Here is a 144,179-nt window from a genome sequence, read left to right on the forward strand (position 1 = left end):
TCCTTTTAAACCACTTCTCGCTGTCTGAAACTATCTTATGACTTTACTAGTTGACTTCCTGTCTCCTTCCATCAGAATAAACTCCGTGGGGGTAGGAATCGCATCTGCCTGTTCAACTCTGTTACATGCAGCACCTAAACCAGAAACCAATGCGTTGTAGGTGTTGTCTATTTGTTGAATGGCTTAATAATGATTTCATGATTCTGTCTCCTTACTTATTGCTAATCTTGCTCTTTTTACTGTTTGCCTTAATCAATCAGATTTGTCAGGATTTATCTGTCTTCAGGTGCTTTCTTTTTAAAGAACACCTTTTTCACTTTATTTTTCACTTCTATTTTGTTTTTTCTATTTCATTAATTGCATAGTTTATCTTTAATTTCTTATTCCTATCCTTTTGGCTTCTTATATTTTCTATTTTCTTAAGTTAAATACTTAATCCACTTTGTTTTCAATTTTTAAAAATAATAGACGTCCTTAAGGCTATACATTTTCCTCTGTGGGCAGCATTAGCTATGTCTCACACACTTTGGTATGAACAGTGTCTGCTTTTTAAGACTCTAGATAAGTTTCCATGTTGGTTCTGATTTTCCTCTGATTCAGGGGCCATTTAGAAATAATAGCTATTTTTCAAGAAGTTAAAATTTTGAGGTTGCTTTTGATAATTTATTCTGAATTTTATTGGATTATGAAATGAGAATGTGGCTTGGAAACATCTCTACCTTGCAACTTCACTTTGCCATTTACAAACTCCCACTAGACCAGAGTTTCCTTACTGAGCATGTTTCCTCATCTGTAAAGCGAGCACAATAAATAGTGGCTAAAGATTTATGCCAGGTGTGGTGGCTCATGCCTGTAATCCCAGCACTTTCGGAGGCCAAGGCAGGTGGATCACTTGAGATCAGGATTTCGAGACCAGCTTGGCCAACGTGGTGAAACCTCATCTCTACTAAAAATGCAAAAATTAGCCAGGCATGGTGGTGCACACCTGTAATCCCAGCTACTCAGGGGGCTGAAGCAGGAGACTCACTTGAACCTGGGAGGCAGAGGTTGCAGTGAGGCGAGATAGCACCATTGTACTCCAGCCTGGGCAACAGAGCGAGACTCCATCTCAAAAAGGAAAAAAAAAAAAAGAGTTTCTATGGCCACCTGGGATAGGAGGCTTTTCTTGAAGCCACCTTACCCTAATAAACCCATTGTCTTTACTTATGTTGTATTTATATCTGCAGTGGCCTTGATGCTGTCACTGACCACTGGGACACCCCAGGCCTGACAGGCAGCTCCTGACACCAACTCAAATGCTAGTTCCGCTGGGTGCAGTGGCTCACGCCTGTAATCCCAGCACTTTGGGAGGCCAAGGCAGGCAGATCACCTGCGGTCAGGATTTCAAAACCCCATCTCTACTAAAAGTACAAAAATCAGCCAGGTGTGGTGGTATGCACCTTTAATCCCAGCTATTCGGAAGGCTGAGGCAGGAGAATCACTTGAATCTGGGAGGCAGAGGTTGCAGTGAGCCAAGATTGCACCACTGCACTCCAGCCTGGATGACAGAGCAAGACTTCATCTCAAAAAAAAAAAAAATTATTTTGCTGAGAGAAATCTGGACTATACATTCCAGCTGTGACCAACTTATGACACTGCAGCTATATTTTTATTAGTCAGTGGATCTAACACCAAAAAGTGTGAAAAAAGAAAAATTTCTTAATGATAGGCAAACAAATCTTAATATGTGGTGGTATTACTTTGTATTTGGTTCCACTGATTATTCTGTCAACAGGAATGTTAGTGGCCTTGCCACCAGCAAGGTTGGCAATCTTGGCTCCCAGTTACTTCTCTTGTAGGTCGGTCTTAAGAACAAGGCTTTGGCTGGGCGCAGTGGCTCACGCCTGTAATCCCAGCACTTCGAGAGGTCAAGGTGGGTGAATCATGCAGTCAGAAGTTCGAGACCAGCCTAGCTAACATGGTGAAACCCTGTCTCTACTAAAAAAAAAATACAAAAATTAGCCAGGCATGGTGGTGCGCGCTTGTAATCCCAGCTACTCAGGAGGCTGAGGCAGGAGAATCGCTTGAACCTGGAAGGTGGAGGTTGCAGTGAGCCGAGATCGCACCATTGCACTCCAGTCCGGGTGACAGAGCGAGACTCTGTCTCAAAAAAAAAAAAAAAAAAAAGAAAAGAAAAAGAAAAGAAAGAAAGAAAAAGGCATTAAGGCTTTAGGATTGGATGTGGTGGCTCATGCCTGTAATCTCAGCACTTTGGGAGACTGAGGCAAGGGGCTCGCTTGAGGCCAGGAGTTCAAGACCAGCCTGGGCAACATAGGGAGACCTCGTCTCTACAAATAACTTAAAAATTAGCCAGGTGTGATGGCGCATGGCTGTAGTCCCAGCTACTCGGGAGGCTGAAGTAGGAGGATCACTTGAGACCAGGAAGTTGAGCCTGCAGTGAGCCGAGATCGCGACACTGTACTCCAGCCTGGGCAACAGAGCAAGACTTTGTCTCATTAAAAACAAAACAAAACAAACAAACAAAAAAACAGACAACAAGGCTTTAATAGCAAGAGTACTTTAGATTTATAGACGGTGCTTTGCAGTGAAGCTGCCATGATGAAAGCTTCCATTGACCGACCACCTGTCGTGTGTGAAGCATTGTTCTTGGTAACTCACATATGTTGCTGCATTTCCTCTTCACAATAACTTCATGTGGAAAGTTTTACCACCTCCCTTCTCCAAATGAGAAAACAGTATAAGAGAAATGTGACTTTACCAAGAGCACCCAGCTTCTGAGTGGGTTCAGCCTGGGGGTGTCTGGCTCTTCCTACATCTGGAATCTTCAGACTGAGAAGGTTCTTTGTCATTTACTCAGCAAATATTTGAGCACCTGCCCCTTGCCTTCTGTCCTACAGTACGCCGAATTCTGGACTAGGTGCTGGAGATGGAACAGGGAGCAAAACAGCGTCCTTTGTCCCCTGTCCCAGTTGGGAAGAAAGACAAAGAAAAGACAAACAAAACAAGACGAAAACAGCACTTCACAGTATATATGATGTTAGAGAGGGACGGGGCAGCTAAGATTCTCAACAGTTCATTTCAGTACTAAACTGTTTTACTTCTATTCTGTTTCTTTTCTTTTTTCTTTTTTTCTTTTTTTGAAATGGAGTCTCACTCTGTTGCTCAGGATGGAGTGCAGTGTCGCAATCTCAGCTCACTGCAACCTCCACCTCTCGGGTTCAAGCGATTCTCCTGCCTCAGCCTCCTGAGTAGCTGGGGTTAGAGGTGCCCGCCACCATACCTGGCTAATTTTTGTGTTTTTAGTAAAGACGGGATTTCACCATGTTGGCCAGGCTGGTCTCGACCTCCCAACCTCAGGTGATCCTCTGTCTCAGTCTCCCAAAGTGCTGGGATTACGTGCATGACCCTCTGCACCCAGACTCTATTCTATTTCTGTCATCAGGTGGATTGACAGACACAAAAATGTAGTGTCTCTGTTGCCCTAGATCTCTTTAGCCATGTCCGAGGACCAAGGAATGTAAAATTTATTTGTTTTTGAGACGGTGTCACTCTGTTGCCTAGGCTAGAGTGCAGTGGTGGATCCTCCCACCTCAGCCTCCCGAATAGTTGAAAGTACAAACGTAACACCATCATGCCCAGCTAATTTTATATATATATTTTTTGTAGAGACAGGGCCTTGCCATGTTGCCCAGGTTGGTCTTGAACTCCTGGCTTCCAGCGATCCTCCCACCTCGGAATCTCAAAGTGCTGGGATTACAGGCGTGAGCCACCGCGCCGCCCAGCCCAGGGTTCTGTTGTAATGAGCGCGTCCTTCTTGTGGTGTGTCCTTTCTTCACTTGCAGTCTTCACCCACAGCCCTGCCATTTCTTGTTCCTGTGTAATCTGTCACTTTGTGGCACTTCCTTTTCCTCTGTGTTGACAGAGCCTGGCTTGTTTAGCCACTCTTGTGTCCTCAGGGGGTTTGATTTCCTTCCATGTTATTGCTATTATGTGTTACATAGCGATGAACTAGCCAGGACACATTGTTATTTTTCCCCTGGTTTGCCCCCGGTTCGTAATCCTCCGTCACCGTTCACATTTCTATTGATTTTCAGCCAAACTCGGGGGTTGGCAAATTACGGCCACCCACCTGTTTTTGTAAATAAAGTTTTATTGGAATGCAGCCAAGCCTGTTTGTTTATATATTGTCTGGGGCTGCTTGAGCTATGAGGGCAGAATTGAGAAGTTGAATAGCTGAGTGACAGAGACTGCATACGGCCCCTGTGAGGGTGGAAAGAACAACTGTTTTTCCTCTGCTCTCACACTACAGCAATCAACACTAAAGACTTTTTTTTTTGAGACATAGTCTCACTCTATCACCCAGGCTGGAGTGCAGTGGCACAATCTCAGCTCACTGCAACCTCCGCCTCCGGGTTCAAGTGATTCTCCCACCTCAGCCGCCAGAGTAGCTGGGATTACAGGCACCCACCACCACGCCCGGCTAATTTTTGTATTTTCAGTCAATATGGGTTTTCACCATGTTGGCCAGGCTGGTCTCGAACTCCTGATCTCAAGTGATCTGCCCACCTCAGCCTCCCAAAGTGCTGGGATTATAGGTGTGAGCCAGTGCACCTGGCCACAGAACATCTCCATGACCAAATGTGTGTCTGTTTTTCCCCAAGCACCAAGCAGTGCACACCAGCGGGGCATCCCCCAATTCCACTCCGATGCTGTCTACCTGAAGATAGCCTCGGGTCACACAGTTTGAGGGCTCAGTCCCCAAGACTGTCCCCTCCTTCCCACCAGTCACAAGTCCAGGCTTCCAGAACTTCTGACCGATCAGCTCCAAACCCGCTCTTTGGGTTTAATTTATTTGCTAAAGCAGCTCACAGAACTCAGGCAAACTTACTTTTACGTCTACTGGTTTATGACAAAGGTTCTTTTAAAGGACGCAGTTAAACAGCCAGATGAGACACACACAGTGAGGTCTGGAAGGGTCCTGAGCCTGTCCCCATGCCACCCTCCCAGCATGTGGATGAGTTCTTGTTCACCTTCTTACAAACCTCCGTGTGTTCAGCTATCTGGAAGCTCTCTGAGCCCTGTCCTCTTGGCCTTTTTTTTTTTTTTTTTGAGACAGGTTCTTGCTCTGTCACCCAGGCTGGAGTGCAGTGGTGCTATCTCGGCTCACTGCAACCTCTGCCTCAAGGGTTCAAGCGATTCTCCTGCCTCAGCCTCCTGAGTGAGCTGAGATTACAGGCATGTGCCACCACGTACAGCTAATGTTTGTATTTTTAGTAGAGAAGGGGTTTCCCCATGTTGGTCAGGCTGGTCTCGAACTCCTGACCTCAAATGATCCACCTGCTTCAGTCTCCCAAAGTGCTGTCTCTCCATCTGACTGCAAGGAAATGAAATTGCAGGGAAGTGAAGTGACTTCCCCAAGCCATGGAGTTGTTGGCTGTAGAAGTGCAACCAGCAGATCATCTCTCCTGGGCTCTGCTCTTCCTAGAATTCACAGTGGAAGATGTATACCCTACTCCCACCTATTCCTTACCTCCGAGCCTCCCTACACAGCAGAGACCTCTCTCCTACATGACTGCCACCCACCATTGTCCTAGAAATAAGTCAAACAGTGGCATTTGTCAGTCCCACATCTAGTCGTAGCAGGGTGCTGAGTGGGGCAGGCGTGGTGGCAGAGAAAATGTGTGTCTTGGAGCAGTGAGAAAAGGACTCAGGGCTGTGCTTCCTCAAGGAGTCTCATGGCATGTAGCCTGCCTGGAAAGTTTTCTGCCAGCATCTAGCAGGTTGCATTTCACAAGCGGCATAAATCCTCCTTAACCATTTGCCCTTACAGCTAGTTTGCATGTGATGGTAAATCTGAATTGTTACTCAGTGACTGTGTTTATTAAGAACAGCCCACCTGCAAGGTACTGTGGCATCGAGGGTACCAGGTTAGGAGGAAACTAGCATTTTTTTTTTTTTTTTTTTAGACAGAGTCTCGCTCTCGTTGCCCAGGCTGGAGTGCAATGGTGCTATCTCAGCTCACTGCAACCTCCACCTCCCGGGTTCAAGTGATTCTCCTGCCTCAGCCTCCCAAGTAGCTGGGATTACAGGCGCCTGCCACCATGCCTGGCTATTTTTTTGTGTATTTTTAGTAGAGACGGGGTTTCTCCATGTTGGCCAGGCTGGTCTCGAACTCCTGACCTCAGGTGATCCGCCCAAAGTGCTGGGATTACAGGCGTGAGCCACAGCGCCTGACCTCAGCAAAAGAATTTGGTAAGTCTAGAGGTAAAGCTTAATACTGTAAAGATGCTAAAGATGCTGTCTTCCCAGATCATTAATTTAGTGCAATGTCAGTCATGATCCTAGATTTTAAAAAGCAATTTTTTAAAATATAGAGACAGGGTCTCTTTGTTGCCCAGGCTGGTCTCAAACTCCTGGCTTCAAGTGATCCTCCTGCCTTGGCCTCCAAAGTACTGGGATTACAGGCATGAGCCACCATGCCTGGCCCTTAAATAGATTTTTAAATATAACTTGACAAAATAAATCTCACTGGATTGAGAAAATACATAAACATAGCCAAGAAAAACAATTTTTTTGAGTCAGAGTCTCATTCTGTGTCACCCAGGCTGGAGTGCAATGGTGCGATCATGGCTCACTGTAGCCTCACTCTCCAGGGCTCAAGTGATCCTCCAGCCTCAGCCTCGCTGGTAGCTGGGACTACAGGCACACACCACTGCACCTGGCTAATTTTTTCTTAAATTTTTGTAGAGACAGGGTTTCACTATGTTGCCCAGGCTGGTCTTGAACTCCTGGCCTCAAGTGACCCTCCTGCCTATGCCTGGCTGAAAATTTTCATGAGAATGGGGTTGTGTAAGTATGTTCACCCTGACAAAAGAGCTGTTTGCTTTGGATTTATGGACTTTTCTGTATGTATATTACACTTCTATAAATGTTTACAAAATTTGGGGTAGGATATAGAAAGTAGAGATAAACTTGTCTTATAAAAACATACTACAGGGCTATCATAATTAAAACTGTAAGGCATAATAAGACAAATAGCTCAATGAAATGGAAGAATCTTGCTACAGAATTTAATGGGTAAGACATGGGGAAATTATTGATTGTTCAATAAATACTGTTGAGACAATTAGCAATCCATTTGGGAAAAATATAGACCGCCCCTCCTGACCATATCATACACAAAATCCCCTTTAATTCCAGGGGTTAAAGATATAAATAGCATGATCATTCCCTGATGGTAGAAGGATTAATTCATACTGCCTTTTTGTAGGACAATTTGGTAGGCTCCTTCAACATTTAAAATGTGCAGGTGGGGCGTGATGGCTGACGCCTGTAATCCCAACACTTTGGGAGGACAAGGCGGGTGGATGGATCACTTGATCCCAGGAATTTGAGACCAGTGTGGGTAACATAGTAAGACCCTGTCTCTACAAAAAATACACTAATTAGCCAGGTGTGGTGTGTGTGCCTGTGGTCTCAGCTACTCAGGAAGCTGAGTTGGGAAGATAGCTTGAGCCCGGGAGGTTGAGGCTGCAGTGACCCATGATCGCACCACTGCACTCCAGCCTGGGGTGACGGAGTGAGACCTTATATCATAAACAAATAAATATATGTATGTATTTGTGTGTGCATGTGTGCATATATATATGTGTGTGTGGGGCTGGGGGTGTGGGTGTGTATCCCTTGCTCCAACAATTTCATTTCTTGGACTCTCTCAAGTTGGCCTACACATATATGTGCACATGGATTGATGTGCATCTGTGTTCACTGTGGTGCATATAATGTGATAGTGGAAAACTGGAAACTACCTCCATGTCCATTAGGAGGGGAATGGCTAAATTACATACATCCACACAAGAGATTACCATGTGCCACAATTCAAATAAGATAGGTTCAGTCATTCATGCAACAAATATTTATTGAGCAACTACTATGTGCTAAGACCAGTTCTTAGCACTGGGGATAGAGCAGAAAACAAAACAGTCTCTGCCTTCATGGGGATTATATTTTAGTGGGGTTGACAGCCAATGAACAAAGAACAATAAAAATACAGTACGATTCAGAGTGAGAATATTGTGAATCAATAAAACAGGGTAAGGGGGGACAGGGACAGGGAGGTGGCATTTCAGACTGGGTGCTCATCAAATCTTCTCCAAGGAGGTAACATCTGGGCTTTATTTGAGGGAGCTCTTCATTCACGGAAAAGAGGTCTCCAGAAACATTAAGAAAAACAAAACAAAAGTAATTATAGGACAACTTATGGTTTTTAAACTATGCCTTTGTTTTCCTAAGCATGCATATAGGTATACAGGTATAGATCTGGACATCAGCCAATGGCTGGACATGGTGGCTCACACCTGGAATCCCAGCACTTTGGGAGGCCAAGGCAAAAGGACAGCTGGAGCCCAGGAGTTCGAGACCAATCTGGGCAACATGGTGAAACCCCATCTCTACAAGAATTACAAAAATTATAAAAATTAGCTGAGCGTGGTGGTGTGGGCTTGTAGTCCCAGCTACTTAGGAGGCTGAGGCGGGAGGATCACTTGAGCCCAGGAGGTTGAGGCTGTGGTGAGCTACAATCGTGCCACTGTACTGCAGCCTGGGTGACAGAGACTCCGTCTCAAAAAAACTAAAAAATGTAGACATCAGTCAAACTGCTAATATTAAAGGAGTGGTTTAACACTTAAATTTCCAGCAAGCACATATTCACATGTTACTTTTAGAATAGACTTTTCAACTCTGTGAACAAAAGCTATTTAGAGCACATATGCAAAAGAGTTGGGTCAGCAGAAGCAGCTTAGGGGTTAAGAGCATCTTCCCTGGGGCAAAAATGTCCCCAGCCGGCTCAGCTGCTAGCTTTGTGACCTCAGGCAAGCTGTGGCTTCAGTTTGTCTAGAGTAGCTGTTCCATTTGGGTTTGTACCTAGAGGGAGGAGGCCAGGGGTGCTGCTGAACACCCGACAATGAGCAGGACAGCTCCCCCATTTGTCAAGAGCAATGTGGAGAAGCCGTGCTCTAGAACAAGGGGCAGTGTCCGCCTCTCAAGAGTTGAGGACTCACGGTGTGCAATGCACTTAGCATAGGCCCTGGCACATAGCAAGTACTTAATAAATAGGAACTATTTTTATTACTGGACTTCCCCGAAAACTAAAAAAAAAAAAGTTGAGAGTGTGGAGGACGTGGTAGTGCCAGGAATCAGTTCTGCTGAATCCCAATTCCAGCAGCTGGCTGGAAGGGATCTCTGACCTCCACAGCAACAACGGTCTTCACGGGGTGTGTGTCTGCCAATGGGATGGCCTATACAGAGCTCCTCGTTCCTTCTGTTTGGTTTTTCTGGTTTGAATCTCATCTCCTGCCAGTAGTTCAGGGACATTCCCACCAGATCACCTGGTCTCTTGTACGTATTCAGCTGTCCTCTCTCAGACATTCCCTGTGGTTCAGAAGAAACACCCTCAAGCTTCTCTTGTGGGAAAACCAAAACCCAACCCCACCTCACCTCCCACCCCCAGCTTCCCACGCTTCCTGTGGCCCTGACCTCCTCTTTCCACCCCTTCCCAGGAAATCCAAGAGACACCCACTCTGCTGCTATCTCCTCCTTCCACCCCATCAGGTCAGCAGAACGGCTCCTGCCACATTTCCAACACCTGGCCACTGCCAACTCACTGCTTCTCCCTCTTCCTCTTGTATCGCTTCTCTGCTGCCTTCAGCACTGCTGGCCACTCTCCTTCTTGGCCTGCTTGTCCTCCCACCCCTCCTCCTGCTCGCTCATCCTCCTTTTCTCAACCAGGTTCTCAGAGGCTGGGCCAAGGCTGCTGCCTTCTCTTACTCTATGCTTCCTGTTCTCAATCCCCCAGCAATCTCACCCGCTGCTGGGTCCTTACTAACCTCCTCCACCCAAAGACTCCCCAGTCTGCCTGTAGCCCCCACCCTGCTGTCTCTGCCAGGTTGTCTCAAAACTCCCTGAACTCAGCAGTCACAACTGATCTCGTATCTATCCCGCCAATCTGGTCTGACTCTAGTGCCCCCATCTCAGGGAATGGCCCTGTTACCTGTGCAAGTGGGAAGCCAGCAGCTTAGGTGGAGTCCTCCATCCCCATCACCCCTGGCAGGTCCTGGGAGCACGACCTCAGTATCTCCCAGTCTCCCCTCCTCCATCGTCCCTGCACCCATCTCACTCGCCCCTGCTTCTCTTCTGCTTCTGTACCATCGCCCGTTCTCCCTGCAACCAGAGCCGTCTCTCAAAGTTGCTATGGAATCCGAATCGCATCACACAGCCCTGCCTGCTGAAAACTCTTGAATCCACTGCTCTAAGGATGAAATGCAAACTCCTCCCCCTGTGCGCCCCCCTGCCCCCTCTACTCCAGCCACGCTGGCTTCCTCCCTGCCCTGCAGCTGTGTGCCACACGCTCCTTGTCTCCCCCTAGCTCACTTGCTTCCACCTTCCCTACATTCCCAACTGGAATGCCCACCCTACCATGCACTCATCACCTGCAGCTTCCCCTTTTGGACCAGGTATTGAGGATACAATTTTAATCATACCCCCCAGTGGACCGTAAGTTTAATGAGGCCACTGATCCTGTCTTATTTTCTCTATTACTATGTCCCCGGCATCTGACACTATTAATACTGTGAGTGGCAAACATTCAACACATAGAAGCCATGATGACAATCTCTGAGCAGAATCTGGCATATAAACCCTACACTGATCCCAGAGAACCTCTGGAATCAAACTCCATCAACCCTCACCACCCCCTTCACCCCCAAGTCCCCTCACCCAAGTGTCTTATGCAACTTTCTTGGTACCACCTGGGTGATTCTTGAAAGAAAACCCAAGCGTGGGCGTGCCTGGGCAGCACAGTGGAGGACTGCTTCTGTTACACTGCGTAGCTTTTTACTCAGCCCGTTCACCCGCAGCACGGGTCAGGCAGTATTTACCCCAGCAAGACCCAGAGCTCAGCTGAGCTGCCTTAAGTTGAACTCCTGTAGGAAAGGAAAGGAAAAAGGAAAGACCCCCCAAGGACCCAAACTGTCCTAGACAAAGAGAAATGACCACCAAGGTTTGGTTCTTGAGTATGTATTTTTTACTGAAAAAATCATTCATAAATTAACATACAAAAATGTACAAACACATGAGTAAATAATGTAATGACAAAGGACTATTTTTGTGAAAAGTGTTTTTTAAAACATCTTTAGATTTCAGTGCAAAAATGTACCCCTGGCACCTCTTAAAACGTAAGAGCAAGCTCAAAAACACGTAGTGATGGAAATAAGCTAGCTACGCTCAATGCCATCGTCAATGGTGAGTGGATACAATCAATCCATGTGGCTCCTGCTCAGCTATTAATGTCTGTGGTAGAGCATCTCTGACAAGAGGACCTATTATGTCAAAATGAGTATTCTTGCAAATACCCCCCCACCCCCCAAAACAGCATGAACAAACGGGGACACCTTTCCCTGCACACAGCAATCAAAGACAAGATTAAGGGGCCACCCATCAGTAGCCTTGAAGATTTTCAGCTACCAATATATGCACAAGGTCACATTTGGTTCCTGTTTTTTTTTTTTTAACATGACAATTTCACACTATTAACAGCACACGGGCCTGGCTGTACGTTTTTAACTATGACATTTCCCATATGATATTCGAGGCCTGGTGGACACATGACTGACAGTGCACATCCAGAGATTCCACACTCATCAGACACAGACATGACTGCAAAGGTATCAAAGTGACCCCACTTTAAGCAGTGAAAAAAGACCTTTCCTTTTGTTCTCAAATCAGCATTTTCTAAAGTCAGGTGTTAGCCTTTTGCCAACAGTGTGTACTTGATGGTAATTATGGTAACGTAGAGCTTCAAACAAGATCGCCTGACAACACTGCCGCATACACACACGGCACCCAGGACTCAGAATCAGTCTGTCCTGGCAAATCCTTCCAAATGACATCATAGTGTTGTCACATTGAAAGCAACTCACAGCCTTCAGTGAGGAAAGGGGAGAGGAGAATGAGAAGGGGAGAAAAGCCAAGGCAGGGACAAAGGCCCGGTGGGGGATGGGGGTTGCAGGGTGGAGGGGGGTCTTTATTGCTATATGCACCATAAAACAAAGGAAAACCAAATGAACTTCTGTGTGTAATGTTCACTTGTGAAGGTATTTTAAAGCATGAAATGCTTAAGTCTTAAAAAACATATGCTATAGCTTACCGGCATTTTCAAGGGCAGGAACCTGCTCTCTCATATGAGCCGATAAGAGCTTTGCAATGCAATTTATTTTCTAAATACCACTCTATTCTTCAAAAGAACAACAACACAAACAAACAAACACAAAAAAAACAAGGCCTGGCCAATCACTCCCACAGTTTGTGGGGATCATATGTCCACAGAACCATCACATGCAACGAAAAAAGCCCTAACCCACACACATACACACACACACACACACCCCTACACACACCCATGTAAACTATGAAAATCAAGGAAGTTGAAGGCAAACAAGGCAATTAAAAAAAAATACGAAGTACTCTTCAGAAAGTACTCCTCATCACAATATATAAATATGTTTTATGGAAAACAAGGGCGGGGGAGGAAAACTGGCATTTTCCAGAATTCTGCAGAAGCCGACAGAGACTACAATTTGAGGGCTTTGGTTTGGGGAAAAACAAAGAGGCACAAATTCAAATACAATTTAGAATATGACTTCAAGGCTGGGCGCAATGGCTCACACCCGCCCATAATCCCAGCACTTTGGGAAGTCAAGGTGGGCGGATTGCTTGAGTCTAGGAGTTCGAGACCAGCCTGGGCAACATGGAAGAAACCCCCGTCTCTACTAAAAATACAAAAAATTAGCCAGGTGTGGTGGTGTGCACCTGTAGTCCCAGCTACTCGGGAGGCTGAGGTGGGAAAATGGCTTGAGCCTAGGAGATGGAGGCTGCAGTGAGCTGTGATCGTGCCACCACACTCCAGCTTAGGCGACAGAGCCAGACCGTCTTAAAAAACAAAAAATAATATGACTTCAAAATGCAGGTGGGGGTGTGAGCAGTGCACCTGGGCTCTTGCTGTCTGGAGCTTTATTAGTCTAATTTCAAAGCTTCAATCCGGTCTTACCTGGATCCCAGCTGCCCCACAGCACACAAGTGTCACCAGCTCCCTGGCTCCTGGCTCCCTATTTGAGTGCTCCTTGGTTCTATGTTTCAGTTACTAATGTTGACAAAGAATCTTTCCAGAAACCAAAAAGGGACACAGAGGAATCACTGAAGCCAGCTGGTAATGTAGGCACATTGTTCAGAAACTGTGGCCAAGTTCCACAAGAGAAAAAGAAAGAGGGGGAGGGATTCCCATACACACCCCCGCCCCCCGCCCCCCGCCCCGCCATACTGATGAAAAGACAGAACACGAAGCCTGGAGAGCCAGAGATGTGTATGCAGCGAGCCCCGAAGGGCCTGCTTTAGGCAGGAAGCAGCCTGCTCTAACAGCAGCCTCCCGCTTAGCGGAGAGTGGGATGAGCACGTGCGCGGCCGACAGGGAAGAGTGAATCCAGAGCAGAAGTCAAGGGCAAGACTCGTGGGGGAGGAAGAAAGGGACAGAAGCCAGCTCCCAGCAATAAAGGTCGGGTTATTTTGTTCTTTTGTGACATGCCCTATATCCACTCCCTCCCCAAAGTGACAGCAATTCGGGAGATGACATTCTTCAACTGCATTTTAACTGAGTTCCTGCACTTGCCAACCAAGTAAGTGGCCTAATATATAAATCCTCAATTTGAATTGGAGCCAGCTAGAAAATTAAATTTTAAAAAGGCATTTTACATGGCTTATTTACAATTATACTTCTTCAAGAAGTGATTGTTATATATTTATGTCTATTTATCTTTCCCAAACACCCTCCCCTCCACCCTCAATCCCCACCCAAAGAAGGTAATTTTTTAAAAAAATGAAACCAAAGCGAACACCAGAGATCTAGAAGAATGGTGTGGAGTTTCATTTGCTCTTCCTAAAACGCAGCTGCCCTGTGGTGGGTTTGCCTCTGCTCTGAAGGCCAAGAGGCTCCAAGGTCATGTGTAGGGACAGGCTCCACGGCAGGACCACGGCAGATCACAGTTCATCATGGGTTCTGAAGACTGCGGCTAAGACAGGATGTGGGGTAGGAGATGGGGAGAGAGCAGCGGGACAGACGTCTGTCTTGTGAAAACAGAAAGCCAGTGCTGACGAAGGAAGTCCCCAAGCTCACTCCCTCAGTTCCAGCGGCTGATCCAGTGAAGGCGTTTGTGCGTGTGCTGTCACATTTTCCCCCTGAACTCTGTGATCCTTCATGAGACACGGTATTTCTGTTCTCTTGCTGTATAGACCCTCCCCCCTCCAAAAAAAAATCTCATCGGACTGCTTTCTTGGTGGCGGTGGGTAAAGCAAACGTACATTCTCTCCTCTCAGTACTCGTTCACCTGAGCCAGCTCGGGTGTCAGGTTGACAGTTATGTTTTTATACAAGGCGTCGTATGTGATGTTTGCAAAGTAGTTCAGGTTGTTGAGGCCATCCAGCCCTTGCCGTTCTTTTGACTTCCTCAGCAGAGCATACCTGTTTAGGGAGGGAACAGAGAAGAGGTGGCTCTGAGTGAGGATCCACGCCTCTGCAGCCAGAGGATGGAGCAGGGCGTCCCACAGCAGAGGACGCAACCCATGGCAGCACTTTTGCAGCACAAGGCGGGCGCACGGCCAATTCTGCTATGCCAGGCTGAGTGCTGTGGTCAGAAACACCTCCTGTGTTTCATGCCAGGTGCTTCACTTAATTATTTCATTTAATGCTCACGCCAGCCCCTGCTAGCAAATGAGGAAACCAAGGCTTAGTAATGTGAGGTAACTTGCCCAAGGTCAGAGAGTGGGGAAGTGGGAGGTAAAGCATTAAAAACACAACAGATGAGAAAGTTCATACTCTGTATTCAGTGCCATTTTACTCCCATGAAAACAGAATTTCAGCAATTAGAATTGGTTGTCTAGAGCACAGTCTTCCCCACAATTTAGAAAAGACACACACACACACACACACACACACACACACACACAAAGAAAGAAAAGGTAACACAGCAACTGCAGCCACCCAGACAGAAGCTCAGGACACCATTCGGAACGGGAGCCCACGGAAAGGGCGCCACTGCTCTGTCACCTCAGGGACCTTCATCCAAGCTGTTTCTTCCCAAATTCCCCTAAGGCTACTGGGGAGACCACAAGGCTGAAGACATAGGACAAGTGATTTCCTTCGAAGAATCTTACTATTGAAAATGTTCACCAACGGTCTGATCCCTACACTGGTCTGCCTCAGAGTTAGAATACATGCAACAGCTGTCAAACAGCTGTCAGAACAGGGCCTCGGGGTGGGGAGTAGGAGAAGGGGCTGTAATATGCTCTAAGACATCCGGACATGAAAGTATAGGGGATACTTCTAAGAGACAGAGATAAATTCCACCAACCTTCCAAGAAACTGGACTTCTCCTCGATGGTGATGAGGAATGGACTTGTACTTTCCTGTGTCACCCTCTGGCCGGCTCACAGAATAGCCTGCATTCTGTACTCTGTCCAAGACCAAGAGAACAGGCTTTTAGATACAACGGTAATAGCCCAGGAGTGACCAAAGCCTACAAGACATGTTACAAGCTTACCCTGGAAATCACACACAGCAAAAGCTCTCACCTGCTCAACTGACTCACTGTGTCATTTCTTAAAAACTGAGTTAAAACTCAATTTTAACTGAATTAAAGTTTTTATGTGAACGGAAAAAACAGGCTGGGCTAGGTGGCTCGCGCCTGTAATCCCAGCACTTTGGGAGGCCGAGGTGGGCAGATCATTTGAGGTCAGGAGTTCGAGACCAGCCTGGCCAACATGGTGAAACCCCATCTCTACTTAAAAAAAAAAAAAAAATTAGCCAGGCGTGGTGGTGCAGGTCTGTAATCCCAGCTACTCAGGAGGCTGAGACAGGAGAATCACTTGAACCCGGGAGGCAAAGGTTGCAGTGAGCCAAAATTGCACCAGCTTGGGTAACAGAAAGAAAATCTGTCTCAAAAAAGAAAAGAAAAGTATGGAAAGAAATGGTTACTTCCAGGGAATAAAATAGAATCAAAAAGGGGATTAATACTTAGACACTTGTATCATCTAATTTTTTTTTTTTTAAGAGACAGGGTCCACTGTGTTGCCCAGGCTGGAGTACAGTGAGGTGATCATGGTTCAGTGCAGCCTCAATCTCCCAGGCTCAATTAGTCCTCCCATCTCAGCCTCCTGAGTAGCTGGGACTACAGGCGTGTGCCACCACAACAGGCTAAATTTTAAAATTTTTTGTAGAGACAAAGTCTCACTGTTGCCCAGGCTGGTCTTGAACTCCTGGGCTCAAGTGATCCTCAAGCCTAGGCCTTGTGAAGAGGTGGGATTACAGGTGTGAGCCACAGTGCTCAGCCTATCATTTGAATTTTTATTAGCAAAATAGTCCTTGTAATTAACAACAAACACATACTTTTCAAAAGCCAAGCTACAAAGGAAACAGATACCAGGTAGTATTTTGCATTTGTTCCTTATGAGGTTACTGTTTACTTACTCCATAAAAATATTACTTTATTCCACTCACACACAGGATTGTTCACCCAAGTTTGTACAGTACAAGCCTTATGTGACGGCGCAGCTAAATCTATGTAGACATATCACTAATATTCCACCCTTCAGTTTGGAGTGGTTCCAATGAAATGGGCATTTAGTACAGAGAACGCTGGTGAAGTGAAAAGTTTTGTTAGAACCTTTAGCAGGAGGGGCACTTAGTTATAATATGCCTTAAAAACTCTATTTGCATCCATTAAAGGACAGAGCTTAAAAAAAAAAGAGCCTTAAAATGACTACATTCGCTTATAGGAATTTTTCCTAAATAGGAATAACAGGCAAAAGAATTATCTACTATATCACACTCTAAATAGTGGAAAATGGAAAAGATTCTAAATATACACCAGGAAATAGTTACATAAATTACAGCACATCTATATAACCGAATTAAATGGAGCCACTTAAGATCCTGTTTACAGAGTATTTAATGTTGATATAATAAAAACAGTAACACCTATTGAGAGCTTATCACATATCAGATATGCCAGAGCTCTATACACATTACATCATTTAATCCTCACAATCCTGAGATTTGTGATTTTAAAAACTGATACACAGAGATTTTAAATTACTGTTCACTTGCCACTTTTTAAACACAAAATAAACTCAATGAAATGGTAACATGTTACTTATTGTTGTGGGTAATTTATTTTTATACTCATTTGTATTTTATAATGAACGTATTATTTATTAGAAGAAAAAATTGCTAAATTATAATGTTGATTTTTGCATGTCAAAGGAGAAAAATGAAAATAGCTGCATTGTTGGGATATACAGTTTGTTTTTTAAGATATTAAGATATTTTTAAATTAAGATTAAAGATATTTTCTAAAAACTTGGATGTGTGTGGTGTGGTGTGTGTGTGTGTGTGTGTGTGTGTGTGTATTTTTTAAGACAGGTCTCACTCTGACACCCAAGCTAGAGTGCAGTGGCACAGCTCTCTGTGGCCTCGAACTCCTGGGCTCAAGTGATCCTCCCACCTCGGCCTTCCAAAGTGCTGGGATTACAGGTGTGAGCCATCACAGCTGGTCAATTTCATTTTTTTCCTTAACCTTTTAAACTGTAGCTACTAGAACGTGTTAAATTACACACATGGCTCGCAATATATTCCTATCGGATAGTATTGGTCTGCAGTCTAAGGTAGCATTTCTAGAAGACACCGAAAGAACGGCAGAGGTACCTGTTCCAGAGGTCGTCATCTTCTCCACCCCAACCCCAGAAAGCATTAGGAAAGCCATTGATTTTCCGAAATTGTTCCACTGTTAAGCCACTCACTCCGCCAAAGAACTCGGTATAAGGAAGCCTAGGAGGAGATGTGGGACATCAATCATCTGTGTGTTACAGGGTAACTGTTTTCCCTAGAAGGTTCTCATTTGAGGACTAAAAACAGTGCTCTCTGTGCTCCTGACCTGAACCATATGAACTTGCTTCCTCATGCTGACATGTATCAAATTAGCAAAATTAATTTTTGCAAACTGATTTTTAATAGCTTTAGTGAGATATAATTGACATACCCATACACAATTCACCCATTTAGAGTATATCATTCAATGGTTTTAGTTTATTCACTGAATTGTGCAACCATGACCACAATCTATATTAACATGTTTCATCACTGTCCCCTGCAAAGCTTTGCACCCATTAGCAATCACCCCCTACTCCTCCTATCCTCCTTAGCCCCTTATAACCATTTATCTACTTTCTGTCACTATAGATTTGCTTATTCTGGACATTTCAGACACCTGGAATCATATGATACACAACCTTTGTGTCCGGCTTCTTTAACGTAATGTTTTCGAAGTTCATCCGTGTTTTGGCACGTATCAGTATTTCATTGCTTTCTCCTGCCAAACAGTGCTCCAATTGTATGGATACACACATTTTGTTTATCCATCCATCAGTTGATGGGCATCTAGGTTGCAGCTAATTAGATTTCCTTTTCACATCACTCACCATCCTTTCAGATTTAACCTCTTTAATTAAGAGGAAATGATACTCACAGATACATATACTTATCCAATTTGGTTGCAAAATGCCTCGGCATCTGTCCACATCCATAATAGTTGCGATCACTTTCCGGTATGTGATCTACATCATGAAAAATCAAACAGTCCCACTCCAAGTCCTTCATTGCTTCTTGAAAGCCAACGTTGAAAAGCATGGCTCGATTAAAGGGTTGGGTACCAACCTAAAAGAAACAGAACTTTATTTTTAAAAGAATCTTGAAGGAAAATCTTTGCTGTCTTTCCTGTGCCTAAAGAAGAGTTTATTAGAACCAACTGGAAAAGATCACTGGGCTAGTGTAACCAGGTCCAACACCACAAATCAACTCACAGTGTGGCTCAGAAGTCACTGGACCTCTGGCATGGGCACAGTGGCTCACGCCTGTAATCCCAGCACTTTGGAAAACCAAGGTGGGCGGATCAGGAGTTCGAGACCAGCCTGGCCAACATGGTGAAACCCCATCTCTACTGAAAATACAAAAACATTGGCTAGGCGTAGTGGCGCATGCCTGTAATCCCAGCTACTTGGGAGGCTGAGGTAGGAGAATAGCTTGAACCTGGGAGGCGGAGGCTGCAGTGAGCCAAGATCGCACCATTGTACTCCAGTTTGGGCGACAGAGCAAGACTCCATCTCCAAAAAAAAGAAAAAGAAAAAAAGAAAAAGAGAAAGTCACTGGACCTCTGGCCCCAATTTCTTTAAAAATGTAAGTGGTAGCAAACCCAAGCTTCTCTCTCCCAAGGCTACTGAAGGCAGAAATGCAACCATGTAACAGCATTTAGAAGAGTGCCCCGCTCCACAAAGGGAAGAGACAACACTACCATTTCTACTCTTTACCACTTGCTCTTCAGCACATCAACCAATCTCTAACTGTTCATAAACCAAATCTAGTACAAAGAGTGGTTTTTAGTTTTGTCTTGTTTTATTTTTAAGATCTAACTAAGACAACAGTCACTGAGCATGCCAGGGACTCAAGCCTATGGACAAAGAATTCAGTGGCTCATGAAGAAACCAGTTCAAATCAGTTAACAGCCTAATTAGTGTTACAGCTACATTGACTCCCCCTTGCCACTATCAAAATACCCAACTTAGGACCGGCAGATAGACCGTTAGCATTTCCCAGATGCCCGGCCTTGCTGAACAGTGGCACTCAGCTTTTTTCTCACTCCAGTATAAGGCAAGCTCCAGGGTGACCACTTAACGGCAACTCAGACTGTGAGACTCAAAAGTGTGCCCATAGGGAGAGGTGAGCATGCAACAGACCCTCAGGCTGACGATCAGTGTATTCAGGGAAATCTGTCAACCTTTTGTTTATCTATGGATATAGCAACTCTAGTTCAAGGATCACATACTTCAAAATGCCTACAGAAGCCAAGTCAGTAATGTAAACATATAAAGTAGGCCCGGCAAGAGAAAACCACAGTAGGACAGTCATGTTCCATCTAAAGGCAAATAAAATATATGCAGGACCAAAAAAAAAAAAAAGATTTACAGACTGAATTTGCCATGCGGTCTTCTTCAGTTTGTGACCTCTATATCTGGTTCCCTACCAATATTTTTAAGATTAAAACAAAACCAAACCCTCAGGCTTAGAGAAGTTTGCAAATGTCCCAGGCCACTTGGCTGATTAACAGCAGACATGACAAGCACTGAGGTCTATTGACTCCAAGGCCACATCCTCTGTGCTGTACCTTGCTGCAGCTCTTTATCTTAAGGGGAACTTCCTGGGTCTGGAGCCTGCAGGCACCAACAAAACCATAATACAAGAGGCCTTTGTTCATGAGCCAACAAAGCTCTCTCCTGGATTCAAGTGTGCCCAGTACTGGGCAACAGACATCTCAAACCAGGAGCACAGAATTGCTCTCTGCTCCCCCTTCAAACCTCAGGCAACTCGATCCTAAGATTTCAGTTTTACTGGCTCTTCACACCAACAGTGGATTAGCTTGCAGCAACCTAAACTGCTGTCTCAGAAGAGAAAGAAGAAAGGAAAAGAAAGGACTACTCACTTGTTCAACCACATAAAATGCAAACTGCAGGCGCTGGCGCTGGAGCATGGGAAGCAGGTGTCTGAACAGGACTGGGAGGTGCTCGTGGCGGTTCCGGAAGGGGATAAGGATCGCCACCTGGAGTGGATTACAGCAAAAGAAGCACAGTTAGGACTCTCAGCTTTCACTCCTTAGCAGGACACCCCTGCTGAATTGCTGACCAACCCATGGGAGTTCTGGGAGGCTGGCTATCTTGTCCTCAGCTTTCTCTAAACAAAGATCTATGTTGGCAAGTTGGCCCTTGGACCTAGATGAATGTGATTCTTACATATACCATATCTTATAGTACATAGTAGGCCTACAATTTATGCTAGGCCATAACTCATAGGAAAACACACATTCTACACTGTGACAAAAATACATCTATAAACTTACAATTAAAACAAGCTTCACAAAACAGTATTTCCCCTTACAATGTGCAATGTACAAATGCTGGTTATTCAACTGTTTTTATTTCCCAGCGATGGGCTGGATACTGATGTGTTCCAGATCTGCTGCATCAGCAGCACTTAACGAGGCTGGCACAGAATACGCATTTTAATAGATACTTGCTGAAAGAATGGACTTCAGCTGGGGTCACAGCTTAACGAAAACTACTGATGTCTTCTGACTATGGTCAGGCAGAAAAAAACTAAATCTCAATGTCAAGCCAGGTAACTTTGCTTTTTAATCCACTAATCTTGTAGTAACCAATGGAGAACAGGAATGAAGCACTGACTCTGTAGATGACTTCTGCAAATGGGTCATTAGAGACCACCAACGCCCTCATCCCCTTGCTTTGTTAATATTCCTGGTGGGAAGACCAAAGGGTCTTGCTCGGTCATCAGAATAATGCAAATTTCTTTATCTACAAAAAGAGTCCTTGTGGAAACCCATTCCTCTAAAATGTTTCTACATTTGCATGGGGTGGTAGGATGAAAATGACAAAATGTCATGGTTAGCTAATCCCATGGTGATTCGGACCAAAGGCAAACCCCAGGTGGGCTTCTCAGCATTTTGGCTGTGACTTCACACCCTACCTTCCACCGAGGCATGCAATCAGAAGGCTTCCAGTGACCTCCGAGCTTGATGGTTGGGTCTTTGGAGAAGAGTTCATGAATGTAATCCATTCCAATTTCACTCATGTTTATGTCTATTGGGCCCTCTGAACAGAGACGGGGAAAAGGGATTAAGAGGTCAGAAAATGACAGGTTTCCCTATGCCTGGGGTTTTAGTCTCTGGAGAGCGCAATGCTTTTTCAGCTGAATTTGTTTTTAGCAAGGATGGAAGTCCCTTCCTCTGCTTTCCATCTCACCGTATTTCAGTTCCTCACTATTTTCAAGGTGAAGAGGCAAATCAAGGAATTAAGACTTTAGAGTTCTGCTTCTGTCAGGGGCCAGGAAGAAATGAAAACTTTAAGTAAAACAGTAGCTGAGCTTTTCTTTTTTTTTTTTTTTGAGACAGTCTCGCTCTGTCGCCCAGGCTGGAGTGCAGTGGTGTGATCTCAGCTCACTGCAACCTCTGCCTCTGGGTTCAAGCAATTCTCCTGCCTCAGCCTCCTGAGTAGCTGCGGTTACAGGCATATGCCACCACACCCAGCTAATTTTGTATTTTTAGTAGAGACGAGGTTTCACCTTGTTGGCCAGGCTGGTCTCGAACTCCTGACCTCAAGGGATCCACCCACCTGGGCCACCCAAAATGTTAGGATTACAGTCGTGGGCCACTGTGCCCAGCCTTCTTTTTTTTTTGTTTTGTTTATTAATATGTTTTAATAAATAGAGACAGGGTCTCACTATGTTGCCCAGGTTGGTCTTGAACTCCTGAGCTCCAGTGATTCTCCCACCTTGGCCTCCCAAAGTGCTGGGATTATAGCTATGAGCCCCTGCACCTGGCTGCAGCTGAGCTTTTCTGAGAAGAAGGAGAAAAGCAGCTGAGCTTAGAGTCATGTCAGGTTTGTTCCTGATGCAAGTGCAGCCACACTACCTCTCTCAATCCATTCACCAGTGGGTCAGGACCCTGAGTGATTATGTCCTAACTCAGAATGCTGGTCATCTCTGACTTAAGTCAGGAAGTGGTACAGTAACAATCAATAAATGCTACTGAAAAAATGAACTGATAACATTAGTTTTAGGCCTGTCAACGCCTATTTCTGATACACAAATCTCAGCCTTCCCAAACTAAGCTTACATCTAGATGCAAACAAATGCAGGTTTTAAAGGGAAAACCTATATATGTGTGGTGAGACATGCAAATGAAACAGTAAGGCTTCCAACACAACTTACATACTTATAATTAATTATTCATATATGGATGAGAATATGTTCAAATACCATGCACAACTATTTCTAACATTTTCCCTATTTTCACTATGTTTGTGCATAAAAGTCAACTTTGCAAATGTAAGATTTTCCTTTTCTTGATCTCACTTCTTAAAAAAAAACAATTTTAAAAAAAGAAGTGGGGAACCATGTAAGAAGCCTAAAAGTATAGGAAAGGTATAAGAGTTTACTGTCCTTGTTTTAGCTTACACGAGATTCAAAAAAAAGAACAAAAAGATCTAAGAATTGTTTTAACTAGCACTTTGTTAAGAAAATAACTTCCAGGCAAGGCATGGTGGCTCATGCCTGTAGTCCCAGCTTCCCAGGAGGCTGAGGCAGGAGGATTGCGTGAGCCCTGAAGTTGGAGACCAGCCTGGGCAACATAGTGAGACCCCCACCTCTAAGATCAAGCACTACCATCAGTGGGAGATTTATACTAAAAAGACAAAGCTGACTGCCTATACAGTGATGTGCTTTGACATTTTCACCAGTGACGGATGGCATATACGGTGGTTGCATAAGATCACAATGGAGTTGAAAAATTCCTACTGCCTAGTGATGACATAGCTGCCATAGCATTGTTGTGTTACTCAAGTGTTTCTGGTGATGCTGGTATAAACAAATCTACTGCATTGCCAGTCATATAAAAGTGTATCACAAGGCTGGGAGCAGTGGCTCACACCTGTAATCCTAGCACTTTGAGAGGCTGAGGTGGGTGGATCACCTGAGGTCAGGAGTTCAAGACCAGCCTGGCCAACATGGTGAATTCCCATCTCTACTAAAAATACAAAAATTAGCCAGGCGTGGTGGCAGGTGCCTATAATCCCAGCTACTCGGGAGGCTGAGGCAGGAGAATCACTTGAACCTGGGAGGCAGAGGTTGCAGTGAGCGGAGACAGCACCACTGCACTCCAGCCTGGGCAACAAGAGCAAAACTCCCTCTCAAAAATAAAAAAGTATAGCACATACAATTATGTAGAGTACATTATACTAGATAATGATAATAAACTATGTTACTGGTTTATATATTTATTATACTATATTTTTAAATCATTATTTTACCCTTTTGAAACAGGGTCTTGCTTTGTTGCCCAGGCTGGAGTGTAGTGGCACGATCATGGCACACTGCAGCCTGTTGCCCAGGCCTAGGTGGGAGGGTTGTTTGAGGCCAGGAGTTCAAGACCAGCCTGGGCAACATAGTAACACCCCATTTCTTAAAAAAGTAATAATAATAATTTTAAAATTAGCCAGGCATTGACAACAGGCACTTGTAGTCCTAGCTCCTCAGGAGGCTGAGGCAAGAGGGTTGCTTGAGCCCAGGAGTTCAAGGCTGCAGTTTTTTTAAAAACTTTTTACAAGTTCACAAGTTTAGAAAGTAAAAAGGTATAATAGTAAGGTTCATCTACCATTAAAGACAGACAAATATTTTCTGAATAAATTTGGTGCAGCCAAAGTGTTCAGTGTTCATAAAGTCTACAGTAGTGCAGAGTCATGTCTCAGGCCTTCACGTTCACATTCACTCCACGTTCACTCACTCACTGACTCACCAGAGCAACTTCCATTCCTGCAGGCTCCATTCATGGTAAGTGCCCTACACAGCTGTACCATTTTTTATCTTTTATATCTCATTTTTTACTGTACCTTTTCTATGTTTAGATACACAAATACTTACCATTGAGCTACAATTACTGTATAGTACCATGCTGCACAGGTTTGCAGCCCAGAAGCAATAGGCCATACCATACAGCCTAGGGGTGTAGCAGGCTACACCATCTAGATTTGTGGAATTTTACTCTAGGAGGTTCTCCCAACAATAAAATCACCTAATGATGTACTTCTCAGAAAGTACCCTCGTTGTTAAGCTATGAATGACTGTATTCATACTTTCTCTAGGAAGTTCAAACAGAACCCAAGTTACAAAGGACAGGCAAGGGCAAAGGGAAGAGTGAAAAAGTAGGAAAGGTAGAAAATGGCACCCAAGAACACAGGCAACCTTGCAGCAGGCTTTGAAGAGGAGCCAGGAGCACAACTTTCACAAACCCTGTTTCCAATGGCAGGGAGGTATTTATATTCTCTCTGCAGGCAGACAAAGAGATCAAGAGTGCCCTCCCCTTTATCCATTTTAAAAGCAGAGGAAGACAGGCCGGAGCTGTACTCACTCATGGAAGGGAGTCTTTCAGGGCAGGTATGGTTTGCAAAGTAGGTGAAGTCTTCAGGAAGAAATGTTGTAGTTTGCAGGAAGGTTTCACTGTGGTTCAAGTCAAGAGGATAATCTAGGGAGGTAAAGGAAAAAAGTCGATCAGACTGGTATGTGTGATCAACCGTGCAATTATCAGATGCCTACCAAGTAAGTCTTTCTCTTAGCTATCATCTTGGTAGAAGGAGACAGGACTCTGGACTACCGCTTTGATGCAGCTAAAAATGTGAACCCATCAATAAAAATGTCAGCCAAATGGCAGATTTTAACCAGTGTTCCTATTCCTATTGATTTTATAGGTTTATATGCAGCACTCAGTTTACAGTCAACTGTAATTAAATGTAATTTTAAAAACAGCAGTTGCCCTCCTCTCATTTCTGTTTTCTAAAGGAACCACTTGCCCTTCTTTTGGCCAAGTATTTCAGCATTTATATGCAGTATTCACCTCTGTCAGCCTCTACGGCTGGTCGTGATGTTTCTGTTTTCAGTCTTACCTACTGACCTCCCACTTATCCCCTTCCTTCTGCCACCCCTGCCACATGATCCCCTTCCATTCCCCAGTCTCCCATCGGTCACATATCATAGCTGTGGTTAGGACAATCTTCAGTCTTTGTATTACGATGCTGCTGTTAAGTACTAGTCATCGCTGAGAAATGTGGAAAGTTATGCATCTTGTTTTTCTGTTTGCTCAGTTTTATATGCAATGATTCTAATTCAACACCACACCTTTCACCAAGACATTTCCTCCTAAGACATACATTAGGTATTCTCTCAACTTCATCCTCCCAGAGGAGGTGTGGCAGCTTCTGGCCTTCTTCCATGCCAAATGTGCTTGGGGGGAGGTATTCTCTCGGTGATGATTCCTCCCTTCTGTACTCTGTGCTGCCTTTCTGGAGAATACAGAACAGGAGTTGGATGTGGGACCTCCTGGTCCTCTGTCTCATCTTTTCTATCCAGTTTTCCGTCTTGCCATTTATCTGCCCTACTTTCCGAGAGATTTCCTCAACTTTACTCAACCTTCCTTTAATCATCATCTCTGCTATCATATTTTTTAACTTTGAAGAGCTCTTGTTTCCTGAATGTTCATTTCTTACTATATTCTTGTTTCATGTTTGCAGTCATTTTTCTCTTATTGGTATCTCCAGTGTCAATATCTTTGGGTCTTTTCTCCTGGTCTGACCAGATTCTCCAGAGAAATCCACTCGAATCTCCTGCCAGAATGGTAGAGTCCTGACTATAAACATCCTGAAACTAAGAAAGAAGAGAAAGAGGCTGGGGCATATGTAATCCCCATCTTTTCAAATACTGTGGTCATGCCAGGTATCCCCAGGTTGAGGAGCCTCTGTTTTGCCATCTCTGGGGTTATTAAGTCTCTAGCTCTTGCCAGGATGGGGAAATGGGTCTGGGTATCTGACTGCTTTTTAACAGCTTTCAATCTCCCTTTATTTTAGTTGCCACCTTTGCTCCTACTTCCCATATTGCTAGTTCCTGAGCTTCTGGGGGATCCTGGGGTGGTTGCTGGTTCTCCTGTTGCTGCTTTGAGCAGTCAGTTTTCTTGGGTTTGTTAAGTCTTTTATCAGTGGTTCTTCTGCTTTCTACCTACCAAGGTTTTTTGCTGTGGTCTCCTTTTGTGTTCTCATTCTCAAGGGTTTATAATTTAAAAACCCTCACATATGTATGCCCCTTTAGAGTCACGTTAGTGGATATGAAGAGTGTGATGGCAGATGTCTTTTTCCTAGGGGACTGTACTTGTAGAGTAGGAGGAGGGTCTTCCAACCTCATTTTCTACAGATGAATAACTGTAACAACATACACAGAACTCCGACCAGGAGCCCTGGCTAATGCATGACAGAGCTCCAACTAAACTCTGAATGAGAGATCCTTCCAGTATACTGTATTGTTTTTATTTTTTCCACAGAATATTAAATCCTTTTGGATCCACGCTGATTCTATGAAAATTAAAACATCCTGTTCAAATTCACTTTGTACCCTAGAATTCTAGAATCTTCAACTAAGATATTTTTGAAAAAGCACTATAAGCAGGTTTCCAAGAATCAAATGGCTAACACATTGAATCCTTTTATATATGCACACGGCTGCCTACTCTGCGCTGCCTACTCTGCAAGTACTCTGGGGCAAAATTCAACGAGAGGCAACTTGAAAATTTTAACAGTGTCTTAACAAGGGAAGGAACAGAATGCTTTCTGTCCTTTTCAGTAGTAGCTTTCCTGAAAAACAATAAGCCTGCATTTATAGAGAATAGTAGAGACTAATTTATATAAAGACATAAACCAGGCTGGGTGTGGTGGCTCATGCCTATAATCCCAGCACTTTGGGAGACTGAGGCAAGAGGATTGCCTGAGCCCAGGAGGCCAAGACCAGCCCAGGAAACATGCTGAGAACCTGTCTCTACAAATAATTTTAAAAATTAGCCAGGCCTGGTGGTGCGCGCCTGTGGTCCCAGCTACTCGGGAGGCTGAGGCAGGAGGATCACCTGAGCCTGGGAGGTCGAGGTTCCGGTGGGCAATGATCACACCACTGTACTCCAGCCTGGGTGACAGAGTGAGATCCTATCTTAAAAAAAAAAAAAAAGAAAACATGAACCAAGACAGAACCTTAAAGATAATATTTACACAGAAATTCTCTGAGCTCAGTTCATACATGCAAACCTGGCCTGGGTTGAATCTTCTTCTGAAGGTAGTAACTGCTTCAAAAATCTATGTGAAGAACCCCTCATCCTAATTATTACTCTGGATGAATCTAATAGATGAAATTATTCTCCTTTAGAAAAAAATTAAAAGACCTCACAAGTACTAGAAAATGTGCCTGTGTTTGTGATACGCCCATGTGTGGCAAGAGACGCTGGCTGGAAACATGTATTGGCACAGTCAATACATTCACTAGAAGGCAATGAAATTCCCAAAAGTATTACACTAAGTATATTTTCGTAAACAAATCAACAAAAACAAAGACAATAATCATTCTGGTCAATGACTGACCCAAGCCCTAGAGCTAGAACCTAATCAGGAAACTAGAATTTAAAAAACATGAGGCAAGAGACAAGATATCACTAACTCTAATGATTCTACTATTTGGAGTTTCTTTGAAGACAGATAAATTCCTTTCTACTTCCTTCAAACAATGATACAGTAAGCCTGGTAGCAACTAGCATGAAACAAAAAAAAAAGCATTTATTTTTCTTCTGATTACTAAATTAATAATATGTCACTGTTTTAAGAATCCTCAAATACACAACAACTCTATTGCAAAAATCTTCCAGAAACTTACTCTACATCTTGGGAGGGGTGGCTTAATTTCCTGATTTCTTGTTTAAAAATTTTTAAATAAAACTTTAATTAAAATAAAGTCTACTTGGAAGGCCAAGGTGGGGTGATCACTTCAGGTCAGGAGTTCGAGATCAGCCTGGCCAATATGGTGAAACCCCAACTCTGCTAAAAAAAAAAAACACACACACACAAAAATTAGCCGGGCATGGTGGCAGGTGCTTGTAATCCCAGCTACTCAGGAGGCTGAGGAAGGAGAATCGCTTGAACCCAGGAGGCAGAGGTTACAGTGAGCTGAGATCACACGGTTGCACTCCAGCCTGGGCAACAACAGCAAAACTCCATCATAAACAAACAAACAAACAAAGTCTGCTTTTCAGTAGCAATAGAGGCCTTTTAAAATGAAAGAGACAGAGGAAATTAATTGCTCACGACCTGGTAAAACTACGTGCAGTTATCGTGAGGAGCCCTTGTTTTTCTCCCCTGCTAGCTGTCCAGCAACGGGTGGGGTTATACCTTATCCCCTTGGAGTTCCAAATATAACTTCTTACTCTTCTAAAGCATGTACCTACTGAATGAGGAAAATGCTGAGAGAAAAACAAGCCTGTTGAATTTCTACAGCCACGGTTTTACTTTTTAATTTAAATCTAATCTATTTCAAAGCTGGACATGTTCTTGAAGGGCAAAGAAGGCAGCCGCTTTTACATTTAGAAAATGGGAAAACAAGCCGGGCGCGGTGATCTCTGCATTTTGGGAGGCCAAGGCGGATGGATCACCCAAGGTCAGGAGTTCGAGACCAGCCTGACCAACATGGTGAAACTGTGTCTCTTACTAAAAATACAAAAAATTAGCCAGGCACGGTGGCATGCGCCTGTAGTTCTGGCTACTCAGGAGGCTGAGGCAGGAGAATTGCTTGAACTCAAAAGGTGGAGGTTGCAGTGAGCCGAGATCCCGCCACTGCACGCCAGCCCGGGCAACAGAGCGAGACTTTGTCTCGAAAAAGAAAATGGGAAAACAGGCCAGGCACAGTGGCTCACACCTGTAATCCCAGCACTTTGAGAGGCCAAGGCAGGTGGATCACCTGAGTTCAGGAGTTTGAGACCAGCCTGGCCAACATAGTGAAACCCTATCTCTACTAAAAATACAAAAATTAGCCAGGCATGGTGGTGGGTGCCTGTAATCCCAGCTACTCAGGAGGCTGAGGTAGGAGAATCGCTTGAACCTGGGAGGCAGAGGTTGCAGCAAGCCAAGATCGTGCCACTGCACTCCGGCCTGGGCAACAGAGCGAGACTCCGTCTCAAAAAAAAAAAGAATATAGATAGATAGAAAATGGGAAAACAACAGACTCCTACCTACAGGTTCAAATGGCTACTGATATCATGGGCTTGCAGACCAACATTTCTGTCCAACAGCAACTGCTTATTCAGCATTGCTTCACACCAGTGGTTCAGCAGCCTTGGCTGCATATTAGAATCATCTAAGAAGCTTTCAAAAATCCTAACACCAGGCCGGGTGTGGTGGCTCATGCCTGTAATCCCAGCACTTTGGGAGGCCGAGGTGAGCAGATCACTTGAAGCCAGGAGTTTGAGACCAGCCTGGGCAACATGATGAAACCTCATCTCTACTAAAAATACAAAAATTAGCCGGGGGTGGTGGCACTCGCCTGGTGTCCCAGCTACTCAGGAGGTTGAGGCAGGAGAATCACTTGAATCTAGGAGGCGGAGGTTGCAGTGAGCTGAGATGGTGCCACTGCACTCCAGCCTGGGTGACAGAGCAAGACTGTCTCAAAACAAAAACAAACAAACAAAATTCTAACATTCAGGCTATACCTCAGGCCAATTAAATAAGAATCTCTAGCAGTCAGGCACAAACATCAGTACTTTGGAAAGCTCCTTGGGAATTCCAATGTATAGCTAAGCTTGGTATTGCTACCCTAATACCTGGAGGAGGTAAAAACCTGCCTTCTCCCTTGTGTTACCAAATCCAGTTGAGAAGGAATCGAAAGTGCTGACCAATGGACCCCAGCAAGAATCACCACTTTCCCCTCCCATTTGAGAAAAGACCAAACACTTGCCTCTCTGCTTGAAAAAAATATGGAAATTTATATATACTAGAAAGATGCCACTGGGACAAATATCTGTGAAATATAAAGAATGAGCATTCTTCAAGAGTTAGTCCACTAAAGGATGACTACCTACTGGGAGGGTAGCCACATCGAAGACTACAGACTGGACATCTAAAACCACCGAGAAAGAGGTGAAGATGACCCACTCCATTAATAGATTACAAAGCACACCAGCATGACTTTACTCACTCTGCAGATTCACAATCTCACAAACCAATGGCTTTCAGTGACAACAGGAAGCTTCTCCTGGTCACTACTTCAGGTTTATTTCCAGGTTCACAGACCCCATCCCCAAAAGTCTGTTTTCATTCACTGATCACCATGTTGCTTTTAAACTTAAAGAAAACCAGCATTACTTAAATGTCACCCTGGGCTTTTGAGCTATGCTTGGCCTAATGCAGATGCCTGAATGTGGGTATGTGCCTCAGCATTATTTCAGCAGAGGATGGTGCATAATCCAGGTTACCACCATTAAGCCAACAGTGCTCCAGGCAGAAGTGGTCGGGCCAGAGGTGTCAGTCATTTGGCTGTCTCAGCAGTGCTGGGCCCAGAATACCCTCTCTGACTGTGCTAGGTAGACAACTGCTTTGAAATGAAGAAGAATGATGGGTTTTCATTAAATACACTTTCAGTGAAATGCTATTTTCTTTTCAGTACAGGTTGAGTATCCCCTTATCTGAAATGCTTAGGACCAGAAGTGTTTCAGATTTCTGATTTTTTAGGATTTTGGAATATTTGCATTATACTTACCAGTTGATCAACCCCAATCTAAAAATCCGAAATCTGCAATGCTCCATTGAGTATTTTCTTCAAGTGTCGTGTTGGCACTCAAAGTTTCATCATGTGTGGATTCTGGAGCAGTCTGGAGTTGGTATTTTCTGATTGGGGATGCTCAACCTGTACTTACTCGCCAAAGATGTGCCAGTGACACAGCAGCTCCACAAGATGGTGACCTCCTTAGAAACATGCTACAACACTTAAGACGTGCTTTCTTGTTAAATTCATTCCTTCATGCATACAAAAATAACTTACCAAGTGCTTCCTATGTGCGAGGCAGTGTATAAGGTACTAAGGATACAAAGATGACAAAAGGAATGAAGCCATCACTGCCATTCAGGGCACAGGCCCTGGAGTCAAGAGAATCAGCAAACCCTAACCCTGCTGCTGCATCAAGTTCCATGACTTCCATGTGCCTTGTTCCTTTTATCCCTACAATGGGGACACAGTAGCTACCTTCTGGGTTCTTGTGAGGGACTACATGAAATCATGTGAGTCAAGTATCTAATAAACAGTAAGAGAGTCCCTGATGGCACAGACTTCCAATCTATTAGATAAATAAACACGTTTAACAAAAAATAGATTGTTCTAACCAGAGAGATGTAAGGAAAAGGTATTTGGGTGTATGATAATTTGAGAATAAAAGTACACCAAGTTCAATAATAACGGGTCACTGGATACACCCTCCAAGGGTGAAACTCACCTCTGTACTCAGTTTTCAAAGACAGCAACTCAGGAAGTAGCGCAATCCTGTGTTGCCAGACCGGCAGTGGTGTGGAAATGGGGTCCTGCTGCATGCCCCTCTAACTTCTGAGAGAACTGCCAGTACTGCCAAATGCCCAGAGAGACAGATATTCCAGCCTCATCTAACACTGCAGAAGTATGACATCTGGACTGGATAAATGTCATGAGGACACAAATGTTCCCTTACTCAGTGCTATACAGGGGAGAGCGCTCTGGAAGGGCAGTCAGTACTGCCTCGTTTCTTCACCTAACTAGAAGCAGGATTTTGGCAGGGTTTAGGGAAAGAGTCACATGATCAAGCTGCACCATCTTCCCCAAGATTATATGTACTATGTGTGAAAAATGCAAACAGCATAAAATTCTGCCTTAAATGACAGAGCCACATGAGTCGAGTGAGAATGTGTGTGCGGATTGTGTGCAAAACCTACCACCACATGCAAGACGGAAACTGCAGGGTTTCCTCTCCCAGGTATGGTTCAGGGCTCAGGTAACTTGACCCAGTGCGACCACAATTTGTCTAAAAAGCTCTGAAATGTCATTCACTTGTTCTTTGCCAACAAGAAAGTATCAAAAGTTTATCAGTTTGCTAACTACAGTCCTCTGTTGCTAAAGTGGATGGCAGAGGAAACTGATAAATTAGGATGTGGTCAATTCTTTTAAGGAGAGGCAATTCTTTTAAGAGAGGCAATGCTTTCTCTTGATTTCCTAAGCGCCGCAGAATAATTCGCATTTGCAACATTTGCAAAGCAATTTCACATTCGACAGTGAACCTCCAAAAATCTTGTAACTTATTAGAGAAGAAGAGAGGACTGATTTAGAGGGAGAATTTTTTTTTAAATGTAAATATTTTAAAATATTGGGCTTAGACGAAATCATTAAGAAGCCATAGGAGGCTGGGTATGGTGGCTCATGCCTATAATCTTAGCACTTTGGGAGGCCAAGGCAGGTGGATCGCTTAAGCTCAGGAATACAAGACCAGACTGGGCAACATGGTGAAACCCGTGTCTACAAAAAATACAAAAATTAGCCATGTCTACAAACAATACAAAAAATGAGCCACGGTGGCTCACACCTTTAATCTTAGCACTTTGGGAGGACGAGGCAGGAGAATCACTTGAGCCTGGGAGGTCAAGGCTGCAGTGAGCCAAGATCATGCCATTGCACTCCAGCCTGGGAGACAAAGTGAGATGCCATCTCAAGAGAATAAAAAAAAAAGCTCGGGCACAGTGGTTCATGTCTGTAATCCCAACACTTTGGGAGGCCGAGGCAGGCGGATCACCTGAGGTCAGGAGTTTGAGACCAGCCCGGCCAACATGGCGAAACCCCGTCTCTACTAAAAATACAAAAGTTAGCCAGGTATGGTGGCGCACACCTGTAACCCCAGCTACTCAGGAGGCTGAGGCAGGAGAATCAGTTGAACCCGGGAGGTGGAGGTTACAGTGAGCCGAGATAACACCACTGTACTCCAGCCTGGGTGACAAGAGCAAAACTCCATCTCAAAAAAACCCAAAGAAACCCAGAAAGCACGTTAGTCCTCAGTTACAGAAATGAGGCGAATCATGAATCCTTAGTAAAATGAAATCTCAGAATCTATTTTTTAAATAAAAACCATCCCTGGCTGGACTAGAGAGGCCTCAAGAGAGTCCCACTTAATCATGTGGAAGTATCACTTCCTTCCTGTATTCAGTTTTTGAAAGAGTTAAAAAGAAAGAGCCCTGGCACAGTGGCTTATGCCTGTAGTCCCAGCACTTTGGGAGGCCGAGGCAGGCAGATCACTTGAGGTCAGGAGTTCAAGACCAACCTGGCCAACATGGTGAAACCCCATCTCTACTAAAAATACAAAAATTAGCCAGGCATGGTGGCATGCTCCTGTAATCCCAGCTACTCAGGAGGCTGAGGCACGAGTATCACTTGAACTGGGGAAGTGGAGGTTGCAGTGAGCCGAAATCACCCGTTGCATGCCAGCCCAGATGACAGGAGCAAAACTCCGTCTCAAAAAAAAAAAAAAAAAAAAAGTAGTAGTCATCCAGTCATTCTTAATGTATTATGCTATAGTTTAAATGTCTGTCCCCTGCACACCTCATGCTGAAATGTAATCCCCAATGGTGGAGGTGGGGCCTACAGGAGGTGTTTGGTTCACAGGGGCAGATCCCTCATAAATGGCTTGCTGCTGTTGCGGTAGGTTCTCCTCTATTAGCTCCCACAAGAGCTGGTTGTTAAGAAGAGCCTGGCCCTGCCCTCCTCTCACCTGCCACATTGCTTCCTCTCACCATACACACAGGCTTCCCCTTCCCCTTCCACCAAGAGTGGAAGCAGCCTGAGGCCCTCACCAGAAGCAGATGCTGGCATCACACTTCTTGAATAGTCTGCAGAACCATGAGCCAAATAAATCCTTTTTCTTTGTAAATTATCCAACCTCAAGTACTCTTTTATAGCAACACAAACAGACTGAGTCATATTGTTAACAAAAATGAACGAGGATTCATTTGGCAAGAGCTTTTTTAGCAGTAAAGTAAAACTCAGCCAAATCCCTCTTTTACAATGCGCTTTTCCCATTGAAAATAATTATTGCAACCGAATTTACCTCTCTTGGGAGGAGACATTCTAATCAGACCACCTCTTTACTAAAAATATACCTGAGTCATTTACACTGCTGTTCCTCTTGGCATAAGCACTCCGAAGCACCTGCTCATAAACCTGAGCACCGATTGTTCTCACGTTGTCCCGGATCAGAATGCCTTGAGCTTGCATCATGAAGAGGTAGGTGTTCACTGCAGAAAGCAAAAAGGGGAAAAAGAGGTGGATTCAGAAGCAATCATTTAAAAAAACATACCACATAGCTATGGATTTTTTTTTCTTTTTGGACTTTTAAAGCCTCTTTTAGTTCTTTTAAAACCCTACACGACCATAACTCTATTTTCCATACCTTTCAGGACACCAACATCCTTTGGGTAGCTAGTAGAGCTTAGAGGAATTTCTGTCAATATCCAGCAGTTCTAGAAAAAGCATCAACTTAAAAAAATATATATTCCATCTCTTCTCCAAATACCCAATCTGTATTCTAGCACTCTGATCATCAGAAGAAAGACCTTTATGAATTAGTTAAAACTTTTTTTTTTTTTAAAGGTTTCTGCTCTCTTTAAGTTCACCTTCTCAGAATTAGTTCATGGTTCTTCATAGAGAAAAGAAACCACTGACTCTCTGACTGCTAGAAGCACTGAAGCCATGGTCTGAAGCCACGGTCTGGTCTTGGCAACCTTTTCAAAGGGGTAGACTGAGGCTCCAATCACTTACCCTTGGGGGATTTGCAAAGAAAAAGGAGTAACGGAAGACTATTTGCAGTCCTCACTATCCACCCATCCCAGCCCAAAAGTCCAAAGCAATAGGGAAAGAGCACAGTCCAAGGTCAATTAAAACATGCTCTTAACAAATGAGTGTTCAGATTAACCTGCCAATCTTGTCTTCTTTGGAAAGTGATCTCCACTTGCATTTTCCTGAAGTCTCTCTATGATACAAAACTAGAAGTTCACAAACACATCAAAATGTAATCCCTATATTCTACTTGCAAACTCCACTGCTCTGCCATCTATTTTCAAGAAACAGTGAGATTGTAAAACATAGTTTCTTAACCAGTCACTCTAATTCCCTCAAATTGCCTTTGTCATTGTGAAAGGGGGATGTGTTACAGGGGTGGAACATTTACAAATCTAAACTTTGTGGGTGTCTGGGGGTGGATTCATCTAACCGCTTGGCTAACCTCGGGACCAGGCCCCAGTGCCTCCTCCACACTCAATACATCTGGCCTTGGGATGTGGATTCTGGCTCTTTGACAAAACACTTGGCTGACGTTATGTTTCATCACTATTAAAGCAGTATCCTGTACATAATGCGCAGCAAACAATGACTGAATGGAATAATGGACGAAGCTTAGAAGTCACTGTATTTCAAGCTAGTGCTTTTGGTGCTTTATACTGGGAATGACAGAGGTGGGGTGGGTTAGCATAATGTCAAAAACCCCACGTGGCCAACATTAAACAGGGACATTGAAATCTTTCGAAGATTTCAAATCATCTCTTAAGGTATATCCCAAGCCATAAAATAATAAGCAAAAAGGACCAGTGTTCAGAATGCTTTCCGAAATGAGGTAGCAGTTTCAAATGCGGCCTTGCATTGATTGGGAGACAGCCCTATGCTTAACTTCTGGCACCGTCGGAGAATAGATCAGATATTGTGTTTATTCTCTAGTAGCTAGGAAAGATTTTAAGGAAAAAAGACAGCTTCCAATTATTAAAAAAAAGTATAACTGTGTGAAGTCTCTGAAAGCAGGAGTAACACCTCATTCTCTATTTCCAGCAGATAGTACACTGCCAGTCACAGTAGGGGGGCAGTCCACAAATACTTGTTAAACCTAAGACTTAAACTTCATCTAATATCACATTTCTAATTCAGTCCTGTGTTGTTGTTGTTGTTTTTAATCATTTGGGCTGTACAGTATGTTCCCACTGCCCTGAAATCTTCCTTTCATCCCAACATATTACTAAACCAGTTGTCTTACTGAAAATTTTGTGTAAAGCTTTTATTGTATTTATGGAAAATCTTGTGTAAAGCTTATAGTAAGGTGCCGCCAAGAATCCACTACCTCCTTTCCTCTGCACTGCAAAGGACACAGTTGCTTAGCCCCTCCTTTAAACACTCTCCCTTTCTTAGCTTTGCATCCCAACTGGAGGATTCCTCTAGGGCAGTCATTCTCTAATGTTTCCCACCCATCCCCCAGAGTGCTTTTAAGAAGCCTGTTTCCTAGGTCCCACTACCCAGACTGATGCAGCTGGTCTGAGTGGGGCCCATGAATGTGCACTTGTAACAAGCTCGCAGGTGATAAATGGTGCTGGACTAAGGACCACACTTCTATAACCACTGCTCTAGGGAACTCTGGCCACATAATAAATGTAAGCAACATTTATTGAGTACTTAATTACATAATTCCTTACTGCATTTAATCCTCATAATTATCCTAAGAGGCACGTAATACTATCCAATTTACAAACAACTTCTAGGCTTCAGTTTCTCCAAGTATCTTCACAAAGGTCAACTGAGAGCACTAGGATTTGAACCAGGTGTGTCTGTGCTCTTAACTACTAAGCTTTTATACCTTGCTCATCCATGTTCTAGCCACAACCTCTCTCTGAAAGATTTCAAGCACCCACATGGCTTAAATGCTTACTCTTAAGGAGATAGCTCTCACATCTTCATCTCCTGCACAAAGCTGCCAGATGGATCTTTCTTGACCTTTCTTAATTACAGATTTATCCACACTGTTCCTGCTCAAAAGTCTTTTATGTCTCTTGCCTTTATCCCTGAGCTGCTGCTACAGCAAGGGGTCTATTCTTTCTGCCGTGCAAATCCCATTAATCCTTCAAACCCCAGTTCACAGACCTCTTGAGGAAGCTTTCAGTACCGTGTCAGTCTCCCCCCTTCTCCAGTTTCTGTGATGGTCTATTACAGACTATCAAAACTTGGATTTGTTTCCATGTTGACTTAATTCGCTAACAACTGTCTCGTGTTAGTCTCGTCATTCAACTAATAAATTAACGTAAACCACATAGTATTTTTTTTTCTAATTATCGAAAGGAACTAGCACAATGCTAAAAAAATAAAAACTGAGGGAGTAAAGACTGCCAAACAAAAGGAAATAATCACAAATCCACAACTTGGGATTGGATGGCATTTTAAGGAACACTCACCAATATCATCGAATGCTTCCCACTACTGGGGAACTATGACCTCCAAGAACACAGAGTCAACAGGGAAAATATGGCCATCAGCAAAGAAAACCTACTTTGGTTGGGTACAAAATGTTTCCCAGTCACTTGTTTTTTCTTTTTTTCTTTTTTTTTTTTGAGACAGAGTCTCACTCTGTTGTCCAGGCTGGAGTGCAGCAGTGCAGTCTTGGCTCACTGCACCTCCACCTCCCAGGTTCAAGTGATTCTCATACCTCAGCCTCCCAAGTAGCTGGGACTACTACAGGTGCATGCCACCATGCCTGGCTAATTTTTGTATTTTTCATAGAGACGGGGTTTCAGCATGTTGGCCAGGCTGGCCCAGTCACTTTTGCCCACTGGTTCTCTCTCAACCTTCCCCAGACACCCTCTCCCACTCAGGCCCCTTCTATGTGTGCCCCTCCCATATCACAACTTCACACAACTTCACATCTTCATCATCACAACTTCATCATCACAACCACTGCCCATCCAGGCTGTGCTCTCTGCATACTGGCCCAGTTGTCTACACTTGACAAAGAGTTGTGACCACACTAACGGAGTTGTCCAGATGCAATAGGATGAGCCTAGAAACACACAAACCACCAGCAGCCCTGTTCCACCTGTTACCAAAGATCTGTAAAAGCAAGCCCCTTTTTGGAGATTCACAATGCACAATAACTCAAGGCCCAGAAATTCCCAGAAGAGAGATGTTTAGTTATTTAGCCTGCCATTTCCCAAACCAGAACATCAAGTGAGTCTCTGCAGAACTTACTTTGGGAAATTCAGTTTTGGATATTTCTATGAATAGACTTTTTAAACGTCCATTACATGGTTAGGTAATCAATCAATCAATCTTTGCTGAATGTTGTTGGTAAACAGCAGTCACATCCTATTACTAATTCATATCAAGCTTGCTAGAAGCAAAATCCCCTTAATCTTTTTAGAGATGCTAAATTGCCCTTCTCCTGTGCAATGCTCATGCAGTTGGTTATACAAATCAAACTGTAGGACCTTTCAGGTGTCTCTATTAAAAGTCTTGTTACCGGTTGGGCGCAGTGGCTCACATCTGTAATCCCAGCACTTTGGGAGGCGGAGGCAAGAGGATCACTTGAGGCCAGGAGTTCAAGACCAGCTGGGCAATACAGCAAAATCCCGTCTCTACAAAAATAGATTTTAAAAATACTAGCCGAGTGTGGTAGTGTGCGCCTGTAGTCCCAGCTACTCACTCAGATCAAGGCTGCAGTGAACCATGATTGTGCCACTGCACTCCAGCCTGGGCAACAGTGAGATGCTGTCTGGTTAACAACAACAAAAAAAGCAGTCTTGTTAATAAACTTAGGCCATGGCTCTGGCCTAAAGTAGGAAGTACATATGCATACACATGTTGCTTTCAATCTAAATTATCTCATTCAAAATTCACACCTCTGTGAAGTAGATATCATCTTGAGTGTTTATTTTAGATTAGGAAGTCAAGTCCTCCAGGGGGTAATTTGCCCAAGGTCATATGGTTAGAGAAATCAAAACCAGAGAGGTGAACTGAGTTGCTGCATATATTTTGATGAGCTTTACTTTGTTTTTTTCTTTTTGTTTTTTGGAGATGGAGTCTCCCTCTGTCGCCCAAGCTGGAGTGCAGTGGCACGTCTCGGCTCACTGCAACCTCCATTTCCCAGGTTCAAGCGATTCTTCTGCCTCAGCCTCCTGAGTAGCCGGGATTACAGGCACCTGCCATCATGCCCAGCTAATTTTTTGTATTTTGGTAGAGATGGGGTTTCACCATGTTGGCCAGACTGGTCTTGAACTCCTGACCTCAGGTGATCTGCCTGCCTTGGCCTCCCAAAGTGTTGGGATTACAGACGTGAGCCACCGCACCCAGCTAACTTTGAAAATTCTGAAAGCAGTACTTTCTAATAATATGGTCCTGAGCAACAGTGGCTGAATCACAGTTTAAAAAAACAATTTTAAGTTGGTGTGCAGTGGTTAAATCCTCCAGTTTCAACGAGTCTCTACTGAGCACCTCCTTTACTGTGTGCTTTTTAGGCACCGTACGAGGGCACTGGAGGCCAAGTATGCATAAGGCAACGCTGAATAGATGAGTAATGTATAGACAAAATTCAACAAATTACAATGCAGTGTGGTAAATGCGACAACATTTAACACAAATTCACACTTACTAATAATTTGTTTTACACTTTGATGAGACAATGTAATTATTATCCAGCCTCATATCTAGGAGGAGGGATCTCTTATATATAACCATAATTCAGTTGAGAAAAATAAGCCCCATTCAGGTCTACACAGTTAGAAATTTCCATCCAGATGCCAGTGTTAGCAGCCTTGGGCCATGGCTTAACTGGACAGTTTCCGGGGGCGAAGGACTGGGTTTCCTGCCCTTCAGCCACCTCTTGGCCACACAACGGTGCCTTTCTTCCTCTCTGCTTCTGATTCTAACAGGAAAACCTCCTCCTTTCTCACTGAACCTTAATGTGTATCCTTAATGTTTGCTGCGGTTGGCTTGGTAAGCTAAAAGAGGGTTCAGAACCAGAAAAGAAACCATTCCCTTCCTGACCACTTTTTACAATCTGTATCTCACCCCCAACATATGCAAACATACAACACACACACACTCACACCCAAACACCAATCACCCTCCTCTGCTTTGGTTTTCTACTTAACATACAACATATTTTAAAATCTATCTTGTCCCCCATAAGAATGTGAGCTCCATTAGGGCAAGGCTGTTGCCTACTTCCTTTAATGCTGTACCCCCAGTGGCTAGAACGGTGTGTCGGGAACACAGAGGATGCATAATAAATATCTGAATTTAAAAAATAATAATAATAAGTTGAGACAATATAGAGTTTTCTGAACTTGGCTGTGCTCCAGGAGGCATGGAGATGGATTTCAAGCCCTTCTCTTTATTTTGCATTAGCCCCCTCCTCCTTTCTGAGAGGAACCCAAAATACTGTAAGTTAACCAGTTTCACTGCACTAACCTGTTCCTAAGAAAAGCTCAGTCATTCCTTTCCACCAATTGAGCAGCACTGCCAAAAAGATTAGCTTTCCCCCCCAAAATGTTATCTGTTACTCTCATTCCTCATAAAGTTTTAAAAACATGTTCCATACTATAATGCACAAGTTTATTCAAAATCTTGTGCAATATTTGTAGTAGAAAAACACTAGGGAAAAAAGCCTAAATGACCATCCAAAGGAGACTGGTTGAATACATTTTTATACTCACTCCCATGGATGAGTACCATGAGACCATAAAAAAGAATGAGAAAACATTTGTTATAGTCCAAAACTAGAAAGAACTCAGAAGAGATTAAATATTTGTAGCCTATTCCGATTTTGGAATACTATACAGCAACAGGAATAAATAAACTAGAACTGCATGCACCCACGTGAATGAATCTCTCACACTTTATGTGACACAAAGAAGCCAGACACAAAAGAACACATGTGGTATGATTCCATGTAGATAAAATACAAAAACAGGCACAGCTAATCTACAACATAAAAGTCAGGAGAATGGCTACCCTGGAGTGCAGGAGAGTTGAAGGTGGCTTCTGGTCATCTTATTTCTTAACCTGGATGCTGGTTATTCAGATATATTCATTTTCTAAACATTCACCAAGCTTTTTGCTTACATGTACACATTTTAATGTTATATGTCAACAAAATTTACCTTCCCCAAAAATAAGGTGAGCAAAACCCATGAATTGACTTCCAAGACATATTATGCTACTTAATAAAGGGAAATTGATATGCACTCACATATTTTTACAAAAAAAAAAAACATAGGAAGAGTAAACCAGAAACTAATAAAAATGTAGGGGTAGGACTGAGGCCTGAGTACACCTTTTATATTTTGGACATTTACGTATTAAAAAAATTATCTAGCTGGGCATGGTGGCACACACCTATGGTCCCAGCTACTTGGGAGGCTGAAGTAGGAGGCTGGCTTGAGCCCAGGAGTTTAAGTCCAGCCAGAGCAACATAGTGAGAATTCATCTCAAGAAAGAAAAAAAAAAAAAATATATATATATATATATATGAAAAATGGGCAAACCCTAAAACTAAATACAAACACAAACAAATAATTCTAATAATACATCGTACTGAAAACACAACCAACGGAAAAGTACTCCGATACATTCTTTGAGAGATATGCTGTAAGGACAAAAAGAACTGTAAAGAATCTGGAACTCTGTTTAGCAGGTCTGTTGATTACAGTCATATTTGGGTCATAATCATGACATGGAAATCAACGGATGCTAAAACCCTCAGGTGAAAGGGTTGTTGAAGAGGATAGTCAAAACACATATTCAATGCACCACCCCACAAATTACATGTTGATCACAACTGACATTTGTAATTTTGCTGCATAAGAGGAAGATCTAGCAGGTCATCCCTTTACCAAATGTCTCAACTCAGCAACCCCAATATTAGAACAACCTACAGTTCCAGGCTCCTAATGCAATGTAAGATATTTACTTCCTATATAATATTCTTGCTAATCTACTGAAGAGAAAACAAGAAGATAAATCTAGAATATCCCTTAAGAGTTGGGATCTCACTCTGTCACCCAGGTTGGAGTGCAGTGGCATGAACATGGCTCACTGAAGCCTCCAACTCCTGGGCTCAAGTGATCCTCCCAACTCAGCCTCAGGAGGAGCTGGGACCACAGCGGAATGCCCCCACACACACAGCTAACATTTATATTTTTTTAGAGATGAGGTCTCCAAATACACACACACACACACACACACACACACTTTAGATTCTTCAGGCTGAAAGAACATAGGATATTCTACAAAATAACTGATCTGGACCAAAAAAAAGCAGGGGCTATTCTAGATTAGAGACATAACTAAACGCAATACATGAACTTTGACTAAATTCTGAATAGAAAAATCAGAGTGCTAAAATAGATATTTTTGAGACAAGTGAGAAAAATTAAACATGGAATGTATATCAGATATTACTAAATGTTAAGCTTAAGTGTAATCATAGTGCTGTGATTATGCAGAATGCGCTTATTCTCAGGAGATGTATATTGAAGTATTTAGAGGTTTCGCATCATGATGTCTACAACTTTACTTTCAAATGCTTCTGAAAAAAATGTGTGCATATGCACATATGCATGTATGAGCTTATGTATGCATATAAAAAGTTAAAGCAAATGTGACAAAATGCTACCAACTGGTGAACTCAGGTGTAGAGCATATATTTATTGTACTATTTTCTCAATGTCTCTACAGATTTGCAATTTTTTTCCAAAAGAAAAATAAAAGGTTGTTAATTAATGTGTTGCAACTGCCAGGTTAAGTGGGTTACTGTTCTGCTGGACTTCAAGCTTTCTCCAAAAGGGGAAAAGTAAAGTGGCCACTTACTCTCCAGGAGTGGCCAAGTTCCCAACTTTATTTAATGAAGAAACAGAGCTGGGCACAGTGGCTCATGCCTGTAATCCCAGCAGTTTGGGAGGCCTAAGCAGGAGGATCACTTGAGGCTAGGAGTTTGAGAACAGCCTGGGCTGTTCCTAGTGAGGCTCCGTCTCTACAAAAAAATTTAAAAATCAGCTGGGCATGATGGCGTACTCCCAAACTACTTGGGAGGCCAAGGTAGAAGAATCCTTGGAGCTCAGGAGTTTGAGTTGCAGTGAGTTATGATCATGTCACTGCACTCCAGCCTGGGTAACACAGCAAGACCCTGTCTCTCAAAAAGGGGGGGTGGGGGGGTAGTAGTAATAATAATAATAATAATAATAATGATGATGATGAAGAAACATCAAGTCCTAAGGACTTTTTATACTTCTATAAAACACCAGCTACAAAGAGATGATGAATTCTTTTATAAATGTTACAAACTGTAATTCAGACATACATTCATTCAACACTCATTATATACATATGATGTTCCAGGACTGCCCTATACTCTAAAGATAAAGAGATACAAATAAGACACAGTCCCTGCCATCACCTTGCAATGGAAGAATAGTCACGTTTGTTCAGGGGTACAGGAGAGTGGCTACTAGATCATATTGGGAGCAGGGGCCAGGAAAATACTCTCAGGAGAGGTAATTCTAGAGTATGGTCCTGAAAGAAGAGCACTGAAGCAGGAGAGGGAGCAGCATAAATGAAAACAAAGAGCCATCCAGGGGGAAATACATCTGAGGAATCAAAGAAGTTTCATATGGCTGGAGCGAAGGTTGCATATGGCAAGAACATGAGACGGGAGGCTAGAAAAATGGGGGGAGCAAGAGCGAAAGGGCTTCACGCACTATACTTGGGGTCTGAACTTGATTCTGAAAGCCACAACATTGCAGAAACGGTCCAGGATTGGATTTCCAGTGGGCCAATGAGTAGGTATCAATCGGAACAAGTAAATTTACCCTACTCAAAATTCCTGGCTCCAGATTAAGGACTGAACTTTTTAGTATCCACATCTAAATTCTTAGATGAACTAAATAAGATTCTGTGTGTAGAATCCCCCAGGTGATTAATAAAAGTTGGGAGCCTGAATCTTAGCAAAGACTGTACTTTCTACATGGAGCAATGCAGAGGAACACCACATCTCCATGGCATGTAGAGTGGAGGGAAAATGTCAAGATATAAAGCTAGACACAACTGACCAGAGCCAGAAAGAATGACACTCAGCAAAGGTGCTGCTTGGTGCTCAGGGGGGTCTGTTAGACTGGGTTTTCTTTCTCTGAATTTACTCACATCATCATCCCACTATAAAATGTGGGATTTATAACAGAGTCAAATAAATTCCAGAAAAACACTGGAGCCAATCTATGGATCAGAGGTTCTACCTCTTTAGCATGTCCATGCTTTTGGCATAAAGAACAGGGAAAAGGGAAGAGAATCTAAAGAGAAGAGAAGCAGAAAATGAATAAATAGAACAGGAGGCTCCCTCTCACGCTCATGCTTGCTAGTGCTCTCTCCTTCCCCCATATACAAAATACACAGATAAGACACAATAAAAATTAAGGAAAAACAAAATGTGCCAAAGGAATGCTGAAGTTTGATTTCTGCCATGCTAGAGTATCTGCAAAACCTGCATTATCTTTTTAGACCAATATTTTGTGGAAAAAGCACAACCTGAAAAATAATTGAACCTTACCCCCAAACAAGCAGATGATCAGTGTTCACTGCTCTGCACAACAGGTAAATAAAGAATCTGCTTATTCTGCTTATAAAGAGATGGATTCCTATACAACTAATAATGCATTTATTGAGTCCTTATGTGCCAGCACCTTTCCAAATGCCTGTGTTTTATCTCATTTCATCCTCACAATAACTGAGAGGCAGGTTGTTACCATCAATTTAGAGATGAAAAAAACTCAGGTCTGAATACGCAATCTGACCATGTGGAGCCAAGATTTCACAGCAGGCTTTGTCTCCAGAGTCCAGATTTTTAACAAACATGCTCTACTGCCTCTCAGATGCTCAATCCCCTGAATCCACAGCTGCTATGCTGCCCACACTTTGTTTGATTCCTTTTACTTGGATCTTTTTGAAGTGTTTTTTTTTTGGCTTGTGTTGTTGTTGTTTTTTTTGAGACGGACTCTCACTGTCACCCAGGCTGGAGTGCAGTGGCGCGATCTCAGCTCACTGCAGGCTGCGCCCCCCAGGGGTTCACGCCATTCTCCTGCCTCAGCCTCCCGAGTAGCTGGGACTACAGGCACCTGCCACCTCGCCCGGCTAATTTTTTTTGTATTTTTAGTAGAGACGGGGTTTCACCGTGTCAGCCAGGATGGTCTCGATCTCCTGACCTTGTGATCCACCCGCCTTGGCCTCCCAAAGTGCTGGGATTACAGGTATGAGCCACCGCGCCCGGCCTGTTGTTGTTTTTGACAGGATCTTGCTCTGTCACTCAGGCTGGAGTGCAGTGGCACGATCATGGCTCACTGCAGTCTTAACCTCCCTGGCTCAAGCAATCCTCACACTTTGGCCTCCCAAAGTGCTGGGATTATAGGTGTGAGCCACCCCGCATGGCCAATATTACCTGGATCTTTACTGTCAACATGTCATATATTTCAGGCTTCCAATATTCCACTTCAGGAGTGGGTGCCAATACTCACGCTATAATGCGTCCCCCAAATTTTATAAGTTTGAAGCTCTAATGTGAATCATGAATTTTTCCACTTTAAATCTGCTTAAAATGCTGGATACTCATACTATGCATTACATACATTAACATACATTTAAGAGAGAAAATACAGCTTTTTTAAGATACAAGGAATTTTTGGCAGCAAAATTTACTCCCATTGTCTTATCGATTTAAATATTTTGGAGCAACCGTGTGACAATTTTCATACAAAAAGTGTTTAAAGAGAACTGGGAGGAGGGGGGACACATACACACATTAACAAAGTAAATAATCCAAAAAAATATTTTGGGGGAAAAAATTGATTTGAGGAAACTTTTGCTTTCCTAATCCTTCTCATTTGAGGCGGAAAAATCACAAAGTCATTCGTAGGTTTCATTTTTCACCCTAATTACTATTCCTAGCTATTAAAAAAATCCAAGTGGTAAAAATTAACAGCTATGAAGTACCCTATAAACATTTCTACTGACCTATTAGTCTACCATCTGTTAAATTATTAAACTGTACATAAGATTAGACATGAAAATGCTGTCTAAACAGATATTAGATGGCTGGGTAGCCTATGGTAAGTACTTTACTGATCTAAGCTTCAGCTTTGCTTCCCCCAAAATTCTTAATAGCATGACCAGTTATCAACCCTCAGAAGTACCAATATCCACATGCACAGCCACATAACCTCAGTATAAGCTTGGGTGGGAGAAAACTGTAAATTACCTTGCTGGTTCCATTGAAACTGAACACGTACACTTATCAAAACAACCCTGCGGAGAATGGGTGGGGGTGGGGGGGGGCGTCAGGGTATGACGGATGTTGCTGATGGGAATGCGCTAGAGGCACAAGACCAGCACTGCCACACTCCTCTCTGGAACTGAAACCAGAACAAAGGCTCTGCTCCCCTCACCTCCGCACCCCCTCGTTCTAATCTCTGTCCGTCACCGCCCCCACTCCACCGACCAATCCCTGTCCCTGAATTGCCTTGTGGTTCCAGCCTCCCACCCCCACTGACACCTCCTCTGTATGAACGTGCTTTTGTGACACCTGCTCATACTAAGCATTTTTTTTTTTTTTTTAGACAGTGTCTCGTCCTGTCACCCAGGCTGGATTGCAGTGGCACAAACACAGCTCACTGCAACCTCAACTTCCTTGGCTCAAGCAATCCTCCTGTCTCAGCCTCCTGTGTAGCTGGGACCACAGGCGTACACCACCACATCTGGTGAATTTTTTTATTTTTGTAGAGGTAGAATCTCACTTTGTTGCCCAGGCTGGTCTCAAACTCCTGGGCTCAAGCAATCCTCCTGCCTCAGCCTCCCAAACTGCTGGGATTACATGTGAGAGCCATCATGCCCAGCCAATACTAAGCTTTAATGTCCCTTTCCTAGCTTTTCCTGGTATCATCCCACCCCCAAGATTAGAACTGCCTACACCTATCTTTGGGCTCTTTCTCAACTGATACACCAACTTCTATCCATGACCTCTACAAATTTGAGCATGTCTCTCTCTTCCAATAGACTGTAAGCTCCTTAAGAGTACAGACAGTCTTATTCTTTTCTTCATCAACTTCTGATAAATAGTAGGCATTCAGCTATTTATTAAAGAATTACATAGGCTGGGCGTGGTTGCTCACACCTGTAATCCCAGCACTTTGGGAGGCTGAGGCAGGTGGATCACCTGAGGTCAGGAGTTCGCAACCAACCTGACCAACATGGAGAAACACCGTCTCTACTAAAAATACAAAATCAGCCGAGCATGGTGGTGCATGCCTGTAATCCCAGTTACTCGGGAGGCTGAGAAAGGAGAATCACTTGAACCTGGGAGGCGGATGTTGCGGTGAGCTAAGATCGCGTCATTGCACTCCAGCCTGGGCAACAAGAGCGAAACTCCACCTCAAAAAAAAAAAAAAAAAAAAAAGAATTATAGCTTGGCACACAGATGCTGTGATAGCCGGAGGAGTTGCCTTGCTTTTTTAAGGTAGAAGTATACTGGTTTTTCTGCAACCACAAAAAAAAAGGCTATAAGCCAGAAAAGGTCACAGTGAAACTGATACTTCACCAACTGTGCTGGTGTTCGTGCAGACTGGTATAACCCTTTGGGAAAACTATTTGCAAATTCAACAACAGCCATAAAAATGCTCATACCTTCTGAGCTAGCAAAGTATCCTAAATATGAGGCTATTCTATGCACAAAGTTTTTAATTACATTATTTCTAAAAGCAAAATCTTGGGAAACAACTCAAAATCAACAACCAGCAGCTCTCAGTGCTGCTCTGCCTGTAGAGTAGCCAGTTTCTTTTCTTCTCTAATAAACTTGCTTTCACTTACTAAAACAACAGCACATAAACTGTGACACAAAACTTGACGGAATCTTACACATCTTTAAAAGTGAAAACTATGCAACCTTATCACCATACACCTTATGTATAATATTTAGCATAGACTATCACATTTTTAACAACATGAAAAAAGTTCTGCTATATCATGACAACTATTGCTAAGGAATAAGAACATGTATCAGGCTAAAACAGACTTGAGGCAAATTTACCAACCTGCTTTGCTGTTAGGGAGTAACAGTGATGTGAGATGACCTTTTTTCCTTCTGTTTTACCAATGTTCTTTACAACAGTAATGATTTATTTTTTTGAGACAGGGTCTTACTATGTTGCCCAGGCTGGTCTTGAATTCCTGAGCTCAAGAGATCTTCATGCCTTAGCTCCCAAGCAGCTGGGACTACAGGCATGCATCATGGTGTCTGATTGAGTGAGGGTTTAAAAGAATGCAATTCTATAGCAAAAAGTTGAATTTCTTCAACACTGAACTGCTATCTGCCTACAACTAAGTTTCTTCTAACCCTTTGCAAACATGTAACGTAAAATTTTAAGTTGACACTACAAACTGCTTGTCTAAATGAGTCAAAAGACTGATACCTGTTCTACCAAAGCCTCACCAACATTCAGAGGCTTTGGTGGAACAGGTATCCTGTTGATGGAAACAAATTGATATAACCTCTAGAGAGGTTGGCAATACAGATCAAAGTGAAATGTTCATACTCTAACCCAGTAGTTCCTACTTTCAGGTATTCATCCTAAAGAAATAATTGGATAAATAACAAATGTGTTCAATACTGTTTATCTCGGTGCTACTTATAAAAGCAAAACTCCAACCTACCTATGCACCAAAAGGGTCTGGAAAAAAAATTATGGCAAAATCAGACCATGACTAACTCAGCTATCACTGAAATAATGATTATTGTTTTAGAAGTACTCACTATTTAAAAATCATACCGTGCAGGCCAGGCACGGTGGCTCATGCCTATAATCCCAGCACTTTGGGAGGCCAAGGTGGGCGGATCACCTGAGGTCAGGAGTTCAAGATCAGCCTGGTCAACATGGCGAAACCCCATCTCTACAAAAAATACAAAAATTAACCGGGTGTGGTGGTGCATGCCTGTAACCCCAGCTACTCAGGAGGCTGAGGTGGATCACTTGAACTTGGGAAGCAGAGGTTGTGGTGAGTTGAAATCATGCCACTACACTCCAGCCTGAGTGACAAGAGTGAGACTCTGTCTCAAAAAATAATAATTTTCTGAGATTATGTCTGCATTTGTGCTAAATAATTTACACTAGGAGCAGTAATAAAAGCAGAGATGAAGCTATTGATTCAAGACTGTATATACATTGTATATATACTACATACAGTATATCACATTTGTGTTAAAGACACAAAGGAAAATATAAGCCTAGAACAGTTTTAGAAATTACTTATCAAGATGTTCAGTGTTTTTTATCTCTGTGTGGCAGAATTACAGGTCATCTGGGTTGTCTTTTCTTTGTTACAATGCAACATTTCCATGAACATCAGAACCCTGTAAGATAAGGAGGTTCTCTGTTCCACTAGTGAAAAACTGCAGTAACCAAATCTGTTTAAATCAACTGACCCAAAATTTCAAACTTTCCAAAGTTACTGAGAACCCCTTTTCACACAGCATCTACTTTATGAGCACCCTTTAGGAATGCTGCCTTTGGGCAGGGTCTTTTTCTTTTCATTTTTTAAAACAATAATCAATACATTTTTGTATGGGGTCGGGGGAAGCACAAAAACACAACCTTCTGCCTTACTAAGAGTTTCCTCCCCTCTTCATTGCTCCAGACTCTAATAATTCCCCTAATCTCAAACTGTTATTCTACCCCCAAATTATCCTACCCCAAATGATTCATAATGATCCTAAAGCTCTTGGTGCTTCTAGCTTTAACTTCATCAAGCAAGTTTCCTCTATCTAGCCTACCATCCAAACATATTCTTCCACATACTGTCCTTTGGTCTCCCTCCTGATTCTCTTTTGGAAAGATTATTCTTCATGTCCTATGGGGATAATATATTTTAATCACATTATTGTTAGCCTGGAAGCTTGTAACAGACTAATGGGTTATCTACTCATTGGGAATTTAAGTGCTTCCAAGAAGGCAGCATTCCAACTGGTATTAACACCCAAACTGTCAAACATAGGAAATCAGAACCATGCTTTCCATAAAAAGGCAAAAGATGCCAGAGAAAGCACTTGAAAATTTCTAGCTTCTAAGGCACATACACTTAGCAAAACAAAGTCTTTCCTTAACACCTTGTGGGTAATGAAACCCTTCCTCTCCTCCAGATGGCTTGTCTTTTGCATATATCAACTTGTAGTCCTAGAAACGGGTTCTCTGGGCCATGCAGAATGCTGGATTATTTTTCTGTCATCTATTATGACAGACAGACTCTGTCACTTGATCAGACATAAACTTTTCTTTCTTTAGCTAAGTAATGTTCACATTTTAAAGCAATTCAAGACCCAAGTCCACAGAAACAGAAGGGCCAACCTACTCTACAAAGGCACGTTGGAAGAGCATGATTGATGGAAACTTGTAAGGAGTCAGGCAAGGTGGCTCACACCTATAATCCAAGCCCTTTGAGAAGCCAAGGTGGGTGGCTTGGCCTCGACCTCCCCAAAGGCTTGGATTTAAAAAAGAAAACAAACCAGAAAAAAAAAAACGAACAAAAAACAAATCTTGTAAGGCTACACTTTGGAAAGAAAATTAAAAACAAATTCTTCCCACAGATCACATAACTGCAAAGGGGGAAACGTGCATTTACAATGGAGAGATCAGATAGGTATCACTTAACCAAGTGCCCAAACTGGGTATCACCAACTAGAACAAACTAAGATTACCTTCTGAGTATTCTTGCCAAAAACTTTTAATTTAAATCGAATCAAGCTCTTAGACTTATCTTCTGGTTTACAAAAATACAGTGGATTGGCCAGGCGCAGTGGCTCACACCTGTAATCCCAGCACTTTGGGAAGCCGAGGCAGGCGGATCACGAGGTCAGGAGTTCGAGACCAGCCTGGCCAACATGGTGAAACCCCATCTCTACTAAAAATACAAAAATTAGCTGGGCGTGGTGGTGGATGCCTGTAATCCCAGCTACTCAGGAGGCTGAGACAGGAGAATTGCTTGAACCCAGGAGGCAGAGATTACAGCAAGCCGAGATCGTGCCACTGCACCCCAGCCTGGGCGACAAAGAGAGACTCCAACTCAAAAAAAAAAAAAACCAGAAAACTAGGGAACACATCAAAGTGACACTAGGCAATTCCAGAATGTAGGACATGCAATAATACTGGCCTGAACTCTTTCTCAAAGAGTTACTACAACGAGCAGTGGATGGGGTGAGAAAGCTACTAAAGACTAACAGACATAACCAAATGTAATATGTTATTTTGGGGATGGGGGCAGCTACAAATAACATTCTGAGCACCACTGGATGAGGACTGAATATTGGAAAGTATTATGATCACTTCTCGGCCTTCTGGCTAAGATCAAGTATTGAAAAGATTATGAAAGTACTGTTAATTTTCTTAGATGCAATAATAGTACTTTGATTAAACAGGAGAATGTCATTTTTTAAAGAGATGTGTGCTGAAGTATTTAAAGGTTAACTGCCTGGATAATTATCAACAATTTAACATGGCTCAGTGGAGAAAGCAGAGCCACAGTTCAAACAAAAAAAGCAAAATAGTGGTAACTGTTGACTCCAGATGGAAGATAATGCTTTTATTGTGTTATTCTTGCAACTTTTCTGTAAGTTTGAATTTTTTCATAATAAAAAGTTGTGGGGGCCAGGCACGGTGGTTCACGCCTGTAATCCTACCACTTTGGGAGGCCGAGGTGGGCGGATCACGAGGTCAGGAGATTTAGACCATCCTGGCTAACACAGTGAAATCCCATCTCTACTAAAAATACAAAAAAAAAAAAAAAAAAATATTAGCCAGGTGTGGTGGCAGGTGCCTGTAGTCCCAGCTACTCGGGAGGCTGAGGCAGAGCTTGCAGTGAGCCGAGATTGTGTCACTGCACTCCAGCCTGGGCGACAGAGCAAGACTCCATCTCAAAAAAAAAAAAAAAGATGTGGGAAAAGTTTGGTTTGGGATGTATCTAGATTGCCAACTAAACCTAAATCAAAGTATACTAATATTAAAAATCCTGTAAATGGGCCAGGAATTGTTACAGAGGGAATAAAGACCCTAGCAATGTTCACATAAGAAGTTAAAGCACTGCAGGGTTTTTCTATGCCCGCAAAGTATTCTTTAGTCTTTGGAATCAAGAACTGCATTTAGGGTCGGGTGTGGTGGCTCATGCCTGTAATCCCAACACTTTGGAATTACAAAATCCCAGGAATTAGTAACTTTTTTTAGTGAGTCTGCAAATGTTACTGAATAAGCCAGCCGCAGGACTGCTCATGGAAGGGGAAGGGAGGCACAGGAGACCGAGGTGGGAGGATCACTTGAGCCCAGTAGTTACAGAGACCAGACCAGCCTGGGAAACATAGCGAGACCCCATCCCAATTAAAAAAAAAAAAAAAAAGAAGAAGAAGAAGAAGAATTGCATTTAGTCTTTACCTATAACGTCCTATAATGTCATAGGTGAACTAAAAGAAATGATAAATATATCCTCCTGTTGTCTCTCAATGGCTTTCCACCACTTTCAAGGTCCAAATTCCTCATGCTTAGTATGACTCAGAAAAGTCCATAAAACCTGGCTCCTGCCTCTGGAATTTCAGTTCTTGCCACTCCCAACTCTACCCACAACGGACAGTTCTCTGGAACCTGCTAAGATCTCAGACAATGCTGCTCCTACTGGCTAGGTGCAAAGACACAAAAACTAAGATTTCAAAAGCAAAAAATCCCAGGAAAAATAATCTATCACAACAAAAGCATGAGCTCAGGAAGAAAAGGGAGTGGAGGGGATAAGAGCAGGGGATGGGGACCAAACCCAACTTTGCCTCCCTTCCCCTTCCACGAGCAGCCTGGTGGCTGGCTTGTTCCGTGTGTTCAGTAACATTTGCAAGGACCAAAAAAATCACTAATTCCTAAGATTGCTGTTACTCTCAAACAAAAGTCAATTCCCAAGCCCGCACACCCCACAGTCAAGCTGAGAGTTAAAACTCAGAAAACTCAAAGGCCTTAGGATACTGACCCTATGCTGGCAACCACATAGCTCAGAAATGCAACAAATATTAAATTATGGTGTCCTGTAATAGATTTACACTTTACTTTTAAATATTAACAAGACTGCCACAGGGAGTAAGTTTATCAAGGGATAAGAATCCTAACAGTACCTCCTAGTTCACTCAGAGGCCAATTAACATTTCCCACCACGCCCAACAACAAGGCTCCTGGGGGTGTTCAAAGTTGCTTATGACCCTGTGGAGCTATGAGCAGGTACCTCTGCCCCAGAACCTATTATGAGCAATGCACTAGGGGCTCGGTGCACAAGGAAACACCTGAACTACAACTACCCAAGCAAATATCATATCTTTGTAGGTTGTCGGGTTTCTTCAGCTGTCTGAAGATACAAAACCTCATGTGACTGTTTGATTTTTAGTCTCTTCTCACCTTGGTCTTCCTTTCTCACAGTTATTTTTAAAATCAGCAACTGGCTAATATTTGAAAACTGTCAGTAGCCAACTGTCTGTTTCACAATTAGATCACTGTTCAAAAGGAGCAGAATTTTCAACTCTAGACTTTAGTTCAACAAGCTAGCAAATCATTACAGGAATGAGTGACTTCATCTTTACAGCTGGGTCGCTGCACTATGAGGCTACACTAAAATATACCTAATTGTTGAATTCCAACATGTCTGTAGGCCCTCCCCGCATCTTCAAGGTTAGAGTTTTTATTACTGCATCCTCCCCCAATGCAACCCCCCCAGACAAAGCTTGGCATTTTCAGAATCCCTACTCATAAAGTGACTCAGTCCACTGATGGGCCAACTGACAAATCCTTAAGGGATTAAGATATTACCAGGTAAAAAGTGACTTTTAAAAATGTACATAATACATATATATGTAGAGAGAGAGAGAGTGTGTGTGTTACAGGAAAGCTATTAACTATACTATGAATAAAACAAAATTTCACTGAAAATAAAAGTGATCAGGTAGCACTGACTACAACCTTCTAAATTCCCCCTAAATGAATCCACAGAAAGACTTTCTTGAAGGGTCTTTTGCTAATTTGCGGTTAGAACACAACACACTCAAGAAAATGATGCTCACAGCAGGACACTAATACTAAGTAATTTCTGAGATTATGTCTGCATTTGTGCTAAATAATTTATGCTAGGAGCAGAAATAAAAGCAGAGATGAAGTTAAGCTATTGATTGAAGACTGTGCTAACCCCATTAAAAATAAAGAGAGGTATGAATGTGTGCCTTCACAACTCAGCTCAGGATATACTTGCCAACTGAGCTCTTCCTTCCGTAAGAAGGCCCATTGCTCTTGGCTACTGCGCAGGGGCTATGAAGGCCCCATGGTTCTAGGACTAGAGCAGATGCGTACAAACTCCCTAAAGTCACAGGAAGGAAGGGGAGGCACAACTGGAGAGAAGTTGGTGAACTGCCTCTCTGGCCCATGGGGGCATGAGGGCGGGGGGCACAGAATAAAACCATAAAGCAATAATTTTCACTATTTAAAAGAACAAGTCTAAATGGCACACATCCTCTGTGTCTAAGATGACTAGCACTGCTGTTTTTTGGTGAGTCATCAAGGGCAGTCATGCTGAAAAGCAGGGATACTTCTGTATTCCACCTATGTAATCATTCCAAAATTATGGGATTGGAACATTACAATACCTATGATGTATGTGCTTGTATTTGTATGTGTTTGTGTGCTTACCCTTAAGTGGTGTTTTTTGTTTTGTTTTGTTTTTGCTGACTTCTTTGTTCTCTGGGGTATTTCTGCAGCCTTCTCAGAAAAACCTCAGGGTATTAGAGAAGGTACAACTTGCTAATGGCATCTGGTGAGCATGGGCTGGAAGGGGAACCACAGGGAAACACAGTTGTCAATAACCACACCCCCTATGGTGCAAACATGACCCACATACAAACTGAAGTACAAGTACAACCCCTCCCAAAAGTCTAGCCCTAAGATAATAGCACAGAAACTAAGCCTAACAAGGTGCTTGGAACCTCTTCCTACCTGCACCAACCACCCTCTGCACACCACCCCCAGCAAGACCCCCTGCCTCCAACTCCCCTAAAGCAGCATTTCCAGGATAGCACTATTCTTTAATCCACTGACAACTTTGGCACTGGCTAAGGCTTACTATTTTTATCCCCTTTCACACCATTCTCTGAGCAGAAATGCTAGGTGCAAACATTTGTTGGTAATTATGTTAAAGTAAGTCTTCTTAAGAACAAATGGTAAAATGAATACATGAAAACTTTGCCATCTATTTTTGAAGAATTGTCTGCAAAAAGAGTGGAAATTGAGTTTTTCTTACGCAGCTGAAAGGATAAAACAAAAATTACATATAATCAGAACACAATATAAAATAAGGATCGTACTCCCCCAAAATTACATCTGTATTTGGCTGTGAGAGGTGAAATATCTTCGATTGATTGATTGATTGATTGATTTTTGGGATGGAGTCTCACTCTAACGCCCTGGCTGGAGTGCAATGGTGCAATCTCGGCTCACTGCCATCTCCGCCTCCCAAGTTCAAGCAATTCTCCTGCCTCAGCCTCCTGAGTAGCTGGGATTACAGGCGTGTGCCACCATGTCCGGCTAATTTTTGTATTTTTTAGTAGAGACAGGGGTTTCACCATGTTGGTCAGGCTGGTCTCGAACCCCTGACCTCAGGTGATCTGCCCGCCTCAGCCTCCCAAAGTGCTGGAATTATAGGAGTGAGTCATCACGCCCAGCCTGAAATATCTTTTAAATCTTGTTAGCATGTGCTCTGAAAGATATGTTCCACCTTAGGACAAACAGCAAACAAACTTTATTTCTTCAGAACACAGCAAATGGCAGGGTAGAGAATCAAATGACACTGGAAGTGGGGCCTTGATCTCACCCCTCCTGATATGGTGAGCACACAGGGCCTAGAGTCCTGGGCTAAACTAAAAGATGAAGGTCAACTTGGTTACTAATTTTGCAGAGCAAGTCCAAGGCAATCAAAATAGAAAAGCAAAACCAACCCTGGAACTCACAAAGGACTGGACACATGTCATGGAATTATTTATAGTCTAGGACAGGTGAACAATAATTTGGCTGGACAAGAATGCAGGCCCTTTTCTGAGTTCACTCTCACTGTTCCAAGAATGAAGATGTCTTGCTATTCTAGCTGCAAGACAGGCACCAGCCATGAGTCCCTATGTGGTGGTGTGCATGCTGCCTCTGAAGGACAAGCCTCATAATTATCTGGCCAAGATATCTTGAAAGAAGCCTACTAATGCATAAAATACATAATCACTGAGCCCTGGAAGCCATCCAGGTACCCTCGGGCCTTTGGGAGTTGGACAGACATGTAGCAAGGACACATTCTCTCAAACTTCCTCCTAACACAAGCCTTAATCAATATCAAGGGTTAAAAGGTTTCATTTAACTTCGATAAAGTAGGTATTAGTACTCTCATTTTATAGAAAAACAAGCTGAGACTCAATCACTGCTTTCATTTGGCTTAACAGCTCACTACTAGGTTTGCTACTAAGACCTTGAAGATCCTTGGCTTCCATATCCACTTCAATATAAACATTGTTAGTGCTGTTACTGGTAATGGGGGCTGGGGGGAATCCCCAGGGTTCCTGGAGCACAAAGCAAAGTTCCCTCCATTCTCCTAATTACATTAATTTAATCCCTTGCCCACTACATGATTACATTAAAAGGGGCTGGGGGTGGGGAGGGTAACATAAAGCCAAGACCCAAAGTTAACCACAATACAAAAGGAGAGAAGAATGGATACTATGATCTTCCTTTTAAACTTTCATTATAGCTGACTGCAGAACTGCTGGGATGACTCAATAGATTATGGGAAATGGCCTAAAAGGTCTACTGGAAACCAGACTGAACTGTGGCCACATCTTAAAAATAACCTCTTGCCTCTAATTTTCTTCTCCCCCAATTTTTTTGACTAAAAAGGGTTTTTTGCTGTTTCGTTGTTGTTGTTTCACAATCACCAGGCCTAAAATGAAGCTAAAAATTTATTTTCATTTTATCCTTGGTCATTCTCTAGCACCACAATCAAGAACATTAATGAGTCTTTCCTACAATACCGAAAGTTAGTTAAACAAATACCTTGTTTCCCAGCACTTTGGGAGGCCGAGACAGGCGGATCATGAGGTCAGAAGTTCGAGACCAGCCTGGCTAACAGGGTGAAACCCCATCTCTACTAAAAAAAAAAAAAAATACAAAAAATTAGCCAGGCGTGGTGGCATGCACCTGTAGTCCCAGCTACTCAGGAGGCTGAGGCAGGAGAATCACTTGAACCCAGGAGGCGGAGGTTGCAGTGAGCCGAGATCCCACCACTGCACTCCAGCCTGGGCAACAAAGTGAGACTACATCTTCAAAAACAAAAAACAAAAAACAAAAACCTTGTTTCACGCATCAGCTGAACTTTCAGTGGACCTGACTACTGAACCCCAAAGGACAGCCAGGTTTTCCTTTAACACATATTGCTGCCATAAAAACTGCTGTTATCAGGCAAAGAATGAATAGGTTATTTAGGAAATATGGCAAATATTTAATAACTGATTTTTTTCAGTATACCTGCCTTGAAGCAACAGGGAAATATTACAGGACTTGGCCCCTAAGCTCAGCAATTTGTCAAATGAGTAAGCGGTAAAATCACGCTCTCCAAGATACCTCTCACTAAATACATTTATCACATTCCAGAAGAAGAAAACTATTTTGACTTGATTGCTACCTTTAAACTGTCCCTTTTTCAGGTTTTCTATCTATTTCAAATGAGACAAGCTTATCCTTTGATTAAAATGCCATATAATAAAATCCATCAAATCATATTAGCCAGAAGGTCAACAATCCAGCTATTCAATAGCATTATCATTATTTTACTAGTAGCACAAATAAGAGGGCTGCATGGGCTGAAGAGCCACTTCAACAAGCTCTTGGAGTGTTCTGGACACAGAGACCATGAGTGTTTTGGAACATAAGGCTGAGCTATGGAGACCCTTCTGCAGCAAAGAATTCCTGTCAGAAATAAGACTTGATATTAGAGGTTGTTTTAAAAAATAATAAAAGCACGGATGTGCATCCTAGGATGTTTAGCAAAATTAAAACTTAAAAAATTTAAACTTAAAAAGCAGTGAAACATGCTGTAACATAGATGAACCTTGAAAACATGCTAAGTGAACTATGCCAGAACACAAAAGTACAAATATTATATGATTCCATTTATCTGAGGTACCCAGAATAGGTAAATTCACAGACACGGAAAGTAGAATGGTGATTATTAGAAGTTGGGGAGAAGGGGACTAATAATAGGTGGACTAATAATAGAGGTTGAGAAGGGGACTAATTTTTTAATAGGTGCAGAGTTTCTGTTTGGAATGAAGAAATCAAGTTCTGGAAACGAATAGTGGTAATGGTTGCGTAATATTGAGAATGTACTTAACGCCACTAAATTGTATACTTCAAATGATTTAAATGGTACTTTTTTTTTCCGTAAAGTGAAAGCAAGTTTATTAAGAAAGTAAAGAAATAAAAGAATGGCTACTCCATAGGCAGGACAACCTAAAATGGCCTATTTTATGTTATGTATATTTTACCACAATTTAAAAAAACTGTACATAAAAACTAGAATTATAATTTAATAAGTTCCAGCACTTTGGGAGGCTGACGTGGGAGAATTGCCTGAGGCCAGGAGTTTGAGACCAGCCTGGGCAACAGAGTTAAACCTTATTTCTACCAAAAACAATTAGCCAGGCGTAGTGGCATGCATCTGTTGTCGCAGCTACTCAGGAGGCTGAGGCTGGAGGTTTGTTTGAGCCCATGTGTTTTAGGTTATAGTTAGCTATGATCACACCACTGGACTCCAGCCTGTGCAACAGAGCAAGACCCCATCTCTAAAAAAAAAAAAAAAAAAAAAAAATAGTAAGAAGAACATAGGTGGTAAATAATAAACCTAGCCGGAAGGACACTGAGGTTCTGTATTTAAAATTCATGTTAAGAGTCAGAGCGCTACATGCATCCGTAATCAGAATCAAAGAATCCACACTCCCAAAGTGACAAAACAGCCCCAAACTAATTTCTCTCATTTTAATGCTGCAGATCCCCAAGGCCCAGACCCTGGACTTCTCGATCTACACTCACTCCCTTGGTGATCTCATCCAGTCTCATGATTTCAAATACCACCTGTTTGCTGGACACTCCCAAATCCTTATATTGAGCCCTGACTTCTGCACTGAGCACCAGGATTGTAGACCAACAGCCCCCCTGCCATCTCCACTCAGAAGCCTAACAGTTACCTCAAATTTGTCCAAAACCAGATCACTGTCCTTCCCGTCCACAAACCTGTTCTACTGCAGTCTTCCCATCCTGGTTAATGGTAACTCTACCCTTTTACCCTCATTCCTTGTCAGTTCATTCTCAATTAGGCAACCAGTGGCATTCCTTACAACAGCAGTCAAATTTTCTAATTCCTCTATTTGAAAACCTCCAAGAAAGGCTGCGCGTGGTGGCTCACGCCTGTAATCCCAGCACTTTGGAAGGCTGAGGTGGGCGAAGGGCTTGAGCTCAAGAGTTTAAGACCAGTTTGGGCAACCTGGCAAGACCCCGTCTCTACAAAAAATACAAAAATTAGTCCGGCATGGTGGCTTGCGCCTGTAGTTCCAGGTCCTTGGGAGGCTAAAGTGGGAGGAGCATTTGAGCCTTTGAGGTTGAGGTTGTAGTGAGCTTCCATTGCATCACTGCACTCCAGCCTGGACAAAGGAGCCAGACCCTGTCTCAAAAATAAATAAATAAATAAAAACCCTCCAATGAATTCTCATCTCATTCAGAGTACACATCAAACTCTGGACAATGGCTTACAAGGCTCTAAACCAGGAGTCAGAAGCTGTGGTGGGTGAATCCTGCCCAGTGCCTGCCAGTGTGAATAAAGCACTGCTGGACACCCCGTGCCCCTCTGTGCACTGCCTACTACTGCTTCGGCATTGCAGGCAGAGTTGAGTTGTTGCTATGGACTGCAGAGTTGAAAACGTTTACATCTGGCCCTTCGCAGAGCAAGTCTGTCTACATCAGCTCTTAAATGATTTCCCTTATCCCTCTGACCTCATCTCTCTAGTTCTGCACCTCACTCACTCTGTTCCAGCCACACGGGCCTTCTCGCTGTCCTGTCCTGAAGATACCCATGCAAGCTCTCACCACGGGCCACTGACCCAACCACTGTCTTGGCAGCGCTGCCCAGACAACCACATGGCTTGCTAGCACACCTCCTGAATACCTCACTTCAGTGAGACCTTCCCTCATCACGATATATTTAAAATTGCAAAATTTCCTCTCTCTACTCCCTGCAAAGCATCCACTTTCCTCTGCTTCTCCAAAGCACTAATTACCTAAAAGGACACACAAGTTTGCCTACCATATAGCAGCAGCCCAATAAATATTTGTTAAATGTAGTTAAAAGAGTATTATTAGTGAGCCTAAGGCAAAAATTCAAGATTCCAATTCTAGGCCGGCGCAGTGGCTCACATCTGCAATCCTAACACTTCAGGAGGTTAAGGCAGGAGGATCACTTGAGCCCAGGAGTTTAAGATCAGCCTGGGCAACATAGGAAGGCCCCTTCTCTACTGACATAAAAAAATATTAGCCCGGCATGGTGGTGTGCACCTGTAGTCCCAGCCAGTTGGGAGGCTGAGGTGGGAAGTCTGCTTGAGCCCAGGAGTTCAAGGCTGCAGTGAACTGTGATTGCACCACTGCACTCCAGCCTGGTTAACAGAGTGGGAGACCCTGTTTCTGGGGAGGAAAAAAAAAAGTGACATAGAAGGACGACATATGCTTATATACAACAAATACAAATTCTCAACTAAAAGTTAAATCATAAAAGTTATCCTAGAAATAAATTGTTTTGATTTCACAAATAATGTTCTCCTTAGAAGTTGCAAACTATCTGCACATAAATGTGTTCTGTTTAGTCTAACAGGTATTTTCTGGTTTTCCTTTTATCTTTAAGCTGAATAAATTGTCAGGTAAATGGTTTAATGGTTGAAAGTATTAACTCTGGAGGAGGGCTAGAGAGGTTTAAATTCTTTTTTTTTTTTTTTGGAGATGGAGTCTCACTCTGTTGCCCAGGCTGGAGTGCAATGGTGCAATCTCGGCTCACTGCAACCTCCGCCTCCTGGGTTCAAGCGATTCTCATGTCTCAGCCTCCTGAGTAGCTGAGATTACAGGCACCCACCATCATGCCCGGCTAATTTTTGTATTTTTGTAGAGATGTGGTTTCACCATGTTGGCCAGCGTGGTCTTGAACTCCTGACCTCAGATGATCTGCCAACCTCAGATGATTTGCCCACCTCGGCCTCCCGAATGCTGGGATTACAGGCATGAGCCACTGTGCCCGGCCTAGACAGGTTTAAATTCTAGTCAGCTGAATGACCTTTGGCAAATTATTCATTCTGTGTTTCCTCATCCATAAAACGGGGATAATAATATCCCTATCTCATTTGTATTGAATGAGTTAATATTGGTAAAACATTTAAGAATAAAGACTGCAGCCAGGCACGGTGGTTCACGCCTGTAATCCCAGCACTTTGGGAGGCCGAGGTGGGTGGATCACTTGAGGTCAGAAGTTTGAGACCAGCCTGGCCAACATAGTAAAACCCTGTCTCTACTAAAAATACAAAAATTAGCCAGGTGTGGTGGCACATGCTTGTAATCTCAGCTACTTGGAAGGCTGAGGAGGGAGGATCGCTTGAACCCAGGAGGTGGAGGCTGCAGTGAGCTGAGATCACACTGCTGCTTTCCAGCCTGGGCAACAGAGCAAGATTCCATCTCAAAAAAAAAAAAGAGCAAAGTAATAGTACCTACCTCACTGGGTCAGGAAGAGAAGCAACACATGCAGAGCTCTAAGGGAGTCTTGTATATGGTGAGCACTAATGTGTTCACTCAGAATTTACTTTAATTAAAAAAAAAAAAGTTGGCTGGGCGCGGTGGCTCATGCCTGTAATCCCAGCACTTTGGGAGGCTGAGGCGGGCGGATCACAAGGTCAGGAGATCGAGACCATCCTGGCTAACACAGTGAAACCCGGTCTCTACTAAAGACACAAAAAAATTAGCTGAGCGTGGCAGTGTGCGCCTGTAGTCCCAGCTGTTGGGGAGGCTGAGACAGCAGAATGGTGTGAACCTGGGAGGCAGAGCTTGCAGTGAGCCAAGGTTGCGCCACTGCACTCCAGCCTGGGCGATAGAGCAAGACTCCTCAAGAAGAAAAAAAAGTTGGTCCCTGAACTGAAAGAGGCCACATATCAAGGACATAAGCACGCAAAATCAGCAAGTGCCATACAGTAAGTACTGATCTACAACAGAAAGAAATCAAGGCATACCTGCAGACTTAAACGACATACTGAAGAGCCACGTCCTTGTTCAAATAATTCCATTCCAATTCCCCAGAGAACAGAGGTGGCATGGGGTAGGATTAGAGTTTCACTCAGCTAAGACAGAGGTTTGAGTCCCTGCTCGGCTTAGCTGTGTGATCTTGAGCTCGTGACCAAATTTCTTACAGTCTTAGGAGAGTTAGAAATAACAAATGTAGATTCCAGAGTGACTGAAACAGAGTAGGCCTTCAGGAAGTCATAGTTATTATTTGTATAAGCCTTTCAGTTTAGAGTAATTTTAGAATTATAGAAAAGTTGTGAATATAGTACACAGAGTTTCCATGCTGTTATTTTATTTTCACCAATATTGTTATTCTGATTGTGAAGAGAGGTAAACAATTTCTAAATTACACCTTAAAAATCCATGACAACAAAGAATACTGTCACTCTAGGAAACTTCTGATTTATGCACTTAAACACACCACTCGGCATCAGGTGAACTGATTTCCCAAGTTTGTTAAGATGTGTTACACAGTTTAAAGGCAGACATGACTAAGAGGCTAACATGTGTATCACAGACCTAGGAACACTTTCTCCATGTTACCGTCTCTAAAAGGAACTTCAGCAGGTGCAGTGGGTGCCTCCTCTCAACTCATACCACAAACCCAGGGGCTTCAAAACTTACTTTCCCTCTACCAGGGCCCTTCAAAACACAGTATTTCCTAATCAACAGAAAACGAAAAACTCTGTGACCCAGACAGCCCGGCCTTTGAAAGCAGCAGGGGTAGCAACTGCTGAGCCTCAAAAGTCAGCCTCTGAGTAGCCACCCAGAATGCAATGGGCTGGCAAACAGTAGGGGAGAAAAACGCTGGATCCAAGCCTGGATCCCAGTGCTCACCGGACAATCATTTGTCCCATTTCCTCAATTATCTGTTTGTCTCCTACAGCTGTCTATCATAAAGGCAATGTGAAAATATTATTTTAAATTTTACAGAATAGAAATTACGGACTCAGAAGAGGCATATCCAGACAATAGGTAGAAAAGTAGAAAAATAACAGCTATTGTCCTAGAAATCAAATACAATACACACTAACATTTAGATCTGCTTTTAAGAGCTTTCAAAAACCTCACGTTATTAGACATTTTTGGATAGTTTTAAAAGTCTTGTTCTTTAACAGTAAGAAAAATGCATCCCCTGAATTGAAGCTTTAGAGTATTTAAAGTGAAAAGCTTGCTAAGAGATAAATGTGCAAAAAAAAAAAAAAAAAAAAAAAGTAGTATTTGAGCATTGCAGAGGGATTTCTCCTTTCTCCTGAGCTGCTGCTGTAACATCTCCTCTGACTCAGCACCTAAGAGGCATGATGGGAAGGGAGTACTATAAAAAAGCCATGCATTATTAACAAGACATTTGGCATCAAAGCAGAATGATTTGGAAAACCGGAAAATGTCTGCAGAATAAGAGAAAGGGGAGCTAACAGCTTAAATTATTTTTGGTAGTGTCATGCCATTCAAAATTGTCCATTCTAATCTTCTAAGCTGTCTTTTTCTCCCTTAGTTTTAGCTCTAATTCTGATCTCTTTATGTCTTTCCTACCTTACATTCCAAATGGTTACTACTTACATTCTGAGTGGATTTCTCTATGTTGGTTTGCTCCTGTCAGTTTTAAAGAACTGCTGTACACGCATTAGATCCAATGAAGACAGACTGCAACAGAACTGCTCTGCAGAAGCCCAAGAGATACCACACATAGGATGTTAACACTTACTACTGCCTAGAAATCAAGAGTCTGTCTTCTTAACCCTAGAATAAGCAACCAAGTGACCTAAGTTCCCAATTCACAGATGGCAAGCCAATGGTTAAAAAAAAATACATTTACTCTTACAACCATTTTTAGGACCCTAGAATTTACCATCAAATTGTCAGTAAAAAATGAAGCTGGGCCAGGTGGAGTGGCTCATGCCTGTAACCCCAGCACTTTGGGAGACCGAGGCAAGGGGACCTCTTGAGGCCAAGGGTTCTTGCTATGTTGCATAGGCAACATAGCAAGACCTTGTCTCTGCCCAAAAAAAAAAAAAAAAAAAAAAAAGCCAAGTGCGGTGGTGCACGCCTGTAGCCCCAGAGACCCACAAGGCTGAGGTGGAAGGATCCCTTCAGCCCAGAAGTTCCAGGCTGCAATGAGCTATAATTATGCCTCTATACTCCAGCCTGGGTGACACAGCGAGACCCCATCTTTACCAAAGAAAAAAAAAAGAATGAAGCTGGCATATAGTCCAATGGTCAGAGACAATGACTTGAGTAACTCAAAATCCAATTCTGCTTTTCTGGCATTATATCAAATTAGGAAAACTAATCCCTTCCTTTAGGCCAGTAGTTCTCAATTAGGGGTGCTTTTGCTTCCCAGGGGACATTTGGCAGTATCTGGGGGCATTTTTCGTTGTCACCACTGCGGGAGAAAGGTGCTACTGGCATCTCTTGGGTAAAGGCCAGAGAGGCTGCAAAACATCCTACAAGGCACAGGACAGCCTCAACAACAAAGCAGCATGTCAACAGCGCCAAGGTTGAGAAACTCTGCCTTAGACAAATCACTTAACTTCTACTGACTTTTAAATTAACCACTGACATTGTTAGAAAGTACAGCAGTAATGCATAAACGTTAAGTTTATATTTGCTGGTTCACATTTATTGGATTAATAAACATGCTGGGCGCAGTGGCTCATGCCTGTAATCCCAGCACTTTGAGAGGCTGAGGCGGGCGGATCATAAGGTCAGTAGTTCGAGACCAGCCTGGCCAACATGGTGAAACCCTGTCTCTACTAAAAATACAAAAATTAGCCGGGTGTGGTGGCAGGCGCCTGTAATCCCAGCTACTCGGGAGGCTGAGGCAGGAGAATTGCTTGAACTCGGGAGGCGGAGGTTGCAGTGAGCCAAGACTGCACCACTGCACTCCAGCCTGGGTAACAGAGCAAGACTCTGTCCTGGGAAAAAATAAAAAATAAAATAAAATAAACAGATAATTTATTTTCGATTCCCTATAAACTGAATATTTCTTCCTTAGTAAATGGAGCACAGACTAGCATCACCTTTTCTGCAACATAAGTAACATGCACATGTGCAAGATTTGCATAAAGTAGCTTCTGCTTCTGGCTGTGACTGAGAGCCTGTGGCAGACCAGAGATCCCTCAGAGAAACAACTCCAACAGCCAGAGAAAATTTTAAAAAAAAAAAAAATTTTTTTTTCAAAGTCTGAAGACTTTGGAGAACTGTGGAAACTACTATGACTTGAAGAGACACAATCCGGAAGGGCAAACCCTAAAGAGCAAGCCAATATGCCACAACTGCTTTGCCCCTCAGGGAATTTGCCAATGCTAGGTGCCAGGAACGAGGCTGAGGAAACAGAAAAGCAGCCTGGGAACATGACCAGAGCCACTATTCACAGGCAGAGAAACCAGCAGAGCTCATGGTAATGTCTCAGGTCTGAAGAAAGAAAAATAGAGACAAAGGCCTAGGATTCCTGTGAAAAGAACTGAGTGTTTTACCCTGAAGACATTTTACAAAATCCCAAAGATGCACAGGTCAGAAGGCTGAAACCAAGCAGAAAGCCTCTGACTAGCACAGCAGGTTTCTTCACCAATCCCATGTACTAAGAAGACAAAGATTAAAGTTCAGGACACACCGTGGGGGACAAAGATTAAAGTTCAGGACACACCATGGGGGAAGGGCCCCAGTTCTTAGCCAGAACTCCTGCAGGGTACTTCCAAAGAGTAGAGGCAAACCAAAAAGAGATGGAGCCTGACCAAAACCACGCCCTTGCTGTGGTCAGCTCAGACAAGATAAATGGAATCAGCCCCCATTCTATTTGCCTAGCAAATGGTGTGAGCCATCTAGATATTAGAAAATCATCTAGGGTTGCTACAATTTTTTTATATACAATGCCCACTTTTCAATAAAAATTAACAGGCATGCCAAAAGATAGGACAAAATGAGTGTCAAGGCCGGGTGCAGTGGCTCACGCCTGTAATCCCAACACTTTGGGAGGCCAAGCCAGGCAGATCACCTAAGGTCAGGAGTTCGAGACCAGCCTGACCAACGTGGAGAAACCCCATCTCTACTAAAATTACAAAATTGCCAGGCTTGGTGGCACGTGCCTGTAATCCCAGCTACTCAGGAGGCTGAGGCAGGAGAATTGCTTAAGTCCGGGAGGCGGAGGTGGCAGTGAGCCGAGATCGTGCCATTCCACTTCAGCCTGGGTAACAAGAGTGAAACTCCATCTCAAAAAAAAAAAAAAAAAAAACAGGGTGTAATATTTTAATATTGGGTAAGACAGAGCAAAAAAAGAGAATGATTGATCCAAAAGCTATGCCATCAGAAAACATCTAGACTGAAAGCTGGAAGAGAAGGAAGGCGAATAGAAAAATACAGATTTGTATTGAGTGCTAGCCTGAGAAAATGTCTCAGCAAAACAGTGTTTAGGTATCCATTGGATGATACATGCAGAAATAAACACAGATGTCACCTCTTTGACAATTATACAGGATTTATGTTACTTGATTTCCAAGTAACAAAGACAGCAAAATAATCAGAAAAAAAATATTTAGACTCAATGAGAAAGGTAAGAGAGATCCTTAACATACTGAGGATGAAGAACCTGATAATTCTTAGCTCACTCTCTTATCAATCTCAAAGTTAAAATGATCACGGGAGTGGTGTGATTCAATGGATCCGTTTCTGCCCCGTGGGAACTACAATTTCACAGATACAAATTTGTAACATCTTTTTTGATATCTAATCACCGATGTGAAAATTTTTAACATTTTTAAACCGTTTTATTATGAAAAATTTCAAATATACAGCAAAGTTGAAAGGATTTTACGGTGAACTCCCATATACTCACCATCTTGATTCCACTATTAACTTGCTTATCACAAATATATCCATTAATCCATCTTACTTTGTGACCTATTTCCAAGTAAACTGCGGAGATCAGTATACTTCCTGCTAAACACTTCAATATGCATGTTAATTAATTAGATTTTTTTTCCCTTCTTGGTGTAAAAGTTCATGCAATGAATAGGTATGCATTTGCGGAGTTTGACAAATGCACATACCTGTGTAATCTAAATCCCTATCAAGATATGAAACATTACAATCACTCCTGAAAGGTTTCCCAAGCCCCTTTCCAGTCAATCCCTACCCTTATTTCCCTCTCTCAGAATAAATGTTTTTTTGTTTGTTTGGAGACGGGGTCTCGCTATGTTGCCCAGGCTGTCCTGGAACTCCTGGCCTCAGGTTCTGAGGAGCTAGGTCTCTAGGCATACATAGCACAAGTGTTTTTGTTGTTGTTATTTGTTTGTTTGTTTTTGAGACAGTCTCGCTCTGTCACCCAGGCTGGAGTGCAGTGGCATGATCTCAGCTTTCTGCAACCTCTGCCTCCTGGCCTCAAGCAATTCTCCTGCCTCAATCTCCCAAGTAGCTGGGATTAGAAGCACACACCACTACACCTGGCTACTTCTTTTGTATTTTTAGTAGAGACAGGGTTTCGCCATGTTGGTCAGGCTGGTCTCGAACTCCTGATCTCAAGTGATCTACCTACTTCCGCCTCCCAAAGTGCGGGGATTACAGGCATGAGCCATCATGCCTGGCCACAAGTGTTATTTTTAACCCACGGCACTTTGAACAATCTTCAAGTCTCTGGTGTGAAGAGATAGTCTTAGAAAAGTAATGTTTAAAAGGGATAAATAGCCAGGCATGGTGGTGCATGCCTGTAATCCCAGCTACTCGGGAGGCTGAGGCAGGAGAATCACTTGAATCTGGGAGGCGGAGGTTGCAGTAAGCCGAGATTGAACCATTGCACTCCAGCCTGGGCAACAACATTGAAACTCTAACTCAAAAAAAAAAGGGGGGGGTGGGGTGTGACAATTATATTTTAATTATAAAATAGTAAATGAAACCATATTCCTGAAGCTAAATTTAATACTTATAAAAAGTTGCAAAAAAGTTATATCTGTTACATCTTTAAATGCATATAAGCCATTTAAATGGTATCAATCTAACAGCTAATTTTCAATGAAATGTTTAGTCTCAAAGAAGGCATACCGATTGATATGTTCAACACAAGTATTCTTGTTTCCTAAAATTCTATTTTTATGAATTCATGGAGACACAAAATATCCTAGAGAAGAATCCTTACCCTGAAATTGCAATTTATCTATAATTTATATTCCTTGAATACCTGGGTTTCCCTTCTGCATATAACCAAATGGAATCCTTTCTTGGCAAGAATGGATTGCTGCCTCTACTGCGAACTGTAGTTACCTGGCTCTAACTGGCAGACAGATAATTTAACGTAAATTAGCAGATTATGCCTGTGCTCTGGTCCTAGAATATTATTTAAGAGATAGCAGATAAGAGTGGTAAATGATCAACCGGGTGTTTGCTGAAACTTCCTGGAGGGTTAAGTAATTTATTATTAATTTTTGAGACTAGCTATAGATGGGAAAAATGAGTCATTCTGATTAAAATGACGGTGCGGGGCAATCAGCCAGCTTTAGACACTGCTCCTATATCAAGTACATGCCAGGCCAGGAGCAGGGGCTCACGCCTGTAATCCCAACACTTTGGGAGGCAGAGGTGGAAGGACTGCTTGAGCCCAGGAGTTTGAGACCAGCCTGGGCAACATAGTGAGGCCCTGTCTCTACAAAAAAAATTTTAAATTAGCCAGGCGTGATGGTACTACGTAACTGTAGTCCCAGCTACTCAGGAGGTTAAGGTGGGAGGATCACTTGATCCTGGGAGGTCAAGGCTGCAGTGAGCCATGATTGCCACACTGCACTCCAGCCTGAGTGACAGAGTCTCACAAAACAAACAAACAAAAAAACCCACACGCCAAAACATGTTCTTCTGCAGTATATGGTAGAGTCCACATTTTCTTACAGGACTGAAAACCTGACAGTCACTTTGCCTCTAGACTACAGTTTTAACATTTTTAGTTAGTATATAAATCTGTACATATAATGTAAGCTCAATTACGTTTTTGAAAAATTACACATACTCCCCTAAAAAAAGATCCAGAAGAAAAAGCACCAAAATGTTAACAGTGTGTTATCTTTGGGTTATGAGGTTTTAGATTGTCTTTATTTTCCTTATGCTTCGCTGTATTTCCCAAATTTTATACACTGAATGTATTATTTTTAAAATCCAAAATAAAGATACCGGGGAAAAAACAAAACCCTAGGCAGTGACTGACCTGTAATGATCCCCAAATGACTGATTTTATCACACTGTGATTATGAAGCTACAATGAATGAATACCCTTTGTCCTGATTTATCCTTGCTGCCACCCAAAGGTACATATAACCTGATTCTCCTGGCAACAACACACCTTGGCATCCCACTTACCCCACGTCTGTAAAGAGGCCTCAGACAGTAATTCAACCATTTAAAAACTATGTCCCCTACAATTATGCTTTCTCACTATCTTCAGAGTATTCTCACCTACTGTTTTTTTTTTAAATGTATTCACTGTAGTGTGCCTTATAAAAACAATAGGTATGTTGAGTGTGCTGTTTCTATTTATACATAAGCCTTTCACTCCCATCCAAAAGAAAACATCCCAGCCTGGGCAACAAAGTGAGAGCCTGTCTCTACAAAAGAAAAAAAAAAAAAAAAGTAGCCAGGCATGGTGGCGCGTGCCTGTAGTCCCAACTACTCAGGAGGCTGAGGCAGGAAGATCACCTGAGCCCAGGAAGTCAAGGCTGCAGTGAGCTATGATCGCATCACTGCATTCCAGCCTGGGTGACAGAGCGAGACCCTGTCTCAAAAAACAAAACAAAACAAAAACAATAGAAAATATCTTGGTATCACCATATCATCATCCAATGCCAACTTTATGAAAATTCCTGATGTAAACTGGTGAAAATCCTTGGAATAACAACTAGAATGGGACTCAGTTGTAGTGCTGGCATTGCCTAGGAGGCTGAGTATATCCTTTAAACCTTTCCATGATTCTGTTTTCCCACCTGTAAAATACAGGGGTAAGCCCAATAATTTTGAGTATCCTTTCCACTGAAAACCTGTCACACTGCCTCTAGACTACATTTAACGTTTTTAGTTAGTATATAAAACTGTACATATAATGTAAGTTCAATTATGTTTTTGAAAAATTACACACATACCAAAAAAAATTATCCAAAATGTTGCGATTCTTCAGATCCTGTTGTATCTTACACAGTCATGTGCCGCATAATGACGTTTCAGTCAACGACTAGCTGCATATCCAATGGTGATCCTCTAAGATTATAATACTGTATTTTTACTATACCTTTTCTGTTTAGATATATTTAGCTACACATTTACTTACCTACAGTATTCAGTACAGTACCATGCTGTACAGATTTGTAGCCTACGAATAATAGGCTATACCATACAGCCAAGGGGTGTAATAGGCTATACCATCTAGGTTGGTGTAAGTACACTCCATGATGTTGCCCCAATGACAAAATAGCTTAACAACGCATTTCTCAGGATGTATCCCCATAGTTATGCAACATATGACTGTGTTTGTGAATTCATCCTGAAAACACATCTGAGATTATAATCTCCCAATAGTCAGAATATCAATCACGGTAGCAATAACACTGACTGCATATGCTTGCCACCACAGGGACTTTGCTAAGTTCTTCACTATCAGGTAGAAACTAATATCAATTCCAATGAAGAAACTGAAGTTCGAACAGAATGGTCCAGTAACTGGCCCAAAGTCACCAAACCAGTAAGTTGCAGAGCGGGGACAAGAGCTAAGAATCATTAGGCTCCACAGCTCATTGCAGTTTCTCTCTCCAAGGTGCAGGCTAATTCTCCTTGTCCTAAACAACACAACACAGTATCTCTACCTTGCTGTTTCTAAAGGCCCTAAGGTAGATGACTAAGGAAGCTCTCTACATCTGATTTCTAGGAGTCTAGGAATTCTGAGTATAAACATCTTCACTATTCATGGTTACATATCATCAAGAAACAAGCTTACTTTCGCCACCACTTTTTAAGACATTTCCCAAAAGCCTGCTGGCAGCAGTGTGCGCTTATGCTCAGGTGACTAGCTAGGCCCCAGAAGTTTAGAGAGCAGTGCAAATGAGGTTAAGGTGCCAGTTGGACTCCAGGGCAGGTATGCAGCTTTGCATAAAGAACAACTCTTTGCATAAGGGGTAGCCTCAGGGGAGGTTCCCCAATCCCAGAAAGTGACCTTACAAATGCCTACCCACAAACAGTTAATGAAGGGAACAAAGGCACGACAAAATTAATCTCTGTACCTGGAAGATAACTCAAAGTGACAGGATGGACACCTCACTTTCGATAATTAGCCACCTCATTAGATTTACAAAAAAATAACAGAAGTGAGATGACCTGATCAACTAAGCTGGGAGAAGTCTAAGCCACTCTTCCTTGAAAAGCAGACAGCTTATGTATACGTACTTTTTATTAACACCCTAATTTTCACATTTATTTCCAGAAAGAAGTTAGAAAAAGTATGTTCCTCATACTTCAAAGTGCCCTTTCTGTATAGAGAGGTGATGTGCCTAGATGGGAAAAGAATGATTTTACCTAGGCTTCACACCTACCTACCACCGATTTGCGCATCTATTTTTCTTTTCCCAACTATAACTTTTGAAAGTTATAGTTGGGAAAACTGTAACTTCCTCTTCCTAAATCAAAGGCAAATCAAAGTATGGGCACGGTGGCTCACACATGTAACCCCAGCACTCTGGGAGGGCGAGGTGGGAAGGTCACTTGAGCCCAGGAATTTGAGACCAGCCTAAGCAACACAGGGAGACCTAGTCCCTACAAAAAAATTTTTTAAAAAGTAGCTACTGGTCCTAGCTACTTGGGAGGGTGAGGTGGGAGGATCACTTGGGCCCAGGAGGTAAAGACTGCAATGAGGTGTGATCACACCACTGCACTCCAGCCTTGGTGACACAGCAAGGCCCTGCTGAGAAGGGAAAGGGAAAGGGAAAGGGAAAGGGAAAGGGAAGGCAAGTTTGCTCTAACACAACTGATACACCTGGGAACAATATGAGCATAACCTGAACTCTGCCTTTGCATATGCACAATTTCATCCACGAGGAATACCCAGAAAACTACACCCAGCTGGACAGACAGATACACATACACACACACACACACACACACACACACACACCTGAAGCATCTACCAGCTACTCAGTTCACCAAGTGGGTGCCACACACATCTGATGTTAGAACTCTCAATGCCATTTCAGATAACCCTCCTTCTACCACTTCACAATAACTCAAGCTGCAACCCTGCTGATGCTCACTTCTATGAGCAAACCACAGATTTAGATTTTCAAAGTGCCATATTTATAGTATTCCTTAACTGCTTAACATGTGAACACCTGCACTGTTTTCATTAGGTTCTTTTTTTTTTTTTTTGGTGATGAGTAACTAATGCAGTTTTTGCACACCTAACTCCAATTTTTCATAATCTCTATGGCTTTTATTGAACAATCTGGCATACTGCGGTAATTTTTTTTTTTTTTTTTTAGACAGACTTTTGCTCATGTTGCCCAGGCTGGAGTGGCACAACACACAACCCCCCACACAATCCCCAGCCCCTTTCAGAATGTCTTCCACGAAACTGGTCCCTGGTGCCAAAAAGGTTGGAGACCACTGCTTTATATGGATTAACTCATTAACCACAGGGTGAAGTGAACCTATCATGACAGTCTGTTGTGGTTTATTTTTATTTTTATTTTTTTTTGAGGTGGAGTCTTGCTCTGTCGCCAAGCTGGAGCGCAATGGCGCGATCTCGGCTCACTGTAACCTCCACCTCCCGGGTTCAAGCGATTCTCCTGCCTCAGCCTCCCGAGTAGCTGGGATTACAAGCATATGCCACCATGCCCGGCTAATTTTGTATTTTTAGTAGAGATGGGGTTTCACCACATTGGCCAGGCTGGTCTTGAACTCCCGACCTCAGGTGTTTGGCCTCCCAAAGTGCTAGGATTACAGGTGTGAGCCACCGGGCCCGGCCAGTGTGGTCACTGTTAGAAATGCTTATGCCATGTTATAGCAGAACTATTTAATATAATCACCTTTGTAGAAAAGAATAAACTGCATGACATTAATGATATTCCCATTCTGTACATACAGATACCTTTCTAAAGGGTGGGGGTGGGAAAAGAAAACAACACATTGAGTTTCAATCTAATCATTTCCAACAACTCAGAAGCAAAGAAATATGCTGAGTTTTCATTATGTCTAATGCTTCCATGTGGGATCTTCCAAAGGGCTAAGAAAGCCTGGCTCAGCCTAGAGAATGCCACACAAATTAACTACAGATTTAACTCCTTTACCGATGCAAAAGGCAAGCTGTGTCACACAGCTGTGTATGAAGAAACAATGGAAATAATCGCAGTAAATGTATATAGTTAATGTGACCAGGGTAGCCCAACTCTTTGGTCCTGCTCAATTGATCTGACCTATGTCATAACAGACTCTCAATCATTCAAAGTTTACTCACTCTTGACAAACTAGAGAAAAAATAACAATCTAGAGAAAAATAATCACTAAGTCCAAACAGGTTTCTGAGAAGAGCTTTATTCTACTTTGTGGAATCCAATCAAAGAAAGAAAAAAACTAATTAGACATACTGTTGTAACATTTAATGAGATTTGAAATTCATCTATTTAAATTTATTAATAGTAAAGGAATGAGATTAAATAGACTTGACATCGAAGGCGCTAGAATTTCCCATGAAGTTTTCCACATTATCGGTAAAGACAGCAGGTATGTTTTCTTTACAGCTTTCAAGAATCCCTTGCCAGAAATAATCTTATATTAAGACATGATGTTTCATTATAGTGGGGGAAACAGAACTGGCCAGGAAAAGATCTTATAGCAAAGAGATTGTAAAAGATTATTCTAGCACAAATACAGATTTAAATTGCTGCCATCCTTTTTCTCCCAGCCCAGCAATTCCTGAGGTGCAAAATTTTCAAATATCTGTGTATACAATGACAAGGACACAAGTGAAAACACTTGTGATGAAAGGGTTATGAATAAATTACTGCAATTTCCTTTTATCAACCAAGTTGATTTAATGGTTTAAAAATATTGTTCAACAGAACAAAGGTGGTAACATTTGTTAGATCCTAATTAAACGTGATTCATTCCGGAATGTTTCTGATGACACAGCTTACATAAATAATCTACTGGGAAGTCTACTCAAAATTCACAATGAAGAGTCGGTTTTTCACACATATAATACAACCTGAAACTATAGCTTCAATCTATGCAGATGGTTTTACTATTTTAATTATACAACTAATTAATACCAAAATTAGATCGATGTTGTTTAATTTGTGGCTACTGAGGAATGTTACTATTCACAAATCACAAAATCTGTGCCAAAATAAGTCTTCAAAGGGATATTGTTGCCTCCTTACCCTTCTAAGCTTTGCAGTGGGCTTTGGTCAAAGCTGACATAAACAGCTAAAGAAATTAACAACAGAGTCTCAGAAGACAAGGCCAGGGGAGCCAAAAGGACACAGGTGCTACACACCCAGGCAGTTGTTGTCTGCTCCCAGAGCACCTGACTTCAGCAACCACAGCACCTGCTCCTCAAGCGCAGCGGCGCCTTTGAGGGAGCACAGCCTGGAAGGTTTACCCTTCGCAGAGACGCTTGCTCTTGGACTTCTGGCTGTACATTCTGAGGGTTCAAATGAAGGATGGGACAATGGGAAAGCTTAAATCCTCTGGAAACGTCACTGTGATCAATGGCTTCAACCCTCCTCTACCTCATACCAGTTCACTGGAGCTGCTAACATTAAGTTTCCTTCTTTATCCGCCCATCTCTATTCCAGTGGAGCCCCGTGATTAAGGGATGGCAAAGAGGAAGGGGACATGTCCTTTTTTTTTTTTTTAACAGAAAAACACTCATTTAGATACCTGGTTTAGTAAGACATCTGAACAACATGAAACCCAACTATGTAAAAGCTTTAAAAATCCAGGTTATGAATTAGCCTAAACCTGTGCTTATGTTCCATTCTGTTTAGAGGAAGGGGGATGGAATCCCTTTCACCTTTATATTTTTCATGACAAGTCCATGGTCACATCAAAAATTACTTTTGTCTTTAACACAGCTGAAATTATTAAATGTTATCTAGACCTAACCAAATCCTATTTCCTTAATGTTATATTCAGGACAGTGAAAAAAATACTGTTTTCTTTTAGCAAAGTCTGACTTTTAAGGCTCAGTTTTTACCTGATTAAATAAACTGACCCTGCTTTTGAGGTTAGAAAAATTACTTTTGTTCATGGGGTCCCATTATACTGTACTATTAAGTTTACTTTTATATGTTTGGAAATTTTCGGCCGGGCGTGGTGGCTCATGCCTATAATCCCAGCTACTCGAGAGGCAGAGGCAGGCAGATTACCTGAAGTCAGGAGTTCAAGACCAGCCTGGCCAACATGGCGAAACCCCATCTCTAGTAAAAACTACAAAAATTAGCCGGGCCTGGTGGCACGCACCTGTAATCCCAGATACTCGGGAGGCTGAGGCGGGAGAATTGCTTGAACCTGGAAAGTGGAGGTTGCAGTGAGCCGAGACGGTGGCACCACACTCCGGCCTGGGGGACAGAGCAAAACTCCATCTCAAAAAAATAAAAAAAGAAAAAAGAAAATTTCCATAATAAAATGAAACTCTTAAGGAAAAAACTGCTTTGAACATAAAGCCAACCCAAAAAGTAGCTCTTACCTAAAGTGAATTTTCCCTAGTGCCAAATGAAATTCAAATAAATCCCAATCTTCTAATTCACACAAATCTTAAGATTTCTAATACTTTAAACCAGAATGAAAAAGTCAGGTATGCCAAATTAACAATTGAAGAGAAAATTAATCCCACACCAAAGCCAAAACATTGAACTTCCTCCCACTCTCGCATTCAGACACACACACAAGCATGAACCACACAATGAAGGATTCCAGTTGCCCCATCCAGACAACTGGACGCACATCACACACCTCCTAGTCATCCAGGGACCATCTTGGCAGCCTGTTTCTCATCACTACCTGCCACCCTGTGCCTGTGTTGTGGACAAGGAAGGCACGGGTAGTAGCCTAGCTTTTTATTTTTTTAAATCTCAGCAATAGAGGCAAGGTTATTTCTACCTTCCATCCAAGAGTATGGAGCACAAGACTAGCTGTTTATTAATAACATGCTTATTTTCCACACCAACCACACAGTTTTCCAATTTCACAAAGTAAATACTTCCTCATCCCTCTTTAGAAAAGATGAAACAATTTATCGTAGCCTAAGCAAAAACCACCTATCAAAGCAAAGACTGGCAAGCAGATTCAAGACATAAAGGTATAGCTTTTATTATAAATTTGAAACCAACAAGAAAGCCATTAACCTAAATATTTTTCTAATCAAAAATCAGAAATGACGTTAATAGCAACATATAAGAATTACTATATCTACCACACTTAGAATGTACTGGGGTAGATGACAATGACAATCAGTACTGATTGCCTTATGTTTATCAACTTTTTCATCTACATTTCAGGTTTCAGTGCAAGACAAACCATTAATACATTCATGACTAGCCACTTCAAAGCATTATTGTATACATACTGTATGACACAAAGTGCTTAATTGTAACTTAAAAGGTTAAAACCCATCTTGAATCCTAAATGGGCAAAAAAAAAAAAAAAACCCCCACTAGTCATTTGCCCACAAACCAGGCCCCATATAACCATCAAGCATCTGACTGCATCGGACATGATTAATCTGCAACTGTGCTATGAATCATACAGTAGTCCTCCCTTATCTTCAAGGGATACGTTCTGAAATTCCCCAGTGGGTGCCTGAAACTGCAGGTAGTACCAGATCTAAATACATTGCTTTTTCCTATACACACATACCTATGGTAAAGTTTAAATTATAAATTAGGCACAGTAAAAGATGAATAACAATGTAAAAGGAAAATAAACTTGGGGACCCCAAACCCACTAAGTCAAAGAGAAAAGTCAAGGTAGGAACGGCATCATGCAAACCTACCTCCCTCACAATCTGCCCAATAGGAAATTCCTTGTGGACCTCAACATCCTTACCCTACAACCACTCTGCTGAATTTCACCCTGACAACGTAAATTGACAGCTTATCTTCACAGGTATGGGACAAAGGACAGAACTTAAAGTCATTCCTCTGCTTACCTGAGACAAATGCATAATCCGATCACTTCCTCTGCCCTGTAAGTATATTTTGTCTTATGTAAAAATGCAGATTCACTGAGCTAGATGAATGCATAAGGGACTATTCCTCCGCTGCCCCCCACCCTTGCCCGCCACATGTGAACAGCTGATCAAAGACTCAAAAGAATGTAACCATTTGCCTCCTATCTACCACGCCTTCCTAAAATTTCTCCCCCTTTAAATACTGAAGCCCTCAAAATCATCTTAGGAGAAAGGCACAGACCTTGGGCCTGGGTGCATGCCCTTAACCTTGGTAAAATAAACTTCTAAATAAATTGAGACCTGTCTCAGATACTTTTTGGTTTGCAACAAATATAAAATGGTTTTACAATTTGGTTTACAACAACAACAACAACAACAACAAAATGGAACAATTATAACAACAATAAAAGTAATTAAGTAAAATTAATTTTTCTGAGAGAGTCTCACTCTATTGCCCAGGCTGGAGTGATCATGGCTCACTGCTGCCTCAAACTCCCAGGCTCATGCGATCCCAAGTAGCTGGGGCTACAGGCATGTGCCACCACACCTGGCTAATTTTTATTTGTATTTTTGTAGAAACAAGTTTTCCCCCAGGTTGCCTAGGCTGGTCTCAAACCCCTGGGCTTAAGCGATCCTCCAGCCTCGGCCTCCCAAAATGCTGGGATTACAGGCATGAGCCACCACACCTGGCCATAAGATTAAAATTCAAAAGTATTACAAATAATAAAATTAAAATAAGGGTCACTTGAACACAAGCACTGTGACACCATGATGATGATGTGATAATCCAGACGACTACTAAATGTGTATACAGCGTGGGTATGCTGGACAAAGGAATGACTCACATCCCAGGCAAGACAAAGGGGGACAGAGCAGGATGGTGAAAGATTTCATCACGCCACTCAGAATGCTGCACAATTTAAAATTTGTGAAATGTTTATTTCTGGAATTTTCCATTTAATATTTTCAGAACTCAGTGAAACCACAGAAAGTGAAACTCTGGATAAGGGGGTGACTACCGTATTCACTATCGTTCCTGGCAATTAAAGAATGTTAACTCCAACTGAACACCAGATGAATTGGCCCTCAATTAAACACATCTGTCCAGAAATATAAAATCACCCAAAACTAAAAATTTACTAAAGTGAAGCATGCTCCTTAGAAGACTTAAAAAATAACAGTGATACACTGTCTGCTTTGTTCATCACTGTACCCTTCAAGTCTAGCACACTGTAGGGGTGTTACACAGAGATTAATGAATTTAGCTATAAGAAAATAGCAAAATCAGGCAAATGCAAAGACGAGTTTGTAATTTTTTCTCTTTTATCACAGGCACCAGAACATAAAAGTTTTCTAAGTACCCACCCCTGCCTTTAATCACCATTTTTATCACTCACATTTAGATAAATACATTTGCAGTTCAGCTGATATCAGAAAAAAAAATATGTATCAAATTGTCAAATTTTACTAAGTCAGAGCTGTGGGAGTCCAGCAGCTTTTACACGTTAGATTTTTCTATTTCCTCATTCGTCAGCATTTGACATCATTTTCTGATGTTATAAAGGATAATAGAAAAAAAAACCCTGTGCACACATCACGCCCCTCCTAGTCATCTAGGGACCATCTTGGCAGCCTGTTTCTCTTCACCACCTGCCACCCTGTGCCTGTGTTGTGGACGAGGAAGGCACGGGGAAACAGAATATTCTGGTGAATAAAGCATTACTAATTTTCAAAGAATTAGAAGGCAAAAACAAACAAAAAAAACACCCACAATACCAAACTGAAAGTCATGCCTCAGGGTCTTTATTGTAACTACTTAATACTAAACACCAAAACATAAACGATGCTGGTTAATGGAGATTTGGGGCTAAGAAAATACCAAACAGGCTAGGCGTGGTGGCTCATGCCTGTAATCCCAGCACTTTGGGAAGCCAAGACAGGTGGATCAGGTGTTCAAGACCAGCCTGACCAAAATGGTGAAACCCCATCTCTACCAAAAATAAAAAAATTAGCTGGGCGTGGTGGCATGCGCCTGTAACCCCAGCTACTCAGGAGGCGGAGACAGGAGAATCACTTGAACCTGGGAGGCAGAGGTTGCAGTGAGTTGAGATCATGCCATTGCACTACAGCCTGGGTGACAGTAAGATTCCACCTCAAAAAACAACAACAACAAAAAAAGGAAATACCAAACAAAATGTACTTTTCCCTATCTTCGAAATCATCATGTCTTTTCATTCCTGTATGGCAAAAAATAAATCCCGTGTTGCCTGCCGAATCCGAATCTAAATAAATGAATAAAGACAGAGAATAATAAAGAAAGAAAACAGCTTCAAACTTAAACACGTTAGAGCAAGAGAAACAAACAAACAAAAAAAACCATGACTCCTGCTTTCTCAAAAATCACATCAGTAGCTTATAAAGACCTTCATGGGCAGAAAAAGAATGGGCACACTGTAGGGAGCAAAAGGTAAGTGATAATATTTACAAAGTAGTGTATTTTAAAAGCACAAACAAAAAATTAGGTAAATTGGGCCTCATTAAAAACTTTTTTGTGCATCAAAGGACACTATCAGAAGTGAAAAGACAACCCACAGAATAGAAAATATTTGTAAATCATGTATCTGATAAAGGTTTAATATTATTCAGAATCCGTAAAGAACTCCTAACAGGCCGGGCATGGTGGCTCATGCCTGTAATCCCAGCACTCTGGGAGGCTGGGGTGGGAGGATGGCTTCAGTCCACGAGTTTGAGACCGGCCTGGGCAACATAGGGCAATCCCATCTCTACAAATAATGTAAAAATCAGCCGGGCTTGCTGGCACGCACTGGTGGTCTCAGCTGCTTGGGAGGCTGAGGTGAGAGAACTACTTGAGCCTGGGAGGTTGAGGCTGCAGTGAGCCGTGATAGTGCCACTGCACTCCAGCATGGGCAACAGAGCGAGAGTCCATCTCAAAAAACAAAAAACAAAAAAAACCCTAAAAAATAGTGATTACTGGCCAGGCGCGGTGGCTCACGCCTGTAATCTCAGCACTTTGGGAGGCTGAGGCGGGCGGATCATGAGGTCAGGAGATCGAGACCATCCTGGCTGACACGATGAAACCCCGTCTCTACTAAAAATACAAAAAAATTAGCCGGGCGTGGTGGTGGGTGCCTGTAGTCCCAGCTACTCGACAGTCTGAGGCAGGAGAATGGCGCGAACCCGGGAGGCGGAGCTTGCAGTGAGACCAGATCGCGCCACTGCACTCCAGCCTGGGCGAGACTCCGTCTCAAAAAAAAAAAAAAAAAAGTGATTACTGCGTAACATTATGAATGTAATTTATGCCACTAAACTGTACACTTAATTACTTAAATTACTAAAATAGATACATGGCAAATTTCATATTTTACCACCAAAAGGAGAAAAAAGTACAAAGTAGATTTGGAAAAAATTGATTCAGTCACTTCAAAATCAGGATTAATTAATTCCTTTCCCCAAAGTAAATGCAGTCCAACGACCAAGAGGCTGGTCTGCCCAGACAATAGTTTCTTCTTTCATTTCATTAAATATTTAAGTACATACAACGTGCTGGGCACCATCCTAGGCACAAGGAAATTACAATCCAGAAAACTTCCCTCTCATGACTATATAGATTATGAGGATATGGGTCAAATAGCTTTTCTAAAAAAGTTAAAGCATTAAATGCTTTTATTTAAAACATACAGATTCAGCCGGGCATGGTGGCTCAAGCCTGTAACCCCAGCACTTTAGGAGGCCGAGACAGGTGGATCACCTGAGGTCAGGAGTTCGAGACCAGCCTGGCCAACACGGCAAAGCCGCATTGCTACTAAAAAAAATAAATAAATAATAAAAAAAAAATAGCCAGGTGTCATGGCGCTTGCCTGTAATCCCAGCTACTCAGGAGGCTGAGGCAGCAGTATCACACGAACCCAGGAAGCAGGGGTTGCAGTGAGCCCTGATCGCACCACTGCACTCCAGCCTGGGCAACTGAGACTCCATCTCAGGAAAAAAAAAATAAATACAGATTCAAAATAACTATATCATGAATCCTAAAGCCAGTCTACTATCATTTTTGGTCTATCTGGTTTGACTTCCTTAGGTTGGCAATTCTGTCATTTTTCTGAACAGGAATAAAACATTTTTTTCCTTTTTCAATTACATAAGCAAGACACAACACACTATTTAGGAAAATACTATTTTATGACCTTCACCAGCCAAGTCTACCAATCAGCAAATACATACATCCTGATCAGGAATACAATTTAGGCTTGGTTCCTGAAAGTAGAACTTAAAATGGGATAATGAGCAGCTCTGTGAGGAAAAAATAACCCTGTCTCTCCATCTTCCCAAGCTTATGATTGTTCAACACAGTAGAATTAAGAAGAAGGTTTAAATGTCAATTATCCATACTTTTAGGACTACTTGGGAGGGGGTGGAAAAAGTTACCTCTTTACTGATATTTAAATATCCTACAACTTTTTAATAAAAATAATACACAGTTGTGCTCACTAGCATACCCTGGATCCACTGACATGTAAAAACACAACATTGCTGTCTTACAACCTACTCTTTCCGGTACCCAATACTCCACAATATTTTTCATCTTTATAATTAGGCTACTAACCACCTAAGAGAACTGTTCATAATTGATGACAGTAATGAAGGTGCCTCAGAAACAATGAACAGGTTCACTTCTGATTGCTGCAAAGTACCTGGGTAGCTCCGTCACCTGCAAAGGCAGAGGAACAATACCCAGGGTCTAATAATTGCTTACTCAAACTAACAAAAGGAGAGAAAAAAAGGAGGAAGTAGAGAAGGGGCAGCACTCTAAATTATTTAATGTGATTCCCATGCTTGGGAAAACACTGAATTCATGCAACCAGCAGGAGCTGGAATGCGCCTCAGTATAAAACGCACCATATAAAAAGAATTACTGGATCCAAATGCAATATTCATTTTCATTTAACATCCAACTACCTAGAGGATTGAGGTAATGAGTCTGGGGCTCTATTTCACACTTAAAAGCTGAAGTGTGAAGCCAGAGGAAAGGACTGGCTTAGCAAATCAAAATGTAAAAGGATTAGCCTACAGGACAAAAAAAAATGGTCCAAAAAAAGGAAAAAATGGTCTTAACATCCCAAAGATATTTCCAAAAATTCTTTCTGATTTTCTTTCCTTTGACCAAGACAGCACAATTTTCCCTCCCTTCCTTAGTGACAATGATTTCAAAGATAGATTTCCATGTAGAGACACCAAGTCTGGAGTTCCCAGGCTAATGTCCGAAAGCAATGGCACTGCACAGTGGGGACCTTGCCATTCACCCCAAAGACTGAAACTATAAAGTCTGAAGATTACACACAAGCATGTCACCATTCTCACCACAGCAGTCTGGGGAGGAGATGAAGTCAACGGGAAATCAGAACTTTAAAAGACAGTGTCTTTACTTGACAAAATTATTCCTTCTTTACTTCAAAGGTTCAATTCACACATGCTCAGAATCATGAAACTTCAGATCTGAAAGGGACCCTAGAATCTGCACAATAGTCCAGTCTCCTCAGTTCACAGAAAACAGGAAAAAAAATTCATACCTAGTTATTGGTAAAGTCAGACAGGAGCCCAAACCTAATCTCAGTTTAATATGAGCATGAGACCAAGAGGGCACCTCCTATGGTTATAAATAAGAATCATAAGGCCGGGTGCAGTGGCTCACACCTGTAATCCCAGCACTTTGGAAGGCCAAGGAGGATGGATCACCTGAGGTCTGGAGTTAGAGACCAGCCCGGCTAACATGGTGAAACCCCATCTCTACTAAAAATACAAAAAAAAAAAAAAAAAATTAGCTGGGCATGGTTGCAGGTGCCTGTAATCCCAGCTACTCAGGAGGGTGAAGCAGATTGAGAATCACTTGAACCCAGGAGGCGGAGGTTGCAGTGAGCCAAGATCGCACCATAGAACTCCAGTCTGGGCAACAAGAGAGCGAAACTCCGTCTCAAAAAAAAAAAAAAAAAAAATCATAAACATAAGGACCTTTGTGTCAAGCTCTGTGCTAAGCCCTTTTATGTGCATATTCTACTTAATTCTGACAAGTAGCTTGAGAAAGGTAGTATCCTCTATTTGAAAACAAAACGAATCTGCCCACTCCAAGCTGATCTGAACCCAGATCTCTTTTCAACCACATTGTATGTGCTTCAGGAATATCTTAATAATTCTCAACTTTGGGCAAGTTAATGACTCAACTTGACTTATATGATCATCTATAAATTGAGAGACATAGTCAAAAGTTTAGAATTCAAAGATCTCCCATAACTGATAACATGACACTCAAATGCTGGGTACCTGGGTAGCTCCAGGATTTTAAGTGGATCTTAAAATCCCATTAATTTTTCCTCACAATTTTCTACAAAACATAACTCGTGTGCAAAGGCAAGCATACCTTTATTGGCTACTAGAAAGTGAAGAACAACTGCCCTTTTCCCCACAGTGCACACAGGCCTGCCTCTTCTCTTCAGCCCACACCCAACCTGCTTGCTTACGATTATCTGTTTGTCTTAGCCAGTGGTAACCTCCCTTTTTCTCTATTTCTCTGACAGGCCTCAGCAGCATTACATTGCTCACTTCTTACGTGCTAAGGTTTTTCTTTGCCTTATGTGATTAGATGTGCCCAACATACTTCCAAGATCTAAAAAGCAACAAAATTTAGGGAAGCAAGAAGTCAATTGTATTCTGGCCTTCTGCTGCTTTGGAATTTCTGCTCTCTCAGAGAGCTCTAAAGAGGCATGGCAACACAGAGCCCCTGCTTCCTGGTGATTATTATACAAGGCTCCCACTGGCCTGTTCAGCTGGGGCGGGGGGAGTCGATGCTGGAACAGAATCATCTGCCGGCTAGGTATCCTGGAACAGTAATTAATACTGTTTGAATGGCTGAGACTATCCAAAACCAACCACTTTCTTTCTACTAAAGAAAATTTCAACTCCAAACCCAAGACCTGGCTTCCAATATAGCAAAAACTCCACAAAGAGAACATAAAACATCACCAAAGTCCTGGTCAAAAGTGGTGCTGTTTACTTTTGTAACATCAACCTGTTCTCCAAACATGGCTTCCTCCTAAGAAGAAGGGACAACACTATACTCAAATATGCGCGCAAGAGTGCATGTGGATTTGGAGCAAAAAAAAAAAGGTGTCCTTCACAGGATAAGGCTCTTTAATTCTCTAAAGTGAAGTAACCCATATTTCCCCATATGTATTTCATTCTAGAAAGCTCAGAAACTGAGTGTGCTGAGGGATTCAGAGGGCTTTTTCATGTCAAGAAAAAAAAAAAAGGCTATTTTCAGACTACACTTGAATGGGGAAAATCTGAAATTTTCATGTGGTTATTAGGAAAAGTTGTATTTGATTATATAAAACATGTATCTTCTCTAAAATCGTTGTTTGGAGACAGGGTCTCACTCTGGGTGCCCAGACTGAGTGCAGTGGTTCAATCATGGCTCATTGCAGCCTCGACCTCCCAGGCTCAGGTGATCTTCTGACCTCAGCCTCCCGAGTAGCTGGGATTACAGGCATGCACCACATCCAACTAATTTTTTTGTATTTTTAGTAGAGACGAGGTTTCACTATGTTGCCCAGGATCGTCTTGAACTCCTGGACACAAGGAATCCGCCCATCTTGGCTTCCCAGAGTGCTGGGATTAAAGGCATGAGCCACCTTGCCCAGCCTTTTTTTTTTTTTGTCTAAAATCTTAGGAATGGCCGGGCACGGTGGCTCACACCTCTAATCCCAGCACTTTGGGAGGCTTTGGTGGGCGTATCATCTGAGGTCAGAAGTTTGAGACCAGCCTGCCTGGCCAACATGGTAAAACCCCGTCTCTACTAAAAATACAAAAAAAAAAAAAAAAAAAAAAATAGCTGGGCATGGTGGCAGGCGCCTGTAATCCCAGCTACTTGGGAAGCTGAGGCAGGAGGATCACTTGAACCCAGGAGGCAGAGGTTGCAGTGAGCCAAGATCATGCCACTGCACTCCAGCCTGGGTGACAGAGCGAGACTTCATCTCAAAAAATAGTAAGATAAAAATAAATTAAAATCTTAGGACCAATGTTTATGTAGAATGTAAATGAATTATCAACTTTCTATATATGAAAGCATCTCACTAGCTTTATTGAGGTATGATTTCTTAAAAATTCTCTAAAAGATTGACTAAGATGCAGTTCTAGTTTTTCAAAGGGCTTTGGGATTTTTTGAAAGTATCAGATCATTGAAATCAAGTCACTTGCTCAAGGTCATTTGGTCAAATCAGGTAAGATTAGAATTACTGGCTCCTGCCTTCCAAAAGCCAGCCATAAATCAAATTTCTCTTGGAACTAAGCAGGCCAAAAATGTCAAAATCATTCCCCATCTCTTTTCTTCAGTAATCAAGGAAAGAGAAAAATTAGTTTAAATGTAGAACAGAATTTCAATTAATAAAATGTCATCGGCCAGGCGCAATGGCTCACGTCTGTAATCCCAGCACTATGGGAGGCCAAGGTGGGCAGACCACAAGGTCAGGAGTTCGAGACCAGCCTGACCAACATGGTGAAACCCCATCAAAAATTAGCCGGGTGTGGTGGCAGGTGCCCGTAATCCCAGCAACTCAGGAGGCTGAGGCAGGAGAATTGCTTGAACCCAGGAGGCGGAGGTTGCAGTGAGCTGAGATTGCGCCACTGCACTCTAGCCTGGGCAACAGAGCGAGACTCCATCTCAAAAAAAAAAAAAAGTCATCAATGCATAAACAATTACCCCTAACCATGCACAGGCACCTCTCTTGAAACCGATAACTGTTTCGACAATTTGCTAAGATCAGTAACCTCTACACAACCTTGCCATATGATGGTACCATAAACTTATTAAGATTTTAAATCAGCACCTCATATGTATATTTATAAATAGCTCGCTTCTGTTATCTTTTAAAAGACCTGATCAGACTGGAGTACGGAAGTACTCTGAGCTCTCGGATTTTTTTTTAAGTTAACAGGTCATAAATAAGTTCAAAAGTTTTCTGCAGAACCCTGAAGGGAATAGGGATATTTCAACATTGCAAATAAAACAAGTGATTAAATAAATGAGAATCATAAAGGCCAGGGGGTAGAGGGTTGATAAGAAGGGACATCACATTTTTATGCAACATTATTACCTTGCTCCTTATCAAATCCACCGCTTTCTCTTTTTCACTCTCTCACTTTCTGTCCCAACCTTCTCCTTTTAAATTGCTGATATAAAACACTACTTCCAAAATTAACAATACAAACACAACTCTCGGCCAGGCACGGTGGCTCACGCCTGTAATCCTAGCACTTTGGGAGACTGAGGTGGGTGGATCACTTGAGGTCGGGAGTTCGAGACGAACCTGGCCAACATGGTAAAACCCCATCTCTACTAAAAATACAAAAATTAGCCAGTGGTGGCAAGCGCCTATAATCCCAGCTATTCTGGAGGCTGAAGCAGGAGAATCCTTTGAACCTGGGGGGCAGAGGTTGCAGTGAGCTGAGATCACACCATTTCACTCCAGCCTGGGCAAAAGAGCGAAACTCCGTCTCAAAAAAAAAAAAAAAAAAAAAAAATTCCAACGAAGTCGTATTTTTAAAACATTAAATGGATCAAATGGTATTATTATAGTAGCTGAGGGCATTTTATATTTTTTGCAAACACACTATTAATAGTCTTATTTAGTAATTTTCCTCATATCCAATTTTCTATGTGAGATGGTACCCCATTTCACGGATGACTCTCAAGTCCAAGAAAAGTTTCCTTTGCTCTTAGAATACGGGTCACCCACATTAAGTGGCATTAGAGCTCAAAAATACTAAGTTAATGGTTAGGCTGAAATTTTGGCTGGGTTACAGTATACATGGACAATTCATAACATTTATAGCTACATGATTTTTCTTATTTCAAATTCAAGTCTACTATTTCTGAATCTCTTGGAGTGATGATATCTCTAGCCCTTGAGCACAATGTAGCCACAGGGTATACAAAGCAAATCAAAAGCAAGCACTGGAAAAAGTTAAACCTAGAAGGAAATATAAGTCCAATAATTCCACTGTGCCAGAAAACAGAATTGTCATTGGGAAATTTATTAAAGTGAACTACATGAAACTGCTGATATACAACTGTTTTTGACCTGCAAAAACAGAAATTTCATATGGCTCAACCTAATGTTATTTTCTGTTATTTTCTCTCTTTTTGTGTGTGTGTGTGTGTGTGTGTATGAGACAGAGTCTCACTCTATCACCCAGGCTGGAGTGCAATGGCGCAATCTCGGCTCACAGCAACCTCTGCCTCCTGGGTTCAAGTGATTCTCCTGCCTCAGCCTCCTGAGTAGCTGGGATTACAGGCACCTGCCACCACGCCCAGCTAATTTTTGTATTTTTAGTACTGACAGGGTTTCACCATCTTGGATAGGCTGGACTTGAACTCCTGACCTCATGATCCACCCACCTTAGCCTCCCAAAGTGCTGGGATTACAGGTGTGAGCCACCGCGCCCAGCCAACCTAGTATTATGTTCTAAGCTCATTTTAATAACTGTTCAAATAAGGTCTTCATAACCCAAGGAACACAAAACAACCTTCTATTTCTCCAGATTGCCTTAACCTCGAAAAAATTTGCCGCCCCACTGTCCAAAGCTAGACATTCTAAAAATTTAAGTTCAACAGAGCCTGTGCATCATAGTGAGATCCTGTCTCTACAAAAAACTGTTTTAAAAGTTAGCCAGGCAGGGTGGCATGTACCTGGAGTCCCAGCTACTCAGGAGGCTGAGGGAGGAGGATCCCTTGTGCCCAGGAGATCAAGGCTGCAGTAAGCTATGAGCATCACTGCACTACAGCCTGGGCAACAGAGACTATCAAAAAAAAAAAAAAAATTAGTAGGAAGGGCAAACAGCTAAATGTAACTACTCCACATCCTTTTTTTATTGTTCCCCTTTCTCACGAACAAAATTTCCATCCTAAGTAGAATTCCCCTTCAGAAGGCTTACATTCAAGGGGATACAGTACTAATGAAAATGTAAGTGCTCTGCCTCTTTTTCAGCTATCAGTGATATAGGATTCTAGGCATGGCAGTAGCACATCGCTTTACACAGGGGTTCCACTGACCTAAAAATCTACTGTTGAGGAATCTTAATTAAATTGATAAGTTCCATTTCTGTTGAAGAATCTGGCTCCTAACCTTTCTATCAAAAGGGTGATTACCATCCCAGTGGGATATAGTTTTCCATTTAGATATAGCTGATTTATGGACTCAGACCAGAAGTACCTGTCACTTTCACAAAAGGAGAAAAAAAGGATTATGGCTCTAAGACTGCCTCTAGGTCCAAATCCCATCTTTTCACACCCATTTTTATTAGAGTCTAATAGCCAACATGCTAATGAACTCTTTTCTCAGTTAATTCCACTAATTAGTTATCTCTTCTTGTTCTGCCAGAATCCCAACCCTTTTACAATCTACTCATCAAATCCATCAGGCCACATATTATGCCTTCCTAGAGGAACACTTTTCCTGATGACACTTTGTAAACAAGGCAATCTGATGCTGCCTGTTCTATCTTCCCAGATCTAGTTGATAGTTCAAAACATCAACATTAACCACAAGTAAAATATGCTTAAAAAAATAATCAGGAGACGATCTCCTGCTCTATCTGGAAATTTCTCTATTCAGCTAGTTCTGTGTTGACAGGTCAACAGAGAATGGCACTAGTTATTGCTACAATCCTAAAAGGCATTTCCCTACAACTAAACCATCAACCCTTTCCTAAAATCCATATAATCCAAAATTTTTCTAGCAGAATTTACTCTCCCTGCCCCTACCCCAGCAGCATCTTCTGATCATTTTTCACCATAAACTGAGGTTTCCTCATAGTGATGCCAAGTCAGGCAAACACATTCCTTAAGCGTTCCACCTAACTCCCTTCTTCCTGGAAGTTACATGTAATAGCTGCCTTTATTTACTTATTTTTAAAACTCTTCAAGCACCAGGTACAGTGGTAAGTGCTTTTAAAGAACATGTATCTACTTCCATCCTTAACACTGTATGAGATTGGGACTCACATTCCCATTTTACAGAGGAGAAAAGCAAAGGCTTAGTAACCTGCCCAAGGTCATACAGGGCAGAGATTGGAATCCAAGTCTGACCTCTATGTCCTCCGCTCTTAACCCTCATGCTGTCTTTCCTTCTGATCTCTTCCTGTCCTAACTAGTGCCCTGTGGTCTTATAAAAGACTATGCTTGGGGCAGGCGGGGGAGGGGTGGGAGGGTCAGTTTCTCCAGAGACCGCCTTTCCTTTAAAGGATAAGACTTTGAAAAGAAGGAGTACCCATTACATCTTTCCTCCATGCTCCCCCTTCTCACCTGGTACCATTTCCCAAAGGCCCCAATCATATCCCCTTCTCTACGGCCAATTTAAACTTCTCCTTTGTCCCCAGAGCAGGCACTATCCAATACTGAAGAACCACACCATCTACCCTCAAGGCTAGGAGAGGGCAGAAGTGGAAGAAAGGAGAACACAGACAGCACCCCTTCCCCAGGTCTTCAGTTGAGAAAGCAGCTGTGGCTGAAAGTCTGGGGGGCTGGGGGCAAAGGTGACAAGGATGTGCCCTTGTGGGTACGCGAGGTGGGGGGGGGGGGAGATGGGGAAGAGGCATGGGACGCTCAGGGGATTAGCAGGAGATTGAATGGGGGTGGACCTCTGTAAGGGGAAGGGGGGTGCCACCGGCAGGCAGAGAGATCAGGCCACTGAAGAGGTGAACGTGAGTTAGGGAGGAGGACCTGGAGGTGGATGTAATAGGGGAAGTAGAGGAAGAAAGGGGAGGGAGGGGGCTCACGGGAGCAGGAAACGATGGAGTCACGGGGAGTGGGGGAGGATGGATGGGAGCTAGAAGGTGGGGCGGCCTGGGACCCGGGCACGTGGGCTCGGCGAAGAGCGGGCGCGCCGCGGGGGACTGGGGTGCGGGGAATGCCGGGAATGGGGGTTCGAAGAGACCCCGGGGAAGGGAAGGGGAAGCGGGAGTTCTCGAGCAGAGGAGCGGGAAGTGGGAGTTCCAGCGAGGCAAGAGCGGGAAGGGGGTTCCGGAGCAAGGGGCGGGCGTGAAGGTACAGTCGGGTTCGCGAGGGTGGCGTTAGGAGGGGCGGGGTGGGCCGGAGGCTAGCGCGGGAGAGGGATCCCGGGAGCCCGTTGGGGTGCGGAGGGCAGGAATGTCCTGGCGTCCCCGAGAGCCGGGCCAGGACTCCGGAGTCTTCGGAGGACCAGGCTCAGGGCCGCCTCCCGGCCGGGGCCCCTTAAGGAGGGGCGGGGATTCCCCGTGTCCCTCAAGGCCAGAGCGGCAGCCGCCGCGGTCCCAAGCCCCCTTCCTACCTATGCCGGGCGCCACATAGACGAAGTAGAGCAGCGAGGACGAGAGAGAAAAGAAGAAGAGCGCGGCGAGCAGCGAGCGGCGCGGCAGCCGCAGCAGCCCCCGGCGGGCGCGCATGCTGCAGCCAGGCGGCCGCTAGAGAGCCAGGCCGGGCCTGCTCCCGCAGCTCCCCGTCCGCCGCCTCCTGGGCCGCCGCCGCCACCGCCTGGGCCTCGGCCACCGCCTCCCGGGCCTCGCGGGCCGCCACTCGCCGCCGCCGCCGCCTCGCCGCTCCCAGCCGCTGGCCGTCGCGGGCCGGGCCACATGAAGCGGGCGGGGGCCAGAGCGGCCCCGAGCGGTCGCAGCGGCGGGGGCGGAGGCGGGGCGCACGCGCGGGAGGCGGGGCCAGCGCCGCCGGGCACCGTCGCAAAAGAACCGCGCGCTTGCGCTCGCCGCCGACCCTCGCTCGGCGCCCACAGCAGCCCGCATGGAATATCGCCAAATGGCGACAGACCCTCTCCCAGTGCGGCCACCGCCCAGGCTTTCGGGGAACGTCTCCCAAGTGCTCCGCGCTAGCTCGCCCCCCATCTCGGGGGCCAAGGGGCCATCTACAAAGTCTGACTCATCTCGTTGTCCACTGCAGCAGAAGAGTGGGGACTGCAAGGCTTGGGAGTTCGGCCTGGTATACACCCTCATTCATTCATTCATTCAATTCACCATTTATTTATTGAATGCCAGACACAGTTGTTGGCGCTGGGCATGCTACAGAGAAAAAAACGATAAAAATCTCTGTCTACTTGAAACTTACATTATGTGAGAGATAAAAGAAACAAATCAGCTAGTAATATCAGGTACTGGTAACACATATGAATACGATAAAACAGGAGGATGTATTGCAGGCAGGCTGGAGTGGTCAAGGAAGGCCTCACTGAGCAGTGACACGAACTGAGATATAAAAGGGTGAGAAAGCGCCAGCTTTTTTGAATAAGCTGGGGAAAAAGCAGTCATACCAGGGGGAACAGCAGGTGTAAAGGCCCTGAGGTAGGAAAAGGGCTGATCTGCCCCCGAGTTGAATCCAAGGCCAACATGGATAAAATCCAGTGAAGTAGGGGGGGAAATAGGGATGAGCTTGGAGCTGTAGTCAGGGACCCTACTGTATCAGAAATAGCATAATGATAACAATTGTCAATGTCTCTAGACTTCTGCTGAGAAACATGGACTTTACTCATGCCATGAAATTCCCCCACCAGTCTTGAGATGTGTGCTGTTATTATTACTATCATACAAGTGAGGAAACTGAGGTTTCTAGATGGAAAGGCAATTCACCCAAGCCTTGCAGTAAGGGCTTAAATAAAAACTGGCCTGTCTCCCATGTCAGGCCCTTGACCTCTAGGTTGTAACTGTCTCAGCAGTCTGTATGGCCTCTAATTCTTATCCTGCAGGCAAATCGGTATCCTATCCCCATCACCTGGGTATGGGACCATATCCAAAAAAATGCTTTCAGATCAGCATCAGCTCAAAGGACCTCAGAAGGCAATGAACAGTCCTAGAAATTTATGGCAAGAAGCAGTAGCCTCAAGGAGCTGGACTGAGGAGGCCAGTGTCCCTGTGTAGACATATCTGAAACTAGGGTACTGTCTTGGAATGCCAGAAGCAGTGGGGAGGGGAGAGGACTTTGCAGGGATTCTGTGAGAATCAACAATAATCCTGATTTATATTCCTAAAGTGATTTCTACTTTTTACAGTGTTTCTTTGATCCTTTAAGTGGGGAGTCTAGAGCCACACTGCCCAGGTTCTCTGACTCCCAGCTTTTCCATTGTTAGCTGTGTGACCTCACGCAAGTTAAACTCTCTGTGCCTCAGTAAAATGGAGGAGGTTATTAGCAACCTCATCAGGTTGTTGCGAGGATTTAAGTAATACATGTAAAGTGCACATAGTAAGTGTGCTTAGCTGTCACCTAATTCAATACCCCTGGAGAATGGTATGGTGGAAGAGAAGAGGCTTAAACGACCAAAAAGGAAAGCAGAGAACTTTGACTCAGATAGATGTGAGTTCAAATCTCAGCTTGGCATCTCCTGGCTGTGTGACTCTGGGAAAGTCACTTACCTCTCTGAGCTTCTCTATTCATCACCTGTGAATCGGACCCAGTGCTGCCCACCCCACGGGGATGTGATGTGGATTCGATGAAATAGTGCAGGTAAGGCCCTGGACCAGAAATCCCAGACTAGCCGGAATCATCTAACTTGCAAATAGTTTTTGTTGGCCCACACAATGGCCCCTCCCAACCCTCGTATCTATGAAACATTTTCAAACATACAGAAAAGTTGAAAGAATAGTACAAGAAACATCTGTACACTCCCCACCTGGATTTGATCATTATTATCATTTTTCCACATGTATGTATCTATATTCATATGTTGAAAATTTTTATTTTTTGCTAAATATTTAAAGGTAGGCTGGGCGATTACACCTGTAATCCCAGCACTTTGGGAGGCAAAGGCGGATGGATCGCTTGAGCTCAGGAGTTTGAGATCAGTCTGGCCAACATGGCAAAACTCCATTTCCACAAAAAATACAAAAGAATTAGCTGGGCGTGATGACGTGTGCCTGTAGTCCCAGCTACTTGGGAGGCTGAGGTGGGAGGATCTCTTAAGCCCAGGAGGTGGAGGTTGCAGTGAGCCAAGATAGCGCCACTGCACTCCAGCCTGGGAGACAGAATGAGACCCTGACTCAAAAAAACAATAAAAAAAAGTAAGTTGTTGCCTTACTAGTACTTCATGCCTTAATACTTCAGTAGCAAATCCTAAGGAAAATTACATTATCCTTCAAAACCACAGTAATACTAAGAGAATTAACAATTATACCGTAACATTCTGTAACATCCAGTCTGTTCTGGATAGACAGAGAAAGAGAAACCTTCCTACATCTAAACTATGTACCAATGATCAGTCTCTATTTCTGACCTATCTGAAATAACAAGGCATCAAAATAAATTGGTTATGTTTTAGGCCGGGTACAGTGGCTCACGCCTGTAACCCCACCACTTTGGGAGGCCGAGGCAGGCAGATCACTTGAGGTGAAGAGTTTGAGACCAGCCTGGCCAACAACATGAAACCCCATCTCTACTAAAACATACAAAAATTAGCTGGGCGTGGTGGCACATGCCTGTAATCCCAGCTACTCGGGAGGCTGAGGCAGGAGGATTGCTTGAACCTGGGAGGCAGAGGCAGAGGTTGCAGTGAGCCAAAATCGTGCCATTGCACTCCAGCCTGGACAACAGAGTGAGACTCCACCTCAAAAAAAAAAATGCAAAATACAAAAATTAGCCAGGCACGGTGTCAGGCAGCCTGTAATCCCAGCTATTTGGGAGGCTCAGGCACAAGAATCGCTTGAACTCTGGAGGTGGAGGTTGCAATGAGCTGAGATCATACCACTGCACTCCAGCCTGGGCGACAGAGCAAGACTCCATCTCAAAAATAAATAAATAAACTGGTTATGGTTTTTGTCTGTTTGTTTGTTTCAGATGGAGTTTCGCTCTTGTTGCCCAGGCTGCAGTGCAATGGCACATTGTCTGCTCACCGCAACCTTCGCCTCCCAGGTTCAAGAGATTCTCCTGCCTCAGCCTCCCAAGTAGCTGGGATTACAGGCATACGCCACCATGCCCGGCTAATTTTGCATTTTTAGTAGAGACAGGGTTTCACCATGTTGGTCAGACTGGTCTCGAACTCCTGACCTCAGGTAATCTGCCTGCCTCGACCTCCCAAAGTGCTGGGATTACAGGCATGAGCCACCGCCTCCAGCAGTTTATGTTTTTAAATGGAAGAAAAAGAAGTATGTCGGGGTATCCAGGGATCCCTACCTCAAACTCCTTCCTCCACACTACTTTTTCATCTCCAAGTTAGGTTTCCAACTCACTAAAGCATGTATTCATTATATATTCATTTGACTATTCAGTTCCTCAGACAAACTCACTGTATTCTAATCTCTGCTCAAATGTTACCGTCTCAAAAAGACCTTTCCTCTAAAGTAGCTTTCTTCTCCCCATCCCAGCACTCTCTATCCATAGCCTTCCTCAGCTTGATTTTTCTCCATAGCACTTTTTATCCCCTGACATTCTACTATACATGTACGGGTTTACTTGTTCATTTTCTTCTCCCAGATCAGAATGTAAACTTCACGAGAGCAGGGATTTGGTTTCACTCTTTGCTGTATCCTTGCACCTAGCACAGTGCTCAGCAGCCAGTAGGCGCTGAATAATTGTTGAAGGACGACAGGTGTGCAGTGACTGTGTGCTGGGCATGGCAGATGCAAAGATGACTAAGACATTCTTGCAGCCTAGTGACATATGAGCTACAGGAAAGTGACTAACTGAGGGACACTGTCATAAGGGCAGGACTCAGCATGGCTGGCAGTAGGAAAAGGTGTTCTGCGAGATTCTAGATGGTCTTTGAAGGGACATTGAGACAGGTTTGCTCAAGGGGCAGTGAGAAGAGGCCTGCCTGGTTGGAGCAGCTAGTCCTGCCAAGGAAAAGAAAGAGGTGAGGGGTGAGGCTGGAGGAGTGAGGCCTGGGCCTGTGGCTCAGCATGGGCCCTGGAATTAGATGGATCTGGCTGCCAGTCTTCCTTCCTCCCTGCCCTCACTCTGTCATCTTGGCAAGTCACTTCACCTCTTGGAACCTCCATTTCCGCATCTGTAAAATGGAGATCAGACAGTTCCTTCTTTCTAGGATTGTGCACAGATTACAAATAGTGTCTCTATAAAGGGCCTGATATGTAGGAAGTGCTCAATCCATGGGAGCATCACTATTCTTAACTTTTTCCTCTGAGCCACGGAGAGCCCTTGAAGGTTTTAGCGCAGGGGAGTGGCCTAAAGAAAGGGAGGTCCTTGGTGAAATCTCAGGAGAGCACAGGTTGAGCCTCTTGTGCTTGTCAACACCCAATTGCAGGCTGGCTGAAATCAAACACATAAAGAAAACAATCCGGCAGGGCATGGTAGCTCACGCCTGTAATCCCAGCACTTTGGAAGGCTGAGATGGGCAGGTCACCTGAGGTCAAGAGTTCGAGACCAGCCTGGCCAACATGGTGAAACTGCGTCTCTACTAAAAATACAAAAATTAGCCAGGTGTGGTGGTGGGCACCTGTAATCCCAGCTACTCGGGAGACTGAGACAGGAGAATCACTTGAACCCAGGAGGCGGAGGTTGTAGTGAGCTGAGATCGTGCCACTGGACTCCAGCCTGGGCAATAAAGAGCGCAACTCCGTCTCAAGAAAAAAAATAAAAATAAAAATAAAAAAAGCCGGTGCATCCTTCCCTCTACTTTTCCTTCTATCAAATAACCATCAATGTTCTTCAGAGCAGCCGCCCACCAGCTAAGTTCCAGAATGAGGAGGAGATGCTCCCAACTCCATTTTGCCAATAATGACACGTAGCATGAGCAATAAATAAAGCCTCTGAGATATAGGGGCTTTTTTTTTGAGACAAGTCTTGCTCTGTTGCCCAGGCTGGAGTGCAGTGGCATGATCTCGACTCATTGCAACCTCTGCCTCCTGGGTTCAAGTGATTCTCCTGCCTCAGCCTCCCAAGTAGCTGGGACTACAGGCGTGCACCACCATGCTCAGCTAATTATTGTATTTTTAGTAGAGACAGGGTTTCACCATCTTGGCCATGCTGGTCTCCAACTCCTGACCTCAAGTGATCTGCCCGCCTCGGCCGCCCAAAGTGCTGGAATTATAGGCATGAGCCACTGCGCCAGGCCAAGGGCTATTTTTAATACAGAAAACCTGGCCTATCCTTACTTATCATAAATATACTGTTCTGCAACTTGCTTTCTCCTGACATTATTTTTATAAGATATTTCCATAATGATACACGTGGCTCAAGTTTATTCATTTTCACTGCTGTGTAATATTTTATCATATAACTTGGCCTCACCTTTTAAAATCCTTTTTCCTAATGATGTCTATTTAAGTTTGTTCCAATTTTTTCCTCATACTGGTCCATAAATCCTTAGCTACAATTCAAATTCCAGGAAACCTAAAAATGGAAGGCTTTTTATAATTTATTTAGCAGCAAGATCTGACCTGATTTGAACTTCTTTAGTGGCAAAACCTGACCCGAATAGACAGAAAGCTATTTATAATCATTATGCCACTTAATGTGGATATTCATATGTTCCACTGAGGAAATATTTAGTGTTTTTTTTTTTTGTTTTTTGTTTTTTGTTTTTTGTTTTTTTTTGAGACAGGGTCTCCCTCTGTCGCCCAGGCTGGAGTGCAGTGGCGCAATCACAGCTCACTGCAGCATTAACCTCCTGGGCTCAATCGATCCTCCTGCCTCAGCCTCCTGAACAGCTGGGACTACAGGCATGGACCACCATACCGAGTTTAGATTTTTGCTTACAGGATGAACCAGTCCTCTCAAGGGGTATGATAGGAGATTTCATGGATGCACCATATTGTCTTTCAAAATTCTAAGAATTTCTTTTTTTTTTTTCTTTTTTGAGACGGAGTTTCACTCCTTTTGCCCAGGCTGGAGTGCAATGGCCTGATCTCGGCTCACCGCAACCTCCGCCTCCCAGATTCAAGCGATTCTCCTGCCTCAGCCTCCCAAGTAGCTGGGATTACAGGCATGCACCACCATGCCCGGCTAATTTTGCATTTTTAGTAGAGACAGGGTTTCACCATATTGGTCAGGCTGGTCTCTAACTCCCAACCTCAGGTGATCCACCCACCTCGGCCTCCCAAAGTGCTGGGATTACAGGCATGAGCCACCGCGCCCGGCCTCAAAATTCTAAGAATTTCTAAAATTCAAAACACGTTTAGCCCCAAGGGCTTTGGATAAGGGATGGTGGACAGGCACAAACATGACTGCGATGTATGCATGTGGCAGAATGTATTTTCCAAAGATGCCCTCAACAATATTTCCTGTCCTCATGCTCTTCTAGAACTTTCTCTAATTCCTCTTCCTGTGAATCTGGGTGGGATTGTGAATAATCTATAACCAATAAAAAGATGAAAATGGCCAGGTATGGTGGCTCATGTCTATCATCCCAGAACTTTGGGAGGCTGAGGCAGGTGGATCATCTGAGGTCAGGAGTTCAAGACCAACCTGGCCGGCATGGTGAAACCCCATCTCTACTAAACATACAAAAATTAGCCCAAGCGTGGTGGTGCCTGCCTGTAATCCCAGCTACTTGGGAGGCTGAGGTGAGAGAATAGCTTGAGCCTGGCAGGTGGAGGTTGCAGTGAGCCGAGATTCTAAGATTGCCCTACTGCACTCCAGCCTGGGCGACAGAGTGAGTGAGACCCTGTCTCAACAACAACAACAAAAAAAAGATGGAAATGATGCTGCACAATTTGTGAGGCAATGCAGCTTCTGACTTGATCACTGGGACACTCACCTTTGGAGCCTGGAACCCCTATGCTGTGAAGAAGCCCAGGCCAAGTGGAGAGGCCACATACAGATGTTCTGGTCAGCAGCCCTGGCAGAGGTTCCAGATGACAGCCAGCATCAGCCACCAAGCATGTCAGAGAACAAGGCTTTAGATGTCCCAACTCCCAGCTGTCAAGTCATCCTCACCCTTTAAACCTTCCCATCTAAAGCCCCAGACAAGCTATCCCACTGCGCCCTTTCCAAAATGATAAAATGGTTATTGTTTTACACCACTAAATTTGGGATAATTTGTTATGCTGCAGCAGTAGTAACTGGAGCAACACACTTTTTTTTTTTTTTTTTTTTTTTTTTTTTTTTTTTTTTGAGAGGGAGTCTTGCTTTTTTACCCAGGCTGAAGTGCAGTGGTGCAATCTCAGCTCACTGCAACCTTTGCCTCCTGGCTTCAAGTGATTCTCCTGCCTCAGCCTCCCAAGTAGCTGAGATTACAGGTGCACGCCACCACGCCCAGCTAATTTTCATATTTTTAATAGAGACAGGGTTTCGTCATGTCGTCCAGGCTGGTCTCGAACTCCTGACCTCAAGTGATTCCCCCCACCTCCCTGCCTCGGCCTCCCAAAGTGTTGGAATTACAGGCGTGAGCCACTGCAACCGGCTCAACACGCGTCTGTATGTAATTTGTGCATGGGGCAAAAATGTCTCCAGGTCACATGGTTTACAAGAGAGGATTTGGTGAACAGGTGAGGTATGCATATCTTCTGCTTTACTATTTTCCAAATTGTTCTCCAAAATGGTTGTAGCAATTTATACTCCCAGCAGCAGTGAAGGAGGGCTTCCTTTATTTCCTGCTTCACCCACCATTACCGTAATCAGAATTTTCCAGGGTTTGGTCCTTCTGCCACCAATCCCCTCTGAAGAGAGAGAGTAAGGTAAAAGTTAGCAAAGGCCTCCAAGAGCTTTGATTCTGTACAGGACTATGTCTTTGCTGTCAAAAAAAACTGACTTATAGCCAGGCGCGGTAGCATGAGCCTGTAGTCCCACCTACTCGGGGGGCTGAGACAGGAGGATCACTTGAGTCCAGGAGTTCTGTGTTGTAGTGCACTATGTCATTTGGGTGTCTGCACTAAGTTCGGCATCAATACAGCAACCTCCCAGGATGGGGGGACCACCAGGTTGTCTAAGGAGGGATGAACCAGCCCAGGTTGGAAATGGAGCAGGTCAAAACTCCAGTGTTGATTAGTAGTGGGATCACGCCTGTGAATAGCCACCGCACTCCAGCCTAGGCAACATTATGAGACCCTGCCTCTAAAATAATTTAAAAATTAAAAATAAAATAAAATAGCCCGGGCATGGTGGCTCACGCCTGTAATCCCAGCACTTTGGGAGGCCAAGGCGGGCAGATCACCTGAGGCCAGGAGTTCAAGACCAGCTTGGCCAATGTGGTGAAACCCCGTCTCTACTAAAAATACAAAAATTAGCTGGGCGTGGTGGCCGGCGCCTGTAATTCCAGCTACTCAGGAGGCTGAGGCAGAGGTTGCAATGAGCTGAGATCCCACCATCGCACTCTAGCCTCGGCGACAACAGTGAAACTCTGTCTCAAAAAATAATAATAATAAAAAAAATAAAAAATAAAAACTGACTTATATCCCTTCTCTAAATTCTCCTCAGTCTTTCCTATCCTGTAGAGGAAGGCCTAAGGCATGACAAGATTGCTCCTAGTATTGCCTGATATAACTCATTCTCTCATTCAACAGATATTAGTACTTATCAAGTACTGGCTGGGCACGGTGGCTCACACCTGTAATCCCAGCACTTTGGGAGGCTGAGACAGGCAGATCACTTGTGGTCAGGAGTTTGAGACCAGCCTGGCCTGTTACATGGTGAAATCCCATCTCCACTAAAAATACAAAAAATATATATATATATAATTAGCCAGGTGTAGCGGCAGGTGCCGGTAATCCCAGGTACTCGGGAGGCTGAGGCATGGGAATCGCTTGAACCTGGAAGGCAGAGGTTGCAGTGAGCCAAGGTCGCCCCACTGCACTCCAGCCTGGGTGATAGAGTGAGACTCTGTCTCAAAAAAAAGAAAAAATAATAGTATTTATCAAGTACCAAACTAGATGCCAGACATTTTTCTAGATGCTAAGAGAAAATTATGATGATAATGATGATGATGCCACTGCCATCTAGGGACCAGGTATTTACTGAATTTTTTAGTCACCCAGCATCCATTCACTTGACTTCTGAAACAGCCAGATTTCCTTCTCTCCTTGTTTTCAGTCTATGTGGTTCTCTGAGGTTGTTAACTCCATTTCCATCTCCAGACATGATATGAACTAGCCTGGCCAGTCAGAATATTATATTCCTTTTGCAACAGTGATTGGTTCAGGGCTGAGCAGACCAGCCAGAGCCAATGATGCTAAATGTCCAGCTTTCTTTGTGCCTTTGGAGAGGCCAACTTTCTCTTTCATGCTAGACATAAACATGACAGGTTGTGAGGCCTCAGCAATGGCAACTGTTTTATCAACATGTGGAACCTGAGAATGAAATGAGCATATGAACAGACTGATACAAACAGCAAAGAGAAATTGAGTCCTAATGATATAGTTTGACTCTTGAATTCACCTAGTCCTAACCTGCCTTTCTTTCCTTCCCCAGTTTTGCATCTGCTGAGGTTTTTACAAGTATGTTTTTTTTTTTAATTTTAATTGAATCATAGCACACATACAGAAAAATACACATTGTAACAAAAGTATAGTTTGCTAAATTTTTACAAATGGAATATACCCATTTAACCAACACTCACATCAAGAAATAAGGACATGATATGATGTATACATGTACATCACATATGTATAGGTATGTATAAGTATATAATATGTGTATGTATATGATGTACATGGTCTCCAATTTATGATAGTTTGACGTACCGCTTTTTGATTTCATGATGGTGAGAAAGTGATACATGTTCAGTAGAAACTGGACTTCAAGAAGGCCAGGCGCAGTGGCTCATGCCTGTAATTCCAGCACTTTTGCAGGCCGAGGCGGGTGGATCACTTGAGGTCAGGAGTTTAAGACCAGCCTGGTCAACATGGTGAAGCCCCATCTCTACTGAAAATACAAAAAATTAGCCAGGCATGGTGGTGCGCACCTGTAATCCTAGCTACTTGGGAGGCTGAGGCAGGAGATTAGCTTGAACCCAGGAGGCGGAGGTAGCTATGAGCCGAGACTGCCCCACTGCACTCCAGCCTGGGTGAGAGAACAAGACTCCATCTCACAAAAAAAAAAAAAAAGAAAGAAACTGGACTTCAAGTACCTATACAACCACTCTGTTTTTCAGTTTCAGTACAGTGTTCAATAAATGATATGAGATATTCAACACTTGATTATAAAATAGGCATTGTGTTAATTTTACCCAACTTTAGGCTAATATAAGTGTTCCGAGCACATTTAAGGTGGACTAGGCTAAACTAAGATGTTTGGTAGGTTAGGTGGATTAATGCATTTTCAATTTACGGTATTTTCAGCTCACAATGGGTTTAGCAAGATGTAGCCCCTCTGTATGTTGAGGAGCACCTGTGCTGTTCTGTCTGGCTCCGTTTGCTCACCATGTTTGTGAGATTCATGCATACCGATGAGTGAGATTGTAAAACCATTCATTTTAATTGCTGAATAGTATCCTGTTGTGTGAATACACCATAGTTTACTTTCCAGTCAACTGCTGTCATCTGGCATTTGGATCGTTTCTAGTTAGAGGATACTAGGAATAAAGCTGCTATAAGCTCCCTGGGACAGTGGCTCTCAGGCTTGTGAAATACTCTCTTGATGTAGTGTATTAGTCAGGCATAGCTGGGGGGCTCACATGATATCAGCAGCCTTAGTTTCTCTCAATATCTTAGTTCTGCTTCCCTCTGAGTTGGTTTCATCAGATTCATGTGTTCCTCCTGACCAAGCTTATTCTCAGCTGCTCCAGGCTTCCATTCCCCAGCCCAGTCACTTAGCCAAAAAAAGAAATTTTATAATAAAGTCTCATTGGTCTGGCTTCATTCATATGTTCCTCCCCGAACCGATCCCTGTGACTAAAGAGATGGAGTGTGCTGATTGGACAGAAGTGGTCACATACCCACTCCCCAACCTGCCCCCACCCTGGAGCCAGGAAGCAAGATCAGCTTCCTGTGAACCACGTGGTTGATGTAGGGAGGGGTGGCTCCCCGAGGGGAAATCAAAGTGCAATTATTCAAGTGGAATTGTTGCTGGGCAGGCAAAAACAACAGGTATTTGTGGACCACACCAATTTTTTTTTCAATGCCTTCATGCCTTTAGGTGCTCTGTTTCTGCTACCAGGAAATACTGTGTTCTCTTTCTCCTCATCCTCTAAGATCCAGCTTAAATATTTTTCCCATCCTAAAACCTCCCAGAATTTTTGGACTTGATTCTGGATGAATGTTCTTTTTTTTTTTCTTTCTTTTAAGACGGAGTCTCGCTCTGTTGCCCAAGCTGGAGTGCAGTGGCGCTATCTCGGCTCACTGCAACCTCCGCCTCCCAGGTTCAAGCAATTCTGCTGCCTCAGCCTCCTGAGTAGCTGGGATTACAGGCGCATGCCACCATGCCTGGCTAATTTTTTGTATTTTTACTAGATACAGGATTTCGCCATGTTGGCCAGGCTGGTCTCGAACTTCTGACCTCAGGTGATCTGCCCACCTTGGCCTCCCAAAGTGCTGGGATTAGAAAGGCCTGAGCCACCCCGCCCGGCCTGGATGGATGTTCTTAACCTCCATTTACTCTCCTTCTGTTGGAAGAGGCTCAAAAGCTTAAAACAGCATTCCACAGGCTCTCTTGCAGCTATGACAGTGGGAAGTTAAATTCTGTCAGTTAGATTCATTTGCATGAGATCTGGAGGATGGGAGAGAGGGAGAGGTCGTCTTGCTGGAGCTGTGTCAGCTAAGGGAGCGGTTCTGCAGGTGGGAGGAGCATGTACAGTGGAGTCCACTGTGCAGTCCCCACTTAGGAGGGTGTGAGGTAGTAGGATGGAGGCCATGGTGGTGGCAGGGAAGCAGCAGTTTGGTAACCTTGGGAACAAGGCCTTGCTGGAGGAACCTTGAAATCAAAAGCCTGAAATGGCCCCTGACTTCTACTCTTCCAGACCTCCTAATGATTTTGTAAGCACCTATATCCCTGTATTAAATCTTTTTTATTTATTACTATTATTATTATTTTTAAAATTATAGACACAGAGTCTTATACTGTTGCCCAGGCTGGTCTCAAACTCTGGGCTTCAAGCAATCCTCCCACTTGGGCCTCCCAAAACACTGGGATCACAGGTGTCCAGCCTCAAAATTCTTTTTTGGGCCAGGTGCGGTTGCTTCCACCTGTAATCCCAGCACTTTGGGAGGCCAAGGTGGGTAGATCACTTGAGGCCAGGAGTTCGAGACCAGTCTGGCCAACATTGTGAAACCCCATCTCTACTAAAAATACAAAAATTAGCCAGGCATGGTGGCCCATGCCTGTAATCCCAGCTACTCGGGAGGCTGAAGAAGGAGAATCGCTTGAAACTGGGAGGCAGAGGTGCAGTGAGTCAAGATCATGCCGCTGCACTCCAGCCTCGGTGACAGAGAGAAACTGTGTCTCAAAAAAATACAATAAAATAAAAGATTTTTTAAAAAAGCACTTGAATAGCACTTACTCTGTGTCAGGCACTAGTCTAAGCACTTTATTAAAACTTTATGGACCAGACATGGTGGCTCATGCCTGTAATCCCAACTCTTTGGGAGGGCAAAGCAGGCAGATCACTTGAGGTCAGGAGTTCAAGACCAGCTTGAACAACATGGTGAAACCCCATCTCTACTAAAAATACAAAAATTAGCTGAGCATGGTGGTGTGCGTCTGAAATCCCAGCTACTCGGGAGGCTGACGAAGGAGAATATCTTGAACCCAGGAGGTGGAGGTTGCAGTGAGCTGAGATCGCACCACTGCACTCTAGCCTGGGCAACAAGAGTGAAACTCCATCTCAAAAAAAAAAAAAAAAATTTACAACCAGGCATGGTGGTTCACACCTGTAATCCCAGCACTTTGGCAGGCCGAGGCGGGTGGATCCCCTGAGGTCTGGAGTTCAAGACCAGCTTGGCCTACATGGTGAAACCCCACTTCTACTAAAAATAAAAAATTAGTTGGGTGTGGTGGCACACACCTGTAGTCCCAGCTACTCCGGAGGCTGAGGCAGGAGAATTGCTTGAATCCAGGAGGTGGATATTGCAGTGAGCCAAGATCCTGCCACTGCACTCTAGACTGGGTGACAGAGTGAGACTTCGTCTCAAAAAAAAAGAAAAAAAAATTTACTTAATGGGCTGGGTGTGGTGGCTCCTGCCTGTAATCCCAGCACTTTGGGAGGTCAAAGGGGATGGATCACTTGAATCCAGGAGTTCAAGACCAGCCTGGCCAACATAGCCAGCCAAATTTCATCTCTACTAAAAAATACAAAAAATTAGCTGGGCCGTGGTGGCATGCGCCTGTAGTCCCAGCTACTTGGGAGGCTGAAGCAGGAGAATGGCTTGAACCTGGGAGGCAGGGGTTGCAGTGAGCCCAGATCGCTCCATTGCACTCCATCCTGGTGACACAGCGAGACCCTGTCTCAAAACAAAACAATACAAACCACTGAACAAACAAAACCCTTAATCTTTACAACAACATCTTGAGGTAAGTACTACTGCCACCCTCATTTGCAGATGAGGAAATAAAAGTCTAGAAGGATTAAGAAATTTGCCCAAGGTCACACAACTGGTTTCTTATAAATTATGTAAGGTTATGGGTAGATTTCATAATGCCATGGGGAATGCTCTTGATGGGAAGGACTGTTCTTGAAGGCAAGCACTGTCTTTTTTTCATATTTGCACCCCAGTGCCTAAATTAGCACCCTAAGCACTTGATAGGTGTTTGGTAAATATTGGTTGAATGAATTAATGAAACTATTTATGAATTCAGCTGAGTCTGCTGTGAAAAGAAAAGAAAAAACTAAATATTAAAAGGAATTCAGAGTATATTTTCCCACTAGAGCACAGGTGAGCAAAGTTCTTTTATAAAGAGGCAGATAGTAATTTTTTTGTTTGTTTTTTTGAGAAAGAGTCTCACTCTGTCACCCAGGCTGGAGTGCAGTCACATGATCACTGCAGCCTGGACCTCTTGGGCTCAAGTGATCCTCCCACCTTAGCCTCCCAAGTAACTGGGACACAGACTTACAACACTATGCCTGGCAAAGATTTTTCATTTTTTTCTATAGAAACAAGGTGTCACTATATTACCCAGGCTGGTCTCAAACTCCTGGCCTCAAGTGATCCTCCCACCTTAGCCTCCCAAAGGTCTGGGATTAGAGATAGTAAATTTTTTTTTTTTCGAGATGGAGTCTCGCTCTGTTGCCTAGGCTGCAGTGCAGTGGTTTGATCTCAACTCACTGTAGTCTCCGCCTCCAGGGTTCAAGCGATTCTCCTGCCTCAGCCTCCTGAGTAGCTGGGACCACCATGTGCCATCACACCCAGCTAATTTTTGTATTTTTGGTAGAGATAGGGTTTCACCATTTTGGCTAGGGTGGTCTCCAGCTCCTGGCCTCAAATAATCTGCCTGTCTCAGCCTCCCAAAGTGCCGAGATTATAGGCATGAGCCACTGTGCCCAGCCAAGATAGTAAATATTTTTTATTTTACTGGCTGTACAATCTTTGGCACAGCCAATTAATTCTGCTATTCTATCACAAAGACAGCCATAGCCACTATGGAAACAAAGGAGTGTGTTTCTGTTCCAATAAAACTTTATTTACAAAGACAAGTAGCAGACCAGATTTGGCTCATGGATTGTACTTTGCTGACCTTGCCCTACAAGATGAGTTTTAATATATCAAAAGATTTACTGTAGATTACTGTACTTAGTAAAATCTTTTTTTGCTTTGTTTTGAAAAAATTATTTTATTTTATTATTTTTTTTGAGACGGAGTCTCACTCTGTCTCCCAGGTTGGAGTGCAGTGGCTCGATCTTGGCTCACTGCAATCTCGGCCTGCCAGGTTCAAGCAATTCTCCTGCCTCAGCCTCCTGAGTAGCTGTGATTACAGGTGTGTGCCACCACGCCCGGCTAATTTTTGTATTTTTAGGAGAGACAAGGTTTCGCCATGTTGGCCAGGCTGATCTCGAACTCCTGACCTCAGGCGATCTGCCTGTCTCAGCTTCCCAAAGTGCTGGAATTACAGGTGTGAGTCACCATCCCCGGCCCTCTCCAACATGTAAGTAGGGAATATAGAGCTAACGTTTCAATATTGTATTTCATTTATTTTTATTTTTTTGAAAAACAAATCTTTATTGTCTAGAAATATATATTTTAAAAATCCCCCACAAAAGATGCTATTCTCTAATTTCCCCATATTCTTTTTCTTTCTTTTTTTTAAGACAGAGTCTTCCTCTGTCACCCAGGCTGGAGTGCAGTAGTGTGATCTCCACTGCAAACTCTGCCTCCTGGGTTCAAGCGATTCTCCTGCCTTAGCCTCTTGAGTAGCTGGAATTACAGGCATGTGCCACCACACCCAGCTAATTTTTGTATTTTTGTAGAGATGGGGTTTCACCTTGTTGGCCAAGCTGGTCTTGAACTCCTGACCTCAAGTGATTCACCCGCCTCAGCCTCCCAATCATTTCTCCATCTTCTTCCTCTTCTTCCACACCTCTGATATAAAGGACATTATTACACCTTATTAAAACTTCACCCAGATGTCCAGACAATGCTCCATCTATGTATTCTTCTGTATTTGCAAGCTGCATGTTCATGTAGCCATCTACAGATACCAGGTAGCCCTAGTACTCCATTCCCCGCTTAAGTTTCACCATCCTTGGCTTTCCTGTTACTCCACTGAGGAAAGATCTGGGATTGAGACATAAACTCATCATCGTAACCACAGGCAAATGCTATGGGCAAATGCTGCAGGCCGCTGACCAGGCTGACCAGGCTCCTGACTACAGCAGCTACCACAGGTCCTGAGCCACTGAGCATCAGGAGAAAACTATGTTCAAGATTTTATAGTAAGAAATGTATTTGGTAACATTCCATGATTTTATACCATAGAAGGCTCAGCCAACATTCCATGATTCCACGTAGAAGGGGGTTTAGCTAACATTCCTTAAGTCTGTACAGATGAGGGTGCTCTGTAGACATTCCATAACGATAAGCAAAAAGGTTCTGCAAACATTCAATGATTTTATACATGGACAGATATTCTGCAAACGGTTCAAAATTCATGCTACAAGAAAGGATTCTAGCCAGGCGCGGTGGCTCACACCCATATTCCCAGCACTTTGGGAGGCTGAGGCGGGCAGATCACCTGAGGTCAGGAGTTTGCGACCAGTCTGGCCAACATGGTAAAACCCCGTCTTCACTAAAAATACAAAAAATAGCCGTCCATGGTGATGGGAACCTGTAATCCCAGCGACTTGGGAGGCTGAGGCATGATAATCACTTGAACCCGGGAGGTGGAGATTGCAGTGAACCAAGATCGCGCCACTGTACTCCAGTGAGGGTGACAGAGCAAGACTCCATCTCAAGAAAAGAAAAGAAAGGACTCTGTAAACATTCCATGATTCTGTATACATGTGGGTGTTCCTCAAAAACAGTTCATAATTTAATTTTTTTATTTTATTATTTTTATTTATTTTTTTGAGATGGAGTCTCACTCTGCCAGCCCTTCTGGAGTGCAGTGGCACGATCTCGGCTCACTGCAACCTCTGCCTCTCAGGTTCAAGCGATTCTCCTGCCTCAACCTCCCAAGTAGCTGGGATTACAGGCATGGGCCACCACGCCTGGCTAATTTTTGTATTTTTTGTAGAGAAGAGGTTTCACCATGTTGGCCAGGCTGGTCTCAAACTCCTGACCTCACGTGATCCACCCGCCCTGGCCTCCCAAAGTTCTGGGATTACAGGCGTGAGCCACTGCTCCCGGCCGACAGTTCATGATTCCATATACAAGAAGGAAAACTTATTTGTTCTGACACCCTGAAATTCTGTACACAGGAAGTGCTCTGTAAACATTTATGATTTCATTGCTATGAATAGGCTTTATAAATATTACATAATTCTAATAGATAGAAATGGGCTATATAGAACTTCTTGATTTTATGCTTTTGTACACAGTTGGTGATTCTATAGCCGAAGAGCACTCTTCAAACAATTAATGATTCTACCTAAAGGAGGGTACAGGTTTCCCTGAACCTACCTAGAACAAAGGGTACTCTGTAAAGATTCCATAATACTAAACATAGGGAACTCTGCCTGCTGTTAATGACACTACAGATAGAAGGGTATTCTGTAAATATTCCTTGATTTCATGGTCCAGTGAGGTGGTTTATGCCTGTAATCCCAGCCATTTGGGAGGCCGAGGTGGGTGGATCGCCTGAGCTCAGGAGTTTGAGACCAGCCTGGGCAATATGGTGAAACCCCATCTCTACTAAAAATACAAAAATTAGCCAGGTGTGGTGGTGGTGAAACCCCATCTCTACTAAAAATACAAAAATTAGCCAGGTGGGCGCCTGTAATCCCAGCTGCCTGGGATGGTGAGACAGTAGAATCGTTTGAACCTGGGAGGCAAAGGTTGCAGTGAGCCGAGACCACGCCATTGCACTCCAGCCTGGGAGACAAGAGCGAAACTCAGTCTCAAAAATAAATAAATAAATAAAAATACAAAAATTAGCTGGGCAGGATGGCACACACCTGTAATCCCAGCTTCAAAGGAGGCTGAGGCAAGAGAATTGCTGGAACCCAAGAGGAAGAGATTGCAGTGAGCTAAGATTGAGCCACTGCACTCCAGCCTGGTCGACAGAGTGAGGCTGTCTCAAAAAAAAAAAAAAAAAAAAAAGGATGATGAAGCTGTCTACATAAGGATGTAGAAAAGTCTCTAAGATATAGTGTTAGGTTAAAAAGTAATTGTGGGGCCGGTCGCGGTGGCTCACGCCTGTAATCCCAGCACTTTGGGAGGCCAAGGCAGGTGGATCACAAGGTCAGGAGTTCGAGACCATCCTGCCAAACACGGTGAAACTCCATCTCTACCAAAAATACAAAAAAATTACCCGGGTCTGGTCGTGGGCGCCTGTAGTCCCAGCTACTTGGGAGGCTGAGGCAGGAGAATGGCGTGAACCCGGGAGGCAGAGCTTGCAGTGAGCTGAGATCGCACCACTGCACTCCAGCCTGGGTGACAGAGTGAGACTCCATCTCAAAAAAAAAAAAAAAGTAATTGTGTATCTATATAAAATTGAATATATATATACATATACATATGGAGTTGGATCACAAGGTCAGGAGATTGAAATCATCCTGCCCAACATGGTGAAATTCTGTCTCTACTAAAAACACAAAAATTACCCGCATGTGGTGGCGCATGCCCGTAGTCTCAGCTACTCGGGAGACTGAGGGAGGAGAATCGCTTGAACCTGGGAGGCGGAGGCTGCAGTGAGCCGAGATTGCGCCACTGCACTCCAGCCTGGTGACAGAGCGAGACTCTGTCTCAAAAAAAGAAAATAAATAAAAACAAATAAATTAATTTATTAAATTAAATAAATGCAGTGTCAGGGTCTATATAATTTTTTTATTTTTTTATTTTTTTATTTTTGAGACAGTCTTGCTCTGTCGTCAGGCTGGAGTACAGTCACGGGATTTTGGCTCACTGCAACTTCTGCCTCCTGGGTTCAAGTGATTCTCCTGCCTCAGCCTCCCAAGTAGCTGAGACTACAGGTGTGTACCACCATGCTCAGATAATTTTTGTATTTTTAGTAGGGACAGGGTTTCACCATGTTGGCCAGGCTGGTCTTGAACTTCTAGCCTCAAGCGATCCGCCTGCCTCGGCCTCCCGAAATGCTGGGATTACAGGCATGAGCCACCTTTTTTTTTTTTTTTTTTTTTTTGGCTTTTAAATAAAAGCCCGCCAGGCTTTTTTTTTTTTTTTTTTTTTTTTGGCTTTTAAATAAAAAGAGACAGGATCCCAATATGTCGCCCAGGCTGGAGTGCAGTGGAGAATCCAGTTTTAAAGAGAGTATTCAAGCGAGAAGCTGTGAATGGCCACTCGGAAACACAGACTCCAGAGAAATGGGGTGAGTACTCAAAAGTTAAAAGTTAGGGTCTTGCTTAGGTAGGAAGAAAACAAAGAAATTTAACAGCATTATGACTTTTTTTTTTAAAAAGAGATGGGGTCTCACTCTGTTGCCCAGGCTGGAATGTAGTGGTGTGATCAGGACTCACTGCAGCTTCAAACTCCTGGGCTCAAGCCATCCTCCCATCTCAGCCTCCTAAGTGGCTGGGATTACAGGCATGAACCACTGAACCTGCCTTCATTACATTTTCTATACAAGGCTGGTTTATGAGTTACAACAATTTAATTAGTTATGGTTTGTTTTTATTTCCTTTCTAGAAATACACTTAAAGAGTGTATTTGACATTCCATCTCAAGACAGTATGATGATAGTCATGAAGTCTTTGTGTGAGAAAGGTAAGAGGGAAGTTATTATACAATGAAAATGAACAGTGAAGAGGAAAAGGGTCTTCTCTGGTGCCCTTTAGTCATTTACAATATTTTCTTTCTTTCTTTTTTTTTTTTTGAAACGGAGTCTCGCTGTGTCGCCAGGCTGGAGTCAGTGGTACAATCTCAGCTCACTGCAACCTCTGCAGGATTCTCTGAGGCAGGAGAATCGGGTTCAAGCGATTCTCCTGCCTCAGCCTCCTGAGTAGCTGGGACTACAGGCGCACGCTACCACACCCAGCTAATTTTTGTATTTTTAGTAGAGACAGGGTTTCACCATGTTGGCCAGGATGGTCTCATCTCTTGACCTCGTGATCCGCCCGCCTTGGCCTCCCAGAGTTTTGGGATTACAGGCGTGAGCCATTGTGCCCCGCCGTTTACAATACTTTCTAAAACAATGTAGGTAGAGAAGAGGGCTAATTATAATCAAACAAACAAAGGTAACGCCTGCCTAGGTTACAGCTGAGTAGGTTCAGAAGACTTGTGTCCCACAATCACATTCCCTTAAGGCTTGAAATATTTTAAAGTGTCAACAGCTCAGATTTTGAAATACTTATTTTCACACTTCCCTGCTTAAAAGTTTCTCAAGGACCACTGCGCCTGGCCCAGATGATTGTATTCTTTTGAGTTTCTGATTGGCCTCTCCAAAGGAGCCAAAGAGATATGCATTTATCTCAGTGAGCAGAGGGGTGACTTTGAATAGAATGGGAGGCAGGTTGGCCCTAAGCAGTTCCCAGCTTGACTTTTCCCTTTAGTTTAGGGATCTGGGGGCCCTAAGATTTATTTTCCTTTCACAGCATCATAGCCAAAAGTGGAAAAAAGTTACTGGGTGCAGTGGCTCATGCCTGTAATTCCAGCACTTTAGGAGGCCGAGGTGGGTGGATCACTTGAGGTCAGGAGATCGAGACCAGCCTGGCCAACGTGGTGAAACCCCGTCTCTACTAAAAATACAAAAAAATTAGCCAGGCGTGGTGGCAGGCGCCTGTAATCCCAGCTACTTGGGAGGCTGAGGCACAAGAATCACTTGACTCCGGGAGGCGGAGGTTGCAGTGAGCTGAGCTGAGATCCTGTCACTGCACTTCAGCCTGGATGACAGCGAGATTCCGTGTCAAAAAAAAAAAAAAAAAAAAAAGGCTGGTGGCGGGAGCGGGGAGAGGAAGGTGAGAACAATCGAAATACCATCAACTGATGAATGGATAAACAAAATATAGTATAGGCATACAATGGAAAATTAGCCAAAAATAAAATAAAATAAAATAAAATAAAAGATGAGGCGGGGCTTGGTGGCTCATTCCTGTAATTCTACCACTTTGGGAAGCTGAGACAGGAGGATCACTCAGCCCAGGAGTTTGAGACCAGCCAGGGCAACATAGTGAGATATCATCTCTACAAAAAAATTTTTTTTAATTAGCCAGGTGTAGTGGTGTGCACCTATGGTCTCAGCTATTCAGGAGGCTGAAGTGGGAGGATCATTTGAGCAGGGGAGGTTGAGGCTGCAGTGAGCCTCGATTGCACCATTGCACTCCAGCCAGGGCAACATAGTGAGATATCATCTCTACAAAAAAATTTTTTTTAATTAGCCAGGTGTGGTGGTGTGCACCTATGGTCTCAGCTATTCAGGAGGCTGAAGTGGGAGGATCATTTGAGCAGGGGAGGTTGAGGCTGCAGTGAGCCTCGATTGCACCATTGCACTCCTGCCTGGGCAACAGAGTGAGTCCTTGTCTCAAAAGAGGAAAATGAAGAATGATGTGCTGAAAGAAGTATGCTACATGCTGCAATGTGCGTGAACCTTTTTTTTTTTTTGAGACAGGGTCTTACTCTTAGGCTCAAGTGATCCTCCTCCCTCAGCCTTCTGAGTAGCTGGGGTTACAGGCATGTACCTCAGCATAAGCGGGCATTAATCTTTTTACTTTATTTTTATTTTTGAGACAGGGTCTCACTCTGTCACCCATGCTGGAGTGAAGTGGCACAATCATGGCTCACTGCAGCCTCCAACTGTTAGCCCCAAGACATCTTCCTGCTTCTGTCCCCCACGTACCTAGGACCACAGGTGCATGCCACTATGCCCAGCTATTTAAAAATTGTTTTGTAGAGGTGAGGTTTTACTATGTTGCCCAGGCTGGTCTTGAACTCCTGGGCTCAAGTGATCCTCCCCGCTTGGCCTCCCAAAATGGTGGGATTACAGGCATGAGTCACTGTGACTGGCCAGGCATCAATCTTGAAAACATTATGCTAAATAAGAGAAGCCAGACACAAAAGGCCACATACTGTATGATTCTATTTCTAGGAAATGTACAGAATAGGCAAATCTATTATAGATGATTAGTTGTCTAAGACTGAGAGCATGGGGAGAAATGGGGAGTGACTGCTAAATGGTATGGGGCTTCTTAAGGGGGTGATGAAAATGTTCTAAAATTGATTGTGGTGTGGTTGCACAACTCTGTGAATATACTAAAAACCATTAGATTGAATATTTATTTATTTATTTAGAGACAGAGTCTCGCTCTGTTGCCAGACTGGAGTGCAGTGACACAATCTCAGCTCACTGTCACCTCCGCCTCCCAGGTTCAAGTGATTCTCCTGCCTCAGCCTCCTGAGTAGCTGGGATTACAGGTGTGTGCCACCATGCCTGGCTAATTTTTGTATTTTTAGTAGAGATCGAGTTTCACCATGTTGGCCAGGCTGGTCTTGAACTCCTGACCTCCGGTGATCTGCCCACCTCAGTCTCCCAAAGTGCTGGGGTTACAGGATGAGCCACCGCATCCGGCAGATTGAATACTTTAAATGGAAAAATTGTATCACATGTAAATTATATTTCAATAAAGCTGTTACATATACGTGTATTTTTTAATCCAATAAAAAGTCTTGGCGGGGCGCGGTGGCTGGCCTGTAATCCCAGCACTTTTGGAGGCTGAGGTGGGCGGATCACGAGGTCAGGGGATCAAGACCATCCTGCTGATTTACACGGTGAAACCCCGTCTCTACTAAAAATGCAAAAAATTAGCTGGGCATGGTGGCGGGCGCCTGTAGTCCCAGCTACTCGGGAGGCTGAGGCAGAATGGTGTGAACCCGGGAGGCGCAGCTTGCAGTGAGCTGAGATCACGCCACTGCACTCCAGCCTGGGTGACAGAGTGAGACTCTGTCTCAAAAAAGAAAAAAAATCTCCTTCCCACTTTTGTTCTCCATTGAACCATTTCCCAACACTAGCTGCTCCTTGCCATGCACACACACACACACACACACACATACACACACACACACAGAGCTAACTACTATTGTTAGTTTCTTGTGTTTCTCCAGTTTTTATGTGCATAAAATATAAACAGAGATTCTTTTCCCCCATGCTCTTACACAAGAATAGCATAATACTGTTCTGCCTTTTCTTTTTTCATTTAATATTTCAGTGCGTTACACTTGCCTTATTCTTTTTATTTAATTAATTAATTTATTTTCTGTAGGGACAGAGAGTCTTGCTATGTTGCCCAGGCTGGTCTCCAACTCTTGGTCTCAAGAGATCCTCCCGCCTTGGCCTCCCAAAGTGCTGAGATTATAGGTGTGTACCACTGTACCCAGCCTGATTCTCTCTCTCTTTTTTTTTTCTGTTCTTTTCTTTTGAGAGGGGGCAGGGTCTCACTTTGTTACCCAGGCTGGAGTGCAGTGGCACAATCTCGGCTCACTGCAACCTTTGCCTCTCAGATTCAAGTGATTCTCCTGCCTCACCTACCCTAGTAGCTGAGATTACAGGCGTGTGCCACCACCCCTGGCTAATTTTTGTTTTTTTGGTAGAGAAGCGGTTTTGTCATGTTGACCAGCCTCGTCTCGAACTCCTAGCCTCAAGTGATTCACCTGCCTTAGCCTCTCAAAATGCTGGGATTACAGGTGTGAGCCACCGTGCCCACTGATTCTTTTTAATAGCCACATAATATTCAGTTTTATGAATAAACTATAATTAGTTTATTCTTCTAACAGAAATTTGGTTGTTTCTAATCTTTCTACCTTAACACAGTGTTGCAATATATATACATTATTTTGCACATGGGCAGGTGTGTCTGTAGGATTAATGACTAGAAATGGACTTTCTGGGTCAAAAGGTATGTCTTTGTAATGATGATAGAGACCTTGCTCCCAAGGGTGCTGTACCAGTTTACATGCACACCAGCAACATGGGAGGGTGCTTGATCTTTGCCAGCACAACAGAGTGAGCGTCACATAGTTTCACTTGCATTTCTTCTTCTGTGATAATTCAAGCATCTTTTAATATATGTAAGAGCCGTTTGTATTTTTCTGGTCATTTCCTTTGCCATTTTCCACTGGGTGTGTACTTTTCTATTTCTAGAAAGAATATGCTTTATGTATTAGGAAGATACAGCCCTTTCTATATGAGTTGACATTTTTCCTGGCTTGTCATTTGTGTTTTGACTTTGTTTATGGTACTTTTTGTCCCTGGACTTTAATCATTTAAAAATTTTTTCTTATTTATGTATTTATTTGAAACAGGATCTCATTCTGTCATCCAGGCTGGAGTAGAGTGGTGCCATCATAGCTTGCTGCTGCCTCAAACTTCTGGGCTCAAGTGATCCTCCTGTCTCAGCCTCTGGAGTAGCTGGGACCACAGGTGCATCCCACCATACCCGGCTATGTCCCTGGACTTTAAGCTTCTTGGCTATCTACGCTCCGTCTTATCTATTCCCTTGAACTCCCCCTATCTCCATTTCATCTGCTCACTCATTGTCTTCATCTTTTCAGGCTGCTATATCAAAATACCATAAGCTGGGTGGATTTTAAACAACAGAGGTTTATTTTTCACTGTTCTGAATGCAGGGAAGTCCAAGATCAAAGCACTGGCAGATTCAGTGTCTGGTGACGGCTTGATTTCTGGTTCATGGATGATATCTTCTCGCTGTGTCCTCACATGGTTGAGGAGGGGAAGGCAGCTCTCTGGGGCCTCTTTTATATGTGGCACTAATCCCATTTTTGTGGGTTCCACCCTCATGACCTAAACCCTTCCCAAGGCCCCACTTCCTGATACCACCCCATTGGTGATTAAGTTTCAATATATGAATTTGGTAGGGGAGACATAAACATTCAGATTTTAGCATTTCTCCCCTGGCTCCCCAAAAGTCATGTCCTTCTTGCATGCAAAATATATTCATTCCATCCCAATAGCCCCCAAAGTCTTAAACCATAATATCAGCCCACGCTTGTAATCCCAGCAGTTTGGGAGGCAAAGGTGGGTAAATCATTTGAGGTCAGGAGTTCAAGGCCAGCCTGACCAACATGGTCCAACCCCGTCTCTATAAAAATACAAAAAAATTAGCTGGGCATGGTGGCACAGGCCTGTAATCTCAGCTATTCAGGAGGCTGAGGTGAAAGGATCGCTTGAACCCGGGAGGTAGAGGTTGCAGTGAGCCAAGATCACGCCACTCCACTGCAGCCTGGACTACAGAGCGAGACTCCATCTCAAAACATAAAATAAAATAAAGATAAGATACAGGTGAGACTCAAGATACGATTCATCCTGAAGCAAACTGCTCTCTAGCCGTGAACCTGTGAACTACCAAAATACATCGATGGGACGGGCATAGGACAGACATTCCCATTCCGAAAAGGAGAAGTAGGAAGGAGGAAAGGGGTGACAGTTCTGAAGCAAGTCCAAAACCTTACGTCTCAGGAACAATCTTTGACTTAAGGCTCTGTCCTCCAGGCCCACTGGGGGCTGTGCCCTGACTTCTGGACCCACTGGGATGGAGGTCCTGCCTCCACAGTTTGGCTGGGCAGCAGTTTGACCCCCAAGGCTCTGAGTGTTCTGTTCCCACGGCTTTGCTGAGTGCAGCCTATGCCACAGTTCTCATGGATTGGAGTAATGTGCCTGTGGCTGTCCCAGCCTGGCATCACGCTCTGGTGGTGCAACCAGTCTGGAGTCTCAGGGTGGCCCCACCTCTGCAGGCACCCCACCCCCATGGCTCCACTCGGCACTGCCCTTGTGGGGGCTCTCCACAGAGGCCCTGCTGCTGCCTTGCTTCTCTGCCTAGGCCCTGAGGCCTTCTGGGGGCATCCTTTGAAACTTAGGTGGAGGCAGCCACGTCCCCACAGCTTTGCTGGGCACAGTACACCCCAAACCAGGGCCCACTGGAGCAGCATCTGGGATGGCCGAGGAGGTAGAAATGGAGTGTGGGGAGCAGAGTCGAGAGGCAGTGGCAGCCAAAGTCCCACAGGCCCCGGTGGCCCCTCCTTTGAAATTGCTCTGTCCTCTGGGCCCTGGCACAATGGGCCTATCATGGGAGGAGCAGCTCCAGTCATCTCTGAAATGTCTTTGGGGTCCTTCTTTTTTTTTTTTTTTCTAGATGGAGTCTCATTCTATTGCCCAGGCTGGAGTGCAGTGGCACAATTGTGGCTCACTGCAACCTCCACCTCCCAGGTTCAAGAGATTCTCCTGCCTCAGCCTCCGGAGTAGCTGGGATTACAGGCACGCACCACCACGCCTGGCTAATTTTTGTATTTTTAGTAGAGACGGGGTTTCACCATGATGGTCAGACTGGTTTCAAACTCCTGACCTCAAGTGATCTGCCCACCTCAGCCTCCTAAAGTGCTAGGATTACAGGCGTGAGCCATGGCACCCGGCCTTGGGGTCCTTCTTTCATTCTCTTGGACAATAGATCCTGGTTTCTGTTGAGATGGCTGATCCATACTAATCTCCTTATCAAATGTTTCCTTGGCCACACCTTTGTTCTCTCACTCTCTTTCTCTCTCTTTCTTTTTTTTTTTTTTTTTTTTGAGACAGGGTCTTGCTGTGTTGTCCAGACTGGAGTGCAGTGGTGTGTTTATGGCTCTCTACAGCCTTGACTTCCCAAGCTCAAGTGATCCTCCCACCTCAGCCCCTCAAGTAGCTAGGACTATAGGCACATGCCAGCCTGCTATTTTTTTTTATTTGTTTTAGAAACAGGGTCTTGCCATATTGCCCAGACTTGCCTCAAACTCCCTGCCTCAAGCTATCCTCCTTCCTTGGCCTCCCAAAGTGTGGGATTATAGGCCTGTGCTGCCACACCCAGCTGTTCTGTCTTATATAGGCTTTCTGTTTTTTTCCAATATGGGTAGGCTTTGAGTTCTACCTTTTTGATTAACAATTCCATTTTTTTTTTTTTTTTTTTTTTTTGGTGAGATAGAATCTCGCTCTGTTGCCCAGGCTGGAGTGCAGTGGCACAATCTTGGCTCACTACAACCTCCGCCTCCCAGGTTCAAGCAATTCTCCTGCCTCAGTCTCCCAAGTAGCTGGGATTACAGGTGCCTGCCACCACACCCAGCTAATGTTTTGTATTTTTAGTACAGACAGGGTTTTGCAATATTGGCCAGGCTGGTTTCCAACTCCTGACCTCAGGTGATCCACTTGCCTCAGCCTCCCAAAGTGCTGGGATTACAGGCGTGAGCCACCGGTGCCTGGCCAACAATTCCATCTTTAAGTCATTTCTCTCTCACTTCATTTTACTATAAGTAGTCAAGAGAACCCAGGCTGCACCCTCAACTCTTTACTTAGAAATAGCTTCAGGCCAGGCACGGTGGCTCACGCCTATAGTCACTTGAAGTCAGGAGTTTGAGACCAGCCTGGCCAACATGGCGAAATTTCATCTCTACTAGAAATACAAAAATTAGTTGGGCACAATGGCACACGCCTGTAATCCCAGCTACAAGGGAGGCTGAGGCATGAGAATAGCTTGAACCCAGGAGGCAGGGGTTGCAGTGAGCAAAGATTGTGCCACTGCACTCCAGCTTGGGTGACAGAGCCAGACTCCAACTTGAAAAATAAAATAAAAAGAAATGGCTTAAGCTACATGTCTACTTTTGTTGCTCACAAGTTCTTCCACAAAATAGTGGGTCATAAACACAATTCAGGCAAGTTCTTTGCCACTTTATAACAAGAATTGCCTTTCCTCCCGTTTCGAGTAACATATTCCTCATTTCTCTCTGAGACCTCATCAAAGTGACCTTTCTTATCCATATTTTCACCAACATTCTATTTATGACCACTTAGGTCTTCTTTGAGAAGATCGGGGTTCTCGCTACAGCTCTTTTCTCCCTCCCTCCCTCCCATCCTCCTTTCCTTCCTTCCTTCCCTCCCTCCCTCTCTCCCTCTCTCCCTGTCTCTCTCTCTGTCTCTCTTTCTCTCTTTCTTTCTTCAGAGTTTCACTCTATCGCCCAGGCTGGAGTGCAGTGGCATGATCTTAGCTCACTGCAAACTCTGCCTCCCACACTCAAACTATCCTCTCGCCTCAGCCTCCTGAGTAGCTGGGACTGTGGGTGCACACCAACACGCCTGGCTAATTTTTGTATTTTTTGTAGTAACAGAGTTTCACCATGTTGCCCAGGCTGGTCCTAAACTCCTGGGCTCAAGTGATCTGCCTGCTTTGGCCTCCCAAGGTGCTGGGATTACAGGCATGAGCCACCACTCCCAGCCCCATACATGTTCTTTCTTTGTTCAAAATCCTTCCAGCCAGACGTGGTGGCTCACACCTATAATCCCAGCTCTTTGAGAGGCCGAGGCCAGAGGATCACTTGAGGCTAGGAGTTCGAGACCAGCGTGGGTAATGTAGCAAGACCCTGTCTCTACAAAAAATTTAAAAAATTAAAATTAAAAAACATAAGAAGCAAATAAACTCTTCCATAGCTCCCCATTGCCCTCAGGAAAAAATCCAAACAGCCTGACACGCCTCCCAACCCCTGCATAAAGCAGGTCTGCCCACCTCTCCCACTCTTCCTCTGCCATTTTCCGCTCAGTTTCTTTCTTACGAACACCACCACACTGGTTTCCTTTGAGTCCCTGAATGAGGCACGCTTGCTCACGCTGTGTGTTACATCTTTCCCTCCCCTCACCTTCCCACTCTCTTAGACTAACTATACCTACACACACTCCTGGGATCAGCTCAGACCTCTCCTCCAGGGAGCTTCCCTGGAGGAGGCCGCAGCTCCAGCAAGGGAGCAGAGGAGCAGGGAGGAGGCCAGCTTGGCAGGAGTGGGATGAGACAGTGGAAGGATGAGATCGGAGGGCACGGCAGAGCAAGCGATCATGGAAGGCCTTGTCAATGGATCACAGTGAGACTTCGGCTTTTCATGCTGAGTGAGGTGGAAGCCACAGGAAGATTTTCAGCAGAGAAACAGGGTCTGATTCAGGATTCTTCTGGCATCTGAGAAGCGGCTGGGAAGAACCAGGAAGACCCCAACACTCTCAATCAGAATTAATCTCCACTTAGTCTGTGTACCCAGGGCACATGAATATACTGCTTTAAACAAGCAAACGCCTTGGTTTCTTCTGTCTAATGTTTTAGTTTCCTGTACGCAGCAGGTGCTGAAGCATAGTGATTAAGACTGAGGGCTATGCAGCCCAGCCTTTCTGAACTCCTTCCACAGGTCTGTCGCAAGGATTAAATGAATTAATCTGCATAAAGGGTGCCCAGAGCACTGTCAGTGCTCAAGGAATATTAGCCATTATTAGGAAGTGTCTGTCTGCACTGCTATAACATGACTTTTTTTTTTTTTTTGAGACAGAGTTTCACTCTTGTTGCCCAGGCTGTTGCCCAGGAGTGCAATGGCACGATCTCGGCTCACTGCAACCTCCGCCTCCCGGGTTCAAGCGATTCTTCCGTCTCAGCCTGCCGAGTAGGTGGGATTACAGGCATGTGCCACCATGCCCAGCTAATTTTGTATTTTTAGTAGAGATGGGGTTTCTCCACGTTGGTTAGGCTGGTCTCGAACTCCCCACCTCAGGTGATCCACCCTCCTCGGCCTCCCAAAGTGCTGGGATTACAGTTGTGAGCCACCACGCCCCATGACTTTCTAAGGAATGCTGTATTGCTTTAAGCCAGGTTCACGGAAGCAGCCCTCAGGCAGTTTGCTGGAGATCGAAGCCTCTGCTGGCTGCCTAGGTCTCTTCCTCCTGCTCCTTCTTCTCCTCTTTCCCTCTGGATTGTTGTGATTCTTGCAACAGGTTCCTGCAGAATCTTGCCATTTTAACACTTCCAAAGAATGCCAATGATCCGTGGGTTTCCTGGACAGGTAGAGAAACTCACAGAAGCATCCAGCCGCAGGACGACAGGGCTGATGGCCTTGGAGCCTTTGTCTAATGCATATTGCAGATAAAGAAACGGGGGCCCAGAAAGGTTAAGCCACTTGGCATCAGGCACACAAGGCAAGAGCAGAACTGGGTAGGAATTCAGGTTTCCTCTCTCCAGTCCTGGGGTATGTTTTTTTCCTTTGATGTACTTTTTTTTCTCTTTTTTCTTTTTCTAAAGACAGTCTTACTCTGTCGCCCATGCTGGAGTGAGGTGGCTCCATCTCAGCTCACTGCAACCTTCGCCTCCCAGGTTCAAATAAGTCTCCTGCCTCAGCCTCCTGAGTAGCTGGGAATACAGGCATGTGCCACCACAACTGGCTAATTTTTATATTTTTAGTAGAGACAGAGTTTTGCCATGTTGGCCAGGCTGGTCTCAAACTCCTGACCTCAAGTGATCCTTCTGCCTCAGCCTCCCAAAGTGCTGGGATTACAGGCATGAGCCACCGCAGCTGGCACTCCTTTTATATAGTTTTAAAAGTACATAAGGAGTAAAAGTATGTAAGGTAAGGGGGGCCAGGCACAGTGGCTCATGCCTGTAATCCCAGTACTTTGGGAGGCCAAGGTGGGTAGATCACGAGATCAGGAGTTCGAGACCATCCTGGCCAATATGGTGAAACCTCGTCTCTACCAAAAATAAAAAAAAAAATTAGCCGGGTGTGGTGGCACACGCCTGTATTCCCAGCTATTCAGGCGGCTGAGGCAGAAGAATCACTTGAACCTGGGATCGCACCCTGGGATCGGCAGTGAGCCGAGATCGCACCACTGCATTCCAGCCTGGGCAACAGAGCAAGACTCCATCTCAAAAAAAAAAAAAAAAAAGTAAGGAGGTCTCATCTTTAAAAAAATGCACGTAAGTGAAAAAAAATGTCTTTAATGATCACCCTGTGCCATCTGCCAACATTCTCTATCCATATCCGCTGCTCTTTTTTTTTTTTTTTTTTTTTTTTTTTTTGCCAAAGCACTTATTTCCACTTGATATATCAGCCACTGGAATGGGAACACCCAGAAGGCATGGATATATGCAGAGTGTGGTCTCAGTGCTAAGGACAGTGCCTGGCACAGAGTAAATGCTCAATAAATATGTGTTTAAAAGAATAAATAATACAGCCAGTCATGGTGGCTCATGCCTGTAATCCCAGCACTTTGGGAGGCTGAGGTGGGAGGATTGCTTGAGCTGAGGAGTTTGAGAACAGCCTGGGTAACATAGCAAGACCCTGTCTCTATCTCAAAAATAAATAAATAAATAAAGCCCTGCAATCCTTGTTCCTCCCCATGCCAACATAATTGCTGTTATCAATTTGGCTTTGCTATTCTTCTAGACCAGTACCACCCAATAGAAGGCTCTGCGGCGACGCATAGATCCTATATCTGCACTGTTTAATCCACCCGCCACTAGCTGCGCTGGAAATGGGCCTGATGCCATTGAGGAACTAAACTTTACATTTTATTTAGTTGTAATTCATTTGCATTTAAATGTAAACAGCCACACGTGGCTGGTGACAAGCATATCAACGGTTCTAGACGTTTTTTTCTGGGCATTTGCATATGTATATGTCATCAGGGGCTATTTTGCGTTTTTGTTTTACATACATTTTCATGCTGCATGTAGCCTTCTGCTACTTACTTTTTGCATTGAGCAACACTACATTTTGGAAGGCTTTTCATATGAGGCCATATAGATCTGCCTCATTCTTTTTACTTGCTGCACAGAAGTGCATAGTATAGATGTGCCATAATTTGTTTAGCCATTCTCTATCGGGAGACATTTACTTATTTACTTACTTACTTTTCTCTTTTTTCGAAAAATAGAGATTTGTTGTGGGGGATGGCGGGGTTTTGCTATTTTTGCCCAGGCTGGTCTCGAACTCTTGGCCTCAAGTAATTCTCTTGCCTTGGCCTCCCAAAGTGGTGGGATTACAGATGTGAGCCACCACACCTGGCCAATATTATTATTATTATTGATTTTTTTTGTTTGTTTTTAGAGATAGAGTCTCATGGCCGGGCATGGTAGCTCGCGCCTGTAATCCCAGCACTTTGGGAGGCCAAGGTGGGCAGATCACTTGAGGTCAGGAGTTTGAGACCAGCCTGGCCAACATGGCAAAACCCCGTCTCTACTAAAAATACAAAAATTAGCCAGGTGTGGTGGCGCCTGTAATCTCAGCTACTCGGGAGGCTGAGGCAGGAGAATCGCTTGAATCTGGGTGCAGTGAGCTGAGATCGTGCCATTGCACTCTAGCCTAGGCAACAGAATGAGACTCCATGTCAAAAAAAGAAAAACAAAGGCTGGGCGTGGTGGCTCGCGCCTGTAATCCCAGCACTTTCAGAGGCCGAGGTGGGCAGATCACCTGAGGTCAGGAGTTTGAGACCAGCCTGGCTAACATGGTGAAACGCTGTTTCTACTAAAAATACAAAAAATTAGCTGGGCGTGGTGGCACACGCCTGTAATCCCAGCTACTCGAGAGGCTGAGGCAGGAGACTCGCTTGAACCCTGGAGGCGGAGGTTGCAGTGAGCCGAGATCACACCATTGCACTCCAGCTTGGGCAACAAGAGCGAAATTCCATCTCAAAAACAAAAAACAAAAACAAGAGACATAGGGTCTCACTCTGTCACAGACTGGAGTACAGTGGCTTGAAAATAGCTCACTGTAATCTTGAATTCCTGGACTCAAGGGATCCTCCCACCTCAGCCTCCTGAGTAACCAGGACTACAGGTACACAACACTGTGCTGGTTGATTTTTAAATTTTTTGTAGAGATGGAGTTTCACTATATTGCCCAAGCTTGTCCTGAACACCTGGCCTCAAGGGTCATTTAGATGGTTTTCAATTTGTCTCTATTAAAAATAGACCTGCAACAAATGTTACTGTTCATACCTTCTTGGGCACGTGCATGACCTTTTCTCTCTGATGAGTACGAATAACAATAGTTCTTTCTTTCTTTCTTTCTCTTTCTCTCTCTCTCTCTCTCTTTTCTTTTTTTGACAATCTCATTCTGACACCCAGACTGGAGTGCAATGGCACGATCTCGGCTCACTGCAACCTCCACTTCCCAAGTTCAAGTAATTCTCCTGCCTCAGCCTCCCAAGTAGCTGGGATTTCAGGCGCCTGCCACCACACCCAGCTAATTTTTTTGTATTTTTAGTAGAGACAGGGTTTCGCCATGTTGGCCAAGCTGGTTTCAAACTCTTGACCTTAGGTAATCCACCTGCCTCAGGCTCCCAAAGTGCTGGGATTACAGGCATGAGCCACCGTGCCCGACTTTTTTTTTTTTTTTTTCAGCATCTTGCTCTGTCACCCAGATGGGAGTTCAGTGGCGCGATCTCTGCCCACTGCAACCTCCTTTTCCTGGGTTCAAGCGATTATCCTGCCTCAGGCTTCCAAGTAGTTGAGATTACAAGCATACACCACCATACTCAGCTAATATTTGTATTTTTATTAGTGACGGGGTTTCACCATGTTTGTGAACAGGCTGGTCTCGAATTCCTGACCTCAAGTGATCTGCCTGCCTTGGCCTCCCAAAGTGCTGGGATTACAGGTGTGAGCCACCACTCCTGGCCCAATAACAATAGTTCTTATTTTAGTAATAATAATAATTGCTTCTACTTACTGAGCCCTTATTGCCTGAGCCGAAGCATTGCTCTAAGCCCTTTACTTGTATTAAATGATGTAATTATTTTTACGAGCTGGGCACAATGGCTCATGCCCGTAGTCCCAGCTACTAGGGAGGCTGAGGTGGGAAGATTTCTTGAGCCCAGAACTTGGAGGCTGCAGTGAGCTATAAGCTATGATCATGCCACCATACTCTAGCCTGGGCAACAGAACAAGACCTTGTATCTCTTTTATTTTTTTCTTTTTTGAGACAGGGTCTCACTCTGTCACCCAAACTGGAGTGCAGTGGGGCGATCTTGGCTCACTGCAACCTCTGCCTCCTGGGCTCGAGGGATCCTCCCACCTCAGCCTTCCAAGTAGCTGGGACCACAGGCACACACCATCATGCCCAGCTAATTTTTGTATTTAGCCATGAGCCTCCGTGCCCGGCAAGACTTTGTCTCTTAAAAAAAATTTATTATGTCGAATAAGAGAGGTTTTATTATTATTTCCATAGTACAGATGCAGAATCTGAGCCTCAGTTTTAGAAATTTGCCCAAAATTACATAACCAGTAAATGACAGAGCTGAGATGTGAACTCAAACATCCACTTCTTGAGTCTGAATATCCATTTTCTGTTTTCCTAGCTCTTACCAAGCTAGCCTGCTGAGGGACTATGCTAGTGTCCACACAGGCATGGGTCTTTCACCCACAGAGCCGCACTGCCACCCCAGGGATCACTTTCCAGATTTGAGGCCCTGGACCCCTGGATCTAGGGTAAGACATGCATCCCTGGAGCCTTGGAACTGGGCAGAGCTGAAGTTTCAGTCCATCTTGGAAGCACTAAACTACAGACATGCCCTGTGTCTTGTCCCATCCCCCTATTATTAAGTCCTGAGTCTTCCTCCCTGGCTGGTGATGTGCTGAGAGTGATAAGAAGATAACAGCAAGACAGACAGAGTGAGAGCGACAGGCTGACTTACGTAACCTGGTGGAAAGTGATACAGGCAGATTCGCTGATGGGAAACAAACAGAAAGGGAGTCAGGCAGAGCTTCCTGGAATCCAGGTCTAGGAGCTGCCAAAAACAGGCCTCCTCTCTTAGGAACAATTGAATGTCACTGCAGTAACCGAACACTGCTGGCCAGAGAGGCCTCCTGCCCACAGCCTCACAGAGCGGCCTGTGTGAGCCAGGACAGGCTCCAGAGGAAAAAAGGGCCTGGCAAGGTGCCCTGTGAGGCTATCTGAGGAGACATTGCATTTCCTCACCCTGGATGGGCCTCCACCAGCACAGGGCTGCGAGTTGAAGGCCGGGGAATTCCCAGGGCGAGTCCCATGCACAGAGGCTGTGAGCTAGGAGGGCTCTAACCTGGGGTTAAGTCCTGAACTCAGAAGCCGGGCTCCTAGGCTCTTATCCTAGCTTTTTTCTGCTGTGTGACCCTGGGCATGGCATAACCTCTCTGAGACCTCTCTCTCTCAGTCTTCTCATTGGTAGAAAGGGAATAAATATGTGATAGTAGATAAAAATAGGACTCGTAGAAAGGGGATAAAAATGTTATAAGAATCAAATAAGCCAGGGCTTGACAAACCTTTTAGGTAAAGAGCCATATAATATAGATTTTAGGCTTTGTCGGCAGTACAGTCTCTGCCACAACTATTCAACTCTGCTGTTGTACAGCACACAAAAACAACAACAACAACAAAAAACCAAATGACTATGCCCACGTGCCAATAAAACTTTATTTCTGGATACTGAAACTTGAATTTTACATAATTTTCATGTGTCACAAAATATTCTTTTTTAAAAAAATTTGTATTTATTTACTTGTTTTTATTTATTTGTTTATTTGAGATAGAGTCTCGCTCTGTTGCCTAGGCTGGAGTGCAGTGGCACATTCTTGGTTCACTGCAACCTCTGCTTCCTGGGTTCAAGTGATTCTTCTGCCTCAGCCTCCCCAGTAGCTGGGATTACAGGTGTGCACCGCCATGCCCGGCTAATTTTTATATTTTTAATAGAGACAGGGTCTCGCTATGTTAGCCAGGCGGGTCTCGAACTCCTGGTCTCAAGTGATCTGCTCACCTCAGCCTCCCAGAGGGTTGGGATTACAGGTGTGAGCCACTGCGCCTGGCCTCTAGCCATCATATTTTATCTAATGTTCCATTCGGAGACATGTAGATTGTCTCTAGTTTTTCTTTCTTTCTTTTTTTTCTTCTTCTTCTTCTTTTTTTTTTTTTTGAGAGGGAGTCTCCCTCTGTCGCCCAGGCTGGAGTGCAGTGGCGCCATCTCAGCTCACTGCAAGCTCCACCTCCCGGGTTCACGCCATTCTCCTGCCTCAGCCTCCCGAGTAGCTGGGACTACAGGTGCCCGCCACCACACCCGGCTAATTTTTTTGTGTGTGTTTTTAGTAGAGATGGGGTTTCACCATGTTAGCTAGGATGGTCTCAATCTCCTGACCTCGTGATCCACCTGCCTCGGCCTCCCAAAGTGCTGGGATTACAGGCGTGAGCCACCGCGCCCGGCCCTAGTTTTGCATGCTCAGAGCTGTGAAATACATCCTCAGCTATTCTTGTCTGCTTGTTTCTTAAACACCTAGACCTGGAATTTGCAGGGGGAAAAGCATAAACCTGGGGCCTCCAATGCATGTTACTTAGGCAGGTCGTTGTGCATTGGATTGCTCTTGTTCCTGGGCAGGACAGATAGTGGCTAAAAGCCAGGCTTTGAAGTCGTGTAGAGCAGAGTTCAAATCCCAGCTCAGTATTTACTGGCTGGGTAATCTTTGGCAGGTCACTTCACCAGTTTGAGCCTCCATTTCCTCATTTGTAAAATCCTGCCTTCATTGGTCCTCATCTCACTTCTGACTCTAAACCACCATATCCCAAGATGGGGCTGATTAGAATGACTTCCTCATGGAAGTTACAATTATTGAAATTGTAATAGCTTGATGAATGGAAGTTCCCACTTCTTTTATCCCAGGCAGTTTCTCAAAAGCAAAAGGAAAAGGAACTAAGGCCAAAATCTGGGAACCTACAAAATCACTGGGAATGAAACAGAAGTGTGGGCATTAGAATGGAGGCTCAATATCCCAGTCCAAGATCTATGGATCTGGTGGAAAATAACCCACTAAAACTGGCTCCAACTATAATAAAAGGGGGAGGCTGGGCTCGGTGGTTCAGCCTGTGATCCTAGCACTTTGGGAGGCCAAGGCGTGCAGGTTGCTTGAGCCCAGGAGTTTGAGACCAGTCTGGGCAACATGGCGAAACCCTGTCTCTACAAAAATACAAAAAATTAGCTGGGTGTGGTGGTGAGTGCCTGTAGTCCTAGCTACTGGGAAGCTGAGTTGGGAGGATCACCTGAGCCCAGGGAGTTTGAGGCTTCAGTGAGCCATGATTGTGCCACTGTTCTCCGTTCTCCAGCCTGGGTAACAGAATGAGACCCTGTCTCAAAAAAAAGAGGAAAAAAGAAAGAAAAAAAGGGGGAAATTCACCATAAGAAGTATCAGTCAGGAGTGTTTCTGCTGTTGCAGAAACCCAACTAAATTTGGTTGAAGCATGAGGAGAATCAACTTTTATTTTTGGTCACTTAATTGAAAACATCAGGACAAGTGCCAGCTTCCAGCACAGCTGGACCGAAGGGCCAACATGTGGCTCCAGGGACTCTCCCTCCATTTCCAGTGCTGCACTCCAGCCTTTGCTGTGTCCCCACTCCTGGGTCAAGATGGCCTCTCAGCAACCACAGAGCCAGGCAATTCTGTCTTTTCACGGATGAGAACAGAAAGTCCCAGAAGGAAGTCTCACTGGGTCTAGCCTGGTCACATGCCCATTTCTAAACCAATCGCTGTGACTAGGCCAGCCTAGAGCTAGGCAGAGCTGGCCCCCACGGACAGAAAGGAGGAGACCCGTAGCTCCCGGGAGGATGCAGGTGCTGTTTCCAGAAGGGGCATCAAGGCCAGAAAGGCAAAGACAACAGGTGTCTATTATGCCACCTGGCTGTACTTTTTGTGAGAACCGCTGTTATCACATGAAACACAAGGGCAGGAAGTGCAGTGGCCTCACACCTTTCTTAAATGAGCACCTGAAAGGCCACCAGGAATTGTGGCAGCCAAATCCTGGTCTCTCTATGACTCTGCCCACAGGTTTCCTCATCTCTGCTTCTCTCTTTTCCCTCTCCCTGTCTTCTTCCTTGAGCCCATGCGCAAACCCGACTGCCCCATAGCACCTGACAGCACAACCCCTTCCTTTAAGCAACAGCCCACAAGACTCACCAAATTCTCAAGACAGAGAATCTGATCACCTCAACCAGTCAGGTGCCCGTCTTTGTGCAGTCAATTCTGGCTGGAGGGCAGGGTTGAGTAGCTTGTACGCGTGGTTTCATGGGGTAGTTGCACCTGTTTCAAAGAGAGGTGGGTCACCACAAACTGGGCAGAAACCACACGATATGTCCATGATGCTCTGCAGCTGAATGAAGTTATCTACAAAGAAACTGAAGCCAAGGCCAGGCAGAAGTCAGGCCTGAAGCTAAGAATTTGTTTCCCCAAGACAGGAACATTCCTGCATCTGGAGGCTGAGGCTGCTTGGACAGAGACGTGCATCCAGCTGCCAAGGTGAAGCTCTGAAGGGGCCTGTCCATGAGAGCAGGGCCAAGAACGCCTAAGCCCACCAGTAAGATGCAAGAACACCTGTGTGAAATAATAATAATGATCATAGCTGGGTGTGGTGCCTGACAGCTGTAATCCCAGCACTCAGGGAGGCAGAGGCAGGAGGATCACTTGAGCCCAGGAGTTTGAGACCAGCCTGGGCAACCTGGCAACCCCTTCCCCACACCCCTTGTCTCCACAAAAACGACAAAACATTTTTTAAATGATAATAATATAAAATAGCACGAATAATAAATGTTATTCAGTGCTACTGACCAGGTATCACTCTAGACACTTAAATGAACAGCATTTTTGCTTTTTTGTTTCTTTGTTTTTGAGACAGAGCCTCACTCTGTCCCCCAGGCTGGAGTGCAGTGGCACCATCTTGGCTTATTGCAAACTCTGCCTCCTGGGTTCAAGTGATTTTCATGTCTCAGCCTCCGGAGCAGTTGGGATTACAAGCGTGTGCCACCACGCCCAGCTAATTTTTTGTATTTTTAGTGGAGACGGGGGTTTCACCATGTTGGTCAGGCTGGTCTCAAACTTCTGGCCTCAAAGTGATCCACCCGTCTCAGCCTCCCGAAGTGCTGGGATTACAGGCGTTAGCCACTGTGCCTGACCTAAATGCGCAGCATTTTTAAGCCTAATGATACAGTCAGATGGGTATTTATTATCCTCATTTACGGAACATATATTGAATGAGTGAGCATTAACTGATCTTTCACCTTATTAATTCACTTAGTCATTCACTCACTCAATGGATAAACAATTAATGAATGCCAACTATATGCCAAATACCATGTGTGCTGGGTGTTGGGACACAAGCAGTCCTGTCTTTGTGAATGTTACAGTAAAATGTTGGAGGCTCTGAAGGGTGAGTGGTCATTAATTAGACGGTTAGACTAATAAGAGGGGAAGGGAAAGGCATTCCAGGTAGAAGGAACTCCATGTGCTAAGGCACTGTGGGGGAAGGGCATGTGTGGGGCGGGAGCAATGCCTGTTGACTGATGCTGTGCCAGAGAGGCAGAGAGCCACGCAGTTTACACCTGCTGGCTCACTGACCCTTACCACAGTCCTGTGAGATAGCTACTGCTATTAATATCATTTTGTAGATGAGGAAGTCGAGGCACAGAGAAGGTAAGTAACTTTCCCAAGGACACACAGCACCATTAGCAGTGAAAGAGCAGCAGTTATAACCCAGGCCTGTGACCAGAATTCTGAACATCTCTAATCCTTAAGTAAAGGAACGCAGGAGAAATTGGTCCATTTGGGGCAGGTGTGTTGTCTGGGAACCTTCCAGCACTATTTTCACTTGCAGCTGTAGCCACAGGCTACATAGATGATTTCCATAATGGAGGGGAAGAAGAGTGCACCCAGCCTTTCCTGGCCACAGGCAGGAATACTTTTAGCCAGTTATTATTGCTCAGCCACAGGAGATGCCGCAGTGAGACACACAGAGGAGCCAGACCAGGGAGAGGCAGCAAGAAAGACAGCATTGATCCTGGAGGTACACATTTAGGAGAGAGAAACTGTCAGAACAGAAAGAGCTTGGACTTGGGGCCAGGCCAACCTCAGCCCAAATGGCAGCCCTGCTACCCACCAGCTCTGTGACCTTAAGTAAGTTTCCTCCTAGTCTCCAGTTCTTTATTGAAGCAGAGTAAAAGGATGCTTCCCGCCTCCCTCCCACCTCTATCCTGTAGCCCACAGTCCCCCCTCCCCAGAGGCATGCACTATGACTAGTTTCATGCATCATCTTCCGGGTAAATTGTAGAGAGATAGACGGATGAATAGAAGTATATATGTGTGTGTATAATATAGTACACACATATATGCAAATATTGTAACTATTGGGATGCTTTGACTAAATACAAAAAACCTACAGATGCAAGATTTACTTATTAAGAACTGTGGAGACAATAAATGCCTAATTTCTGTGTCCAACTGCTCATTAATGTCTAGTAAGAATCTCAAATTTAAAATGGTTAAGATTAAACTTTTATTGTTATTATTATTATTTTGAGACAGAGCCTCACTCTGCTGCCCTGGAGTGCAGTGGTGCAATCTTGGCTTACTGCAGCATCAACTTCCCAGGCTCAAGCAATCCTCCCACCTCAGCCTCCTGGGACTGCAGGTGCACACCACCACGCCTGTCTAATAAAATTAAACTTTTTGATTCCTCACCCTCCAAACCTGTTTCTCCCTTACTAAATACCTGGTTACTCAAGCCAAAAATACACTGAAATAATTCTGGATTTTTCTCTCTTTCACTCACTTTTTTTGGGGGGTGCTGGAGTGCAGTGGCGCCACCTCAGCTCACTGAAACCTCCACCTCCTGGGTTCAAGGAGATTCTTGTGCACCAGCCACTGGAGTAACTGATTACAAGTGTGTGCCACCATGCCCAGGTTTTTTTTTTTTTTTTTGGTATTTTTAGTAGAGTTTTGGTATTTTAGTAGAGTAGGGTTTCGCCATGTTGGCCAGGCTGGTCTCGAACTCCTCACCTGAAGTCATCCACTTGCCTTGGCCTACCAAAGTGCTAGGATTACAGGCATGAGCCACCGCGCCTGGCCTTTCACTCACTTTTTACATCTGATTCATCACCTAGTCCTGTCCAGCTTTTCTGAAAATCTAGAGATAGATCCATCATTAAGTGAATGAAGCAAAGCTGAGATCAGGGCTCTTCAACTGCACAGCCCCTTCCAAATCTAGCAATGTGTTCACACAGTCATGTGTTTCTGCAACATCTGCAAAGGTAAATATTTTAGCTGCAAGTGGTTAGACACGGTCTCTCCAGCTCCCCAACGTTGCCTGCCTGGGAATGTGCATCGGGTGGCATTTGGGGAGCTATGGGCAGGGATCAGCTAAGGGGGAGATGAGTTAGGGAATCCATTAAATTTGGGTTTAGTGGATGTAATCTTTTTTTTTTTTTTAAATAGAGGTGGGGGTCTCACTATGTTGCCCAGGCTAGACTTGGGCTCCTGGGCTCGAGTGATCCTCCCACCTCAGGCTCCTGAGTAGCTGGGACTACAGGTGTGCACCACTGCACGCAGCTTTAGCGGGATGTAGTCTGGTAGCTCACGATCTTTTCGGTGAATAAGGAAAGTATTGCTTGTTGTCCTGGCAGAGAAATGGCTTCCAGGATACTCCTTCTGCCCATGCTACTGACTCACCCAGTATCAAGACACAAAAGTCTGGCACGGTGGCTCATACCTGTAATTTCAGCACTTTGGGAGGCCAAGGCAGGAAGATTGATTGAGCCTAGGAGTTCCAGACCAGTCTGGGCAACATAGTGAAACCCTATCTCTTCAAAAAAAAAATTGTTTTAGCTAGCTTGGAGTGGTGGTGGTGTGTTCCTGTAGTCCCAGCTATTAGGGAGGCTGAGGTGGGAGGATCACTTGAGCCCAGGAGGTCAAGACTACAGTGAGCCATGATTGCACCACTGCACTCCATCCTGGGCAACAGAGAAGCCCTGTCTCAAATTTAAAAATAAAAATAAAAAAACAGGCACAAAAGTGACTGGGCACAGTGGCTCACGCCTGTAATCCCAGCACTTTGGGAGGCTGAGGCGGGCAGATCACGAGGTCAGGAGATCGAGACCATCCTGGCTAACATGGTGAAACCCTGTCTCTACTAAAAATACAAACAAATTATCTGGGCGTGGTGGCGGGTGCCTGTAGTCCCAGCTACTCGGGAGGCTGAGGCAGGAGAATGCCGTGAACCCGGGAGGCAGAGCTTGCAGTGAGCCGAGATCGAGCCACTGCACTCCAGCCTGGGCAGCACAGCAAGACTCCATCTCAAAAAAAAAAAAAAAAAAAGACACAAAGTTATAGTACTAAGGATGCCAGAGCAAGAAGAGAGAAGGAATCTGGATCCTTAGTGATAGCATTGCTTCCCTAAATGAACCAACTGTGAAACTGTTCTACATCCAGACTCCTCATAGGTAAATTATACATTTGCGGGTTGGGTATTGTTTTGTATTTGCAGCCAAAAGCATCCCAACAGATACAACAATATATGCTTCCATACATCTAAAGTTAACCTGGAAGGAGATATACAAGACTGGTAATGCTGAATGCCTCTGTGGAGGGGGACAGGTAGCAGAGGGGAATGGGAGGGAGACCTATTTAATTCAGATTTTTGTGTGTGTGCTTGAATTTTGTTTCTCTGGGGCCAACTTTCACCATTTCAAAAAGTAGATAGTAAAACTTCAAAGTATGTGGAACACTTGGGGACTTTTTTTTTTCCTTTGGGACAGAGTCTTGCTTTGTTGCCCAGGCTGGAGTACAGTGGCAGTCTCGGCTCACTGCAATCTTCTTGTCCCAGGTTCAAGTGATTCTTGTGCCTCAGCCTTCCAAATACCTGAGATTACAGGCATGCACCACCACGACTGATTAATTTTTTGTATTTTTAGTAGAGATGTGATTTCGCCATGTTGCCAGGCTTGTCTCGACCTCTTAGGCTCTGGTGATCCATCTGCCTCGGCCTTCCAAAGTGCTGGGATTACAGGCGTGAGCCACCGTGCCCAGCCAGGTTTTTCATTTCTTTTAAGCACATGAAAGAAGTACATTTAATCTGGCAAGGCTGGCTCTTGCTGAAGTGGTCTCGGAGAGGCCATTGGAACAACAAAGAAAGAAATGTCATTGGCAAGTTCAGATACTAAAGGGTTGGAAGGTGATCTGGCACTCAGCATCCTGGAGCTTGAGGCACATTTGGAGTTCTTCCTGCCTGCTTCCCACTGCTGAGCAATTCCCAGCCCAGCCTGATATTTCAAATGATTTCCAGGAAGGGGAACCTGGCACCAGCTGTACCCCCTTGAAGTTCTTGTGACTGTCTTCTTCAAATGCATCTGCCTGCTTCTTCTTCAAAAGACAAGAGAAAATGCTGCTGGCGAGCTAAGAGACTTCAAAGATGGTTTTGTCATGTGTTTTATGAGTCAAGAGGCTAAGTTTCTGAGAGGAGGAGAGATTTTTTTCAAGGACACATACAGTTAATTGGTGACAGGACTCCAGTGTTCACTTAGCTAGGCTCCTTCTTGCTCCTATTCTGCCCAGGGTCCTTAGTTCTTCCAGGCTGTTCCACCCAGTAGGCCTCCCAGGTTCTCAAAGTGATAGCACAGGGAGATCTCCTGGGGAAAAAAATGACCTTGACATCCATGGTCCGTGAGTCTGGGGAAGGCTGCATTCTATAGCAGCCTCCTGGAGATTTACAGATCATGTTGGCAGATTAAGGGTTCTGCAGAGTCCTGCATAAAGAAAACTACTTAAAAAAAAATTCCTGGCCAGGCACGGTGGCTCACGCCTGTAATCCCAGCACGTTGGGAGGCTGAGGCGGGTGGATCACTTGAGGTCAGGAGTTCAAGACCAGGCTGGCCAACATGGTGAAACGCCATCTCTACTAAAAATACAAAAAATTAGCCGGGCGTGGTGATGCGTGCCTGTGATCCCAGTGACTTGGGAGGCTGAGGCAGGAGAATCACTTGAACCCAGGAGGCAGAAGTGGCAGTGAGCCGAGATCACACGACTGCACTCCAGCCTGGTCTTGCTCTGTCACAAAAACAGAGTCTTGCTCTGTCACAAAAACAAAAACAAAAACAAATTCCTCCCAGGTCAGGATATTAATAGTACTCACCTCATAGTGTTGTCATGAAGATTAGTATCACGAGGCTACAACCATTTATCGGATATCAGGGTTTCAAAATTTACACTAAATGGGTTCAATAAGATTATGTATAACCTCAGGACAGGTCAGGATTTCCTTCCAAATGAGTGTTGGCACCAGACTTTTGAGAAACAGTTCATTTCATAGCCTTTTTTGTTTTGTTTTGTTTTTCAGAGACGTTTCTAGTTGTCATTATAGGCTTTTTTTTTTTTTTTTTTCTGATGCCTGTCTTCCTCCTGCAGTATGATAGCCTTTTTTGATTTTAGAATTGTGGTTAAAGGAATGAGGACTTGTAATGAAGATAATAGCTAATATTTATTGAGCATTTTTGTGAAACCCGGCAATGTTCCAAGTGCCTCACATCAATGAACTTATTGAATCCACAGAGCAACTGCACGTGACAGATAGTGTGGTAAACCCTGTCGGGCAAATGAGCAAACTGAGGCGTAGGGGGACTCAAGCAGCAGAGCTGGGAGTAAATGAGACAATATATATGAATTGTTTATCACAATGCCTAGCACATAATCAACAATCCATATAAACATTAGCTATTATCCTCATTAATGATGGCAGAATCATGACTAATCTTTTTTATTTTTTGTTTTTCAGACAGGATCTTGCTCTGTCACCAGGCTGGAGTACAGTGGTGCAATCATGGCTCACTGCAGCCTCAATCTCTTGGGCTCAAGCAATCCTCCTAGCTCAGTCCCCAAGCAGCTAGGACTACAGGTGTGTGCCACCACACTCAGCTAATTTAAAAAATCTTTGTAGAGATGAGGTTTTGCCATGTTGCCCAGGCTGGTCTTGAACTCCTAGGTTCAAGCAATCCTCCCGCCTCAGCCTCCCAAAGTATTGGGATTACAGGCGTGAGCCACCATGTCTGGCCTTGACTAACTTTTATCTTCTTTGCACCCATGTAGAATTTCTAATTTTACTATAATAAAAATATTCTGGGCTGTGTGTGGTAACTCATGCCTGTAATCCCGGCACTTTGGAAGGCCAAGGTGGGCGGATCACTTGAGGTCAGGAGTTCAAGACCAGGCTGGCCAACATAGCAAAACCCCATCTCTACTAAAAATACAAAAATTAGCCAGGCATGGTGGCACATGCCTGTAGTCCTAGCTACTTGGGAGGCTGAGGCATGGGGAGGCAGAGGTTGCAATGAGCTGAGATCATGCCACTGCACTCCTGTGATGGAGTGAGACTCTGTCTAAAAAAAAAAAAAAAAAAAAAATTATATGTGGGGGAAAATGTTTTTCAAAAGATGAGACAATTTCTGAATTGAGCCTAATATCTCAATATCTCTCAGTCTCTCTTCTCACTCCACCAGGTCTGATGCTGGTCTGGGCAGAAATGGATTTGTCACCTCAAAGATGACTTCCTTGGGCACAACTAGGCCAGACACTGGGTACCTTGTGGTGGCCCTGGAGGGGTACAGCTTCAAGAAAGAACTTGCCGATCCCCTGCAAAGAATGCAGTTAGCCAACAGCCTTCAGCCTCAGCACATTCAAGATCTGCCTTAACTTTCAAGCCAAGGCTAGCTCTTCCTGAGCAGGCTCCAGCGAAGAACCTGCATGGAGGGACTAGGACCTGACCAGTTCTGCCCAACATGGGGCTCCCCTAACAAACAGTCTTTGTTCTGGAGCTCCCAAACTGGGTTGACAAAGCCTCTGTCAGCCCTGCATTGCCGTCTGAGGCTCCCCTGCTGAGTGCTGCTTTCACCCACTTTTGTCTTTCACAGGCATGACACTCCTCCCTCTCGTCCTCCTAGCTCCACTTTACCATCTGCTTCCCAGAGGACTGGAACTGACATGCTGCCTTTACTACCCCGCAACCATTCTCACCCCACCTCCACATATGCCTGCCCAAATAATCTTGATTTTGGGCTCAGCTACTAGATCGAAATCCCTTCATCTTTGGAGAGTGGGTTGCTCCCCAGCCCCAGCAGATAAATCATGATCTGTCTTAAGTAGACCCAGTAAGTCCTTTCTGTTCTACAGGAATTGGTCCAGGATGGGTGCCTGGTCCACCTTTTAGCCGATGAGAGGTCAGGGGAAATCTGGGGCTTCACTTTATTAATAACATAGACCTTCATGTAGTTAAAGCCTTCTGCCCTGCCCCTTCCCTTCCATTTTGATCAGTGTCCTGTGATCAAATGATGTGAGGCACTGCAGCAGCTGTTTTGTGCAGTGAGTTTGAGGACAAAAGCCAACTGCTGAAGATGACAGAGCAGAAAGATGAGAAGAGCCTGAGTCCTGAAGAACACCCCCGAGCCACTGCAATGACTCTGGAGCTGCTGACCTCCACATGTTTTGCTATTAAAAAAAAGATTGCATTTCTTCTTTGCTCAAGCCACCATGAATCAGGCATGCTGTGACTAGCAGCTGAAAATATGGTAACGCATGCAATCACATTCCCCATGTTCTATTCTCCAGATTACCTTCAAACACCTGAAGGTACAGGACTCAGAGTTCCCGTTGAGGTATTTGAACTACTTTCCTGGAAGGGAAATATTCAAAAAGTCCTCTCAGCCCTGGGCACAGTGGCTTACACTGTGGATTACAAAAGGACTTTTAAGGACTCATAGGATTACAAAATCCTGTAATCCCAGCACTTTGGTGGGCAGGTCACCTGAGATCAGGAGTTCAAGACCAGCCTGGCCAAAATGGTGAAATCCCGTCTGTACTAAAATTATAAAAATTACCGAGTGTGGAGGTGCATGCCTGTAATTCCAGCTACTGGGGAGGCTGAGGCAGGAGAATCACTTGAACCCGGGAGGCAGAGGTTGCAGTGAGCTGAGATCACACCATTGCACTCTAGCCTGGGCGACAGAGTGAGACTGCATCTAAAAAAAAAAACAAAAAAATTGTCTCATTTCCAACTTGCCAACACCTGTGATAAGGTAAACCAAAAATGAAATTCTAAGCCCCTCAACTGACTGAATGAATCCCCATCTTCACCAAGGCGATCCCAAAGAAAACCTGAAAAACTAGTTCAGGCCATGATGGGAAGGAAGGTCAGATATGCCTCTTCGCCTCTTCATACTTTCCTCCCTTTGGAGTTTAGGCACAACTGGCCAGCATTCACATTAAAATACAGATCATCATAGGGCTGGCATGGTGGCTCACGCCTGTAATCCCAGCACTTTGGGAGGCCGAGGCGGGCAGATCACTTGAAGTCAGGAGTTTGAGACCAGCCTGGCCAACATGGTGAAACCCCGTCTCTACCAAAAATACAAAAATTAGCCAGGCATGGTGGCAGGCGCCTGTAATCCCAGCTACTTGGGAGGCTGAGGCAGGAGAATTGCTTGAACCTGGGAGGTGGAGGTTGCAGTGAGCTGAGATCGCTCCACTGCAATCCAGCCTGGGTGACAGAGCGAGACTCCGTCTCAAAAAACAAAACAAAACACAAAAAACCAGATCATCAGATGGACAAAACAGACTCTTTGTGCAATAAGATACCAAATTCCAACCTGACCCTGTATGTGATGTAGAGCAAAACAGTGACAGATAACAGGCCCTAAGGGAAGTCAAAGTATTTTACCCCAAGATATATTTATTTGACATATTTTGGAGTGACCCTGCAAAGCCCACTCTTTGCCTTCTGTAGCGAATCCCCTTCCTGTTCCAGGTCTTCTCCTGATCCAGGAGAGAATTAAACTAAGAGTCTCACACCTTTTAAGGTCTAATAAGAGAAATCTACCATCTATCCTGTCTGAAGCCGGGTGCTTAGAGGCTTCATCTACATAAACAAGAACCTTGGCTTCCACAACTCTCTTACCTTAACTCAAGCATTTCTTTTTCTTTTTTTTTCTTTTTTGAGTTGGGTTCTCACCCTGTCACGTAGGCTGGAGTGCAGTGGTGTGATCTCGGCTCACTGCAACCTCTGCCTCCCAGGCTCAAGCCATCCTCCTGACTCCACCTCCTGATAGCTGGGAGCACAGGTGCGTACCACCATGCTGGGCTAATTTTTGGTAGAGTCAGGGGTCTCTCCATGTTGCCCAGTCTGGCCTGGGACTCCTAGGCTCAAGCGATCCACCCGTCTTGGCCTCCTAAAGTGCTGGGATTACAGGTGTGAGCCACCGCACCTGACCTCAAACATTTCTTTATGCTGACTTCAACTCCTCGGGCAATGCTTCACTCTTTCAATCAATTGCCAATGGGAAATCTTTGAATCCACCTATGCCCTGGAAGTCCCTCTGCTTCCATCTTTGAGATGTCCTGCCTTTTGAGGCTGAACCAATGTATACATTTCATATATTGCTTTATGTCTTTGTTTGTGACTTCCATCTCTCTAAAATGTATAAAACCAAACTGTAACCTGACCACCTTGTGCATATGTCCTCAGGACCCCCTGAGGCTGTGTCACGGGCCATGATCACTCATATTTGGGTCAGAATAAACTTCTTCAAATATTTTACGGAGTTTGGCTTTTTTCCTCAACAGTACTTACCTCTCCCTTGCTTCAAACCCTCCCATGGCTCCCCAGTACTTTTTTAGTTTTTTTTTTGAGACAGAGTTTTGCTCTTTTTGTCCAGGCTGGAGTGTCGTGGTGCAATCTCCGCTCACTGCAACCTCTGCCTCCTGGGTTCAAGCGATTCTCCTACATCAGCCTCCTGAGTAGCTGGGATTACAGGCACCCGCCACCACATCTGGCTAATTTTTGTATTTTTAGTAGAGATGGAGTTTCACCATGTTGGCCAGGCTAGTCTTGAACTCCTGACCTCAGGTGATCCACCCGCCTTGGCCTCCCAAAGTGCTGGGATTACAGGCATGAGTCACCATGCCCGGCCAGCCCTCCAGTACTCTTAAGACAGAGTTTGAACTCCTCACTGATAAAGACCTGCAAGATCTGGCACCTCCTGGTCCCCTGCCATCACCCATGACCCTTCCTACTTCATACTTGTTCCCCAGCCAGACTGAACTACTTTTAGTTGCCTAATATTATTACTAGAAAGGGGTCCTGATCCAGACCACAAGAAAGAATTCTCTCACAAGAAAGAATTCGGGATGAGTCCACAGAGTAAAGCAAAAGCAAGTTTACTAAGAAAGTAAAGGAATAAAGGCCGGGCGCGGTGGCTCACACCTGTAATCCCAGCACTTTGGGAGGTCGAGGCAGGGGGATCACCTGAGGTTGGGAGTTCAAGACCAGCCTGGCTAAAATGGCGAAACCCCATCTCTACTAAAAATACAAAAAATTAGCTGGGCCTGGTTGTGCGCCCCTGTAATCCCAGCTACTCAGGAGGCTGAGGCATCAGAATTGCCTGAACCCAGGAGGCCGAGGTTGCGATGAGCCAAGATCGCACCACTGCACTCCAGCCTGGGCGACAGAGTGAGACTCCATCTCAAAAAAAAAAAAAGTAAGTAAAAGAATAAAAGAATGGCTATTCTGTAGGCAGAGCAGCAGCGTGGGCTGCTTGACTGAGTGTATTTATGGATACTTCCTAATTATATGCTAAACAAGGGGTGAATTTTTCATGAGTTTTCCAGGGCAGGGTTGGGGAGCTCCTGGAAGTGAGGGTTTCTCTTCTTTTTAGATCATATAGGGTAGCTTCTGGACATTGTCATGACTCTGGTGGAAGTGTCTTTTCGCATGCTAATTAGTGTATAATGAGCAGTGAGGACAACCAGAGGTCGCTTTTGTTATCATCTTGGTTTGGATGGCTTTTGACCTGCTTCTTTACTACCTCTTGTTTTGTCAGCAGGGTCTCGATGACCTGTATCTTGTGATACGAATCCTGCTGGCCTCTTATCTCAACCTGTGACTAAGAATGCCTAACCTCCTGGGAATGCAGCCCGTTGGGTCTCGTCCACATTTTACCCAGCCCCTATTCCAGATGGAGTCGCTCTGGTTCTAACACCTCTGACAATATCCTATATTACCTCCAGACATTTGCGTATGCTAATTTCTCTCCCTCCTCCCCCATTTCATGTGGCTGTCTCCTCCTTCGTCAGGTCTCAACTCAAATGTTTTCTCCCCCAAGAGGCCTTCCTTGATTTCTTTTCTTTTTTTTTTTTTTGAGATGGAGTCTCGCTCTATCACCCAGGCTGGAGTGTAGTGGTGCGATCTCGGCTCACTGCAACCTCCATCTCCTGGGTTCAAACGATTCAGCCTATTGAGTAGCTGAGATTACAGGCACCCACAAACATGCCCAGATAATTTTTGTATTTTTAGTTGAGACGGGGTTTCACCATGTTGTCCAGCTGGTCTCAAACTCCTGAGCTCAAGTGATCTGCCCGCCTCGGCCTCCCATAGTGCTGGGATTACAGGCATGAGTCACTGCACCCAACCACCTTCCTTGATTTCTAGACTGGATTCTGAAACCCCTTAGGGCTCCCATTGCACCTTGTGTTTACCCTGTTGAAACAGCTATCAAACTGGATTATGGTTGTCTGTTTTCGGGACTGCTCTCTGCTCTCTCCTATACTACCTCTAGCTTTTTTTCTTTTTCAGATGTAGTTTTGCTCTGTCACCCAGGCTGGAGCGCAGTGGCACTATCTCGGCTCACTGCAACCTCCGCCTCCCAGATTCAAGCAATTCTCTTGCCTCAGCCTCCCAAGTAGCTGGGACTACAGGCGCACACCACCATGCCGGCTAACTTTTGTATTTTTAGTAGAGACGGGGTTTCAACCTGTTGGCCAGGCTGGTCTCAAACTCTTGACCTCAGGTGACCCACCCGCTTCAGCCTCCCAAAGTGCTGGGATTACAGGCGTGAGCCACTGCGCCTGACCTCTAGCTCTTTTTTCTAACTGTTGGCCTGCTTTCCAAAAGTTGGCTTAGGCCCATGACCAGGTTCTTGGCTGTAGACTCACAAAGAACTGCTTCCCAGAGACCTCTCCACCACCTCCCTTTTGCAGTTTTACTCCAGCAGTTGGATGTGCTTGGTTTATCAATCTGACTGGTGACTCTTCTCTGATCCTCTAAGTCCTTTTTTGAGACACAGTCTTGCTCTTTCCCCTGCAAATTCCAGATCTAGGCATTTTTCTTTTTCTTTCTTTCTTTCTTTCTTTTTTTTTTTTTTTTGAGAAGGAGTCTTGCTCTGTCGCCCAGGCTGGAGTGCAGTGGTGCGATCTCAGCTCACTGCAATCTCCGCCTCCCGAGTTCAAGTGATTCTCCTGCCTCAGCCTCTCGAGTAGCTGGGATTACAGGCATGTGCCACCATACCCAGCTAATTTTGTATTTTTAGTCAAGATGGGGTTTCTCCACGTTGGTCAGTCTGGTCTCGAACTCCCAACCTCAGGTGATCCGCTCGCCTCGGCCTCCCAAAGTGCTGGGATTACAGGCGTGATCCACCGCGCCTGGCGGCCTTTTGTTCCTTTTAGAAGAAAATAAAAAAAGAATCTAGAGGATTGGTGAAAAATAAAAAATGACAGTAGAACTCTAGGAAGGGTTTTTTTTTGTTTGTTTTTTGTTTTTTGAGACGGAGTCTCGCTCTGTCTCCCAGGCTGGAGTGCAGTGGCGCGATCTCGGCTCACTGCAAGCTCCGCCTCCCGGGTTTTACGCCATTCTCCTGCCTCAGCCTCCCAAGTAGCTGGGACTACAGGCTAATTTTTCTGTATTTTTAGTAGAGATGGGGTTTCACCATATTAGCCAGGATGGTCTCGAACTCCTGACCTTGTGATCCGCCTGCCTCGGCCTCCCAAAGTGCTGGGATTACAGGCATGAGCCACCGCGCCCAGCAGAAAGGGGTTTTAATCATTACTTAATCCAACGCTTTTTTGTTGTTGTTGAAGAGGGAAAACTGAAACAGGGGAATGTAATTTGCTCAGGATCACATGGCCAAGCTGTAGAATCAGGCTGCACTCTAGCCTGGGTGACAGAGGGGGACTCCATCTAAAAAAAAAAAAAAAAAGGAAAGAAAAAGAAATTATTAACAATGAAAATTAAAACAAATAAAAATGTTAGAGGCTAGACTCCACAGCCAGCCCACTCTCACCCTCTGTATTGTAAATGCTTGCATGAGGCTTCAGGCAACTTTCAGACTGACAAGGAAGTTTACAGCACCCAGTCCATAGTGGGAGTGTCCTAATGAATGATGAACCAGAATATGCATAATCTGAATCTGATCACAAGAAAACATCAGACAAACTCAAAAGGAGTATTATTCTTTAAAAAAAAAAACGTTGAGTGGAGGAAGAGCATTCTTCAAAAATGTCATAAAAGACAAAGAAACACTATGAAATGTTCCAGATCAAAGGACACTAAAGAGACATGACAACTGAATGCAATACTTGACACTAAACTGGATTCTGTACTGAAGGAGAAAAAATCCGTTATGACATTATAGACTCAATTAACAAAATTGGGGCTGGGCGTGGCGGCTCACACCTGTAATCTTAGCACTTTGGGAGGCTGAGGCGGGCAGATCGCCTGAGCTCAGGAGTTTGAGACCAGCCTGGCCAACATGGCGAAACCCCATCTCTACTAAAAATATAAAAATTAGCTGGGCATGGTGGCAGGTGCCTGTAATCCCAGCTACTCAGGAGGCTGAGGCACAAGAATTGCTTGAACCTGGGAGATTCTCTCTGGGAGGTGGAGGGTGCAGTGAGCTGAGATTGCACCACTGCACTCCAGCATGGGCAACAGAGTGAGACTCTGTCTTAAAAAAAAAAAAAAATTGGAATACAAGTGGTAGATTAAATAAACTAATTATAGTAATGTTGAAGATACTGGCCAGGTGTGGTGGCTCACACCTGTAATCCCAGCACTTCGGGAGGCTGAGATGTGAGGATCACCTGAACCCAGGAGTTCGAGACCAGCCTGGGTAACATAGTGATAGCTCATCTTTACAAAGAATAGAAAAAAAAATTAACCAGGTCTGTGGGTGCACACCTGTGGGTCCAGCTACTCAGAGGGCTGAGACAGGAGGATCGCTTGAGTCCAGG

The 144,179-nt window shown here is 44.1% G+C and overlaps 1 protein-coding gene and 1 pseudogene across 1 annotated transcript; both read right to left on the reverse strand.

Moving 5' to 3' along the window:
• Positions 1–11,057: 11,057 nt before the first annotated feature.
• Positions 11,058–91,727, reverse strand: B4GALT5 (beta-1,4-galactosyltransferase 5). Its single transcript, XM_001167173.5, has 9 exons — positions 91,425–91,727; positions 34,731–34,865; positions 25,127–25,240; positions 21,691–21,815; positions 20,633–20,749; positions 18,626–18,813; positions 17,806–17,928; positions 15,455–15,556; positions 11,058–14,565 (listed from the first exon to the last, which is right to left on the reverse strand). Exons 1-9 carry the CDS (start codon positions 91,537–91,539, stop codon positions 14,418–14,420), a joined length of 1,167 nt encoding a protein of 388 aa, XP_001167173.1. The 5' UTR covers positions 91,540–91,727; the 3' UTR covers positions 11,058–14,417.
• A 4,458-nt stretch (positions 91,728–96,185) lies between these two features.
• Positions 96,186–107,705, reverse strand: LOC100613784 (small nuclear ribonucleoprotein F-like; annotated as a pseudogene).
• Positions 107,706–144,179: the final 36,474 nt, after the last annotated feature.

Source organism: Pan troglodytes, chromosome 21 (genome assembly GCF_028858775.2).
Source record: "Pan troglodytes isolate AG18354 chromosome 21, NHGRI_mPanTro3-v2.0_pri, whole genome shotgun sequence".
In the NCBI taxonomy this organism is placed as follows: Eukaryota; Metazoa; Chordata; class Mammalia; order Primates; family Hominidae; genus Pan; species Pan troglodytes.

Excerpts from the sequence above, each read along its gene's own strand:
- B4GALT5 (XM_001167173.5), bottom strand. The coding sequence starts at position 91,539 with ATGCGCGCCCGCCGGGGGCTGCTGCGGCTGCCGCGCCGCTCGCTGCTC. Across the intron at positions 25,241-34,730 it reads CAGCAGTGTAAATGACTCAG|ATTATCCTCTTGACTTGAAC; the intron begins GTATATTTTTAG and ends TTACCTCCCTAG. Across the intron at positions 17,929-18,625 it reads TTGGATAAGTATATGTATCT|GCTTCCTTATACCGAGTTCT; the intron begins GTGAGTATCATT and ends ATCTCCTCCTAG.